Below are 144179 nucleotides of genomic sequence, written 5' to 3'. Positions count from 1 at the left end.
CTGTTAACATTTTTTGCAAAGTTTTTCACGTGAGCCTATGATCTACCTCTTCATTCTGAATAATAGCATGACATTCTTTTTAATGCATATGACGTATTTATTTAGCTGATCTCTTAAGAACGGACACTTGGATGGTTTCCAGTTGCTTTTGTTACAAATAAGACCTCAACGAACATCCTGTTTATATCTTTTTGTACATATCTGAATATAACTGTACGTTAAATTTTTAAAATAGAATTCTAGGTTAAAGGGAGTATGACTTTTAAATTTTGGAAGCTATTTCTGAAGCACACTTTGAGGAGCTCATTCAGCTCCATCAACAGTGTATGATACTCTCTTTTTCCCACACCTTTGACAATGCCGCGTATAGCAAACATGGTGGCCTTTTCCAATCTGATGAATAAAAATGGCATCTTATCTAAATTTGTGCATCTTTAAAAATGAACTAATTTGAGCATTTAAAAACGTGTGTATGCTATTTCTATTTTACAAGGTATTTTATAGTTAGTTTTATAAAATATTACAAGGGCAGAATATAAGGGGTATTCTCTGCTTTCAGAGTATAAAGTTCAATATATCTTCTTATTAATTAAGTCCTTTCTGTCCTCATCTATTTGTCTATTTGGTCTGTCATGGACTGACATTAAGAGTTAAAGTCTCCTACTATTACTGTGTTTCTGTCCTTTTCTGCTTGTATTTCTTATCATTTTGATTTATAAATTCTAATGGTATATTTATTTTGATAAGTAGCTTCTTGAACCACTTGTTAGGTTGTCTTCTTGTCTTATTTAATGTTATCTATCTGAATTTACCATCGTCTGATGTTAACATCAAAATTCCTGATTTTTTATAATATTTTCCTTGTATATTTTGTCCATTCCTTTAGTTGTAATATTTTAGTCACTTTATTGTTGCTGTGTATTTTGTAAATGAAACATAATTGTTTTTTTATCTAGTATATTATTTACATTATTTGTATACTGTTTATATTTACATTTTAATGTTTATACTAATTACATTTATATGTGACATATATGCTTCATTATTTTTCTGCCATTTTATTTTATACCTTCTATTTTCAATACTTTTTTAGATATTAATCTTTTGCTCTATAGAATGTGTTTTGTTTATTTTTGTGTTCATATTTTTCTTCTAATAATTTGTAAATTTGCTTTATTTTCTTCAGTGAATTGTAACTCTTAGAACAATGTAGTTTATTTAAAACTTTTTTTTTTTTTTTTTGAGAAGGGTCTCCCTATATTGCCCAGACTGGTTTTGAACTCCTAGCTTAAGAGAGCCTCCCACCTCAGACCACTGAGTAGCTGGGATTACAGGTGTGTCATCACTCCCGACTAAATTTTTATTCCTTTATTTATCAACTTTAGGCAGAATCTATAAAAATATAAATTTCTACTATAAAAATGAAGAATTAATACACTATCACTCATCTTCCACTGAGATGATGAATTCTCCCCATTGCCCATTGAATTTTTGCTGGTTGTATTATTATTTTTAATTATTCTCAGTTATATCTGTGCTAACATATCATAATATCCCTTTGTTGAGCTATCACCTTGAGACAGTATCTTTTTAACACCTCCCCCCATGAAAGATTTGTCAACCAATATACTCGTTTGTTACCCTTTCCATCTCGTTCCAGCAATCTGTTTTTGTTAGTCGTATTTCTATGTCTATGTTGTGGTTTATAACATTTATATTCTAGTCAAAAACTTTAATTGCAAACTTTTATTTAGCCTTTATTTTATCCTGAAGAGACTTTAATAATAAACTGTTTTTTTAATCTCCATTCATATTGAATGGCTATATTTTATTCTGAAGTGCATTTTTCAAAAGAGTTCTTAGGTATTGGACAATCTCTTCTTAGTATCTTTCTGAATCATTGCGTATTTGAACATGTCTTTGGTTTTTGTGTGATACGTTTACCTAGATTACCATCCTCAGAGCTGGACGCTCCCCTGCTTCTTACAAAGACAAGCCAAGTGCAGCCACCACCCCTGCCCTCCAACTGTGTCAATGGGATGCGGGATGCTCTCCCAGCTCCCACACATATTCAAATTAGTTGTACTTTTCCAAACAAGGGATTGTAGACTTCTTAGGAACTTCCATCTTTCTTTGGAGAACTCTTAAGTTTTGGAAAACTTATTGCCTGAGTTGATCAGAAGAAAAATGCATCCTTTTTTGGCTTTGTCCCTTGCCCATGGCCAATTTTCACTGCTCTTAGCAAGATTGCTCCATAGGCAGATGATCTGGCTTATGGCTATTGTCTAAGTTCATCAAAGATAATAGAGTACAAGGGCTCAGATGTAACTTACCATGCGATATTTTTAAACTAAATCTATTTATCTGTCTACTCTTGGTGCCTAGCACAATGACTGGTAGAAAGTTAATTCTCAGTCAACGTTTATTAAATTAAGAACCAAAGAGCTATTTGTAGAGATTTTGTAGCATATTCATATTCTGACGTATACTTTGCAAATAAGTAATTCCTATACTTGCTGTTGTTACAGTATATGTGAATTGCCTTGTACCTGTGAATCCCAATGTTTTTCCTGAAATTATATATCTTTAAGAGTAGAGTCAAAATTCATGACAAGTGAAATAAAAAATAAGATGGATTTGATAAAGGAAAGAGCTTCTCTGGTTAAAAAAGGAAGAAATAAATGTAAGAAAATAATTAAAAAATATAGATTATCTTTCACATTTGACCTTAGTCATCAACTAATATCATGGTTTATGACATCATATTAATAAATATTAAGAAGATTCACTTAGAAAATCGCAATAACACAGGTGCTATGGTTTGAAAGTGTCCTGCAAAAAGCGTATACTGGAAATTTAAGCTCCAGTGCGACAGTGCTGGGAGGTGGGGCCTAATAGGAGATGTTTAGATGAATGGATTAATGCTGATTGTAAAGGACGTGAGGTAGGAAGCACCAGGGAATAGGGAGAGATTTGTTAAAGGCTACAGAATTACAGATAGATAGGAGGGACAGGCTCTAGAGTTTTATAGCACTGTAGGATGACTACAGGTAACAATAGTATATATTTTCAAATAGCCAGAAGAGAGGATATTGAATGCTCCCAACACAAATGATAAATGTTTAAGATGATGGATATACTAATTGCCCTGTGCTGACTACTATACATTTTATATGTCAAAACATTACTATGTAGCCCATAAATATGTATAATTATTATGTATCAATTAAAAAAATTTTTTAAAGAATCTCCTTGGGGTGGGGGGTGGCTTATTAAGAATGCAGGTGCTGGCTCCATCCCTGCCGAGTCTGAGTCAGTGGCTGGAGGACAGTGGAAATGGGCCACAACAGTAGAAATGAGAGAGCAGAGATGATTCCGGTTCTCAGGCGAGGATTGTCACAAGCTAGTGCCTAGGCCGTAGAGGCATTTAAGAAGTAGGTAGGAAAGAGACAGGTGGCAGATTCTAGGCCATGTTAGGGCTGGGTGAATGGTGAAGAAGCAGTGTTTTGTTTCTGGAGGAGTTTGCAGAACCAGCAAGCCCTAAAATGACATGAATAATTTTTCTACCCATACCTTTGAGCTAATATTTAATAAAGTTAAATATTTCAATCTACAGGGCAGACTTAAGGTGACTTTGACCATGGCATTCAAAAAATAAGATGGTTACCACTTCAAATTTATGGTGGATTATAGTTGTTACTCTTAAGCTCCGGTTCTCCTCTGGCCGCAGCAGCCGGGTCGACGCTTTGTGAGCCCCGGGCTGGTTGCAGCGTCCGCGGCCTGTGCCCCAGCATGGCCTCGCTCCTTAGTGACGTGATGGCTGTGTTAATTTGTTCCACTGCAGTCACCATTTTACTATATATATGTGTATCTTATAACATCATGTTTTATACCTTAATTATGTGCAATAAAATTGATTTTTAAAAAAATGTTTAAAAAATAAATTAATTAATTAATTAAATAAAAGGGCTTGAAGCTGAGAGTTCGACCCCTTGTTCTCTCTCTTGCCCTCCCGTTGTCCTTCCGCCATGTTACGAGCAGCACGAAGGCCCTCACCGGACACCAGGGCCTGGATCTCGGGCTTCCCAGCCTCAGGAACTCTGAGTCTCCTTCTCAGTCCCCTTCGCAAATGTTAATCTTTCTGCCCGATCAAACGTCTACATCTCAATGCCCACAAATATGCAACCACTCTAATTTTTCTGACCTAGACCTCTTACCAAATGCTTTTTTCTTATTATCGTTCTACTTTCTGCTAATTAGCATCCCCACCCCAAAATTGATTTCTTAGGCTTTTAGGCACTAGCAAGAGGCTTTGTAGAAGATTTTGCCTTAGGTGTTTCTCTCCCCAATAAGGGAACCTCTCCTCATTCTGAGAGGGAAGGAGAGAGAGAAACAGGTTCCTTTTGTCAAATGCATTGCCTACATGTTAATGTTTATTACCAGACGTTAAATCTGCTCTACTCAATCCTATATCAATCTCAGAAATTTTCAAAGAAGAAAACTAGACATATGTTCATTATATGGAATGGGAATCTACTAGCAACGTGCTCTTGTTTTTTAAGGTTAAAACATTCATAGATAGATTGGTACTAAACCTTCCAGAGTAATTTGGCAATAAAGCATCAGATGCTTTAGATTTGTGTGTGTGTGTCCTTTAAGCCAAAAATTCCACTTTTAAACATTTTTCCTAAGGAAATAATTAAGGCTAAAGAAATGTATGTTGTAGTACTGTCTTATTAATACTGAAAAATTAGAAACAACATAAGTATTCAAAGAAAAATAATTAAATAATGTGAATAAATAGAACAGACTAATAAAAAGTATTACAAATATATTTTAGAAGAATATTTAATAACATTTAATGATAAAGAAAAATGTTCAATGAGAAAAGATTTCAAAATAATACACACCCTGTGATCCTTTGTGTTGTGTGTTTAAGGAGAACAAAATGTTATTAATGGCTATCTCTGGAAGACAATTTTATTTTCCTATTTCTGAATTAAAATAATTCACAATGAGCATGTATTGAATTGGTAAATAAAAATGAAGTAATTATAAATAGCCATAGAAAAAATAACAAGATGAACAAGTTTGGGTTCATTTACCTGTACTTATAACACATTATAAGTACAGGAAAATGATTTTCTCTGATTTTTTTTATCAGTTTATCACTTCCAAAAAATGTTTACTAGTCTTACCTCAATTGATTTGAGAGTACAGATGGTCCCCGACTTAATGATGGTTTGACTTAGTGATTTTTCAATTTACAATGCTGCCAAAGCAATACACATTTAGTGGAAACTGTACTTCAAGTACCCATACAACCACTCTGTCGTTCTCTTTCAGTACAGTATTCAATGAATTACATGAGGCATTCATCACTTTATTATAAAACCAACTTCACGTTAAGTGATTTTGCCCAACTGTAGGCTAATGTAAGTGTTCTGAGCACATTTAAGGTAGGCTATGCTATGCTATGGTGTTTGGTAGGTTAAGAGTATTAAATACATTTTCCACTCGATACTTTCAACTCACAAAGAGTTTATTGGGATATAAGCCCATCACACACTGAGGAGCATATGCTCTAAATCATAACTCTCATGACACTTCCTCAGTCACGACGCTGCAGGAATAAAGAATCAGCTTTATATAAGCTATTGGGAGCTGTCACCTCTCTCTCTCAATGATCTTAGGTTCCATTTTCATTCTCCACCCTGTAATTGCCTTTTTGAGTGTTTAATTAAATTCTTTGTTGAGTCCATAAAATGAGTATCTTTGAAACCCATCTAGATAACCTCCATTGAGGCCCACTGGGTTATGTCCCTGATGATGAGATGTTTAGCAAGCTTAAAGATGAAACTTAGCTTTTATATTCCCAATGACATACAATAAGACAGCTGCCGTGCAACCAAACTCTGACCCTTGCTTATAAAAAGTGTTGGAACCATCCAAATTGATTATCTTTTACTAAAAATTTGCAAATATCACAAGGCCAAATATCTGAGAAACTCTTTAGATTCAAACATTTCTTTATAATGCATTCTGCTTCAGACATGCATGCTTATAACTAAGCCAAAAATTAAACTGTGCTCCTGATATGTTGGGCAAAGGCTCAAGTCAAACTGCTGTTTACCTCTCTGAGTCTTCGGTGACCTGGACACCCACATACATGGGTCTTTGCTAGGCCGGAGAGCACTCACCCAATGTTCAGGGGATTCCTTTGCAAATTGTGTTATTAATCTATGCTGAGTTTCTCCTCTGATTAGACATAAATCTAATGGTAGGAGCTTAGGTTCTTCGTTCCAACCTTGGAGAATGTCTACTTCTTGCTGAGTTTGTACTGAGGTAAAATTTCACTTTTTACATAACCGCTTTGGTTTCCAAGTGAAGTTTTGATCTACAAGAATTCCAAGCACTGCAATGGAAACTGCCAAGTTATGAGCTTGAACTTTTTGCATTTCATATTGGCAGCTTCACAAAAACTATGATGCTAAGGAAAAACAAATAGGAAAGCCACCGGATACATATCTGTGTGGATATGCTAATGCATTATATTCCAGTGTAAGCTTTTAGCTGTGGACTAGCTGTATAAACGTCTAGCCCCATTTCATTGATGTGCTAACAGATTGTGAAAGAACCTTTGGCTTTCAAAAGTGATAAATGACCATACTCCATTTTAATTTAAGCCACTGAAATACATTTTTTAAAAACTTAGGATAGATCACATATGATGCTGAATCTGTGCAAAACATTCTTTGATAGCAGAAGCAAAGATGACAGCAAGTATTGAAAAGTAATGAGACCATTGAAAAAGGTATCTGAAAATAATTGCAAAGAAATAAAAGGTTAACAAAGGTATTCGACCTTTGTTTCTCTTGAGTTTGTCTTACCAATTTAAGCAACTACCTGGATGCCTTGATTGGAGATAAATGAAATCACTTATCGCTTAAAATAGAAAGTGATTTATTGCCCAGCAGTGTCTTGACATGAAAGCCATTATTATTCCATACGTGTTTGGATGAGAAAAACAGGAGGGAAAAAAGTGTATAATTGGGCAATTTGTATGAGTAGGAGACTCTTTCAAGCAAGTAAGTAGCAGTCTTACCTAGGCAGTGAAAGACATCTGCTTACATTGATTTTAATGACAATTTTAATATATATTATGAACCTTGTTCTTGGGCTGCATAAATTGTCTTTTAATATTTTAGAACTTTTAATGAATTCTGATACTAACAGGTACTGAGTAAAGATGGAGAGCATTAATGTTTTTTTGTCCTAGCTTTGCCATCATACCCCAGGAAGAATGGTTGCTGCATAAAATAAAGAAAATTCCATTTAGACTATAAGCTCCCAAAGGGTAAAGATAATGTTTTTTGTTTTAATGTACACTATTCTGTATAGCCTCATATATATATGAAGACTATTACATGAAATGGTAAGAATAAAACTTTCCAAAGTGCACATTTCTTCTATTATTAAAAGGAAAAGGACAGCTGGAATGTTAATCATTGGAAAATCCCAATAATACAACGTGGGCTCTTTTAATTCTGGTATTGAGCTAAGGAGCAAGGACCTTTTGCATATTCAAGAAGAAAGAATGAATCTGGCACTTATTCTGCAAAGCAATTTCACACCTGTAATTTTAGGAAGTCATCATCTATCTGACATAAAAGTTGTATTTCAGACTCCAGTTTCTGGTCTGGAATGGAGCTTAGAAATCACTAATCTGTCCTAAAAATGTGAGAAACTAAGCAAGCTGAAAAACAACAACTCTTCTTAGATCTCTCAGAAAAGTGAGGTCACAGGGCAAACCACTGCTCCTCAAACTGGAGAGACAGACAGGGGACACAGAGTCACGACTTACTGAGGCAGAAACCTACAACTAGAAACCTTCACAGGAACCAGTGTCAAGCTGGGAAAGTCTGAACTGTGATTGACAAATTGCTGGAGGCTCAGTGTGGACACGTCTGAGAGCTGGAAACTCCAGGGGGTGCCAGTCAGAGTGGGGCCTCCATGCTTTTGAGAGTTTCACCTCTAGGAGCTTCCCCTGGCCCTCACAGTGAATATTAGAGGAAAAAAAAGTCCACTTTTGCTCTGGCAGGGGGAAGAGAAAAGTGGCCATTTTGAAATTTACCAGAATATTCTGTTCTGCTTAATAAGTCCTGCCCTCAAGAGAAACTATTTTATCAGAGCCTAACCTGCTGGGGTTTTATCAGAGCCTAACTAACTGGGGAGAGGAAAATGCCCAACTCCAGCCACCTCTAGCCATCCTGCCCCATCTAGGAGGGAGGGAGTACTGAGTAGCACTTGTGACAGTCACAGCTCCGGGACACAGGCTCACTAGAAGCCTGAGGCTAATAAATACTAGGACTAGAGGATGGTCCCCGGCCCCCACACCTTAAACTACTTTACTAAAGGCCTATTTACGGCGGTTCCTGTTACCCAGCACATCATGCCCACCTTTCCACACGAGATTACAAGGCATACTAAAAGGCTAGAGTACAATGTGAAGAGACTGAACAAGCATCAGAGACAGAATCAGATATGGGACTATCAGACCAGGAACTTTAAAAAACTATAAATAATATACTAAGGGTTTCAATGGAAAAAATAGACAACATGCAAGAACAGATGGATAATGTCAGCAGAAAGATGGAGAAGAAAGAATACAAAAGAAATGCTGCAAATCAGAAACACTGTAACAGCAATGAAGACTGCCTTGACAGGCTCATTAATGGACTGCACACTGCTGAGGGAAGACTCTCTGAGCTTGAGGATAGGACAATAGAAACTTCCAAAACTGAAAAGCAAAGAAAAAAAAAGAACACAATGTTCAAAAATTGTGGATCAGCTACAAAAGGAAGGTATAACATACACATACTGTGAATAGAAGGAGAGAAAGGAATAGAAGCAATATCTGAAGCAATAATGAAAGAATTTACCCAAATTAATGTCATACACTAAGCCTCAGATCCAGAAAGTTCAGGAAGAGAAAAAAGACCCAAAATAGCCAATACCTGACTTCAAGACTCACTATAAATCTTTAGTAATCAAGACAGTGTGGTATTGGCAAAAGAATAGATAAATAGATCAGTGGAACAGAATAGAAAGCACAGAAATGACCCATATAAATACACTCAGCTGATCTTTGGTAAAGGAGCAAAGGCAATACAATAGACCAAAGATAGTCTTTTCAACAAATGATGCTGGAACAACTAAATATCCACATGCAAAAAAATGAATCTAGACAAAGACCTTACTATTCTCCTCACAAAAATTAACTAGAAATGTATCATAGACTTAAATATAAAATGTAAAGCTATAAAAATCCTTGATAATATAGGAGAAAACCTAGATGAACTTGGGTATGGCAATGACTTTTTAGATACGAGATCAAGGGTATGATTCATAAAAGAATAATTGATAAGCTAGATTTCATTAAAATTAGGAACTTCTGCTCTGCCAACAACGTCAAGAGAATGAGAAGACAAGCCACCGATTGGGAGAAAATGTTTACAGAAGGTGCATATGATAAAGGAGTTATCCAAAATATACAAAGAGCTGGTAAACCTCATCAATAAGAAAATGAACAATCCAATTTAAAAATGGGTGTGAGAACTGAATAGATACCTTATCAAACAAGACACACAAATGACAAGAAAGCATATGAAAAGATGTTCAACACCATATGTCATTATAGAATTGTAAATTAAAACAATGCAATAACCACTATACGCCTGTTACAATGGCCAAATTCAAAACATTGACAACACCAAATGCCAGGAGGATGTGGAGCAAGGGGAACTCTTGTTTATTGCTGGTAAGAATTCAAAATGGTACAGTCACTTTGGAAGACAGTTTGACAGTTTTTTACAGAACTAAACATACTCTTACCACGTGATCCAACAAACCTGTTCCTTGGTATTTCCCAAATGAGCCGAAAACTTACATTTATATATAAAAAAAAAAAACCTATGCAAGGATATTTATAGCAGCTTTATTAATAATTGCCAAAATTTAGAAGCAACCAAGGTGTTCTTCAGCAGGTAAGTGGATAAATAAATTGTGGTACGTGTGGACAATGAGATACTATTAGCACTATAAAGAAATGAGCTATCAAGCCATGGAAGACACAGAGGAAACTTAAGTGCACATTACTAAGTGAAAAAGTCAACCTGAAAAAGGTACACACCGTATGATTACAACTATATGTCATTCTGGAAAAGGCAAAACTATGGAGCTAGAAAAAGGATCAGTGGTTGCCAGGTGTTTGGGGGCAGGAAGGGATGAATAGGTGGAGCACAGAGGGTTTATAGGGCAATAAACCTATTCTGTGGGGTACTACAATCCTGGACACATTTCATTTTCACATTTTTCCAAACATACAGAGTGCACAACACCCAGGGTGAGCCCTGATGTAAACGGTGAGCGCTGGGTGAGGACGGTGTGTTGACGAGTGCGCGGCTGTGGCGGTGGCGCTGCCGGGAAGGGCTGTGCGCGTGAAGGAGACGCGTGGGGACACTCTGCACCTGCCACTCAGCTTTGCTGCGATCCTGAAACTGCTCTAGAAAATCAAATTTACTTATTTATTTAAAATGGTATTTCATTTACATGAGATATCTCTATGAAAAATGACACTTGCTGTTTTAACAGCAGCACGCTTCCAAAAAAGTTGGAACCGTTCCAGAAATCATTTCATGGATATTTTGCTTTTCCGTCCTTATTCTTCTGATGTGGTCAGCTGCTAGGAATGCCAGATGTCCCCCACAAGGTGAGAGGTAAAGTTATTTACACAGAGGTACCCAGAAAGTTCATCTCAGAGCTAGACAGATTAAATAAGGATTTGGGGCTACCCATCTCAGCCTTTCCATGTTTACACCCATGACCCTATCCTATAAGAATTTACTGAGTTACAACCCAGCACAGCAATGTATTTTATGCCATTCTGCTAATTCTAGAAAATCATGTTCATGTCTCTTCTTTTTTTTTTTTTTTTTTAATTTGAAAAAGGGTCCCACTTTGTTGCCCAGGCTGGAGTGCAGTGGCGTGATCATAGCTCATTGCAACCTCAAACTCCTGGGCTCAGCCACTGAGTCCAGATAATTTTTTTTTTTTTTTTGGTAGAGATGTGTCTTGGTATGTTGCCCAGGTTGGTCTCGATCTCCTGGCCTCAAGTGATCTCCTCCCTCGTCCTCCCAAAGTGCTGGGATTACAGGTGTGAGCCACCATGCCCAGCCTCTCTTCTTCCTTGATCCTTCCATAATAATAATTTTTATGAATTCTAGTTTCAACAGATTATCTTAGTTACTCTTAAAGCTATTTTACGTTATTTTCAGGTAGCACATTCATTTGGAGTTTTAAAATATTATACACTTTAGTTTACAGGTTATGCCAATTCTATGAAAAAGAACCATGTTGATTTCTTTTCAGGTGAATAAACTAGTCAAGTAAGATGAATTACCCTGATCAAGATCACACAAAGTATCAAGACTGGAGATCTGTCAACAATCCTGCCAATTCCACCTTCCCTCTTGTTTCTATTATTCTCAAAATGATTTACTGATTTAGAGTGTACATCTCTCACTCCTAGAAAGAATTTGAAGTAGTCACAATAAAAGCTACTTCTACAGGCCTGCAAAAATTGGTGATAAAGATAGTAAGGTATACAGACAGAAGGTAAAATAAATAAACGTGGAGATTTAAATAATGACTGTGACTAACCGTTGTGCTGAGATGAGAATTCTTTCAGTATAATGGCAAAATCTTCTCTCCGTTATAAAGCAATGTTACTTGGAAACAGTAGCACGGTCTGTGTGTGGTGGAGTGAGAGGAAAGTGGGGGGAAGTTCAGGAAGGGGTGGAATGATCCTCTGTATTCCAACAGAGAGAATCAAGCTCTGTGAGTTCTACCAAGGAATGCTGTGGCCGCCTGTTCTAATCAGCAATTAAGTGGCTACGCACGAGCCTCATTCTCCACTTTCGCGTGCTTCCAGTGGCGAGATGCTGGGAACAGCTGTGACCGAAAATGTCAAGGGGAACCCGCCAGGGCCGGAACAGGGGGTGAGTTCCGCGGTCACCAGCCAGCTCTGGGCAGGACAGAGGGCCGCTGCGCTCACCGCCTCTCTGAGCGGGTCCCCATGTTTGCAGGAGCCTCTGAGGTTGCCCTTGGAGAGCGTGTTTCCCGTTAGCTTCTGAACTAACAATGTAAGAGCTCTGACTATAAGAGTGGTGAGTCTAGTTTTAACAATGAATAATTCAAGATGGAAACACCCGAGCAAAGTTTTACTGGAGGTCATCAGCATGGGTGGTGACATTGTCATTGAATCAGTCTGCCTTTAGAACCAGTAACAGTTGCAGCCCAGACCAGCGACCAGTCACAAAGGAAATTTGTCTGGCATTCTTCATACAAGCAAGCTTCGTTTTATTGAGCTTCACTCTACTGTGCGTCCCAGACACTGCATTTTTCTACCAATTGAAGGTGTGTGGCAACCCTAGGTCTGTCGGTGCCGTGTTTCCAACAGCACGCGCTCACTTGCTGTCTCTGTGTCACACGGTGGTAATTCTCACAGTATTGCAAACTCTTTCATTATTGTTATATCTGACATGGAGTTTTGTGATCAGCAATCTTCAGTGTTACTATTGTAATTGTTTCTGAGCACCACAGACCATGCCTGTAGAAGATGGCAAACTCAATTGATAAATACTGTGTGTATTCTAACTGTCCCAGTGACCGGTGGGGTCCCTGTCTCTCCCCCTTTCCTTGAGCATCCCCATCCCCCGAGGCACAAGAATATTTGAATTAGGCCAAATAGTAATCCTGCAGTGATCTCTAAGTGTTCAAATGAAAGGAAGAGTCGCATTTCTCTCACTTTAAATCAAAAGCTGGAAATGATTAAGCTTAGTGAGGAAGGCATGTTCAAAGCCGAGATAAAGCCTCTGAAAGCTAGGCCTCTTGCACCAGTTAGCCAAGCTGTAAATGCAAAGGAAAGTTCTTGAAGAAAATTAAAAGTGCTACTCCAGTGAACACGAAAATGATAAGAAATCAAAACTGCCTACTGCAGATACAGAGAAAGTTTGAACGGTCTGGATAGAAGATCAAACCAGCCACAAAGCCTAATCCAGAGCAAGGCCCTAATTCTTTTCAATTCTGTGAAGGCTGAGAGAAGTGAGGAAGCTGCGGAAGAAAAATCTGAAGCTAGCAGAGGTTGGTTCGCGAGGTTTAAGGAAAGAGGCCGTCTCCATGATATAAAGGTACAAGGTGCAGCAGCAGGTGCTGATGGAGAAGCTCCAGCGAGTTATGCAGAAGCTCTAGCTGAGATCATTGACGAAGGTGGCTACGCTGAACAACAGATTTTCAATGTAGATGAAACATCCTTCCATTGGAAGAAGATGCCATCTAGAACTTTTATAACTAGAGAGAAGTCAATGTCTGGCTTCAAAGCTTCAAAGGACAGGCTAACTTTCTTATTAGTGGCCAATGCAGCTGGTGACTTTAAGTTAAATCCCATCCTCAATTTACCATTTGAAAATCCTAGGGTTTTTAAGAATTATGCTGAATCAGCTCTACCTGGGCTCTATAAATGGAACTACAAAGGCTGGATGGCAGCACATCTGTTTACACATGGTTCGCTGAACATTTTAAGCCCACTGTTGAGACCTGCTCAGAAAAAAGATTCCTTTCAAAATATTACTGCCCACTGACAATGCACCTGGTCACCCAAGAGCTCTGATGGAGATGCATAAAGAGACTCATGTTGTTTCCATGCCTGCTAACACAACACCCATGCTGCAGTCCATGGATCAAAGGTTAATTTAAACTTCAAGGCTTATGATTTAAGAAATACATATCATAAGGCTGCTATAGATGGTGATTCCTCTGATGGATCTGAGCAAGGTAAACTGAAAACCTCTGGAAAGATTCCACCATTCCAGATGCCATTAAGACCATTCATAATTCATGGGAAGAGAGCAAAATGTGAACATTAACAGGGGCTCGTGACTTCAGTGAGGGAAGGAACTGCAGATGTGGTCAAGGTGGCGAGAGAACTAGAAGCAGAAGTGGAGCCTGAATTTCACAGTAAAACTTGAACGTATGAGGACTTGCTTCTTACAGATGAGCAAAGAGTGTTTTTTGTAATGGAATCTACTCCTGGTGAAGGTGTGAACGTTGAATATTACATAAACTTAGTTGATAAAGAAGCAGCAGGGTTTGAGAGGACTGACTTTAATTTTAAAAGAAATTCTATTGTTAAAATGCTGCCAAACAGCATCGCATGCTACAGAGAAATCCTTTGTGAAAGGAAGTGTCAATTAATGCAGCAAACCTCGTTGTCTTGTTTTAGAAATTGCCACAGTCACCCCAACCTTCAGCAAGCACCACCCTGATCGGTAAGCAGCCATCAGCGTCAAGGGAAGACCCTCCACCAGCAAAAAGATTAGGACTCACTAAAGGCTCAGATAATTGTTAGCATTTTTAGCACTAAAGTGTTTTTAAATTAAGGCATGTACATTGTTTTTAGAGATAAGGCTTTTGCACACTTAATAGACTATAGTACAGTGTAAACATATCTTTTATATGTGCTGAGAAATCAAAACATTCATGTGATTTGCTTCATTGCAGAGGGCTGGAACCTGCAATATCTCCAAGGTATGACTGTATATAGAGTTACGCGTGGCAATGGTTTACAGTGGTCCCCAACCTTTTTGGCACCAGGGACTGGTTTCATGGAAGACAATTTTTCCATGGACTGGGTTAGCGGGGCTTGGGAGGATGCTGAGCCATGGGGAGCAGCTGTAAATACAGATGAAGCTTTGCTCCCCCCACCCCTGCTCACCTCCAGCTGTGCGGCCTGGTTCCTAATAGGCCACGGACCATACTGGTCCCAGGCCCAGGGATTGGGGACCACAGGTTTAATAAATTATGCTTAGTCTTTAAGCTTGTGTTTAATGGCAATAGAGCATTTTAAATAGTCATGATATTTAATAATGACTTCTGCCTTAAAAGTTTCTAAAACATTTAATGAAATATGTAATGTTTTTATATTTCCTCATTCAATCAGAAGCATTTAATGGGAACCTATTTTATATGTACCAGGTATTGAGCTCATAGAAGAATCAGTTCCTCATTAAAAGAAAGGTAGTCTTTTAGTAACCAAAAGGCATTTTCTAGTAATTAATATAGTCCCATGGTTCCTTGTTTTAGGTTAAAGGGTTTTCATTGACAATCAACTTATACTTTTCTCCAAGAGGGAAAAGAGCAATGTTTTGGGCCTCTACATCTTTTTTTCCCTTGCTTTTTTTCCCTCCTTTTCTCCACTTCTTAAATCATGTATTGTTTCTGAAGGTCAACATTTCAGCTTTTCTGGTCAAGGTTCTCTCAATATCTCAGGAAAGTAAGAAAAATCCTATCTTTTATTCTGGTATTTTAAAATTACCCTTTTTTTTGAGTTACTTAACTCTGGTTTGTTCTCTGCCAGAAACAAAATCTATCTGCAATATGAATAAAATATGCAGGACTTTTTTTTACTTAATAAATTTGCAGTTACAATTAGGCATAAAGGACAGCCATTGCTGTTTATCAACGCCCAGCTAATTAGTGAGTAAAAAGATTACAGTGAACGATTTAAAAACTAGTATAATATGAAGAAAACAAGCAGTTAACGCAGCTCTTACAACACAGTCATCCAGCTGAACGGCCTCTATTAGTCGGGCATCCATCCTTGGAAAAGTCCCCAGTGGGCTGTTATAAAGTTCAGAAACAATGAAGTGATAGTCCGGGCGAGGTGGCTCATGCCTGTAATCCCAGCTCTCTGGGAAGCTGAGGCGGGTGGATCATTTGTTGCTCAGGAGTTCGAGACCAGCCTGAGCAAGAGCGAGGCCCCGTCTCTTCTAAAAATAGAAAGAAATTAGCTGGACAACTAAAAATATATATAGAAAAAATTAGCCAGGCATGGTGGCTCATGCCTGTGGTACCAGCTACTTGGGAGGCTGAGGCAGGAGGATCGCTGGAGCCCAGGCATTTGAGGTTGCTGTGAGCTAGGCTGATGCCATGGCCCTCTAGCCCGGGCAACAGAGTGAGACTCTGTCTAAAAAAAAAAAAAAAAAAAAAACCAGAAATGAAGTGATTAAATAGCTTTGTGCCTTTGTGCATAAGTGCATTTTTTTCTGGATGGCAGTTCATAAATAAATTCCTGTGCTAAGAGTTTATATAGTAAATGGAATCTATTAATAGGAACCTTGAGTAAAGTGAGCCTCCCATTTAGTATTTCATAGGAAAGCCACTAAAGAGGAGGACTCTTTCAGGGCCAAATAATTAGCTGGAGGATCCATTTAAAAAGAGGGAATCCAGTTTCTATCATCTTTTCCCGGTAAAATGAGTACATCAGAGATATACACATTTGAGGAGACTCAGCCCATGGTATTTTCTTTACCTGAAGGGATAAACTTTCTGGACGTCAATTTTTCCAGATGTAAAATGAAAAGGTAGGAGACAATGTGGTCTCAGCTCCCTTCCAGCTGCTACATTACATAAGTTAATATCAGAGCCTTGGGTAGAGATTGTGGCTTGGACAGTCAGAAATCAGGCTTGTGGCACCCTGGTGATGCGCTGAGGCAGCTCATAAAGACCTGTGAGAGCCATTTGGTAAATTCTGGGGAATTTTGAGCCTCTACATCATTTTTTCCCCCTTGCTTTTTTCCCTACTTTTCTCCACTTTTTAAATAATGTATTGTTGCTGAAGGTCAACATTTCAGCTTTGCTGGTCAAGATTCTCTCTCAAGCTGTTAAATATAGCCATTATTGAAATTAACGGAGATAAACTTATAAATCAATAAATAATATCTTAAAAGGTAATGAATACTCAAAATTCTTCCATTTCAATTATTTTGCTACCTTTTACTATTAGCTATGTTCTTGAGGTTAGTTACACCTATTGCGTCTGTGTTGCGGATCTATCGTTTAATACTATGTGATGTCGAGCTACTGGGCATCCCTCTCTTCCTTACCCGGCATTCAGTGACGTCAGGCTGGAAGCTTGAAATCACCCACAGTGGGAGGGTTTCCACCGTGGGAACAGTCAGGTGCTCCATATTTAGAGAGCTGGTTGTTAAACATTTCCCAGCATACCACCAGGGTCGCCAGGCTGAGACCCAGGAAAGGAGGGAACAGTGGGTCTAACTAAGGGAACCAGAGTCCTACTGCACAGCAGACTGCACGATGTCTCTATAGGGCAGGTTCCACAAGAAATATTTTCGCCTAGGTACACCGAGTCACATATTCTCTTTAGCCTGATACAAATCTGGTTCTGTGAATGAGAGAAGAAAGGAAGCAGGATTGGATAAGCAGAGGCTTAGACTGAAAAAGTAGTTCTAAGATATTCAGGTCAGGCCACTGCGGAATCTTTGAGCCACAGTCACCTGTCCAAGGAGTCCTGCATCTCCCAGAACAGGGCCTTCCTCAGTTTCCACCCTCACTCACTCATTGCCTGGGAACAGCCTGTTGAAAGGTGACTGATGCAGACGTGGTGGTGTAGGTAGCAGAGGGCAAAGGCAGAGCTGGCAGAAGTGCAGGGAAGAAGATGGAGGCGGGTGGAGGGGAACGAAGACCAGCAAATAGTCCAAGTGGGCTGTGAGAGAGGGCTCGTGGAGCAAAGAATGGGCAATGTTGAACGTAGTGTTTCTCATTAAAATGCACTGCTTAGCACCATCTATTGAAGCATACAGTGGAGATGCTCTTGACATTCAAAACTAATAGAGCCAGCTCTCTCAACTGTGTGCGTAAGTATCAAAGACGTGACTTGAGGCTTAAGGAAAGAAGAAATATTTTGTTAGACACACAGGTGCTTGTTATCCTGTATCCCTTTATGTTACCAGCTTCCTGAACTTGCAGCTGTCATCATGCATTATTGCAATTGTAGGATGAGAAGGAAGGAGCAACATTTCCCAGTCACCTAAGAAGAATGCTGAGGAACAACAAAGCCAAAGGTGGCACTGACAAAGTAAGAAGAAGCCATTGTTCATTCAATCAATCAGTATCTATTGAGCCCCTGCCGTGTGCTGGACACTATTAAGTATTGTGGTCATAGAGCAGTGAACCACACAGAAGAGACTGTGCCTCATGGAGCTTGCATTCTAGTTGGAAAGACAGACAATCAATGAATAGACAAAATAACTAAATAATACGCCTTCAGATCCTAAGCCTCGTGACATCAGGCAGGGGAGTAGGCTATGGGAGGATGGTCCTGTTCCTCCCAGTGGTCAAGAAGGGCTTTTCTTAAGAAGTGAGCAGCACTCAAGATTAGAGTTTTCCTTTTCTGTTGACTATAAATTGACTCCCACTATTCTAGATTCCTTTGCGGAGAAAAACTACGTACCAACTAATACAACCTCGGCCTTATACTGACCCCATTCTGTATTCGCCACGTACTCAAAAGCATGCCGTATTTTCACTACTGTTGTAGGCACTAGTTTCTTAGTTCCAAATGAATTTGTTAAAAAAAAATCCTTCCAATATTTTTGAGGATTACAGAAATTTTTTTTTTTTTTTGAGACAGAGTCTCACTTTGTTGCCCGGGCTAGAGTGAGTGCAGTGGCGTCAGCCTAGCTCACAGCAACCTCAAACTCCTGGGCTTAAGCGATCCTACTGCCTCAGCCTCCCGAGTAGCTGGGACTACAGGCATGCGCCACCATGCCCGGCTAATTTTTTGTATATATATATTTTAGTTGTCCATATAATCTCTTTCTATTTTTTAGTAGAGACGGGGTCTCACTCTTGTTCAGGCTAGTCTCGAACTCCTGACCTTGAGCGATCCACCCGCCTCGGCCTCCCAGAGTGCTAGGATTACAGGCGTGAGCCACCGCGCCCGGCCTACAGAAAATTTTTTAAATGATCATAGCTAGATTCCTACAAATGCATAAGCAAGACCACAGGGATTTCTTTTTTACAGTTTTACTATTTTCTTTAAAAACCACAGTTGTTTCTTTTATATTTTCTCCTCACAGTATAACTGAAAAATATAAAAGTTCTCATACTTTTAGATGTATATAATTTAAGCACTGTTATCTTGAATTATTAAATTCCATTCAGTTTTGGAAAATTAGTTAATCTACAAAACTCTGGGAACAGAAAGAACTAAAACCCCCTTCTTTTTTGTTACACAGAAGATTTAGCTATTTAATCTGAGGAAAAATATTTATTTTCACTTTCCTCTACCTTCACACATTGATACATTGATAAAATTGTGTTTTGTCTTATTGTCAAGCCAAGTTTACCAACCATCCATACAAACTAGGTAATAAAAAAGATGACCTCTTTCCCATTAACTATAAAATCAATTTTACAACATGACTCCAAACATTGGAATGTGATGATACATGCTAGCTCTGTCTTCTTCATAATCCTTTGCGGTGCACCAAGATTGATAGAACTCAAGCACGAAAGCCAGAGTGCAGCCTCCAAAGCTGTGTGTTACAGGCAGACTGCAGGCTAAGGCCAAAATGTGACAACCGTTTCCTTACACATTGGCTTTAGTCTACAGTCTCTCAGTTCGTCACCTGAATTTCCATTTGGCATCTATAGCTCTCTTCCAAACGCTTGGGAAGCCATGTCTCAAGTCTCTGATCATGGTTGGATCTCCAGAGAGGACAATGTTTCTGTTCATTCTCCTGATTGTCCTGAGGTCCAAGATGCAGCTAAAGCAAAACTGCCTGGACATCTAGGTAGAATCCTAGAAAATGGAGAGGCTCAAATGTTCGTTCAGCAATATATTCTCTGTTTTGTGGAGTATTCATTGAAGATTACAAGAAATTAATGGACTTCACGTTCTGGTCTTAGGTTTTTAAAGATTACTTGTTCCATAAACTCTCCATTATATTCTAATAATCAAATATACCATGGCAAACCGGTCACTTTGTGGCATATTTGGATTTTTCTATTGCTTTATCATCAGTAAAAAAAAGTCCAGGTCATCAACATAGAGGGAAGTACAACTTAAACCAAGAGCCATACAAGGCTTCCACCAATTTTGTCTGTGCTTGATTTTTTTTTTTCTGATTCCTTAATAGCAATTCAATAAGGCCTAATAAACAGAAGCCATTTGCATTTCTAGTTTCTTATCCTGTGCCAGTCCAGTACGTAGGTTCCTTCTCCCCTTCCTATTGCCACTCTGCCTGATCCATTCTAGATGGGGTCCGAGATTCGAAGCAGAATGGAATTGGGGCTACTGAGCAATCTCCTGTCGGGTATCCATGCGTTCTGGGAGAAGGGGCAGCTGGGGTGTCATAGAAGAGTAATAGCAGGCAGGTAGGGACACAGCCCACTTTGTCAGGCAGCCGTCTCCCTGACCCGTCATGGCTTCCTCCTCCTTCCTGCTCCCTACACTTTCTCTATTCGATCTAATTATCTTTCCTTTTTAAGCAATCTGTTAATTCTGCTTGAACAATTTTAAGGTTGTTTTTCTATCTTTAGAGTTCAGAAATTTGACCAGGATGTTATCTGCCTCCATAATTTTTCATTAATTCTGTTTCATTAATCCAGTAGATTCTTTCATATCTGAAAGAAAGAAAGATCTGAAAATCTGAGTTTCACCTTATGAAAAGGCATAGTTTATAAAAGTTTTCTTCTATTATTTAATTACTACTTCTCTATGGTTCCTTTTTTCTTCCCCTAGATCAGCAACTATTAAAATATTGGGTCTCCTAGACAGTTTTCTCTGTTTTCTCATCCGTGACTCCCATTTTTGAAATTGTACTCGATTTCATTTCATCTCCTAAAACATGAATACAGTCTTCACAGTTACCATATTATTTTTGTTTTCATGTTCCTCTATGGAATTTTTAAATTGGGAAATCATTATTTTTAGCTCCTGGAAACCCTCTGGTACTATAATTGTATCCTCTTAAGAGTTGTTTTTTTTTTTTTTTTCCAGACAGAGTTTTGCTCTATACGCCTTGGTAGAGTGCAGTGGCATCATCGTAGCTCACTGCAACCTTAAACTCCTGGGCTCAAGCGATCCTCTTATGTCAACCTCCCCAGTAGCTGGGACTACAGGTGTGCGCCACAACACCCGGCTAATTTTTCTATTTTTAGTAGAGATGGGGTCTTGCTCTTGCTCAGGCTGGTCTCAAACTCCTGAGCTCAAGTGATTCTCCTGCCTCAGCCTCCCACAGTGCTAGGATTGCTGGTGTGAGCCACTGCGCCCAGCCTCTCTTAAGAATTTTAATCATATTTTATCTAAGATTTCTTCCATTTTCTACATTAGCTCCACCTTCATAATAGAGGTTTATTGTAGTTTTCCAGTTTAGTCTCTTGTTTTGTCTGGGCTGCAATGTTCCTAAGTGACTTGTGATCTTTGTCTGCCTATCCATGTCGATAGTGTGCTGGTTTTCAACACCTTTGTGGGTCTCTCTGGTTCTTGTGTTCTGACAGTGGGGTGGGCATTTTTCCTTCAGGGAGCAGCCAGTGAGCAGCTTGGCCCCTTTGCTGATGTAAGTGGCAGAAGACCTCTCAGTTCACAAGTCCAGGTAGATAGAGATAGGCTGACCTCAACCCAGCGTGGAAACTACCCCTCCTAAGGTGCCACCATCCAAGGAACAAGTGGCCTCTTTCATTGCTGTGCAAAGCAAACGGCAGGAACATCTCTCCCTTACTTTCTCTCTGTGTATCCCCCCAAGTCAGCCGGCTTCCCTCCAGCCCCGTCAACTCCCAACAACTCCCATTTACATCTTTACCCTCCACCTGCATCTTCTTTCAAAGACTTGATGTCTCACTGTATGTGGAACCTCTTCAGGTGGCCAGGATCAGCCTTTGACTTCTTCTGGATGGCCACATTCTGCAGGGTGGGAATGTGAGGCCAGGTCACCAGCTTCCCAGAAACCCACATCCAAATGTTTTAAAAGCATTTCTAATTCTTAGGAAGAGAACATGTTCCTGGAAGATAAAATTGTATTGTTGCTTTCCTAAATTACTTCTCTAGAAATAAAATATATATGGAATGTTGAATAGTACAAAAATATATCTGGATATGGTCATTCAAATGTATAGCTGTATAACATTCTTTAAATGCTCCTGATTTGCTAGCCCTATCATTCATTTGGTTATTGCAAACTGGTTCATATTATTAGCTAGTCTTCCATAATAGTAATGTTAGTTAGCAAAAATTTACGAGGTGTCCATTATGTGCCAGGCACTTAAGTAAGTGTTTTGCATGTATAAGGTTATTAAATCCTCACAAAGCCCTTTGAAATAAGTACTACTAATATTCTTTCCAATGCATTACAATATAGAAACTAAAGCCTTGAGAGGTTAAGTAGCTTACTAAAGTCACACAGCTAGTAAGATGCTTTATTTACCAACGAAATAATGAGCGACTTGAAAATAGCTCATGTCACATGCTTGTCTGCATTCCCTGCTGTGCTTAGCATTCAAGGCCCCCAGTAAATAAACAGCTATTGAGAGAAGAGACAATGTTTTACCCATATTTGATCCCTAGAACACAGTGCTACAAGGCAAATGCTTCAAAAATGTTTTACTTGTAAATGAAAGCATTAACAGGCACTGAGATTTAGAAAGCAAATCCACATAGGATGACCTAAAGCTATTTACAGAAGACTTGACTTTCAGCCACTAACCTGAGTTCCAGGGATTCAAATATGGATAAAATGTTTTGTCTGTCCTTAAAGAACAAGTAGTCTGGGGAAGAAGCACATACACATACAAATATAATAAAATATTATTGTTTTTAGACTGTACATGTAAAGTGCTATGGCGCCACACATGAAAAGCATATTAATTTTTCCCATAGGATCATAAGTTTTTTCCTCTCATTAATTAATAGTAGAATCTGATCTAGAAAGAAACACTACTTGGATGCTTTTTTATTAGAAAGTTTATTGCATTGATCTATAATCTCAAGTGGTGATATAAATGACAATGTAGGCTAATACTGATGAAAGTTTATCATCTTTGGAAAATAGAGATATTTCAACACTAACAACATTTTTTTTGTTTGCTACAACCAAGTAAATCCTAATGTATTTTGATTTTTTCTTTTTAAAAATATATTTTGCAATTCATTCATATCAAAATGCAGCCTATACTAAATACTGAACCAGAATAAGCAGACCCAGTGGTAGGACAGCAGTGTCAACAGGTCTCTAGAAGGGCAGTTTGCTGCGCGTCTTCAGTTAACCATCAAGTGCCCGGCCACACCATGTGATCTGCGCTTGCATATCTACGCACACTTCATGACATAAAGCCTTAACACCAAGATATCTCTTAAATATTCAGTTTGAATAATGAAGAGATTTTACCCAGAGATAGAAAATCCATTATTGAAAAAAACATAACCTTAAATCTTAATTTTTTAATGACTTTGTCTTATTTTAAGCATAAAATGGACTTCTAATAATGACAAAAACTGTAAATGGTATTATGATACTCTTGTTCAACTTTTGTAACATTTATGGTTTAAAAGTCTCAAAAATTGACAACTACTATGGCTCTTTGGGGTCAAGACGAATACATTTTCATAAATTGTTTCATTTCTCGCAAGCACGGTCATTATGCTAATGGATTTCATTGGGGCAAACGTAACTGTCCTATTACAGAACTCTATGGTCGGTTTTCCTGAAATCGGTGAATAAAAATTCCCTAAAGGTAATGCCAAACACATTAAACTCTGTTAACATTGTTATTATGTCACAGAAGAAGAATTAATGTCAAGCACTATAAAATAATTATGAAATTTTGCTTATAATATAATTAACTACAAATAGCATATTCTTTTTATTAAAGCAAATATATGAGTTGTCATTTGGACAAGTTCTGGTGTATTTATATATAAATACCAATAATTTATACATTTTCTGATACATCAACTTCTAAGGAAATAACAATAGTTTGGCTGACATTTCTTTATGAATGGGTTTTGCCTGTGTGAATGGTTTCTGACATTCCTATATGAATGGCAAAGGAAGTGAATGATTTTCATACAGGAAATCATTTCATATAGAAATTTCATTCCTGTATGAAAATCATTCCCTTCCTTTGCCATTACAGGATATAAGGGAGAAATTAATTTTAAGGTCCAAAATTAATACGGGTTCAAAGGTCATGAGGACAGATTCAGTTTGTCTGAAGAATGACATTTCCATCAAATTACATCTGATGTATCTGAGAAAGTTCCTAAAGGTTGTAATAATTTCAAGGGTAAAAATCTGCCAGGGTTCTTTTGTCTTTTGTTTAATTCTCATTCTGACAAAAGTAATCCTCTCTATCCAAATCTGTATCAAAATACCTAGAAAACTTTGTCTTCTAAAGCAGACCTCTCCAAATGTAACATGGTGTTTCCTAATATCCAAACGTCCATGTGAGTTCCGATGTTTGAAAAGTCCCGAGTGAACTCCGACAGGATTCGCCTCGGGTACCGTGTTTCAGGACGTCAGCCAGCCCGGGCACTTTCCTTGTCAGAGAGAACGCACAGAAGGGACGGCCGTGGCCCTTTGGGGTTTACATCTGTTGCTCCCGTTTTCTACCTAAGCTGCTGTCGCCTTTGTACGTGCAGCTTTCGTTGTTTTAACAGTGGAGTGAGGAAAGAAACCAGTGCTTTCCTTAACCCGTCTCCAGGGAACAACGGGAAACTCGGTTTACTGCAGAGCTCTAAAGACATGACCCTTAGAAGAGAAGGGGGAAATGTCTTATTTTTTCTTACCAAAAAGGACTCCTGGGGCTACTGACCCACAGGTGTCTCAGTGAGATGCCTATCCCCTGGAGTCAAGGGTCAGCCAGTTAACTATTGGAATAAATCAATCGTTTCTAAGGTGTGTTCAGGTAATTCCTTATTTCCTTGAATTAACTTTGGAGTTCCTTAAAAGCAGCAGCCATCAAAGGAGTGTGTGTTATAAGGGTGGTTGTTGTATTCTGCACCTGACAAACCACCGTCACAGGTGCAGGTGTGTGACATGAAATAACTAGATATCCCAACTTGATAACTCGCAGGGACGATGCCTTCTGTATACCACCGGCAGGTGGATGCACTCTACGTATTTGCTAGTGGACTCACTGGAGCAGAATGCCATACAGGGTATCATGTCTTCAAAAGATTGAAGACCACTGTTTTCTCTTACAAAGCTCCTTCCTTATTCAGCCTTTCAGCCCCTCTGCTTGCTCAAGTAGATTAAAAAAAAAAGTGAAACTGGCTCTCTTGCATCGTGTCAGCACACTCATGAGACAACGCCCTTACGTTACTGTGTAAGCGTGCACAGGATGAGCATCCGTCCTGATTTGCCTGGAACAGTCCAGATTGAAGCCCATGGCAGGATAATTATTAATAATGCCCTTGTTTACTCTCAAAAGTGTCCCAGTTTGAATGATCAATTATATGATCATAATAACGAAGGTTTTTAGGAAGATGAGTCTGTAATACTCAGTGACAATGTTTCCTTCCTGCTCCCCTGGTTTAACCAAAACTCAGGGAACTAACAGATCAAAAGGAACTCCGTTTCGAAATATTAAAAAGCTTCTCTATTTCAATCATAAGCCAATCACCTGTGGTTACTGTACTATTTTAGTAATGATCAACTTTAATAGATTCCACTTATATATTTTCATCTCTTCCCTCCAAAAGAAAAAAGAACAATGCATTATTATCAAGCAAAAGATGAGTGGTAATAATACAAGAAACAAGGAACATATAACAGTTTTTTCATTAACAATCCAAACACTACAACACAGAGAATATACAACTTAAAAATGAAAATACAAATTAATGAAAAACAGGGTACATGTCTTATTAGCAATGCAAAAGACCAGCTTAAGCATAGTTTCTCTAAACCAACAATTAATAAAAGAAAAGTGCCCTTTTCTCAAATATGCACAAAAATATTTCAGTCACTTATAGGGAAAAATTAATCAAAACTTTCTGCTAATTCTATATTACAGCATGTATTACTAATGGTTTACAAAACTTAAGCATCTTCTTACACTTAAAATTTACAATCTTTACCAATCATTACACACTCATTCAATCCAGTCTGTCAAAAATAAAATTATTTCATTTCTATTTATTATGAAATAATTATTGATATGTTGTGAATCACAGTGGTGAATAACTATGATGGGGAAGTGATCAGAATAATGTGATGAATCTAAACTGGGCCAAGGATCAAACAGAAAAACCACCTCTGCCTGGCACATTTGTGTATTGACTTCTGCAATGCTTCTAATACTTCTAAAAGAATCCTAATTGTACATTTTCCCACTCTAAACAAAATCTAAGATTTTCATATTTATACTTCTGTCCACTTCCAGAGTTTATTCCAAGTCTACCCAGCCACGCCACCAGGCAGGACGCTTCCTCCTGCATTCCTGTCATCCCTACAAGTCTGAGTCCAGATGAAAACAATTAAGCAATAAGGACTCAATAATATGCCCCTTTTCTTCTGCATGTTTTGTGATTCCCACTTTTATGAAGTAAATTCCATGAGAAACTGTACAATCCTAGGTACAGCTCCAGGATGCAAATGAGAAATAAAACATTTAAATTTCAATTTTTCAAGCAACAATACCAATGTCCACTGCAACCCGTGTCTCCGAAGGAGTTCTGCAAGTTCATGCTTTTAGCCAGCGTCTTACAATAAGTCATGTTTCACGGGTGCAGTTCTAAAACTAACAGCCATGGGAACTCAAGACACTATCTCCTTCCAAGCCACCACCTGTACCACAAGCACCTACAGTCAGTGTCAGCCTCAGCTTTGAGCTTTCTGGTTCATGTCCAACAACTGCATACCAAGTTGATTAACATTCACATAAAGTGGCAAACGTGAGGATGGAGAAGCAAACTGCAGTTCTGGAAAGGTTTCCAGCGGCTACCAAGCGGCCCTTTGGTGTCATTCGCTGCTGCTGCTGCTGCTGTTGCCACCGTCCTCTCCCTTCGGGGAAGATGAACTATCTCGGACGGGCAGCAGGTCATAATGACAAGGGATGTGACTGTTCTTTGGGAGGTCGTATGGATCCTGGCTGAGATGCCCGTTATTGCTGAATATTCCTTGGACAACACTCACTGTAGGTTCTGTGATAACCAAGGACACGTTAATTTATCAGCAATGGAAATTTTTTTTAACAAAGAATATGGCATTTCTTGCAAATATCAAACACACAAAAGGAATTTTTCTAAAAATATAAGGAAATATTGGTTTTAAAAACATGAATCCTTTATAATCACACAGGGGTGGCAACTCTGTGATTGTTGGGCTGACTGACATGCACAAATGGTGTTTAGAACAAAAGGACGACCACATGGTTGGGTGGGACCACAACGAGGGGATGTACAGAAACCCTGGATCCGAATCACTGTCTGAAAAACACTTTGGGGATAATCTAGTCCAAACGCCCTATTCTACAGGTGAAAAGACTCAGGTCATTCAAGGTTAACTCAATTCACGGAAACATTCAACAGTTCTCGACTTTAGGACTCCAGGCTCAAATTTTCGGCTGAGTCCCCATTCTACTGTGGCAGGCTTTGGGGACAGTTTAAAGGGCAATTGTTATTGACTTTTCAAAAATAAATTTAGTTCACTCTGGCTTCCATTTTTAAAAGCTGTCTTAATACTTTAAAAATGAATTGTTTTACAAATATTTTTCGGTTACATGTCTAGCCTGAAATGAATCACCAGGGATAAATTAGCCACCTCATTTAAAGTTGTAGAGAATTTTTAAAAGTTAAAATCATAAATACTAACAGAGATATAAGAAAAGAGAGAGAGAGAGAGAGATAGAAATAATTAAAACATATAGCCCTACTACCTAGCCAATGGTGGTTCTGGTATGCTTTATCATTTCCCAAATAGTATTTGCAAAGGGCAATCAAAATAATTCTAATTTTAAATTGAATTCTTATTAATTTGTAGCAGATTCAGATCTGAGAATATTATTGATATATCAGACAAGTTTGAAAGTAAAATATTTCGATACTACTGTAACTGTTTTATTAGTATAATGAATAAAACCAGGAAATGGAACCACCTGTTTAATCCATTTGAACCATTTGTTTTGGCTAACTAAATATATTAGCTAATGTGATATATATGCTTTTTCTATGTGAGTGCTAAAATACTCACTATGGTTACAAAACAAAAGATGGATGACAGGTGGAAAATAAGGAATACCTACTTTAAATTTTCTAAATGGTACTTTCCTTGAACAATTCATTTGAAACCAATTAATATGATCACTGCAAACACAGGTTGCATCTTAAATATGGACCATTACTTTCCATAAGATTTATATGAACTGCAATTACTGTATTCCCAAATACTTTAAATTCTTTTAAAAAAAATCTTATGCACTAGGTTCTTCCCATGGTTAGAACTCACCAACTTCATAGACATTCCTGTTGGCTGAAGCTGAGTTATTGATCTCTGCGTACGGGGAGTCTCTTCGCGCCGGTGATTTCATCTCCACGTAGCCACATTCTGAGTTTTTTGGGATAAGTACAGGTGGGTCTTTGATAGTAGCATATGGGTTTTCAGAGCTGCTTAGGGAGCAGGTACTTGAATTATATTCAGAATTCTTCGCTAGGTCTGTGAAGAGAAATGGGAAGAAAAAGCAAACGTTGTTTCATGGCAACATCATTTCTTGATGATAATTTACTTGGGCAGTTTACTTCTTTTTCTTTATAGCTAGGTTCCTATAATTATATGCAAAGAAAATACTACTATACGTTTTCTACTTATTTTGGAGAGAATTTGCTGTAGAATTGCCCATCTATAAAGCAATTTTAGCACCTCTCTCAGGTGAGTATCTATGTAAATATCACGGATCTGATTTCATTTTGATGGTCACATTCCAATGTAACCAATTCCATTTTATTTTACTAATAGAAAATGTGCTAACAGAAGCCTTTGAGATCAGTCAAGAAGCCAGCTGCTGATGGCCCCGGGAGCACCAGGAGGGCCCTATGATCGTGGTGAGGCGGCGTCTGTGCTGGGAGGATTCCCTGTGAAACCTCAGTACCGGGCACCTCGTCCCTCAAACTCACCCTGAAGAGCCGACCTCAGCCTACATGTGAACGTGCTGACCTTTTCTTGTTTTCCCTGCTATTTCCATTTTTACATTTCTCTCTCCCCATAAGCCTATTTCTTTCAAAGGAAATATGAATGTTTCCTCAGCTGATTGAGTCTCTTATTCCCCAAGACTTAAGCTCTAACAAGATCCACCTACGGCCGCTCTCCTGCTGTCAGTCAAACGTGTTTCTGCGTTTGGTGTAGTCACCTAGCAAGCCGGCATTCTCTCCACACTGCCACTCTAGCTTGTTTAAAAAATATTTCAGTCTCCAAGATAAAATATCGTTTTAAAAAAAGTCTGATTCTGACATATGTATTTCTTCCTCAAATTTACACCATACCTTTTAAGGATTTTCCCATATAGCTTCTGTCAAGTCCAAAAGCACCTGGGATAGAGGAAGAAAAAACACCCAGTGAGAACTGAAAGGAAGAGAAAACCCCTCTAATATTCCAGGTCATGGAGGAGGATCTCCCCACTGCAGCGAATAATCGAGGCTGCTGCTTCTCAAGCCTGTACCCCACATCAGTTGTGCCAGCTGTCCACAGTGTTTAGAATTGCACAAACACACACACACACACACACACTCCAATCATTCACAGTGACTTCGGAAGAGGCTGATCAAAACAGGGTAGACACTGAGGCACAGAGGTGAATCAGTATGCTTGAGTCAAGGTTGTCCAGTGAAAAGCAAGGACACAGCTAACACTAGAACTGAAAATTCACACCTGTGTGCAGATCTCTCCAGGCTCTGATGGCTTTCAAATTACCACTATTCAGTTATAGTATTGCCTCCACTATAAGCATGTTTCCTAAAGACTGGAAGCTTCAAACACTGTTGACTGACACTTTACAGGCAATACTAGCTCTTGGTCATCTTTATTCAGTTTTTATGTTAACAATTTGACTTTTCCAGGTATGGGGGCAGACTTATGTATGAGCCTAGACAGCTCCCTTGTTTTAAAATGACTGGCCCTTATTTCTTGAGGATCAAGAAAGAAACAGGAGTGTTTCTGCTCACGCTGGGAAAACTTAAGTATGTAAGCAAGTGAGAACATGCAACCACTTACGGAAATCAATCAGGTCACAAGCATCTTGTGTAAAATATAAGCATTTAATCACAGATTGATAATATTACCAAAAAATAAGAGGACATTACCTAGCCCATTTTATACCACCTGGTGTATAAATACTAAATTGCATTGTTAATACCACATAGGAATCAAGGATTCTATTGGAGCGGTGTTTTGACAAAGAGGAAAAAAGCCAATAGATTAGGAAACAAAGGACTTAGATTTCATCACTTATTATTCATATGACTTTGGGCAAGACGTTCAACTTTCTGAGTGTCAATATTCTCATCTCTAAAACGGGGAAAACAAAACTTGCCTTCCAGCTTCATGGGGCTGTTACCGTCATTAAGTGAAACAGAGCGTATGAAAAGGCTTTGCAAACTCTGGAGCACCAGACAAATCAGTGGTGTTGCAACTACTGTGACACTTACTGTGTCACACTAGGCTCAGCCGCAGTCTATCTATCACCACTCCAAGGCACGTTCAATGATCTTTTTTAAAAAGTTCTTGGGTTAAAAGCAGAGAGTACAGTGCTGGTTGGTGACAAACACCCCAAATAAAGCACTTGCTATTCCCCTGCCACGGTGCCTGCATCTCTTAGCCCGATGTTAAGCTCCAGTCCCGATGGTGCTATCTCGTGGGCACCACAGAGTAAGGACACAGCGCTGTGGAGAAAGCGGAGGCTCCCCTAAAGGGACAGGGTGTGCAAAACCTCAGTCACTGTGGGACAGGAAATGGGAACATTTCCTCTCTCGGTCTGGGCTGTGAAGGGTTTCACCAAGCTCCCACTGGGGGAAAGGCACAGGGTTATGCAAGGGGTAGGATAAACGGGTGCGTGGTAAAGAATGCCCCTTACCAAAGAGAGGCTTGGCCTTTGCCCTCGGCTCCTGGGAGGTATCTCTACGTCCACAGAACGCGCTGCCCAGTGGGAGCGTTTTGTTTACTTGGGGGCCGAGGGCTACACTGGATAGTGGGACAAGGTAATTTATCACAGGGGGTTTGGGCCTTGTGGGCTTCTGGAGGGGCAGAGACTAAAGGTCAACACCACGAGCAGTGAAGCATGTCTACATGACCAAGCCCCCCCAAAACTCTGGATCTGAGGGCTGAGGTGAGTTTCCTGGCTGGCAGTATGCTGTGTGTGTGGTCACACATTATTGCCAGGACAAGTCAGCACTGTCCGTGACTCTACTGGGAAAGGACAAGTGGAAGCACCATACCTGAACCTTCCTGGACTCTGCCCCGTGTGTCTCTTCCCTTGGCGGATTTTAATCCGTATCCCTTTGTTGTGATAAACTATAACCGTGAGTACCACCATTCAGTGAGTTCTGAGAGTCCTTCTAGCAAATTACTGATCCGTAAGGTGGTCTTGGTGACCCCCGAACTTGCAGTTGACGTCAGAAGTGAGGGTGGTCTTGGGAACTCCTAGACTTTGTAAAGAGACTCCATGAAGATGGCGCAGGGCCTGTGGCCTCTGACAGCGACCTCATCACGGAGCTCTGCCTCTGTTCTTCTTTGACAAGTTCTCCGGCAGCAAAGTCTTGTGTCTAGCTGCGCAGTGGCGAGCCCTCCCCAGGGGGTTAGGGAGAGAAGTAGCAGGGAGTAGGTAGTAAGTTGCATTGACAGGAAGAAGAGCTGGGGCTGTGGGACCAGCGACCCCTGCCGGATTGTGTCCCTCTGCCTTGGAGGATCAGGGAGCTGTTCTAACAGGGGAGCAGGCAGGCTTCCTCATAAACTCCCATATGTACCAATTCCGGGCTCAGAGCTTTCAAATTCTTGGTTTAATCTAAGTCACACAACGAGCCAGTACACGGTCATCACCCCAACTTTACAAGTGAACAAATCAACTCTGACAGGGTAAGTGATTGGCCCAGTGCCATGTCTCAGGGCTTCGTGTGTCAAGCTCAGGGCTCTTTCAGATACCATCACAACTATCCCATCATTTAAAACGCCCACACACTTCATCATCCACAACATGTCTCACTGGGCTCTCTGTGAGGAAGAACTTCTGTGCAACAACTTTACAGGGACATTAAATGCAGAATTACTCTTGGGTGGGAATAAACCAAAGAGATCCAGAATTTCCAGTGAAGATTCTAAGTTCCCAACATGAGTCTCTTGGGTCTCACTGAGACAGAAAGCAGAGGTGTTTATATACAACCAGTGCGGTGATTCTGTGCGTTTAAGAGTAAGGACGAATTACAGTAGGTTAAGATAGAACAAGAAGACTTTTCCCTCATTAGTACTGGTTATCATTTTATTGATTATCAATTTATATACTTTTTGAACTAAATTATAACTAACTATAATTTAGACTTTTAAAATCTGCTTTAATGTTAAATGATGTTACCAATAAGCATATTGTGAATCTGATACATAAATAATTTTACTGTGTGTTTAGAATACACATCCTATTGATAACAATGGTATTAAATATAAAATACAAGTAAAAGTTAAGAATCCATACACATTTTTCTACTAAAACATTTTTATGTCTGTAGTAAGAAGCATTCCAGGGTCTACAGGGATCAGTTCCTATGACTGGGGGAGGGAATCCGGCGTCCATGGTGTTCACAGAAGCAGCAGAAAGGACGAGTCAGAAGACCAACTTTGAAATCTGGCTTTACCCCTTTCCTTCCGTGAAATTTTGGATAAGGAAGTCAACCCCTCTGTGCTTCCCAATTTATTTCTCTATAAAACAAGATTCATGGACCCTTTCTACCCAACCCTGGGTAGGGTTGTCAGGTTTAGCAAATAAAAGTACACAAAGTTCAATAAAATCTGAATTTTAAAGAAACAACAAATAATCTTTAGTGTATGTCCCATGTGAGATTTGTGATACATTTATGCAAAAATGTCTGTTGCTTATCTGAAATGCAAATTTAAGTGGGTTTCCTGGAAATCCTACCAACCAAATAAACATATGTGAAAGGGTTTGTCACCCATAACATGCTGCACACACGTAAGTTCCTATGCCATCAAGCTCCTCCCTGAAAATACGGGTACATGCCTGGAAACTGCACCACGTACTCAATGGTGTATCACAGAAGTTCTCTGAGAGGCCAAACATCCCCACCCCTTTTTCCGGAGGTCCAAGAGATCATCATAATACAATGATGTTACTTGCCTTTTGACTCTAATTCTCTTTCAAGTGTTCAGTGGTGTTTTCCAGAAACTACCTGAAGTGTGCAATTGCAACTGATTGAACGCAGGAGCAGACATGAGAATCTAGCCATCTTCTATTAAGCCAGACATATTAAGGTGATTTATAAAAATGTAAAATGGTGCTACTCTTCTCACTAATTTTGTTTTGATTTTGGAAAATGTAGTTATTTTTCATAGGAACCCATTTCATATTATTTTGAACTCAGATTATTATTATTGTAAATAAATTAATAAATAACTATTAACAGTTTTTTCTCAGTTTTAATTTCCAATATGATAAACGTCAACAGATATAGCTCTTATCAACAGAAGCTCTTTGGGGTCCTCGATAAATTGTACGAGTGGAAAGAGGCCCTGATTCTAAAAAGTTTGAGAGCCGTGGATCTGCCATATTCCTGCTGACAGCCGTTTCCTCACCTGAAAGGGGGAGGAGGACCTCAAGCGCTGGTGCCCTGTGTTAAAAGAGAACAAAGAGGAGCACACCTCCTGCTGCCAGCTGACAGGGTTCAAATACCAGCTCTAACATTTAACAGGCCATGAGGCCTTGTGCAAGTTTCTTAACCTCTTTATGACTCAGTTTCTCAACTGTAACGTGGAGATGATTACAGTAATAGTACCTACCTATTAGAGTTCTTGTGAGACTTAATTTGTGTAAAGCTAGAATGTAAGCAACAAGAGGACAAAGATCCTGCCTCTTTTTAAAAAGATTTTTTATTTTTGTTTCTATTTTTTTTTTTTTTGAGACAGGATCTCACTCTGTCGCCCAGGCTAGAGTGCAGTGATGTCATCATAGCTCACTGCAACCCGGAACTCCTGGGTTCCAACGATCCCCGTCTCAGCCTCCGGCACAGCTGGGACTACAGGCATGTGCGCCAACACTCCTGGCTAAGATCCTGGTCTCTTTTGATCAATCCCTGCACACAGTAGGAACTCAATAAATGTTGCATAAATAAAGCCCGTAGGACAGTGGCAAGCCCTCAGTAAGTGCTAGGCGTAATTCTGTTACCGTGATCTCTGGTGCGCGTTTTCGATGGATAGCTACTTTGGCACAGCAGATCCAGGACTGTCCGGTGCCTGCAGGATGAAGCCGTGGCTGGGGCCGCGCGCAGGGCGCACTCACCGAGCTCGTTGAGGTAGCCACCGTGTTTCCAGTCGGGCGGCAGCGTCCCCGTGCACTCGGCCACCAGGCCTCTCTTCCCAGGGTTCACGTTTTTAAGATTCACGAACAGCTGATTGTTTTTTGACTGTTAAAATTACAAACAATAAAAGGTGTGAGAAGAGAATACAACGCGGCACAGCACGGTGCTGCCGATCTGGGGAAGAGCAAGTCCGGGGCACATATCGAGGACCAGGCCTTGAAGGAGGCTGAGCCGAGGGCCGCAGGTGACCACTGGCGACCCGGGTGGCGCTCAGAGAGCGGCAGGAGTCCGTGTCCCGCAGCCCCACGACTCCCCTCACTGGCGCAAGTTCTCCGTTGCGCTCTGTCACTCCGCGCCACTCACACCTTCCTGGGCTTACAGACAGGGAGCTTTGACTCGAAAAAAACCAATTCTTGGTCTAGGCCCTCTCATCAAAAACTGTATGTTTGTTTGAGTCACAGGTGGCTCTCAGCAATTTTCCTGGGCACAAACATGAGGGTAGGATTATCTGCTTTGTCCTCCTACCTGGATTTGTATGAGAACAAATGGAAGGATGAACGTGAAAGTCTCTGGAGAATGTGAAGCGCTATTTAACCATGAGGCACTATAATTGAAATCTAGCTGCGTTAATTTAATTATGAATGGATTAATTTAATTAGCTTGATTTTTTTTTTTTCTAGTAAAGATCTGGAATTAGACGATGAGGATTGGAAATCTAATTGGTACAACTGGAAGGGAGAAATGTTTGGGATTTCAGAGCATTGTGGGGAAGGCCTGGGGGTGAGCTGGGTGCTGCTAGAGGAGCAGTTCTGGGTTCTAGACAAACCCGGGTCTCCAACTCCTCTGTCCCTCAGTTTTTGTGTCTCTAAACTGGGCATAACCATCACTCTTGATTTATATGATTAGTATAAAGATTAAAATGAGTTTATATTTGTAAAGTGACTAGAAATGCTTGGCATGGCATTAGGTTCTTGTTATTTGACCATTTTTGACCTACAAGAATACCAACTTCGTGTGGTTCAACCCAAATCAGTGCACACTAGTAGTGTTGTCACTAAAGTACAGGTGGCCAGGAAAGGGGACCAGCAGACAGATGTTCTGAAGAGACAAACTGGTTGATTTTGCCCAGAGTTGATTCTGCTGTAGGTCTTTATGTTTGTGTTAATGTCATTATGAGAAATTATTTTAAATTTTCATGTACAATTAGAAACATTTTTCCAAGGAAGTATACTAGAAACAGCACAGATTGTAGAGACAGGGTGCACATAGCAGCTGCCTCTCTCGGTAGCTGGGCAGCATGTTTGGAAGGGACTTAAACTCCCCATTACTCAAGTTTCGTCAGTGAACTTGAGATCCTAAGACACACTCAGAGGACTGTTTAGAGGAATAAATTAGATAATATATGTTAAGTTCCTAGAACAGCATCTGGCCAACAGCAGCCCTCAATAAACGTCTGTTGTTTTCCTCTCTCCCTGCCCACCTTCGGAGACTTGAGCATCTCCTCACCTTTGCGATGGTTGTCCTGTCCCTGTTGTTGACGTGCGGGGACGTGGCACACTGCGTGAGCGTGTGGTAGCTGGGATTGGTGAAGTAGTGGCTGTTAGCGTTTCCACCGCTGCTGTGGGGAAGGGTTTCTGCAAGCAGAGAAGAAAGTGGTGAGACAGCCTGTTCCTCTGACTCCACGTGGAAAAAAGGAAATCAGAGTAACAGAACGTCTAGACCGCCTCCATGTCACCAGCTGGGCAGAACCCCCTCCTGCCCAGCCTACTCAGCTAAGCTTCTAGAAGCGGCAGCCCCCTGCCTTCCTACCCACCTCCTTAGAAAAGCATGAAAGTATCCTCAGACAACTGCTCTTTGCTTTGGGGCTTGTAAAGCTGGAAAGGCATTGTTTGAAGCTACTTCTGCTGTAACTTTCCTCTTTTTTTAAACACTTGAGTTATTGACACAATAATTCTTCACTGAAAATGCACTACTATGTAAATCAGCTACTTTACGTATTTCCCAGAATCATGCGCTTTTAAGCACGTAACCAACCTGAAATCCTTCTGTAATTGCTCCAAAATTAATGAAGATTTTAAGCTCTCAAATTCCTCAGTGTAAGTGGTTAATTCTTCTGATGATTGTGTCACTTATAAATAATTTTTTTTTCCTTTTATGAGCACTTGTGACAGAAAGGAAGATTCAAAAGAGCTTTCTTAAAGTACTGCCTTGGTTCTTGCTAATACCAAAAACTGTTCCTAACATAACTTGGCTCTCTTCAGACTCATGGGGACCCAGGGAGAGTCTGGAAGGCGCCGTAGAAAGCACCCGAGGCTGGGGCAGGAGACCTGGGCCACCCCCGGATCTGCTCCACGACCTCGGTAAACTCGTGGCCCTCCCCTCTCCCCTCCACCATGACAAGAGCTTGGCATTGGCTGCTCCGCACAATCTCTTCTGGATTGAAAGCCCCCAAATCTAAAGCAACCACGCAATGAACCCAATTTAAAAATCCTCCATAGATAACAAAACTATACCGCAACTATTGCTGAGACACAAAACACGTCTCTAACAATTGATTCTTTTACCAAACATACAGTTCTCTCAAGGAGAACTGATGGAAACAATGATGGCACAGCCAAACACTCAGTCTCAAAGAACCGGGAGGAAACTTCACTTTTCAAGGAGAAGATGCCTGGCATGCCCCCAGCCGTACCTGAAACGGTGTAATCCGCATTGATGACCCGCACAGCAGGGGTGTAGGTCACTGCCGGCATGCTGGACTCCTTGCCCTTCTGCTTGTGTCTGTAGATAGCGAACAGCGCCAGGAGGAAGAGAACAACGAGGACAAGAATGATGATGCCCGCGATGGCCCCGATCTGGTAAGAATCAGCAGGCAGGGCAGTGCTGGTGCGGCTTAAGCTGTTCAGATTTCCGACTATTATGACACCAGCTAGAAAAGGGAGCAAAGAGACTTGAGGAAGGATGACAGTGGCTGGATAGATGTCTGATCTGTATTGACAAAAACTCGCAGTGCTAAGGCCTGCTTATTTTCAGTTCATAAAATGTTAATTTGGAAACAGAGCAGGAAAGAAAAACAGCCATTCCTCATTTTCAGAAACTGTTGCCTTATCCGTGCCCAGAGAATGGCTGCTTTAAGCCTTTACAATGAGACGAAAGCCAGGCTCCTGGTGACAGATGCCTACAGTCACAGCTACTTGAGAGGCTGAGGTGGCAGGATTGCTCGAGCCCAGGAATTCAAGGCCAGCCTGGGCAATATAGTGAGATCCTGTCTCTAAAAATAAAAATTGAATTAAAAAGAGGTAGGATTTCTTAAACACAAAGATTCAACAGTAGAGTTTGGGAGCATCTCATATATTTCAGATTAAATACTTACACTGATGATTAATTGGGGGTAATAATTTATCTAATTTTTATTTTTCTTTACTTATGATTCAGTACTGAGCTTATGGAGAGCTAAATCCTAAATGTCCCAATGGCCTGACTTAATCTTATGTCTATCCTTAGCATTTCTAAGAGTAATTTCCCTTCCAGGCAAGCATAACTCAATTATATAGTCCAAGAACAGAATCTGCCTTACTCTAATTTCAATGGGTCTTTTACCTCAGCAGATATTGTTCTGTGCAAAGTTATTTTCCATGACAGAAAGATTTGTCCTGATAACACCTGATTCCTCACCCTAAAACCTTACTCATTAAATTTATAATTCAGCTTTACATAGTACTTCCCAGTGGTCCATCAAGTGAGGATTCTAACGGCAGGGATTGAAAATCAAGAAATCTGGCACCTAAAAATCGAACCCAGGTACTCTGCACTTTCCCTTAAGTTTTCAGGCTGCAGTTTTATCTCCCATAAATGAGGAAACTGGCTTCCATGTAGCTGCTTCCAGCACAAGTCAATGTTCCTATGATTTTACAATTGTAAATGCGAGAGGACCTTCCTATAAAACAGCCTGTCCTGAAACGCAGACCGCCAAGGCCAACACAGAGACATTACAATGCATTTGTAATAATGATGTGATCATGAAATGTAACATCCTGTGATTGTGACAGTCAAATGTAAATCACAAACATGCAAGAATTATTTTATGAAAGAAATTAAGTGTAAATATTTCCACGATCCGCAGTTTAAGATGACTCCACCTACAACACTGTAGAGCTTTTCTGAAGCCTTTTCCAGCCCATTTGCTGACTGCCTACCAGAGAGCACCACAGGCAGCGCTGAGGCGGTCTGCAAGGCGTGCTTCAGGACCATCAGACGCACCTTCTCAAAAGTCCCCTCCACCCCAGAATCAAGATGGTCCCAATGGAACTATATATGTGAGATAAATATCCCAAGTGATTATGATATATACCCTAGGTAAAAACCATGGAAATAAGTTTCTTAAAAAGCTAAGCATATGCCTACCATATGACCCAATCATTCTACTCCTAGGTATTTACCCAAGAGAATGAAAGCATGTGCCTTTACAAAGACGTCATTCACCATTGTTCATAAGTAGCTCTATGTGTAATAGTCAAAAACTGGAAACAATTCAAATGTCCATCAACACATGCATGGATAAACAAGTTATGGTATATCCATAAAATAGAGTCCTGAATGAAAAGAACTGAACTATTGATATATACAACAACATGGTTCACTTTCAAAATAATTATGTTGAGTAAACAAAACAAAACCAAAAAAGAGTACAGTGTGATTCCATTTATATGAAATTCTAGATGATTGATCTATACATAGCAAACTAATCAATAGTGAGAGAAAGCAGATGAGTGATTGCCTGGGGCCTACGGGGTGGTGGCAGCAGGGAGGGGCATGAGAAACCTTACAGGGCGATGGACATTGTCTTTATCATGGTATATACACATTCCAGATTTTATCAATTGTATACTTTAAAATAGGTGTGCGCTTTATATGTCAATTATACCTCAATAAAGCTGAAAAAATCATAGGTCCAGTAGAAAGTTCACGAGCTTTGGAATAAGAGAACCTGGCATAAAAGCTGTGACATATTCTATTTATTAGCTCTGTGACCTTGGGGAAATCACACAACCTTTCTGAGCTTTAATTCCTTTATCTTTAAGACAGCAACAATAAAGCACCCATCTGGAAACTGAATAAGGAAACAGATATGCCGTGTCGAGCTGTGATAAGGATTATGTTAGATGACATCAGTGTAAATACTTAATGTTGCCCAGGTCACAGAACAAGAGGCAGTCGTTGTTACTTGCTGGTATCTTTACCTTGGTCACATCGCGCGCCCTTCCATCCTGGGCTGCAGTAACAGGTCCCGGTGATGTGGTCGCAGGTGGAATTGTTCAGACAGTCACAAATCTGGCGACAGCCATAGCCGTATGTTCCCGCAGGGCACTCTGGAGAAGGAAAGTCAGGTCTGTCTCCCCAGCTTTGGGAATCTGAAGCAAGACTGTCTCTTACTGCAGGACCCTGCACGTCTGGAGGGGAGCCCTTTAGGGGACTTCTGTTCAGGCAGACTTGCGCCAGACAGGACGGCCCAGAGCAGGACAGCATTCCCTGCATCCTCGTGGGGCTCACCGTCCAGGCTGCGCAGGGCTAGAGCGAAGCTGCTCAACATTACATTACATGGAATCATACTGCTCTCCTGGCACTTTCGGCTGCTGCTAATACATACCCTCCTCCCCCACGTGTATATGGGGAGTCTGTGGAGCCACCATGGAACAGAAGAAGACAATCACTAAGGGCATTTTGAGATGACTCCACCAGGCAAAACTGTGGGCCGGAAGGGGCCTAGACTGAAAAGTATAAACTAGAGATGCTTCCTGGAGAACATGTCTATTTTACTGTAGACTTAGTGATCTTTGCAAAGGAGCATTCTCACTTGGATTGGCTGAGAGTAGGAGAAGAGGGGGAGGGCAAGTTTTGTTCATTTTCTAGGTAAGAACTTCATTTGCCATGGAATAGTTTAACCTTCAGATTTGCAAGTTGAAGTCCCAGACTCTAACATAGTGGGATTCTTATCGTGCAGTCTTAATAAGAGTAGGGCGTGAATTTCAAAGAATAGTACAGGCATGTTAAATCTAAAAATCTTCATGACAAAATACTGATGTTCTTTGTAAAGTGAGCAGCAGGGGGCAATGTGCTATTATTATCAGAGTTCTCTGTCAAACACAGGGTTTCTGTTTACAAATGAGCATTGGGAGAAGTCTCCAAAAACAGGGACATTTTAATTTGATGTTCAGAGTAATTGTGGAAACACTTAAAAGGTTTTTATTTAATAAGAGTTTAACCAGTCATCTGCCATTCAAATCAAAGTCAGTTTAGAGCCTATACTGGTTTTTATGCATATGTTTAGAGGTTCATACCCATACACACAATATTTATATACACACGAGGGGTGTGACTCAGTATCGGTGTCCTGCTTAAATGACACGGCAATGCAAGACTAAGGTTGGGCCATCTCTGTCGGGAGCTGATTCTGGACGCCGCTTTCGCTGCATTTGCCAGAGGGAGGAAACACCAAGACATCCTGGGTTTAGCACATGAGCTGCAGGCAGCCTGGCTGCCCAGGGGCTCTGGAAGGTGCTGGCGGGGTGCAGCGGGCAGACGCTTCACCGCCAAAGTCCTGCGGTGCTGACACCCTTTCCAGGCCACCCCGGTCCCGCAGCCACAGTGGCTGATCCAAGCACAACCGCCGGTGAGTGGGAATCGTTCTGCACCTTTTCCTGCCTCAAAGGGTTTTACCAGAAGAGAGTGAGCCCCGTACAGCTCTAAGCCCTTATTTATTTACCTTGAATACTGAGGGAAAGTCACAGAGGAAAGGAATGATAACCTAACTTGAAATATTCAGTTTAACACTAATGTTCTGATAAGCCTGCGAGCAGATGCATAGCTCGAGGGTTGGAAATGGAAACACAAGCACGAGTCATTCCAACAGAGCATATTCTGAGCGAGAGTTTGAAAAAGAAAAAAAAAAAATTTTACAGGCAATATGCTGTCTTGAGGTTGTTAAAACTAAGATGAGAACTTGTTAGTGGAAACAGCACGAAAGTACTATCTGGACAAAGCTGCCAAAAGGGTGGCAAGGTTCACAGGGACTTGCTGGCTCACCAGCAACGGGGACGGCCCTGGGTCCCCAGCCCTCCTCGCACCCCCATAAGGCAGCGGCCTCCCCTGTGAGACCGGTCCCGCCTCTGCCACGGAGAAAGCCTGACTGGCTCTTCTACAGCTCTGAGCAGCCACGTTGCAAATGTGAGAAGGAGAGGGACAGCGCCAGAAAGAGCAGAACGGAAAACCTGAATTCTGTCTCCCGCATGCGGTCACCTGCCCCACCCAGAGCGCGGGGAGTCACTCAGGGGAACCGAGAGGGCGGCCAGCGAGGATGGAGGGAGGCCAGGTCGCCGGGAGGGGAAGGCAACCGTGCCAGCAGCTCAAACAGCTCGGAAGTCGCGCACTCTGCCGGACTACTCCGGCGTCTAGCAGAAGGATCGCGGAGGAGAAGGATCGCGGAGGAGCAGGATCGCGGAGGAGAAGCGCCGGGCCGCCAGATACTCACTCTGCTCGCAGCTTCTCCCCATGAAGCCCGTGCGGCACGTGCACTGCCCCGAGATGTGGTCGCAGTCGGCTCCGTTCTGACACTGGCATATCAGCGCACAGTCCTTGCCATAAAACCCCAGGGGACATCCTGCGCGACGGGGAGGACAGCGGGGTCAAGGGGCTGCTGGGGAGAAACAGCTCGTGCCCCCAACGCATGTGCCTTTAACCCTGCAGGACGCTGAACCATTAGGGAATAAAGACAACAGGGCATGTCTCAGCTTGTCACAGGCCTTCTTTGAAGTCCCCAGACAGGGCTCCTGCGAGGAGGTTGTACTTCATAAGCAGGAGGCAGAGGAGTCCTACACCTGTCCTCGTAACCATCACTGGGATCCCCAAAGGCCAGAGGAGCGTCTCCTAACAAAGCGCCCCTTCCAGCCCAGAAAGCGGGGCGTCTCCTTTCATTCTCCCACTCAACAGCTAGGATCCTGGACTCCAAGTCCGTGGGCCGCAATGAGTACTTTATGTTAAAATTAGCTGTATGCTGTTACTGGCAGTACAGAACGTCTCCAACCCTGCACTAGCCTTGTCACTGTATCTGTTGTTAACTTAGATAATATCACCTTCATCGAAGATGTGTGGTAGAATGCTTAACTTAAAAAAAAAACTGTGCTTTACAGGTGCTTTGCAAAAATCTATAAGCCTTCCTACTGCTGCACAATTTCCAAGGCTCGAGGCACCAGGACTCTTGGGCTGAAGATGTCCATCCACAAGCTCCATTGGCTCACATGGGCTGGCAGCTGCCCTGGAAGAATGTTTCAGGGCTCTCTGGCATAATGAAAGCTTCAATACAGGCTGATTCGATGGTTGTTTCCAAATATTACATGTGCTTTTTATTGTTCTATTTTCTTATGGTGAGGCTGAATAAAAGCCCAACTTTTAAGACACAGAGGCAGTATACAGATGCCAGCATGCAATGAGGACCCTCATTCTCACACATATTTATTTAGCACCTACTCTGTGCCAGATTCCTTTCATGTGTTCTCTTACTTAATCTTTACAGCAGCACAGAAATGCAGGGATGGGTATTCTCATCCTACAGATAGTAACCGAGCCCAGAGCGCCCTAAGTCACACAGCTACCAAATGGAAGGACGGCAGGGCTGTGATACAAACCCAGGGAGGCCTGGCTCCAGACCCCATGTATTCACCACTATGTCATGCTACTTCCACTTAAAAAGGGTCCTCTGCTTGAAGCAGGTCCTAATTTTAAAATTATAAATAATATCTTGTAAGTACTCTTCTCTAAGGAGTTAAAAATCCTTATAGATAAAATCTCTGCAGAATATTTTTAGGCTAAACTCTTTCCTTGCCAATTTTCCCTTTCAAATCTTGGTCCAAGGTCTACACTCCCTTCTATGAAGTTTCAAAAGACTTATTCAGCCTATTCTCTAATTATGTGCTCTAATTAGTATTGAAAAGAATTGCCTAATTTCTGACCCATCTTTCCTCCTCAGCTCATTGCTATAATTCTAATTATACATTATTCTTAATACTAATCATAATGTGTGCCCTCCTGTCTTGCCTGCTTTATTCAGGGGAAGGCAAGAGGGCAGAGAATAATCTTTCTTTCCCAATGATGCTCAGCTGTGGAGTACTTTTCAAATTATACCCTATGATGCTAAAAACTTCATGGAAGAAAAAATGGTTAGGACACTAAGGGATATGAAATGGAAAAAAGAACCAGAGCAGTGGTTCTCAAAGCACGGGCCTCAGCTGGCATTACCACCAGCTGATAGACACGGAAACTCTCAGGTGCCAACCCAGACCTACTATTTCAGACATTCTGAGGGTGGGGCCGGCAGTCTGCACCTCCAAGTGTTTCCGAGGCTCAGTGCATTTGAGAACCACTGATCTCCATCTTTTCCAAGAGCACATATTAAGTCAGGCAGTAAGGCTTGTTGTCTTCACTCTCTTTCTAACCTCTGTCCTTTATCCTAACCTTCTGCTGTGAGAATAAGTTACAGGGAATCTGACCCACATGAATAGGGTCTGGTTAAAAGAGGGAAGAGGAAGAAACTGCATATCATTGCACAGCATTGCTCTTCCTCAGTGTCCTGACACAACCTAGAACAGAATACTTGGAACATGGCAGCTCTCAACCACTTGGAGAAATGTAGTCTAGAGGTCACTGGGTAGATGAGGCACTCCAATGCCAGGGACCCTCGGTGAGCTCAAACTGTACATGCAAAGGGCGAGGCTGTGTCCTTCCTGGGGCGCGGGGAGGCTCCCCTTGCTGCCCTCAGAAGGCTTGTCACTTACTCTGAGTGCAGTAGAGCCCTGTCCAGCCAGGGGTGCATTTGCACTCTCCGTCGTAGGCGCTGCAGAAGGCCCCGTTGTGGCAGTTGCAGGTGTGGATGCAGTTGGGGCCCCAGTGGGCAGGCGGACATGCTGAAACCACAGATGTGGAGAGGTCAGGTAGAGAGAATCCCATCCGCCCCCCACAACTCCTGAGTGTAAGAGGTCAGCAGTGTAACTGAGGACTCAGCACACTGCTGCGAATTCTGCGCCAAAACCCACAGGGCAGTGCTGACTGCAACGGTGCCCGTCGTCACGGACATGCGTGTTCATTCGCAAGTGCACCGTGAGGCAGGTGGAGAAAAATCGGCTCAACTTTACAGATTCAGTCATCAAACACACATTCAACACCTACTATGTGCAAAACACTGTCCCAGGCACAGGGGAGACAGCAGAGGACAAGACAAAGTCCAAACCACCCTCTGGAAGTTATATTTTAGCTGGGAAGTCAAAGCAACCAACCAACCAACTGAAAAAACAATGGTGGCGAGTGCTATGAAAAAAATAAAATGAGAGGAGGAGCACAGGAATGACGGGAGCCACTCCTGTAAGGAAGGCCTCTCTGAGGAGAGGATGTTTGAGCAGAGATCAGATGGGGAAATGCTTTGACTCAAGAGAGATTCAAGGTCCCTTTGATCATGTCTTTGATTTCCAAATCCTACACTCACTCTACTCCAGAGTCATCACTTTAGGTTCCTTTTAAATGTTAAGGTTCCCAGCTGTAGGTAAAAATTGGTTTACTCATAAAAACTTACTTGGAAGAAGTAGAAAATAACAAAAACTAAATCATTAGGGGTCACTGTCAGTTGAAAAGCAAGCAGAAAGTCAGATAAAGTATCTGTGAAATAATAGTGTAAGGTCATGGGGTAAAATAATTTGATTTATCAAAAAAATGCTTTTCATTCATACTAATGCTTCAGGAATAAATTTTAACTGCACAAAAGGAGGATGACCTGTAATTTCTATGAGGATACCCAGTAGGGAATATGGACCAATACAAACAATAAATAATAAATCTGAAGTAATTTAAAAAATGAAAAAAAATTCTTCCATAATTTTGCACATGATTTTGCCCAAGAACAAGGGAAAAATGATGGTTAACACTCAGGGTCTGAAATGAACATCAGAATAAATTTTCTAAGTACAACACCCTCATTTTACAGATGAAAAAGCTGAAGTCCCAAAAAAGTTAACAGCGACTTATCCAAGGTCACATAGACTAATAATAATATTTGTTAGATAAATACAGCATCTCTCCTTAAGGACACAGCAAGACTCGGGGTGAAAACAACGGAGGTGTGCAGTCCATGGGATGCTGGATCAGCACTCTTAACCTGAAACAACGTATTCCTTAGATGATACTTAACAAACTTTCATAAACCCTTTTATGTCCATGATACATTTTTCTAAGGTAACCCACTTGCATTAAGCTAACTCCCTTTATTGGTTATGATCAGAGAATGGGACTAAAGATCACCCAACTTTTATGTTCCCAAAAGGTAAAATGTAGACACAGGGCTTTAAAAAATCATTTTGCCAAGGACACCTGCCCCTTTAAATTACCACTTTAGTTTTTCAAAGTCTCTGTTTTCACTATGAAGGGCTTTTTTCTTTTTAAACAAAACACAATCAGCTGAGAAGAAATATTAAGATGGTTCCACAGAGTCCATAAGGGAATCAGTGAAATCAATGATTCCCAAGAGAAGCAAAGGCTTTTGCCAAATAAATCAGCTTCCTCTGCAGTGGTCATGGGGCAGGCAACACTGTAGTCTCCATTCACACTGGTGTTCCCATTTTTGTTCCTTCTAGCACATTCCTCTTCCAAATTAGGAAGTGACCAACTTCCAAAATGAAGAGTACTTTAAAAAGGAGCAAAATAAATCAATCGTTTTATGACAATAATATTGGGCCTTTTTTCTCCCCAAACCCTGCCTTGAGTATCTATTCCTCAATCTGTGCACGTGCCAGCCCGAGCCGGAGGCCTTGCAACACATGCAGATGTAAACAGGCTGTGGTTACCCTGAGTGGTGCCCCCAGACTACAGTGAAACACACACCAAGAAATTATATCTAATAAGACTTCTTTCTCCAAAAGGTTATACTTTCATGATCTATTGGCTTTGATTCCTCATTCTTCACAGATGGAGTGCAGCCTGAAGTATTCAAGAGGAAAAAAATAACATTCAGAAAAAAATCTTCAAGCTAAAATATATTGCTCATCAATTAACATTTTCGGGTTGATTCTAACTGTAAAGTTTGAATTAAATGAGCAATAAACCACCATGTAAAATCAGCACACAGTCATTCTTTGATTTCTCTTCTGTGCATAATGGGTGGATTCAATATAAACTGCGTATGTGCCATGAAATGTACAATGAATGGAACCGGATCACCCCGTCCACGTGCTATTCCTTGGTCAAAAGGCCAATACTTGTGGAAGGTGCACTGACCCGTTTCAAAGCATTACCCAATGGCGTATGTTCAATGCTATCTTTTCATGGCATGAGCACCTAAAAGTCATCTATACAGTCCCTCACAGGGTCACACGGCTCCAATCTGCAATCCAGTGGTGTGGGGGCGCGTGGGGGAGGCTAAGGCAGAGGTGAGCCTGTGCGCCGCAGGGAGGTGGGTGGCCTTCTTAGGACCCCAGTAGGCCTCTAAGGCTTATACCATTTAAATTCTACTTTTTCATTTCTCCATAATTAACTCCCCAGAGAAACACAAAATGAAGAGACCGACTTCGAAATACAGCTATTTTTGTTTTAATTCAACGGATGGAGAGACACTGAAAAGTGAAGAAGCAACATGTTACATATATGGGCTCTTTCCAAGACATGATTTGGATTGAAATATAGGACCAATGTATAGAGCTTTTAATAAACAAAAAGGAATTTAAAAACTAGAATGCATCTTATAATTAGTCAGATAGTCTTTCTTGATTATATAAACACTCACACTTCAGTCCTAAATAATTTGAAAACAAATAAGAATAGTTGATAAATTGTTCCCAAACTTACGCTGAGAGCAGTCGCTGCCGATCCAACCTGGGTAACACTGACACGATCTGTCAATGGGGTTGCAGGTTCCATTGTTGGTGCAGGTACAAATGCCTGCACAGTTTTTCCCGAATCTGCCGCTGGGACACACTGTGAATAAGCCACAGGTCAGTAACTCGCCATCACAACCCGTCTCACAGAACCCAGATTCTCAGCACAGGAAACGACTGTAAAGGTCACCAGCCCGGCCACTCATGTAGCAGCTGTCCTGCTCAGCAGCACCCCTCATCTTGAATGGGTTCATTTTCACAAATACGTGAAGCCAGAGGTCCTCATTAAAGCATCCCAAACTGGGAGGCATCATAACACTTCTAGAAATCTGACTTCACCGCTTCTCGCTCAGGGAGTCAAAATCCTTCCTCCTATTGATTTTTCATGGGAGGAAGTTTCCATTAAAGCTGAAGAGTAGCACAGCTCGGAGAACAGAGAGGTTTGGCCGGCGTGGCAAGTCAGCTTTTCCAAGCTCGGAGCCCTATTTCAGAAGCTGCAGACACAGCACACCAGAAGGCACCGACGGCTGAGAGCTGAAAAACGTGTCCTTTGGGAAGCCGGGGAGGAGGCCCGAGGACAGACCTGGTGCGGCTGTTAATGCTCAGCGCGTCTCTCCGGCCTGCCCTGCTCTTACCTTCGTTGCAGAGGGCGCCCGTGAAGCCAGGCAAGCAGTCACACAGGCCCGTGACGTGGTGGCAGGGCCCGCTGCTGTGAACACACTGTGGGCACGTCTGGCTGCAGCGATGCCCATAAAAACCCGGGGAACAGACTGGAAATAGAAGGGAAACCGACCGTTACCTTTCTGAGGTGCATTTCTCTCCTACTCCACATCAGGATCTAGTTAAAATTTTGGAGGGGAAAAAAAAAAACTCAAAAATAAGATACTGAGAATTCTCCAAGTATAAAACAAGAAGGAAAAAGGGAACAAGGGCACTCTTTAATAAGAAAAAGAAGGCACTGAACTATAAATTCCTTGAGGGCAAGTAAATGTCTTAGTCCTTTTAATTTTCTCATTTAAGGCCCCAAGTAGCTCAAGCCTTGGCATAGAGCAGGAACTCAAAAAATTTTTGTTGAGTGAATAAAGAGAAGAAAAAAATAAAATTCTAAATACCATTAATAATAAGTCCTAAATAAGTACTCTCAAACCATTTGCTGATCCTTTATTCTTTAAGAGTCATTACTGGCAATAAATAGATCTACAGTCAAAATTAGATTTTTTTTTCCTCCTCAAAATGGTCCAGGTTAATGATTACAATCAAAAAGTGATTAAGCAAAATGTTACATACTTAAGTTCTTCCCATGATATTATTTGAATTTAAATCTAGGATAACTGCATAGTGTTCACAATGGGAAAAAGGCAATTTAAAAAATTAGAATAGCATGTCTTATAATTAGTCATATTTTTTCTTGGTTACATTTTCTGAAAGATTTAGTAAAATCTTATGGACCATTTCCTAACTTAAAAATTTTATTACCAATGTCAACAGTCCCCATTTTTAACTTCGCAATTCTCTCTTCCCCATGGCCCTGACTTTAAGACTGCTAGCAGGATGTACAATTTGCCTCAAGGGTTGGCTGATGTTGACTTCTGCTAATTGAGGTAAGACAAATGCCAAATTGCTGAATAAAATATTTACAGGTCAATGAATTTCTGGAACACCATTTGCAAGCTTTCAGGAAAGATCAAGAAACATATCCTGATGGTGGTGCCAACAAGACAATGAAATCATTACTGAGAAGAAATGGTTAAAGCCCCATCTGTTAAGTTAGTTCTGAAGGCTGGGGGGAAGTTCTTGGGGAAGTGCTATTGAGGACAGCCCTGCAAGGGACAGGTGAACCATTATACTCCCTTCTGGTCTCCACTGCAACAGAGCACCACTACCAGCGGAGGGCGGGACAGACGTCATTATTCCGTGCCTGACACCTGGGCGGGGAAGATGTAGATGACAGCCTAAGGAGACACTTACTTCTCTGACAAGTGGTGCCCCGGAACCCTGGTGCGCACTCGCAGATGCCGTCATCGGGGGAGCACGAAGCCCCGTTTTTACAGTAGCAGGGCAGGGAGCAGTTGGGACCCCAGCGTCCCTCAGCGCACACGCTGTCACAGTGGACACCTGCAGCAGTGAAATGGGGCGAGCGGAGTGAGAGGCAGCGTGGGGCTTCGGCAGACGCTGTGAGGTGAGGACCAGGCTCACAGCACCACCCCGAGCACCACGGGCAGCAATGAGCAGAGCAGTTACCACCTGATACGCACCAACACACGGCATCATCATAGCATCAAAATAATACCCAGAACTGTTTTCTAGGGACTCATGAAGAAGGAATAACACACACAAAAAGGAAGGAAAAACACACAAAAAATCAAAATATTGATTTTTCTGCTTTAGGTGAAGGAGCAGAGGAGAAGCCCAAGGGTTCTGTCTATTGAAGGCAAAATTCTTCAAAAATACTATATGTTTTAGCCCCCAGTGACTTCCTTCTCCCCTCATTCTTTGTTTTCACAGAGAAATAAACAAAGTATACAATGATAAGGCAAAATACAAAGTGGCTAAATTGCTTTACATAATAAAACTCTCCCCTATTATTTGTTTTATTGTAATAAAACAAATAAACGTAATCTTAAAATATTATGAGTATACATTGCACAGAACAAGACTAACATGCACCACCAAACTGCTCCTTAAAAATTTAATCTGACACTGGGCAGATACAGGCAGAGTCTCACAAGTGACGTTATTTATAGCTGTTTTTTAAGCTATTGATTATTATGAAACTAGGTGTTTACCTCTCATTCTGAACCCTGAGAAACTTTAGAATCAGTCATGAATGAATAAACAAATGCCTAAAGAAAACATACAGAAAAATTAAGGTTGCAAAAATAAAAATAAAACCAGGTTTTATTTGAGATGAATGGAAGAATCTTCTGTAAATTTGTATTTGCAATACAATAGGGGCCTCTTTCTAGCAAGTCGGAATTCTTCCCAACTCGGAGATGCTCTTTGCATTGAAAGGCAGTGAGTTATATAATTAGTAGTGAACTGGCGACTGCTGGCCTCAGACCAAATGAAAACACGTTGAGAAAGAGCACACACTCCCTCTGGGATTCCAGAACACGAACCACCACCCAGCACCAGGCACGCTGAGAAGGCTGTGTTTTGTACCGTAGGTTTTGCTTCTAAAGTGATCAGGAGAAAATCACCACAGCCCGAACCTTAAAATGGAAGCAGCAAAGCAGCCCCAGACCATGACAGGGACGCTGCTCATTGGGATGCAGCCATTTCTGCTCAGAGTAATTCTCCACTTTTTGCTGCTCCTGGTTTTTTCCCTCTGAAAGTCTCCCACATGGCAAAGGCTGTTAAGTAGGCATGAAAGCATGCAGACCTCATTGTGTCTCGCTTGAACCAACAATAGACTTTTATTTCAGCGTGGCCCACTGGCAGAAGAAAGGAGACCAGGTCTGTTTATAAAGCCGATTGGGGTTTCAACGTTCCCTATAGAATAAAATATGCAATTTAGGCCTACTGCTATTTTTATTCTTGCATTCACAAATATATGACCTTTTTTTTTTTTCAAATCTCTTTTGAAAAACTGAGATAAAATTGCAAACTTTCCCCTCCCCAAATGTGATAAACCAACCACAGAACCTTATTGGGTATTTTTACTCACACCTATACTGGACAAAAGAATCAAACCTTAAGCAGTAAACCACTTTAAAAGGAGGCTACAAACCTAAACGTTGTTTTGTGAATTTAAAGAAGTACTAACAAGGACTACCTGCTGTGGGCGTCAGCCCCAATTCAAATCCGGGTCCTCAGCTCCAACTGTGGGCCAGGACTGCTGCTGAACGGTGGCTATGACGGGGACATCTGATTCAGGAAGAGTCAGGAAACCAGGGCATTTTGGTCTGGAGCCATCAAGGCAAATCCCAGTGAGGATTTTGAAGAAGTGGAAGCTGAATAATTATCTGGTTAATCTGATTGATAGTCATCCTGAAAATCAGTTCTGATTTTTGTGGGACTTGGGGAGGGTAAAATTTAGCCATTTATGGTGATTCAGTTTATCAGCTACTTGCCAAATCACTACTTCACATTACATTTAATGAATTCAGTTAGGATGAAATTGAGTACATTCTAGGTCAAAAGTATATGCTGGTTTTTTGTTTTTTTTTTTTTTTACATTCTAGGTTATCACAATTTATGTATAGCTCAGCACATCTTCAATCAGAGCATGTTAAGAAAAATGACTATAGGCCAGATGGGCAGATCTGAATAAAAAGATCCTTTATTTCATATTTGATTTGTCTTCCCTTAAGAGGTTTGTCCAGCTGGTTAGCCTAACCATCAGTCATAATCAACTTTATCAAGGTACTATTCATATGAGTAATAAGACCCATGATACAGCAAGGAGATCCGTTGCAGAGATGAGCTTGTTGCACATGATTTACTCATCATTTCACTTCCAGAGAATCGTAGGGAATTCTACAGATCATCTATCAAACCTACTGTCTCAATCATATAAGCATATTTCAACAGAATCAAGTTTGCTTGCAAATAACTTTTATTTTAGGATTGCAAAGAAATCTTTCCTTTGAATTTAAATTATAAAACTTATATTAACAACCCTATCTTAAAAATTCAAGCCCTTGTCTTTTATTCTATCGTCGGCAAAAATGAGTCATCATTTTGCAGATTATTAATGCATAATCTACTTGAAGCCAAATATTAGTGTGTCTCAGTCAGGGGCAACTCCAGGGGAAAAGTATGAAGCTGTCTGTCTTCTCCTATTGCTAATCCTCCCCTTCAGACCCTCTGTGCTCTCCTGTTATCTTCCCCTTCATCTTACAGTCAGGAAAGGACAAGATAAATTTATTACTCGGAGGTGTACTTTCTCTGGAGAATGTTAATATTTTAAGAGAGCACATATTTTAAGAGCCTAAGAAATAAGTACCTAATAGATTTTCAGGCACAGAGGATCACGGAGGGAGAACTGTGTAAGTGTCCTTCTAAGTCATGCCAGGCATATGGCTGCGCTGCGGCCTCCATGTAAGGACAGCCCTGCGATGAAACGTTATCTGGGATAAAGAACTGTAAGTTTGCTTTAACCATTTTTTTGACCGTGTGTGTGTGTGTGTGTGTGTGTGTGTGTGTTATTCCTTAATTATTTCTGCTGATCTCATCTCATTCTTTGCTAACTTTGCCAGAGTCCTACAAGATATCTTTTTGTTTCCTTGTTTGTCAAGGACAGAGAAGAGACTTTCACTCAACAAGCATCTGGGGCTCTGGCCAGCCGCTGGCTTGCTGATGAGAAGTTCTCTAAGACAGGGAACTTCAGAGTGATAGTGACCACAGACCAGGCACACCCACCTCTGGGGACCTTGGTAAGTCAAGGAGGTAGAGGGTGGGAGGGGGTGGGTTCCAGGCTGGAGACGAGGCTCAGGGGCCCAAGGAAGCCTGCGTTTATCCTTCAGGCAGGCGAGTGCAGGGTACAGCTGAAACCCAGGGCTGGGAAGAGCAGGGCAGGCGTCTGCGCGGCCCAGCAGCGGCCTCGCTGAGCAAGGCCAAGGAGACCGTGCTGTGGAGTGGGAACCTCCTCCTGGTGTCAACAGGGACCAAATGAACAATTTTTAAGAAGAAGGGAACATAATTAAATTTGGGTTTTATAGGAAAGCAGAAGGTGGTTTGAAGATGGTGAGTGTGGAAGAAAGAAGACCTGTCAGGTGGCTGTTTTAGGTTCCCCAGGTGAAAAATGATAAAAATGAGAAGGCATTGAACTAAATCAATGACAGCTGGGATGTAGGGGCAGATGACTCTTGGAGAGATATGCAAGAAAATGCGGACGAAGGATCCCCTCCCCGTGCCCCACCCGAGGAAATTAATTAACCTGGTAGCTCCATGAGGGGAGAAACAGTGCCTGTTTTTGCTCACCACAGTGCCTAGTACATGGAAGGTGTTAAATATTTGCTGAGTGAATCAGTAAGCACCGTTCCTCTTTTCTGCATGATATTCAGGACCACTGTCCAACTGGATGGAGCAACCATATCATTCTTTGCTTCCCTGGAGAAGCTTCCACTCAAGCCAGGAAGCCCCACATGTGTACAGTCTGTGTGCTTAAAATGGTGACCCTTCCCTGCTAAGCGAGTGAGGATGTCTGCCTTGCTCATTTGTGAGAAGATACACCTTCAGGAGCTCAGGTCTGGGTTTTCTAATGTTGGCCCAGATTGCAGAGCAATAGAAGAATTAAGAGACATCTTGAGAAAACTTCTTTGGAATATTTACCAAAAAACAAATGAAAGGTTTAATACTAGTTGCTCCAGGAAATAACTTCCTAAAATACTTGGAAGAAGGGGCAAAATGGGAAGGGGGTATCTTTAAATTTGCAGCAGTCTTTGGTTCAATGGAAGCATTTTTTCTGATAAATGTTCTGATGCTGATAAGGAGATCTGTGAGGACTGTTTTTGCCAGGACTGCGGACAAAGAGCTCTTTGATAGCCTTCACCAGTTGCTAGGCAATGGCTGAATGATCGTGATAAACTTCAGCTAAGCAGCTCTAAAGAAATGTTCGTGAATTTAATGCCTGATGCATTATGCCAGCGGCCTCAATGTGAAATCAGCATTCACAGGGCATTTGTGATTGCATGAATGCAGTAAATAAATCATCTGGGGTGTCATTATTTCCCTTCTCAGAGATATAACCCAAAATCCTTGTCTTGTTTAATTGCTTGTATTCCTTATGCCAGTATTGCAATATTTGGGGCGTTAGTGAATGAAGGAAATGATTTCGATTCAATGTCTTGTTCCTGGGCAACAAGCTATTAAACATACATTAGAGCTGTTAACAATAATTGGGCTTGGTGATCAAAAGAGGGAGGAATTATAGTATTTAGTCATAACACTTTTTCTGCATTTCTAATCCTTTGACCAACAAAGCGCAGCACAGAGTGGCGCAGTGCGGGGAAGTTATCCGCTGGTGTGTCCATCTGCGGCTGGAGTGACCGTCCTGGTGGAACGTGAGCTTCTGCAGGACGGGAGCTGGCACCACTTTGTGTCTGTGTTCCCTGCACCCAGGCACTACGGCTGCATAGAATTTGGAGACACTGGACAAATGGTTGTTAAATCAAATCTTTCCATATGGATACTATAGATTTTACAGATCCATTAAAAGAGAATCTGCTTTGTATAGGTAACCAAGTTGAAAAGGTCTTGATAACTCATATAAATCAGAGATGTTTACATTTGCAGTTGTAAGACGAAAGTACTGGAGAGTATGCATGGTCTGCCTCAGTCCAGACCTGGGTGAAAGCAAACAGAAAGGACTGCTGGGCAGACGGGGAGACGGGGCCGCTTTGGCTTTTCCTGCAGCTTTTCTTTTGGGAAAATCAGTGCTCTCTACCCTCACTTCAGGAGCCCAGGCCTCTGCTTTTATATGACCCCTTCCTGTGAGACTACACAGACAGACAGACAGACAGACTCTGCAGACACACTCTCCCCTCCTCGGTACCCCAAAGGGTCAGATAGGGAGTCATCTCACGTGTGGCTGATTGCGTACATACATGTTCACTAAACGCATTTGACTGAAGTTATTACCTTCAATTTGGATTTGCACGTATACGGCACTGGACAAAGGAAGTAGGACTCTCCTTATTGTAACATTCAGGTGTCACTTAGCTGCATGAGAGATCACCTTGGGACAGATGAGTTCCTGAAGCAGCAGTTCCCTTACTCAGCCAGTCCAACTGGGTGTTCGGGGAAATGTGAAAAGGAGGGTGACCTCGTGGAGAGGGGCTGAGGCCGCTGCAGGCCGTTCTGCTTGCCGGGCAGCGTGGAGAAGCCGGACGGTTCTTACCGGTTTGCCCGCGGGCTCCTCTGTTCCATCCTGCCCTCCCTGGCTGGGCACGGATGAGCTCCCCCACTGCCCCTCGTCTCCTTTCCTTCCTCACAGTCACACCACGTCTTGCTAGTTTCTCTCTCCTCCAAGAACTCTAGAGGGTGATTTGCCGTCCTAATGTCCTTTTTATCTGTTTAGCCTCTAGCTTGTTTATTCTGGTATAAATTCATCCTTAGGCCTCTTCTCTTTTGTCACTGGTTACGAGGCTTCTGTTAAAGAAACGCCCCCTGGACCGAAACCTCCTCAGTAACTAGAGCAATGAGCATAGCAGATGACACTCTACAGCCTGGTAACTGCCACTGCCTGGCCACAGGGCAGCTTCTTAAATGACACACAGCGCTGCACTACTCAAGAGCCCCTGGCCGAGGGGCCAAGCCAGGTCAGAAATTCAGCACACACCCCCTGTGCCAGGGAGCATGCCCTGAGGGATTTCCAAACCTTGTCCAGGTTTGTACAAAAGGGGCTCCATCCTCTTCTTCCTCCTCACCCACCTTCCAAATTCTCATTTAGTGGGTGTGAGGTGGGGACTGGGAACATGCAAGTTAAAAGAGTTCCCAGGTGACAGTGATCTTAGCCAGGACTGGGAACCGGGCTGGAGACGCACGTGTTCCCAGACAGCTGGAATGAAGTCGTGATTAGCTGTAATGCTCAGCAAATAGGTGTTTTGGCTGACTGAAGTCAGAGCAGAAACGAAGATATAAACATCAGCCTGTTTCTGTCGTTTTTGGAAAATACTTTATGAAGCGTATCACTCTACTACTCTGGAAACATGTGCGTGTCTGCGCACGCACACACAGAGCTAATTATCCTGCACTGACATTGGAAATTTCCGAATAATCATTCTGAAAAGCCAGTCTCATCTTACAGCAGTGTGTGTGTGTGTGTGTGTGTGTGTGTGTGTGTGTAGCAGAGTTGCAGGAGAAGCAGCCCAGGACACTGCTTATATCCTGGATGGCATTTCATTTTTCCCCATTTTCTACTGTAATCTGCCTCTTTTTGATAAAATAGGCTATTGGCTAACAATGACAATAAATTATGGTTTTAAATAACCACACACTATAATAAAAATGCATGTCTTTCTTTTGAAAAATAGTACATTTCTTTTGGAAATAGGATCCGCGATGTCAAATGCAGCTTTTGTTTCAGTTAATTTTCCTTCATAGTAGTTATTTGAAGACCTATTTTATGAGTAGGTAAAATGGGACTATCAAATATAGTAGAAATAAAAAAGCCTCAGTTCCTTTAAGAGAAAAAGACAGCCAAGCATTAGGCAACAGGGTGAAGTTACGAGGACGAGGACGGGTGGACGCCCCGTGGTAAGAAGGCAAGCGAACTTCCTTAAGGCAAGATTTCCTCAATTTGGGTGTGTCAATTTCTTTGTAAAGAGGGATAAGGCTCTTAGGGCCCTCATCTCTGGCTTCAGACCTACCTGGTCAGCCTCTCCCCACAGTGTCCTCAGCGGCCGGGCAGTAACACTGCCTTGCTGAGTTGGCTGGGGAAGAGCCCGGCTTCCGTGCTGGATTTCACTGACCTCTTCACCAAAGCCTCAACTGCTACACTACACACTGCTACCTTCCCAGCGATGCTTAACCACTCACCTAGAGCAACCTCAGCAACGGGGAGGAGAGGAAATAGAATTAACTTGCTTCCCTGGGCTTATGTTTAATGTTTGGCCCCAAATCTGGAGTCTAACTGAAGAGCAAAGGCTTCTTTACATTCAAAAAGGTCCCTACCAGCTTCTTACTCAAAACAAGTTTATTGATGAAGAATTATGAGTCTATCCAGTATTGACAATGAAATGATGCCCTGTGTAAATAATGCACAGAATCTGCCCTTTCCTCTAAAAAAAAAAAAAAAGCCAACTCTTGATCAAACTAATCATAGGGTGTTTTTTGGAACTTTCTTTTCCTCTACGTGTGTTCCGTGAGTGTAGCGATGACGTCGCAGCAGGCTGGGACACTGCCCGGTGCTCGCAGACTGACCGCCCCACAGCAGAGACAGAGAAACGAGACACCGGGCCCCTCAGCTGGCCCAGGGGCAGGACCGACTCCCAGGCCGCGATGCAGAGACAGCGCCGGGCGACAAGCAAGAGAGCAGCACGAGGCAGCGGAGCCTCTTCCCTCCCGGAGGAGCAGGCCAGTCACAGATGGACAGAGGGTTACCGGATGACGTCGTGTGACAAAGCCACTGCATTCCCGCAGGAGCTTGATAGGTCTGAGGCCAGATGGGATAATTTGTCCTACCCCCTGCCCCAGACTGTGGAATGCAACTAACACATTTCCCGGCTGGCTTCGGGCCAAATCATCTCTCTTGCTCTTTTCATGTACACTATAGTGCGCTTTTCATAGGCTGGTTCTAATCATCAAAGCAGGTGGATGCCTGAGCAGGAACTGGTGTGTCCAGGGACACCCCACATTCTTTCTGTGTTCATAAGACAAAAGCAGATTTGGTAGAGTGTGGTCCAAAACAAATGACCTGGTCCCTATGTTAGGAAAGTTCAGAATTTGCCAGAAGGTTAAAAATGCTATTTTGCCTCACTGTGGTCACTGAGAAATCAGTGCTGGTCACTTCATTTAAGAACTTCAAGAACCCCAGTAAAGTCACAAAATTTGGTTTAATCCCTGGTGCGATGCGTCTGAGTAATGGAGTGCTAGATGGAAACAGGGGAAAGCGAAATTTCATACTGTGAAGCCAGAGTCATCGCAGCTTCTACACGTCAGGAAGGAACTGCAGGACTAGGGCAGCCTTGTGTCTGCGGGCAGCTCCCTTCAAAGGAAAGCAAAGTCCTTTGCTCCCGCCTGGGCCTGTCTCCCAAGGTAGCTCTCAGACACTAGAAATCAAGCACACAACGGTTCATCTCCTGTCAGAAACCAAAGAAGCCCTCAACAAATTCTAAAACACTATTGAAGAGGTTGCTGATAACATCCCATATTTACGGATCTGAAGACAATGTTGCTAAGTTGGTAATACTCCCCAAATTGATCTATAGATTCAATCCTCATTCAATTTCCACCTTGCATCTTTGTAGATATTGACATGTTGAGCCTAAAATTCATATGGAAATTCAAGGGATCTGGAATAGCCAAAACAATCTGGAAAAAGAAGAACCAAGTTGGAGGACTCAGATTTCTCAATTTTAAAATTTCCTACAAAGATACAGTAGTCAAAACAGTATGGTACTGGCATAAGGATGAACACATAGACCAATGAAATGGAATAGAGAGTACACAAACTCTCTCACATTTATGGAAAACTAATTTTTGACAAGGGTGTTAAGACAATTCAATGAGGGAAAGAATAGTCTTTTTTCAACAAATGATGCTGGGACAACTGGATATCCACATGCAAAAGAATGATGTTGGACCCCTACCTCATACTGTATATGAAAATTAACTCAAAATGGATCAAGAACCTAAATGTAAAAGATAAAACTATAAAATTTTTAGAAGAAAAGACAGACATAAATCTTGTGACCTTGGATTAGGCAATGGTTTTTTAGACTTTTATTTATTTATTTATTTTTTTTGAGACAAAGTCTGGCTCTGTCACCTGGACTAGAGTGCCAAGGCATCAGCCTAGCTCACAGCAACCTCAAACTGCTGGGCTCAAGCGATCCTCTTGCCTCAGCCTCCTGAGTAGCTGGGACTATAGGCATGCACCACTGCACCCGGCTAATTTTTCTATTTTTAGTAGAGACAAGGTTTTGCTCTTGCTCAGAGCTCAAGCTGGTCTCGAACTCTTGACCTCAAGCCATCCTCCCACCTCAGCCTCCCAGAGTGCTAGGATTACAGGTGTCAACCACTGGTTCCAGCCAACGGCTTTTTAGATTTAAGATCAAAACACGAGCAATGTAATTTTTAAAACGATAAACTAAACTTCATCCAGATAAAAACTTTTCTACTTCAAAGGACACCATTAAGAAAGTGAAAAATAAAGAATGGGAGAAAATATTTGCAAATCACGTAGCTGATAAGTGACATATCTAAAATATATTAAGAACTATTAAACTCAATAATGAAAAAATGATCCAATTAAAAATGAGAAAAGAATCTGAATAGACAAAGAAGCTATATAAGATGGCCAATAAATGCATAGAAAGGTCCTCAACATCACTAACCGTCATGCAAATGCAAAGCAAAACCCCAATGAGATACCATTTCACACCAACCAGGACACTACAATCAAAAAGTCAGATAATAACTAGTTTTGGTGAGACCATGGAAAAATTGGAACGCTCATACATTGTGGGTGGGAATGGAAAGTGGTTCTGGAAGAAGAACAATGCTTTTGCTTGGCAGGTTTCCCCTCCCAAGTACTGCCCCCTGGCTCTCACCTGACCATCCGGGGAGGCAGCGGCAATGGCCCGTGGTGGGGTGGCAGCCATCCGCGTGGCTGCAGTCACATCGCTCAGCACAGTTCAGCCCATACGTGCCATCCTGCGCGGAAGACAGCATCAAAGACAGCAATGAAGGCCCGGGAGATCCCACCATGGGAGACAAAAGGGCCATGGTCCTACTGTATCCTCCTGCGGATACAGTACCCTGCTCTTCCAAACACCTCTGGGGAACACGCACACATCATAATCACCTCTTCCCATGTCTTCTTAGTCCCCAGAATTAGGCTCCAGGAGGTCAGTGTTTTACAATTGCTAGAACCCTAGTTTAAGCCTGACGTAATTGTTGAGACATGTGAATGGTAAAGCCAATTATGCCAATATGCTGTTATGCCTGTATGCAAATATATAGAGATGCCAATTACTTAAAATACACTTATCTTATTATAAGCCATAACTCATAAAAATATTTTCTTTTGTTCCTAAAGATTTTTATAAAATAGTTCAATGTTTCCTACAATGCATTGTATTGTTTAGTAGAAAGAAAGGACCCTGACCCATATAAAGAAGCTCTAAAATTAAAAAAAAAAAATGATAGTTCTAATTGAATTAAGTTTGCTCCCATAAACTGCCAATGGGATACATTTTCATTACTATAAAGAAAAATGAAAACCTTTTATTCCTAATAAAGCAATCCCTAGTTATTATATTCCTTTCCATGAAGAAGTCTAAGCCACATAAAGTGTTCTGGTTCAAGACCCTAAGTAGGAGTTGACACCCCTCCTCACTCTTCCCCTCCCGGATCTTTGCGTTTTCATGTGCACAGCGGTTTGGGTGGTCCAGTGGGGTTTACAGGTGGGACATGATCATTTTGTTTGTGAGAGGAGAGTGGAAAGCCCTGCATTTATGAGCCCTGCTCCTTCAGTCTGGATCCTGAGAATTGAGGGAGGGAGCTACAAACCTCCCCACACCGCCCAGGCACTAAGGAAAACAAGGGTGCATGGGAGGAAAGAACATGGGAACCAGCACAAACAGGGCGTGGGTGCTAGATGGAATAACCATTTGTCTAGAACTTGTTAAAATTAAAAAAGAAAATTAACTCTGTTTTAGGCCCCGCTGATATTTGCTAGAACTACCTAGGATTTAGCTTTGCCATGATAGGAACCACTAAACCATCAGCCTTTCCTGGTTTACTAACTCCTTTAAGGTACAAAAAAAGGACAGGACTGTGCCGGGCTTTGCTTTGTCTGCAGTCAGATGGGGAGTGAAGGTGATCTTCCAGCCCGTCTCCCAGGACTGACAACATGCTCACTGCCCGGTGAGAAGCAGCAAAGCTAACTTAACTCTGCCCTCGGGCATCGGAGGGAGGGGGTAGTACAGGGCAGGCTCCTCTCTACTTTGGGAAATGGGTCGTACTTAATGAGGGGGAGGCCCAGAGACAGAGGAGCCTCCCTGGAAAGCCCTGTCGAGGGGCTCAGCTGAGGGGGTCATGTTGTTATCTGGCCATCAAATGATGTCCTGGAGGCAGGGAACACACACCGCTGAGCATTGCCTAGTGGCTCGGGAGAAAAGAACCGCACTAGGAAGAAAGAGTGATGGGAAAGACATCGGCAGGTTACAGGGAATGCACTTCCTGTTCGCACCTCTGCCAGCCTGCAGTGGGTAAGTATGAGATTTCTAACGATGGATCTCTCCAAAGTAGGTCAAGGGAAGGGAGCGAACCACAGGGAAATCTTCAGAGATTCTTGTGGCTCCAGAGATATTTACATTAAAAGATGCTATTTCTGAACCACCCACTTGGATGAGCATTTCCGTGAGATCAGTCACCACCCCCCTTTCAAGCCCCTGCCATGATCCACTCCGAAGGTGGAGGGGAGGGGATTTCCATTATAATAGAAACAAAGTATCTGGAGAGTTGGCAGGCGGACACTGGGTGTTGCATGCTGCTGCTGACTGGCTGCACCAACAGACGGGAGTGTAAGACACAGACAGTAAAGTGCGGGGGAGGAGGACACGGGTGAGATGAAGGAGGGGAAGGGAGAAATCCTCACAAAGCCCACCTAACTGATTTCCACGTCTAGCCCTTCTCTAATCCTATGTCCAGTTTGAATGCAAACCCCTTGATTCTGCTAATAGTTCCTGAAGTTTGGTTCACAGTGAGCCACTTTAAACCAAGAAAACTGCAGGAAGCAGCCCACCCTCCAGCAGCAACCCCCCCCCCCTCCCCGCGTACCTGGCAGGGCAGTTCACATTTCTCCCCGCGCCACCCGGGTGCGCACGTGCAGCTCCCGTCCAGGGTGTCGCAGGCTCCCCCGTTGAGGCACTGGCACGTTAGGTTGCAGCCAAAGCCCCACGTGCCGCTGGGGCACCTGATGGAGCAGTCCACCCCGTGCCAGCCTGCACGACAAGAATGCCGGGCGCGTGAGGGAACTAGGGCAGCAGGGAGCTCTGCCGAGCCTCGCCCAGCCACGCTCCTCCTCAGAAACACCTTGGAGATGCCCGGAGATGCCCAGCGATGCCCCGGTGCCGGCCCCCGTGCCAGTCCCGGCAGCCGAGAGCACTGGCTCTGCCAAGTTAGGCTCCCTCAGAAATGAACAAGAGGCACCCCTAGGACCCCAACAGCCGCGCGTGCTGTGTGATCGGTCAAGGATGCCAACGCTGAGCGACATGGCTGGGCTACTGGGGCGGAGCTATGGAGTGGGGGCGCCTTTAACGTGCAGCCTGCACACGGCAGAATGCTGAGTTCTGTGCAGACCGGGAAAGTGGGGTATTTACACGGGAGGGAGAGGAAGGTTTGTGCTTGAAAACACAACCCCGTCCTTAAAGCAGGACCCCATCAACCATGAACAGTGCGTATCCAGGATTCTGGCTGCACCTATGGAGGGACATGTTCTGGTTTCATATAAAATCGCTGCTTGGCTGCATTTCTTGTTATTACTGCAGGCTGGCCAATTTAGGGGCGTGGACACAGGTCTGCTTGTGTATTCTTCCTGAAAGCGCAGAGGCCCCCAGACTTTTGGAGCTGGCAGCGACTTCAGAGATCGTCTGATGTGAGCCTCTTCCCATTAGAGCCCACACTGGATGAGGGGCTTGCTGAGGTCAGGCACCGAATTTTGGTGCAGCTGGAGCTAGAACGCTGGTCAAGATTTCTTTCCTGTGGCTTTAGGAGAAAACGTGAGCAGGATCAAATAAAAGACGTATTTACCCACTCTTACCTGCCTTGCAAGTACAAGACCCCTCCACAGCAGAGCAGACCGCATCGTTTTTACAGCCACAGCGAGAGGAGCAGTTTAGCCCATAGGTCCCCAGAGGGCAGGGGGTGGAGCAGTCAATTCCCTAGACAGGCACAAGCAGCAAAAGGCATGCAATTCTGCCAGTCGAAATGAGGCCAACACAAATAAACAAAAATACATCTTGGCAATGCTAATTATACTTCCTCTCTAATTTTAACACACTGTATTTTTTTAAAAGTTGCTATAATGTCACCACTACACAAATTTTAGAGATTTAAGGGCAATACTAGCTGGCCTAAGTTTAGGATATAGTATTAAATGGGACCCAATAAAGCCTGCTGCCTTCATCAGTTTTGCCTACACAGCTGCAAAAAAAAAAAAAAGAAAAAGAAAAAAAGAAAAACTCAAAAAACCTTTTGCTCTTGTTCAGACAAGGAGACATATAAAAATAAATTGTAGCCATAAAATTACTGTCAGCAAATAAATAAACATAAATATGAACGATATACTAGAGCCCAACACTTCCTAGACTTCCTTGTATAAAATGTGATATTATTAGTGGGTGAAGCAAAGCAACAGAACACATTCGGCCTGTAGCATGATTGAATTTATCCAACAGGGACCATTAAACATAGAACTGGGCTACCAAAGGTGATTGGAGGTCGCCTCCTTTCAAAACAGAAGGAACTCTTAAGACAAGGCTAATGCAAGGCCTCAACCAAACGACTGGGACCTAGGCTAGAAAAGTCTAAAGATCCTCTCAGCGCAGAGACTTTACAACCCACCAGTTCTACATCATGTGCTCTGTAATAACCATCAACATTCTTCACACTTCAATGTCTCCTCTTTAAAATGGGAGAGAATAATTGAAGAACAACAATTTTCCTTTAAAACAAAAATCCCTGATCTATAGCTAAGAAATCCTAGAAACTGTAGGCAAAATCCTGCTCCATAGGAATACAGGCGTATGTGTAGAGTCTAGATTTTCAAAAGAACCTCAAAACTAATATGCAATTAACTATAGAATGTAAATACATAAGTACTAATTTGACATATGACATGTCTTTAAATTTCATAAAATCAAAAAACAAAAACTGTCGACAATAATACATAACCTACTTGAAAAAGTAACTTCTTTGCTGCCTATAAAACACAGTAAAATAATTACTTAAGGAATAATTATGATATATCTTACTTCCTGACATATATTTATATGAAAAACTAATGTCACATTTATGGTTTTGTCAGCTTCCCCAGCCATCATTCCAAGGTAATTCCTTATATCTCTGCTAGTACTTTTCGTTCTCTTTCTTGTTAATGATGTGAATGATCCTAGCACACTCATCACACTGCACCAAAAGTCACATAAACCGTGGCACTGATGTGCTCCACCCTTGCACCCCTCTGCTCCCTCTGCAAAGCCCCAGTCACTCACTTTGAATCCTGGGGCACAGGTGCACTTTCCGGTCACGCTGTCACAGTCGGCCCCGTTGTGGCAGCTGCAGATCTGCTGGCAGGCTTCCCCGTAGAATCCCGGAGAGCACGTCTCATTGCAGTAGAGTCCCGACCAGCCCTGCTTGCAGGCACACTCTCCAGACATGGGGTGACAGCTGGGAGACGTGGACGGAAAGAACAAGTCACCCTGGGATAGACGTGACACCCGAGGCTGTGCAATGTTGCTTTAGCCATGACACTAAACGTGTGGGTAACTCCAAGCACAGTAACATAAACTTCATCACCAGGCTTAGTGTGAGTTCAGTAATTGGCTGAAACCTGACTGGGACTACAGGTACGTTGTATGAAATCAGCATCATCTCTAGCAGGATGAGTACTACAACCACCACCTTTTGTCTGAAATTCTTTTTAATCGTCTCAAATCAAAAGCACTAATTCAGTAAAAGGTCAGCTCTAGGAGGAGAGCTAAAAAACTCCATCCAGTGAGCAATACCAAGTCAGTTAACCAGCGTGATGTCCCAGGAGCTCCAAAAGCAGTGACCTCGTCAGCCTGTTTCTCCTCTCAGCTCCTCATACCTAGTAGCGGGCAGCTGTCTCTACCTGGGACAGCAGCCACACGGACGGGCCACGCAGCCAGCTGCTGCTCCGTGGCAAATGGACACACCAGCTGCGCCGCGATGCCTGCGCGAGAGAGTTGACACAATAGGGCGCTCTGTGGCACACGGGCTCCAAACACACGTGCTTCTCACCATAGGAAAATCTTCACAAACAAACTAGCCGTGCTGACAACTGGAAGCCTGTTTAAAGATGGTCCTCCTCTCCTGATGGAGCTAAGACTCTCCCCTTATCTAGGGCCAACAAAATCCGCTGTGGCATCCAGACATTTGCTAAATAATCTCTCATCAAAGGAGTGTTCGTAGATTTTCTACTCTTGGAAATAAGAATGAGCTGGGAAGTATGAAGACTGAGGATGTAATTCTAGTTCTCCCACTACCTGAATAACCTCAGTGAAAGCCTGAGGTCCCAGTCTGGCACGTGAGAGTCTCAGCCACGCCCCATAATCTCGTATCATGTCTTCCTCTTCCTTCTCCTCCTTCAGAAAAGGCCTGAAGGTTAGATAGCTTGGTCCTCATTTTCAGAAATTTATTCAAATACACTTTTAGACCCCTGCTGCAACTAAGTGCCCACAAACAACAGCCTAGAAATCCACAAGATATTGAGCAAACACGGCATGAAGAAACATCCAAGTACAGTTCTGCACTGGACGTGGTCTCTACACAGAAGGTGTAGATCCAGAAGATAAGGGTTTGGGTCTCAGATCTACCTGGGTCCACTCCCGTCGGTTTGCAGGCCATCCTCTTGAGCAAATCGCTTATCCCCGAGCAAACGCCTGGCATCTCCATGGCATCTCCAACCTAACATGTCAAAAACTGAGCCCTTGTTCTTCCCTCAGTGTGTCTACCACCCAGTGGTCCACATTTCTGTAGACAGCACCACCAGCCCCTCAGTTTACCGAGGAGTTGTCCTTGATAACTCCTTCTGCCTCATCTCCCATATCCAATTCACCACTGGAACATAACCATTGTAACTCCAAATATATTTTGAACCTGCCCACATCTCTTCATCTTCACCATCACCATCCTCCTGCAGCCCACACCCTCTCATTTCAACTCCTGAACAGGCTCCCAGCCCTGCTCCCCACATCCCCTCTGGCCACAGCACACGGAGGGTGAATCACACCACAGCCTCCTCCTCCTTAACACTCTCCAAAGGCTCCCACTACACGTGGATTAAATCCATGCTGTTTAATATAGATAAAGTGACTATACAATGTATGGTCTAAACCAGGACACTTTTAAGAGTGAAGAGAGCCACTTATAATTATACTAGGAAAACAGGCCTACAACAGACTGTCCTTGTGAAACCAGATATATGATCACCCCAAACACAAACCATGGGGCCTTGTCATCTGGCCACTGCCTACCTCTCAACCTCTTCTGTCATTATTCTCTCTTTATTACTATGCTTGACCACATCGGATTTCTTTGAGTTTGTAATAGCATTGAGTTTTTTCAACCATATTCCTAGAATGCCATTCCCCTACTCTTTGCCTGTCTGTCTCCAGCTTGTCCTTCCAGTTCTCAGCGTGTCTCTTCCTCAGCGAGGCCTGCCCTGACCACCCCGATTTAAACTAGATCTCTCCCATGCTCTTCCCTAGCACCCTTTTCTTTCTCCTCATCTCACTCATCACAGTCTATAATCCCGTGTTTATGTTCACAGTCTTTTAACATCTTCCTTCCCCTCTAGACTGTGAGTTCCAGTAGGGCAAGAATTATGTCTGTGTTGTTATCTGTCCCTGGCACACAATAGCCCGCAGTAAATGCTGATTGAGTGAATAAGTGAAAATGTCACAGCTGATGCACCGTGGATCTCACTCTAGGGATCTAGCTGTCCCACACGAATCTACCTCTCCCTGACATCTCCGAGGCACTGAGACATGTTACATTATAGTCAGTATATCTGTATGCAAAGGCAGGATTTCCCCTCAAACTAGTTTCAAAAATGTTAAAATCTTGGCTTAAGGGGAATAGCCATTAGTTACAGGGAACACTGAGATGTTTGTGATGATGCTGTAAGTGAATGCACAGACTAGAAGTAATTTACTGAGCAGTGACTAGGTCCCAGCACCGTGCTAAACACTCCACATGCACTACTCAATTCCATGGGTAGGTATGATCCCACTTTATCAAGAAGGAAACAGGCCTACAAAGAGTAAGTGACTTTATTCAAAGTCTCATGCAGGTCGTGGCAGAATCAAACTTGAACCCAGGGTGGTTTGTTTGTTTTTGTACCGAAGAAAAAGGAAGTTTGCTAGCAGCCTGCTGAGGGTGGGGGACTAGACATGAAAGGGAATTGCCAAAATTTAGGGTTTAGCACAGACAAAGGGGTCAACAGGATCAGTAAAAACCTGCAATGTACAAAAAGGAGACAAATTTAAATGTAGTTCAGTAAGGTTCTATATTTGAGAAAAGGAAAAATGATTTTCCAAGTGATGGATGGGTTAAAGTAGTTCACCTTATCTTAACATACTGGAGAAGAAAGAACACTTTTGGTAGAAAATACTACTTTCCATTAAAAAGTAGAAAATGATATTCATGGTGTAGACATAAAATGTTAAATGAAACAGACAATTTGAAACAGTGAATTGAACTATATGAGAGGCAGACGGAGAAATTGATATTCAATGCCCCCCAGTGAGTGTTAGTGCAGTGCACTGGTTCTCAGACTGATTGACACCAAAATTACTACTCTGCAATTTGTAATTAGATGTAGGAAGCCAGAGCACTCTGGAAGCATTTGATGGGTTCTCATGCAGGCAGCTTAATTGGCAATGAGATTTACGTGTCGATGCAGGAGCAGCAGATTGGCGGTTGAAGGGTAGATATACTCATTACCTGTTTTCTGTCTAAAGAACAGATTGCTTTGTGTATACGAAAATGGGATTATACACATCTGGGAATATTTGTCATTTTATACACAAATATAACTAGATATACATATTCTAGTAAATTTTTCAATTTAATAGTTAAGTGATAGCAAGAGACCAATACTATATAATATTGGCTAAAGCAGACTGAGTCATTGAACTTTCTTTTATTCATTTCCTCAGATGTTATTAATGCTCAAATTTAATGACAATTAGGTGAAATTTTCAAATAGACACATCCTGATTGTCCACAGCTATTAAATGTCCTTATTAACAAGAGCTGATATACAGAACCCATGTGGAATCTTATTAAATCTCAAATTTTATCTTCTTGTTCAAAATCATTTCCACCATAAAAGTTAGTTTTCAGTTGAAAGGTCCAGGTCACAGTGAATGTCTTTAGGCTCAATAATAGTACTGAAATTTAAAATACGAATTTTACTTATAAATATATTTAAATACATTTCAACCCTATGACAGATTGCAAAATAAAAATGGCTACAAATTCTTTGTGACACTTTCATCAAGAGGTGGAGTATATTGAATCTGGACTTGGTTTGATAACTTGCTTTGTCTAAAGGGACATCAGCAAACATGACACAACCAAAGGCTTGAGAAACGTTTGCATGTTGGGGGTTGCCCTGTCTCTTGCTGCTTTTAGAATCCAGTCAACATGTGAAGAAGCCCAGGCTAGCTTGCTAGATGCTAGAGACATGTGGCACAGTCACCACCATCATCCAGCCAAATGCCAGGCATGTGAGTAAAGATATCCAGGACCACTTAGCGTCTAGTTGATCTGTCAGCTGAACACAGGGAGATTAGCAGAAGAACCACCAAGCTGAGCCCAGCCCCCACAGCCAAGCTAAAAATCATCAGCTAATAAAAAAGTATCGTTTTATGCCACTAAGTTTGGGGAGTTTTTCTTTTTTTAATGCAGCAAAAGCTACCTGATACAAATCCCTACTCAAATATATGACTGCAATATATGTCAACATGTATATTCACAGAACTCAAAATCTACCAAAAGACAATGTACACTATTAATCTATATTGCATTAGATATGCTGTTAATTATAATGCAAGGCTTTAAGATAAACATACATCATGAATTGTGTAATAGCAAAGCTCTACTTGCTTGATTAAATGATAAAGTGAACAAGATAGACTTTCAATTAATACAAAGATTCTATGCCTTTCTGTTTGACGGGAACTTGTGTTTCTAGGAATTTTACGTGGTAGTTGAAGATATAAGAATTAGATAGTTGGCTTCAACTGTGAATTCAACAAGATAGAGTCATATAATCTACATTCAGTTGGTTTTAATAGACATTCATAAAAGCTAATCTTTAAAAATAGCTTTCATGATTTAGGGAAGTAATAGGCTAATTGTTTTTTAATTTTCTGATTATTTGATATACATCATTGGACAGATTTTAGTGTTATTTTGATTTATGCAATTGTCAAATAATCTCATGTACTTCTTTGTTAAAGCATACATGCTTAGGTACATATGACCTATGTAAAATTATGACAGTATTGGCCTCAATAACTCTCCACCCACACCTTGCCACTACTAATGGAGTACCCAATTCCAACAAAACCAACATTCTCTTTGCTTCTCCAATTCTTCTCCTAGCAGCGCTTTCCCTTTGTATAGGTTTATTATTCCATTTGATTTCACCTGTGTCTACATAGGACAAAATAGCACACTGGTATAATGCTCTTAGCCATCACTACATGAGGTTTACTTTTTGTTGCAACAAGTCTTACACTGTAGGAAAGGGAGCCAAACTCATGACTGGTCCCTAATCCTGCCAGCTCCCTAAATATTGGAGAGTTGAAAAACAAACACAACCCTACAGAAATTATTCATTTTTGCTCTCCAAATGTTTACCTAAACTTGTCATGTAAAGAATGGCAATATTTTCCAATGGAAAAAACAAAAGTTGACTAAAGTGGCTCACAAAGTTACTTGAATAACATTGAGAATACACTTTCTTGATATGCCCACTAAAATGTATTCCAGCACACACACACACACACACACACACACACTGCAAAGTCCTTTTTTCTGTTCCTAACAATGGTTTAAAGAAGAGACCAACCACCTTCTGTTTACTTTTAACTTTTGTGCATTTGGGATTTGATGTGGCCATGAGTTATCTTTCAGGAGTATAAATGAAGTAACAGCTGTACTGAATGCAAATAAAAGTTATTTTAGTAACAGCTGAACTGCTATATAACGTACTACATTTTTGTCAAACTCAGCTTTTCCAGCCGTCTGCAAACAAGGCCCAGAATTCTAAGTTGTGTGTATCTGGTCCTTGGGGGAGGGAAAAGAAGAGAGGGGTCCAGAAGATATTTTCAGGGACAGACAAGGGACAGTGGAATGGGTGGGATCGTGGTTTCCTGTTCTCAAATTCTTCGAGAGATTTTTGAGCTAAAAGACCCCTGTGAGTTCTATGTCGGAGTAATCAATTCTGAAAAGATATTTCACATGTGACAGCCACATGCAAAGCACTTGCACAAACTTCCACTGGCGCACTTCCTCTCTCTAGTCTTTTTTTCCTCCACAGATGTGCCGTCAAGTAAAAGATATTGCAGTGACAATAATTTTATGATATTTTTACATACTTAACTTGGCTTAACCCCTTGTTTCTCATTGCATCTTTGCTTCTAGAGGAATATCACAGAATCCCTCACTTAAGGAAAAGTTCTACTAACCTCAGCAAATTTAATTTTTATCAGTGGCTATTAACAGAGAATAAAATTTAATATCCACCAATGACCATCTAACAATTTTAGCACTTCTGATGTGGGCATCACTCACCAAGTAAAAAGTCTTCCTTCTACATGGGGACTCCTGCCCAGGAGAGCCCAGGAGCAGGAAGGGACTTGGGGTGAGAAACTCTGTCAATCCCTCCTTCCCGGACACTGAGGTTAAAATCGTCACAGGACACATCCTTCCAGGGGCAGGGACACTCACCTGTGAGTGTTGTCCAGGTGGCAGGGGCACCGCTTGTCACATTTGATGCCGTAGAGCCCCTCTGGACACAGGCGCGCCTCGCAGCGCTCGCCCGCAAAGCCAGCTTCACAGAGGCACGCGCCACTCACGTGGTAACACGTCCCCCCGTTGACACACCGGCAGGTCTCGGCACAGCGAACGCCGTAGGTCCCCACTGGACACTCATCCTGGCACCTACCCAGCAACGGGCAAAAGCAGAAGACAGACTGAACGGTCGATGCATCATGGCTTTGTTATGCATACACTGAAACCGCGTTTTGTTCCTGATGCTATTTAGTGATTGTCATGTTACAGAGATAAAAAGCATTCAGATAAATTACTACGGCAACATACAGCAATAACATTAGTGTGACTTGTATAAAGAAGAAATAACACAAACAAAATAGAATTATGAGCTTGGGACATGAAGCCTGTTTATGCCTAGTGTTTGCCAAAGGTGTATCTAGCACTTTAGCAGGTACCAAGAATAAAAGAAAAGAAATTACCCAAACGTTAGTCTCAGTCCATAATTAGGAAATTTAAAAATAGGCTTTCCCCGTTCCAAAGAAAAAACTTTGTGGCCAACCTGAAACTAAACTTTAATTCTCTTGGTTTTCACGTAGACATTAATTTTTAATCTCAGCCATGTTTCTGCTCTTTTCAAAGCTGAATGGTAATCACTGCTCCTCATTTAGAAAGTTACGTAACTAATAAGCAAAGTCCTCTTTAGATTGGAGGAATTCTGATCTACTGAAATCAGGCGTCCTTGATTCCAGCCTGGAAAGTGCCTGCCAGTAGTAGATTGTAGGCAGGCTTGGCGTTTTCTAACACAAAATTGTTGGCAAGTGGGGTATTGTCCTCTGTTGGGAAGTAGGGCTGCCAAACAGCAAGGAGAAGATATCAGCCCTCAAAAATTCACTTTACGGTCTTTTAAAAAATGGCATTGGAGCTCTGTCGCAGAGGAAGGATGTGCCCTAGCTAAGGTGAACGAGACGGGAACTGAGTTGCTGGAGGGAATCGTGACAGAAAAAAGAATATGATCTCTTATTGCGCCATGCAAAGCACGAAGAGCTTTGGGCTGGCCAAGTTTCTTTTTGGCTAGGCCAGGTGATGGGGCTCTCTGCAGCAGAAGGAGAACTTTCTGCCAAGGGAGAGGGAGACAGGGCTTTGTCTAGCAGAGTGCTCACCACAAGGAGGGTACACTTTGTCTCAGCAGCCACTTCCCATGTGGCTCTCAAGTCATGCCAGACCCAGAGACAAAAATGTAGGTCGGTCTTGCGTTTTTCAGATCTGTATAATGTGAGCAGCAAGACATAATAGCAAATTTAAGCACACTTAAAAGAAACAGCAGAGAAACATACTTAAAAGTCATAACTTTTCTGCAAGGTTTTGCGTATTTTTAGTGATAGGGTGCAATGACTAACAATCCCGGGGTGAGCAGGCTTCTATTTCAACGTAGAGGACAAGTCTTGAGAATCCTCTGATACTCTTCTGATTAACTCTAGCTCTAGCATATATTTAATATGATGGAGACGAGGAAAAGGGCCTCATATAAGGTTGATTTCACAGATTCTAGCCATCTTCAGGTGTATTTGACAAATAGGCAAAGTCTTCAACTGAGCAACAAATTATTAGAAAAGTTCTCAAGTAACTGAATTAATATTTACCATCCAATCAAATATGTGCTTTAAAGTTACACGAGTATACCTATTTTTAGACCAGAAAGTATTTTTAAAAGGTACTCTTTATTTTTAACCTATAAGAAGCTTTAATAACCCAAGTCATTTAGTTTATTCCTTAAAGATGTACATTTTAAAGGGGAAAATGCTGAGATGCAATAATTTGGGCCTTATGGTTGCTGCTGAAGGCTGGCAAGACAACTCTGCAACTTCTGTTTGGATTTTCTTGCAAGTCAGCACCAAAAGGACAAAGATAAAGGTAAAATAATACCACTTTCTCTCTCCTACAGGGATTGGAAAACAAACCCAAACATTAAGCCTTGGACTATTTTCACAACCTTAATTTAGTAAAAAGCACAGCTCTAAAAGCGGGTGAAAGTGGTATAGATTGGAAGCCTGGGAAAGTATCTTGTACCAAATTACAGGGAACCAGTGTGTATGCATCATAACTTGGCAGAGACTTCCTTTTCTCAGGGAAAACAAAATCCATAATAGCTGGTCCTGACTCATATTTACCTTTCTAACCTGTAATTAAACATACTACTAGTTTTTATTAGAAATACAAAACAAAAAGTCATTTGAATTTTATTAACTAAAGCAGCCATTATGTAAGGTGGGTTCATATTCCTGGTTTCTTTTTTGTCAATGTTGCACTTGTAAGAGAATCCTGTTAATAATAGCTATGTCTATGTCCACCCACCAAACCAAAATGGTAGGATATCTTTCTAGAAGTATACATTTGCCATCTTGAAAATAAACACAACCTCAAGTAGCTTGTGCCTTTCTGATTGGATGCATTGAATGTCTTTGTCAAGCAGTGTTATCTCCCTTTTGGGTTCCTTTATCTTCAAGAAGCACCGTATCCCAACAAATGTTATGCCCTTCACGTTGCTCTTGTGGTCCCCACTGGAACCAAAACAGCTATCTCGGGAATCAGTGAAAGAGGAAAAACGTTCTTAGGAAAGATGGCAAAGGAGTAATAAAGATATAGCAATAAATGTTGGCCATAATAGATATATGGAAATTTTGAAGGCTTCTAATTTTTGTTTATTTTGAATAATGCCCTGAAATTGGGAAGAACGGACAGGCATTAAATAGAGATAAACTAATAAAATGCAACACCAATTCCCAAACCATTGAGGGTCACAGACTTGCTTTAACACCATTTAGATTATTACGTTGCATCACACGTGAACTTGTGGAAAGGGAGGTGAGTTAGCGTGTAGGGGGTGGCAGCTCCCTCCTTCACCCTTGTCCCTTTGAGCATGTCCCTCCCTAGAGTAACTGGAATAGCTGGGCCAAACCATGATTTAGTGTGAAAGAATCGCATTCCTCATTAAACCCTGGGTCTATGAATCAGCTGCCTACCTTCCTAACAGCTGGAACTGCTGCTCTGGGGGAAGCATAAAAAGTGCTGGGAAACAGCCAACTTTTCCACGGCTGTAGATACAGGAAAGAGTTCTTCCACTGAAGAACTGCAATTCCCCCAATTCCTGTCTGTAATTCTTAACTTTACCTCCTTTCAACCACATGAATCTTTACTTTCAGGGCAAAATGGAACACAGGCTTGGCAGGACTATCTTTTGGGCTTCACCTTAATAGAGTCCAATACTGAGTCACGATCCCTTCATGCAACTAACTCTTACGGAGCACCAGTTAAGTGCACGGACCCGAGCTAGAACATCAAAGGCCCCAGAGCCATTCTAAGACAATGCCATTGGTGCTAGAAACTCCCTTTTTTAAACTCCTTCAGAAGAATTTTTGTGAGGCTCTAGAAACCATCCTCTCTTCACTCTTACTTCACTGTGCCACATTACATTTCCTCCCCACAATATCCTCTAGACCTTTCCACAAACCACAAAGGCTTTTATTTGAGCATCCCATGAACTGCTCTGCCAGCCTGCTAGATGCCTGTTTGGTTTTCTCTTATTCCCCTCTGGCTGGGAGGGCCGTCTTCCCCACATCCTGGGGATGCTGTGCTGGCAGAGGCCTGCGGTGGTACCTGCTTCTAGAAACGGCAGCCTCTGGCCTGACCTCACTGATCAAGTTGCGCTGACTTCTCAAAACGAGGGAAACGGCAAGTAAGACCCCAGCCCCGCAAGGCCCCTCTCCCCACACCTCCGGCCACAGTTGCCCCGTGGCCGATCATTATTTTCCTTTCATGCCACAGTGCTTGGGGCCAGTGTGTGTGTGTGTGTTAACTCTAGGACCCAGACGGGGAAAACAACAGTTACAGGAGCAACAAGTCAGAAGGCCAATTCCCTCTTTACTTTCCTTCTTTTTCTCTGGCTCTTTGTCTTCCTTGTCTCAAATCTAAAATTTACCTGAAAATTAGCTGTTATTCCCTTTCCCTGTGTTCCAGATAGGACGGGTATAAGCTTACTTGCCTTATATGTTTGTTTTCGTGTTGCCTCTAATTTGAAACTTGAATTTGAGTGATTTCTATCAACTGTATAAGTACTAGTGATTATTAATCTGAGTGAGCTAAGAATTCCTTCACTAAAACATAATAATAGCTAATATTTGTAAGTTCCAGGACTGTTCTAAATGCTTTAGCTTTAACGTACTTATTTAATCCTTACAACAACCTCAGAGAAAAATACAATTATTATTAGAACATTAGAGATGACGATGTTTCCAAGGACACGTTAGCCTAAACCTAGGTTCCAAAAGATTGTTTTAAATCATTACACCCTTCTGCCTCCCCAGCCCCTTTTCTCTAATTCTACACACACATCCAACGAGCTTGGTTATCTAGTCTTCCTTGACATAGCAGATTAAAGAGCAAATTAAAAGTAGGGTGAGCAAAGCCCTCCCAAGTAACAATTTCCCACCTAGTACAGAAAATGACAAATGGTGGCCGTGAGGACCACATGGGCCATTGGCTCTGATTTCATGTGGGACCAGAGAGCTCCGCTGAGTCCCAGGGGATCTTGCTCTATTACCACCGCACAGTATAAGACTAATGTTCTAAATAGAATATGGAATCATAGGAAGGTAATTTTATAGTTTTTAAAGGTACCTAAGTACACATTCAATTTCATAATAAATGTATCCCAAAATACTTAAAATGTAAGTGGCAGCCCTAAACACGCAACTTTTTAGAATGACACATTTATCATGGGTTCCAAATACTTGATATTTTATGGGTTTTTTTCTTGTAATGCTTTCTCTGTTTTCTTCAATTCCCCATCGCTGTTTATGATTCAGTTTCTATATACTGAATTAGGATAGAATCTGTCAAGCACACTGATGCTATATAGATGTATAGTCATGGACACACGGTATTGACGATGCTCCCTGGACCTGCAGAATTTTCCTTTCATGCCATTATGAACGGTCAGAGAACTACAAGGGTGTCCCTTACCGTTCCCCTGTGTATCCTGGACTGCAATGACATTGGCCTGTGGCAGCATCACACGTCCCTCCATTATGGCACTGACATTCTTGGGAACAGTTCTTTCCAAAGCGACCCTCGGGGCAAGGCTGACCGCACACTGTGCCCTGCATTCAAAGAGACTTGGAAAATTAGATGGGCCTCCAGCCAGGGAGGGATTGGAGGAGGGAGAATAAATCAGAGGAAATAGAAAGGGAAGGAGGGATATGGGAACGGGGCTGCAAGAAAATTAGATTAAGGGAATTTTAGAATTGTTCATCATCTTAAAAAATGTTAGAAATTTTAAGTTGACTTATTTACTTGGTAAGCCCAAATCTCAAGGTACATTCAAAGATGGCAGACTAATAATCTTAAGGAAAATCCATATTAAAAACTGAAGTTTAAGATAAAGCTACATCAAATTATTATGGCAACCTAAGGAATTTATAAATCCTCCTAAGTGTTCTTCCTTGTGTCTTACAGGCACAATAAGTCAGCAATACTTATTGAGCATCCGTTACATAAATGGCAACATCTGGCACACATGGAATATCCAAATGCTTTGCCATATGTTCTAGAGAAAATGCACATTATGGTTGGCTTTATTTCTTAAAATGTAGCATAGGATAAAACTGAAATTTTGTGTACCTGAATTAACAGTTACATTGCCCAAGAAACACTTCTACTGGAATTAACCTAGACATTTATTTCAGAAGAAAAACACTTTATTTTCAGCAGATTCAACAAGCATTGCTGAGCCAAGATCAATAGGAAAGCTTATTTCCTGGGGAGAAAAATCAAGAGAGCAACTTGGACATTTCTCCTCACCCTGGAGGCTGCCGTCTTGTCAAGCACAGTCATTGCATTTACTCTGCGCCTGTGTGGAAGAATAGGACACGGTGGCGACAGGGCCGTGAAACGCTCTGCTGCTCTCTGCTTCCCTCGGCTGTGTGACCGGCTCACAGCCTCTCACCTGCTCACTGGAGTTATAATCAGACAAACAACATATCCCACACACAGGTAGTTTGCTAATGTTTCTAACTGTTGGAAGCTGTTGCTTTGTCCTCCTTCTCTCTAAAAAAAGGCAGACTGTGGGCACTCTGAAATTGGAGGCTAGCGAACACCAGATGGTTTTGTAAATGTTTATTCTGGACAGCGTAAGAAAATACATTTCCTCTAACTCCTGGCTACCCACAAGGGCAGTTGGTGTGCTAATTAAGTCTCCTCCGGTGGTTTCTAGCTATCTACCAACAGGGAAATTTCTTCCACAGACTGTTGGAGCCCAAAAGGCCTTTGAGAGATGATTCAAATCAGCACTTAGCCGAGAGTCCTCTGCGTGCCAGGCGTCGAGCTAAGCACCGAGAACCACAGATAAGGTCACAGACTTTAATAAGTACACACCGTGGCGGGGACAGATGTAAGCATAGCTCTAATCTGTCCATTCTAGCACAACACATGGTGTGATGGGAAAGATGACTGAAGGAAGAACGTTTAACGCGCGGGGGGGTTGGTCTGTAGTAGGCAAGGGTGCTGGTGGAAATTTTCACTCTCTCAGGGCCTGACTCTGACTACCCATAATGGTCCCATTTAAGCTTCAGAAATGCTGTTGAAATGTTTTCATGCGTAAGGATTAACATGAGCAAACAGCTTTAAAGAGGACATTATTTCTCTTAGTTTAAATTCATAGGTGTGTGTGTATGTGTAAAAGGAATATGTATTCATCTTTGAAAAGCACCTAGGACGCTAGCACACATAAATGTCATAAAGGAGAAGTGTCAGTCCGAAGGTCGGCTACACAGAGAGAAAAGAGTGGCCTGAAGCATCGTCAGGGTGAGGGGCCCGGAGCAGAGAGAAGTGGTGGGAGGGGAAGCTCCACTGGCCTCTAGAAAGGACCTGTCTGTCCACCTGCTGGGACTCGGGGTCCCACCCTGCGGCTGCCACTACGCCACAGCATGACCGCCTCAACTGAGAAAGCTTCAACCTCAGGGCTGAAGGAGGCAACTCCACAGACAGTATCTACACAAAGTTCTCAGAGTAGAATGCCTGTAGTTCCTCACCCACAGAGTACAGGGCTCTCTGGACACTCTGCCATTCCAGAAAAATCTTTCCCTTGCCAAGGACCAACGTTGACAAAAGGTCAAGTGTAGGAAATGAAGGAAGAGAAGCAGTCAAAGACAAGCCAGCATTTTTACCGTGGGCAACTAAGAGAGAAGTGTTAGTTTTAACCACGATAAAAAGGGCAGAAGAGGAGTAGCCTTGAGCCAAGCCTGGGCGTACCAGTTTGGCTGTATGAACGCTGGCCTTGCGAGGCTTGCTTAAGTTTGCTCCGCACTCCTTCCATAGCGTCTCTGTTCCCCTCACCCGCGGGCACCCAGTCACACGCCCCTCTCCAGCTCCACTGCCTCACGGAGTTTCTCCATGCTTTGCCTCGAGAGTTTTTGACCCTCGCGAATTTCTGCGTCCCCATTTTTGACCCTGGCCTTGGTTCTGATACTTGCTGTACTCCTGCCCCAGTGGTCTTGATGTCTTCAACTCTCCCTCACGGCCTAGACTGCAGTTCTCCTCTGCGCTATATCCACAATAAAGGGCAATACCAGACCAATTCTGCCCCCAGGTCTGGCTGCACGGACTATAGCTTGGACATAGCCCAAACAGATGGTGGCTTCATGTGTGATAAACACACACCTGGGCTCAGGGCAGGTAAGATGAAGATTTGGGAATATCATCAGGTGATTCTTAAGGCTATGGGTCTCCGTGAGATTTCCAGAGAGGCTTTATAGTGAGAAAAGAGGAGAAGGACAAGGTCCAAACCTAGGAAATACTGTAACGATGGTGTGTAAGAAGAGTGGGATTTGGAAGAGAGATCTTTAGCATATGTGGTCAGAGAGAGGGAGATTAGAGAAGTAGAGGGCAGAGATTAAGGAAGGGAGGCTGGTGATCAGCACAGTCAAAAACTCTGGAGAAGAGAAGCAGAAGGAGAACAAGGAGTCTTGGCGATTAAGAAGTCACTGTAACATCTGAAAGAACAGTTCCAGTATTGCTCATGGAGATAGACAGTGACAACAAAGCAAACTGCTCTGATAAGTAGTTTGCTGAGAAACAGCCATTGGTCCTTTGCTCTTCTGTCCTCAAGCAGACATATGCACAAACCAACTCAGAAAGATAACAACAACATTATTTCCGGATTTCAGATAAGTCTAATCAGTAAACTAACTGGCATTGTGAATTCCACTTAACACTAAGCCTGTGAAATTGCTACTGAAGAAAGGGTATCCTGGTCAAAGTTTGGGAAGCATGGTGAGTTACAGCTTCCTCCCAGATTCCCACACTAAAGCTCTGAAAAGTTCTGAAATACTTGGTAAACTTGGTTTACCTCAATGTATCTCCAGATTTATGAGACTGGATGACTTTTCTCACATAACACTTATATTGTTGAGAATAACGTTGCCAGAGAACAATAGCAATTCATGGAAGATAATTATGAAAATGATGGTTGAATAATTCTAGTGTTTATCAGCTAGGTATTTGCCTCTTTTTTATCCTGAGGGGAAATGCAGGACAGACAGCCACTGTCTTTTCCATGAGGACCCTTAACACACTTCAAGTCCAGGATGAAATCACCTTCTGCCTTCTCTAGACTAAAGGATTTCAGCTTTAAAATGGCTGGGTATTTCCAATTTTGGAATCATTGCCCATCGTTGTAACTTTCTCTTGTGCTCAAGTCCTCCACATGTGTATTCACCTGAGCATCCGGGACGAGTGGCTTTGGGGTGCGGGGGCGGGGAAGGACACTTACCATCCAGCCACTGGGGCAGGAGCACTCTCCGGTGACATGGTGACACACTCCTCCATTCTGGCAAGGGCATCGCTGCTCGCACTGTGGACCGTGTTTACCAGGGGGACACAGATCCTCGCAGCTGAGGGGTTAACGTGTGACAAAGGACAGCGTTATTTCCCAGCTACATAACTCAGGGTCACAGGCACCCAGGGCCCTACAATACACAAGCTTTCTCTGTTCAATAACTGTTCATTTAATTTTTTAACCTCAAGAGCAATAATCGTATTGCCTGGAAGTATCTTTGAGGGGGTCACCCAGTCCTTCCCTTTGTTTTGGGGTACTTTCTAAATAAAACCATTTCAGTTTCAGGAGAATCTTGTATATGGTAACACCAAGGAAGAAAAATGGCCATTCATTGGTGACAGAACTTTCCATGTAACTCTAGTAAAGCTCTGTGCTACAGTTTAAGTCTACTGTGGTTTGTGTCTTTATTCTAATCTCAAAGAAAATCGCAACGCTGGCACTCCACCCCCTTTGCACACATTCTCTTCATAATCAACTGTCCGTGTTGTCTCGTCCCCCCCCTTTCCCCCGGCCCCATGTCCGCGCGGACCTTCTTCTCCCAGCCTTTGTCTCTTCTGCTCTCCTGTGAAATCGCTCCAAGTTTCCCACAGCCCTTTTCGATTGTGGCCTCGATGAAAACCCATAAAAGCAATATTAACAATTAAACAGTTTGCGATGATTATGCATTCCTCCGAAAATCAGGGCTTTCTAGGCCAATGCAATTTTTTTCTTTAGCTCTACTTTATAGACGTTAACACTGTCGGCAGGAAGTATTTATCTAATCAGCAGCTTTTTCCCCCCAGATTTTAATTCTGTGATTTATAAGTGTAATTTTCTTAGTAAGGGAACAAGATTTTTCTTTCTCTTACTTTTTTGGGCAAAATCTGCCTCTTATTCTGTTTGCTAATAGAAACAGATTGAAGAATGCCCTTCCCACAAAATGAAGAAAATAGCAGAGGTTAAGCGGTAGCTTCTGTGTTCTTCAGAGAGAATTAAACCACCCGTGTGCATATATTCTACACAGATGTGATACACACTCCGGCATATTCACAAAGCAGCATATGTACCCATGGGCATTAAACAGCCCAGTTAATCCTTTACTGTGGACTATTTGTAACCTCTTCCTCCTTTTCCCCTTTCTAAGGCACTGAACCCACCTAGCTTTCTCCAGCCACAAAGAGCAGAATGACATGGACCATTAATAGCCAGCAGTATAAAATGAATGTAATCACGGAAGATTTGAAGCAGAGCCTCGTATCTGCCCCAGTGACCCCCACACACTGCCGTTCAGCAACACCCCGACTCCCTCTCCGTTTGCCCTGCAAGGCCAGCGCGGAAGCGGGGCTCTGGCGCCCCCGCGCCGAACAGCAGCAGAACCCGACGCCGTCCTGCTGACCTCCCTATCCGTGCTCGCAGTTCAGACCCGTCAGCAACTCTCTGGGCAGCTTTGGAGACGGGGGCACAGGAAATACGACAGTGGCAGCAGCATGAATGGGGGGGTGGGCTCTGCGGCACTGCTGGGCAGCAGTCACTTACAAGGCTCCGGTGTATCCCGGTGGGCAGCGGCACTCCCCCGTGACGTGGTCGCAGGTGGCTCCGTTCTGGCACTGGCATTTCTGGTGGCAGTCGTTTCCATAGGTGCCCTGCTCACAGCGTTCCTCGCAGCGCCAGCCCCGGAAGCCCGCGGCACAGTGGCAGGCCCCCGTGATGGGGTTGCACAGAGCCCTGTTTTTGCACTGGCACCGGCTGCTGCAGTGGGGCCCCCAGTGATCGCCGTCGCAGGCTGGGATTGGGGACACAAACAGTGCAGGGCATCAGAGTCGGGGGTGGGTAATGGCAAGCTCTTCACAGTGGGCTTTCCTGTCCCCTTGGACAGAATGACTTGACATCCCCTCATCTCCATTCATTAGCTGGGCACCAGGACTCCGGCACCCACCCGTGGCAGTGCTTCACCCACGGGTGCTCAGAACCAACTGGGCCACTTCCTGTCACTCCACTGCTTAAGCGTCACTTCATTTCCCAGCTCCAGGCCTTCGCTCGGCCTGTTCCCTGCACCTGGAGTGCGGGGTTGGATGTGGCTGGAATAATGGGCCAGGGGAGGGGGCGAATGGTGCTGGGGGCAGAGGAGGCTGGCGGGGCAGATGGAATGATCAGCTTATGCAGGGGCTCCTGCGCACGTGAAGGGGTCGGGATTGCATCTTGTGGACAAGGGGTTAGTAGAGAAGGATTTTAAGCAAGGAAGGACAGTGCAGATTTGTGTCCTACTAAGTGTGAGGAAAAGGCAAGAAGGAGCTGACAACGAGAGGTGGAGCAGGAACACAGCAATAGTTCAGACCACAGAGCCGGCCTGAGCCCAGGCAGTGGCGGTGGGACGGAGGAGGGGCCCAAGCGGAGGCAGAGCTGCTAGCCGGTGGGCTGACCCTGCTGCAGGTCTGGGCCAGAGCACTCCAAGAGGGAAACTTCTGATCTGCTTTCAAGCTCAAATCAGTCAAAATATTTGTGACTGGGAGGTAATCTCAATCACCTACCAAAACAAGGCAGACAAAAAATGGACCAATATGTTTAAATATACTGACCTAGTTAAAAAACAGACAAACCTGAAACTGAAAATGGAGATTAAATAAAAGGTAATAGGCACACTAAAACAGGTAAGAGAAAGGAAGAAAATAGCATTTGAAAAATATAAAGTGCAGTTCCAAAGAAAAGAAACAGTGGCCGCAATACAAAGTCAGCGAGCAGGAAGGGAATCGGGGAAAGGGTAAAAAACCTTAATCCCAAACATTTAAAAAAATTATAGAAGGTGAAGATAAATAAAACCTACTCTCAATATGTATTGCCCAGCCGGCAGTGTATTTATTTATTAATTAGATGCTATAAAAATCACCAGGGAAGATGTACCACCCTAGAGCTCTTGGGATAAATTGCTTCTATGACTTAAAACAAAAGTTTCATTTCATAAAAATTGTGTAACTTCAACAGATCTGGAATACATTATTGTAAAAAAAACAAAACTCTAGATGCACAGCAAACAACTCATTAGAAGTGCAGGATCCATCGTCCAGTATTAGAATCTACATTTGATTTCATAATATCAAAAGGTTTAAATGAATAATTCTGTTTTTAATCAGTATGGCTTTGGTCTCATTAGTACTTTAATAAACACTTTAACACAATTAAAAACAATGAGAGAGAATTATTGAACCAAAAGCAGATCAAGAAAGCAATTACCTAAGAACTCACAATCTTCCTTCACAAAATAAGATTAGGTGGTAGTTACAAAATGAGATTTAAGCCTAATTCTTATTCAGATGAGTTTTTATTTTATTGCTTATAGATGTGGACAATGAATCTTTTTTCAATTATAACTCTGTTAATCTAGGATCTTAAAAGGAAAAAATTCTTTAAAAAGATTACACGGAATATTCCTTTTGATCCTTTCAGCTACTCCAGGTAGAGAAGAATCTATCCTGCTTTTAACGTCCTCCAAAGTAAATTACACAGTCCTTCCTAACTTGTTCCTTGACTCATCAATCCTCAAGAGTAAGAAAAATCTTCATTCCACACGAGCCAAATCTGTTATGCCACCTGCAAGCCTTTTTTCTCCTGCCCTTTCTACAACACCGTTAGCCCAATTCATCCCTAACCTCTATGTCACAAATGACCTTATTCCTGAAATGTGAACGTGGCCTTGATCCTGCTTTCTTTTTTTTTTTTTGAGACAGAGTCTCGCTCTGTTGCCCAGGCTAGAGTGAGTGCCGTGGCGTCAGCCTAGCTCACAGCAACCTCAAACTCCTGGGTTGAAGCGATCCTACTGCCTCAGCCTCCCGAGTAGCTGGGACTATAGGCATGCGCCACCATGCCCAGCTAATTTTTTCTATATATATTTTTAGTTGGCCAGATAATTTCTTTCTATTTTTAGTAGAGACGGGGTCTGACTCTTGCTCAGGCTGGTCTCGAACTCCTGAGCTCCAGCGATCTGCCCGCCTCGGCCTCCCAGAGTGCTAGGATTACAGGCGTGAGCCACTGCGCCCAGCCGATCCTGCTCCTTTCTAAATGCTAAAACTCCAATACTTTTACTTGTATTTTCAATTTCATTCATCTTTTTGCAGAACCCTCTCCAAAGTTTCCATGTCCCTCTCAACTTCTGGGAGCCTCAGATATTGAATTAAATACTTGTCAACTCCTTATGAACATAATGGAAAGGAATTTTAGCTAATAAAATTACCTTGATAAAAACATCAAGATCATGTCAAAAGCACTTTTAAAAACCGCAGTGGGTCACCGTAGAGTTTTCCCACCATGACACTGTGGTAGGAGTGGCCCAAGCACACGAGCTGTACAAAGCGTGTTTCCTAACAGAGCAGTGGGAGGAACAGAGGCACTGAGGGGACAGGGCTGGCCTCTCCTCTTCTTCACAGCCTTGTTTTACGTCCCAGTCAACAATGTCTCTCCCAGCAGAGCAGTCAGGCAGAGACCAGCTCTGTTTCCTCGGGATTAGACAAAATAAATAAATAAACATATATAGATATATAAATATATATATCATCATGATAGAAATGAGTTTATGCCGAAATTGGTAACTGTCAGCATAGGAAAAAGGGGTTTGAGGCTTTTAAAGAAATATTCTCATGCCGACATGGTTAATTTCTAAGTCCTATGGCACGCTTTGTAGTGAGCTTCCCCACTTTGGGATGTATTCTCCTAAAAAGCCACTAATACAGGATGTCACAGTGTGAATACTATGCAGCAACACGAGCTATTCTGGAAAAAAAAAAAAAAAGTCCACATACAGAAGTTTACAAACAAATAGGAAGTAGAGCAAGTGGGACACAGAAGCCGGGGTTGAATTCGGGCGTCACTGTGACTTCCGTTCCTTTCTTCATTTGCCATATGTACTTCAACGCACCCATTTTAAAATGTGTCTCAGTGAGCCACACAGTCTATACCACCTAAGCCAGCTTTTGCCCGATTACTACAAGTATGAGGGTATGGTGACTTTGTCTAAACAAGAGGCAGAATTCGTTCCTTGTGTTTAGTGCAGAACTTGACCAATTATCCTGACTACCAGTACCATGTTGGGAGAGACAATTTGGAGAGTCTGAACTCAAACCATTTGACATCTTTTACTTAATGCCTCACTCTAATTTCACGGACAAGAGTTTCACTCCACAGGAGAAAGTGACTGATTGGTTACTTCCGTTAGTAACTTAGAAAAAATGTAGTTAACATGAAAATAGCTTTGAGTGTCTTAATAGGAAGAAAAAGAGATAAAGGAACAAAATTTTATTTCAGATAAAATTGAAAGTAACTTAACCACTAGTGAGCAAGTGATGACTCATTTTCAGCTTCTGGTTTCATCTCTTACCGTGCTAACAGCTGGCAACGGGCTCTCAGATGCAATGTGCCCGGATCCACACAAATGTTTCAAGAGACGGCTTAATGAGAGTCTCAGACATGCACAGACAGCTTGCTCTGATAAGCTCTCATAATGAGTCGAAAATAAGAGAAATCTTAAACTACTGTGTACTATCAGATGTATATAATCCATGCGTCATCCCTCAGTGAAAACTAGTAGAGCATTGGATCCTCCCAAGGCAATGGACTGACGCTGGAACCCTATGGCTATAACTTCCAGTGATCCCAGTAACCACAGGTTACATTCATGGGCTGAGAACTGTAATTCGTTCAATTGATATCTTTGGACTACCTGCTATGTGCCAGACATGGCGCTAGACCTGGAGTTCAAAGTAAAACAATAGAGTACATGCTTCTAGCAGCTTCCAGTTTAGTGCCAGAGACAGCAAGCCAGTAACATACAACACTGTGTAATAAGTGCTAAGCTCAAGGTATGGACTAGGTACAATGCAACACATGGGGATAAGGACCCAGTGTTGGTGTATCAGGAAAGGCTTCCCAGCTAAAATGAGGCCCAAGCTGAGACCTAAAGGCAGGGTGTGCCACATTTAGATAAAAGGTAGAGGATTTTAAAATAGGAAGTCGGGGTGTGACAGGGGTGGGGTCTACAGAAGGTGGGACATTCACAGTGAATGAAACATGCAACAGCCAAAAGGCCCAGGAATACAATCTTGGGCCTCTACGCTATGATTGCACTAGGGACATAGTCATCTTTCATAGCTCTGTGCATAACAAAAAGGAATAAGCAGAAGTAAACATAGAATTAGGTAGAGATGAGGAGATATTAGACCTGTCCTCTCCCTTCCTCAGTCTCACTCCCCCACCACTCTGTCTTCAAATGCAGCCCAGGAACCTCTATCATTAGGAATACTTTTGAGACCCAGTTTGAGATGCTCTCTGAAAATTGCATTATCTATAGTCCATGTCACTCACTTTGCACCTAGATCATAATTTTTATATATGTTTGCCTTGCTTTGTATCTCCCCCCAAAACCTGAATTTCATAGATATTAAGACACAATGATACTCTTGACTTCAGCAGTTGTCAACAGAAGGTTTTTTACAACCATGTACAGCATGACCATCATATGGTTGACGATGATGGTTAGCTGCACTCTGATTTTAGAGGTGAAAAACTAGGCACTCTGAGTCATGAGCAGGATAAAAATGATGCTGAGACTTATACTTACCGTGATAATGGTAACCTCTCCCTTTGTGTGGAAACCAGCAATCTCATTCAGTACTGCAGGAGAGTAGACTACTACACACTTTTTAGAGATTAGTCTGGCAAAGTGTATGAAAAGCCCTTTACCATAAATTTCTCTTCTGGAAGTTTTTTCAAAAGAAATAAACATATATGTATATAAAGACAATAACAATTTATAATAGCTAAATAGCTAGCTCACCAACAATACTTTGTGTGCCCACAAACACTGTTCCAAGCACTTGAGATAGTTTAACTCTCATAGTGACCCTATGAAGTAGGTACTGTTTTGTAGATGAAGAAATTGAGATCCAAGTGACTCGCTCAGAGCTACACAGGTAGCAAGGAATGAAATGCAGACCTTCTGTCTCTGGAGTCTGTGTTCTAGATCACTGTATTTCACTCCCTCCAAAGCTATAAGGATGTTTATCTTGGCATTGATTATAATAACAAATAATTGAAAACAACCTAATTTTGCAGTAAGGGGACTGGTGAAAAAAATTGGGTATAATCATACAATGGAATACCTGCATCAGTTAAAATGATATTATAGAATAATATTTAATGAGTTGGAAAGATGTTTACAATATCATAATTGTTGAAAGTAGATTAAAAAACAGTATGCACCATACGATCCAATTTTAGCAATATATTAGAAGGAACCAGATGAAACTGTCATGAGTTTAGGTTAAAAAAATGGCCAGATATGAGCAATTGCATATGGTTGAACCTAATATCTGGAGGGAAGAAGAAAAAGAGAGAGAAAGAGAAAGACAGAGACAGAGGAAAACCAAAAGGCTCTACGAGAAATGGTACCACTGAGTAGCTCTAGGTCTCGGGATTACATAGGATTTTTCTTTTATTCATTTGGTTTAACTAGATCTTCTAAATTTTCTACAATAAACACATATCCTTTTGGCAGTAAGAGAAAAGCAAGCAATAAGTTTTGTGGGTTATTTTAACGGTTCTACCTTCAGAGCATTTATATTGTGCCAGGTTCTGCACTTCACATTTTACACACCTCTTTCTAGTTCTCATGACTATCATGACAAGGTGGGTATCATTACCACATTTAGCATACATAAGATATTTAAGATTAGAACATTCAGGTAAAATGCCCAAAACCCCAAACCTAGTCAGTGGTAGCATCAGTTTTCAAACCCAAGACTTTCTGCATACCGAAGTCCAAGCACTTTACAGGAGGCCATTCTGTTCCTGAAGTACTGAAATTCTATATTTCGGTTAAATATAATATCCCACAATTATATTTTTCATCAAATATTAAACCAGTACTCTTTCTAAGGCAGAGCAACACATGGTAACAATTCACTTGAGCAAGGCTTTGGGGTCAGCCAATGACTCAATATTTAGGGGCACTGAAGATAAGAAATTACCTCAGTAGTGAGAACATAAGACATTTCTCAAAGAAAAAATAAAATTAAGGAGATGGTCAGATTTGAAGAGGTTCTATAAGTTGATAATGATTCTATGCCAATACTTTATCTATGAACCAGTATTGGTGTCTCTAGCTTTAGGAACACACCAACCAGAAAACTAGGCCCATGTGGTGCTTAGCCCATGGCTGGCACTCAAGAAGTATCTGGCAAATGAATGAAAGGGATTGTGATACAACTTTCACAAGCAGAGAGACCCATGAATCATCATAAAAATTCAACCTACACTCTTCTCTCCTAACCTACCTCAAATCCTCATCCTAGTTTTCCATGAAAAGGTGATGAGGTGGGGGGAGAAAGTGTTCTAGGATATTTTAAGTTTCTAACATGTGCCAGGCATTATTACATTATGAGCGACATCATGCAGCTATTTCATTTAAACCTCACAATAAATCAATCAGTTAAGTATTGATTGAGTTTTAGTAGAGACAGGGTCTCACTCCTGCTCAGGCTGGTCTTGAACTCCTGACTTCAAGTGATCCTCCTGCCTCAGCCTCCCAGGGTGCTAGGATTACAGGTGTGAGCCACCGTGGCCGGCCGAGTTAGGTATAATTGTTCCAATATTTCCAAGTGCAAAATGGACTCAGGTGGTAATTTGTTCAAAGTCACGTTCAAGTGGCAAGAGCAAAGGTTCAACCCAAATCCATCAAGGCAATGCCTCCCAGAGAAGTGATGGTCAGCCATTGCAAAGCATGAATCAGTACAGATTAACTGCTTCTGCCTGGTTTTCAAAGGGGAACATTCTAGAACAAAAGTCTCATAACTGTTTATCTTAGAAATAATACTTGTTTGCCTAAAATGACAGTTCTTTGGCCTTCAAAATGTTAGCAGCAGTTTCCTCGGAATAGTTTTGATAAGGATATTCCAACATGTCCACAATCATACATGTATTGACAAAAAAATGAGGCATTAGGAAAAGTCTTTGAACAAATGGAGACAGTCTAGCATATCTCTTGTCTTCATGTAGACAAAAGACAAAGAAAGGGGCTCAACTGAAGATAAACAGAAATGTTATATTGAAAGGCGCTCTGGAGGAAGGAGTGAGGACACATGAATACTTTGTCTCATCCAAAGGACTCCTTCTGTCATCAATCAATCAATCAATCAAAATAGATGAGATCCTTCTGCCCTTAGAGAAAGAAGTGATGTTTACCATCAAGTTCACTTGTTACAAAATTCCTCATTCACTCGCTGGCTCAAGGAGAAGGTATAACCATTTAACATTACACTGACCTGGGCCCTAGCTGGGCCATGGCCATTCCATAGCTATGGAACCTTGGCCAAGTCCCTGACCTTTGCTATACTTAATGTTCTTTTTGTAAAATGAGGATAGTGGAACATACTAATTATACAAAAAGTACTTGTTAAATATGACACAGCACATACCTAGTAGCAGCAGAAATTTTATTCCATCGTTTGCACATTGGAACATCCAACCTAGTGGGAAAAAAATGCCCTAGAAAAACATCTTCCAGCTGTATAGGAAGCTGGAAAAATATGTCTGACATTGGTTTGTATTGTTTGTTTGTCTTGCATGAATCATTCATGCCCAAAAGAACAACCTGGTTCTCACAATGTGAATTTCAAAAATAAAACTGCCCAGTAACTCTATAAAGAAAAAAAGAAACAAGGTCTGGACTTTTCATTCATTTTTACAAAGGCAACTAGAGAAAGTTCAGGCCTACAATGAAACCCAATGCTGCCTTTCATCCTATTCTTCATTGCTAATTAAAAACTGGATTTAGAAATTTCCCACTTGCTGATGACTGTATGTCCAGAAGTAGGCTTGTATGTGGGGTTGAGAAATGTAAAATGAGAAAGAAACAAATACGTGAATGTCTTAGTAATCTGCACCTTAGCATAAAGAAGTAGATTGTGACACAATCTAGAGAATCTTGCCAAATTAATACGCACCGAATAATTCCATTGACTTGATTTTTCCTCAGTTTATCTATGTCCGTGGTTCACCAACTAAGACCACAGAAGCAGCCTTGAAACACGTTTTGAACTAGAAGATGCTTCTTTAAAGCAACTGGTTCTAAATTACAGAGAACACAGAAGTGACGGTTCTGTGTACTTGTGTTAGGGCTAAACCCTCAATGAACAGAGCAGGTCAGATTTTTTTTATCTTGGTTTAATATCTCTGGGATCTAAATATAATTGTGGAATAATATGAGGGTCAGGAACCCTGGAGCTCCATCTCTACCGGATACCTACAGCAGGAGAACATAATGAATCTTAGAACCCAAGGTTATTATGAGGAAAGAAATGTCAGCTTATCATATATAACTAACCTCACCAGAGTTGCTGTTTGAAGTAACTAACACTGTAAGTGTCTTCAACATATAAATGTCATGCAGTATTTATCAGGATAAATCAAAGTCAGTAAACTGACTTGACAATATATGTTTACATGAAGTTAGACTGTGTTGTTTTCCACTGACTTTAAGCAGGAAAATGCATGACTATGAGAGAAATTAACAGGGAAGAAAATTCAATCCTTCAGATTGAAACATATAGGAAGAGCACAAATAAGTCGCTTTCACAAAAATATCTCTACAAAGTGAGTCTTTTAGAAGAGACCAAAATAATTTTCTGCTGTCTCAAAAGATAGAAAAATATGGTTCCTCCTGAAACATACACCCTTTCTTCTTAAGCCTGGGTTCACTCAGGGTCTTTTATCTCCCTGTGATTTCATTCCTTGTGCTTCAGGCTAACAAGGCTGTGGTGTGTCATTCCCTTTGTTAATGGCAGAAGAAAAGATCCTCATTCAAAACATCAAGCGCTTTAAAAATAAAACAACTTTGTAAAGCTTCTCCATCCATGGAGAAGAACAATAAAAATGTATTTTCCAGCTCCTCTGAAAGCACTAAAACCCCATGTCCTTCACATGTCAAAAAAACCCTCTGGAGAGCTGACGGAGTGCCAACAATCACCGTGGACAGCCGCCCAGTGCTGTTGATATTAATTTTATTCAGTGGCTAAGAGAGAACCTTCATTCTTCCTAAAAAATGTTTGTTAAATGAATTTTCAAAGCATGAGCTGTCATTTTATAACTTCAGTGTATGCTTATCACAAATTATGAACCAGAATAAAAGGGTGTGAAATGTTTATTCTTTCATGTGCCTAAATATAAATGTTGCTGTCTCTCTATGGGAGCATATTGATGGCCCTATTCACAGTGCAGGAAAATCTCAAGGATATAAATCGTAGGCTAGGATTAAGTAAGGGATTTGGGGGGATTACATTCATTCACTGACGTCAAAAGAATACTAACAACCTCGGGAGCCATTATAAGATGTCTCGCTTTATTAAGTCTTGTCATATTTTCATTCTTTTGATCATTTACTCTTCCGTTAAAAATTTGTTAAGCATCTACTAAGGCTACTGAGCTATTTATTGAGGACTTACTACCTGCTCCTTACTAAGACATGTAGTATAACTAAAATTTCTTCATGTATTGGAAGAAATTGGCCCACCGTGAGATTTGTCACAAACGACTGTGCTAAGTGTGACAGTGTGCGGGATGCTGAGGAACAGAGAGGACCTACGTCCACTGCACCTTTGGACAGAGGAAAGGAAGGAGGGCGGGAGAAGTCTTCCCAGAGGAGGAAGGGGTTGAGGTGAGTATTAAAGGATAAGTATTCCGCACCACCATGTGCAAAGACTTATCTTCATTTTGGACGTGAGAGGCTAAAGGGCAAGGGCCTTAAATGATTTGCATAAAACCCCATAGTAAGAAAACTAAGCCCAGAACCCTCAGTGCTAACTGGATGGTCTGAAAGATTTAATACAATTTTCTTGAGGAAAAAAAAAATTTAAACTATGGCAAATGACAAATAATAATAATACAAAGGCTCATGTACTCACAAAGGAGAGTTAACGGTTAAGAACATTATATCGCATTTGCTTCAACATTGAATGCCAAAAATAAAACATTGCAGGTAAAGTCAAAGTCCCTTTTGTCTCCTTTGTGCCTGGTTCCCGGTTCTTACTCTATTCCTTCCCCAGAGGTAAACACAGTCATGGTTTTAATAGGTATCCTTCTGCTCTGTGTGTGTGTGTCTCTGTGTGTGCTCAGAAATGATACACAGAATTGTTTTATGTATTTATTAGTTTTATATTAAATATGTATGTCACTGTGCATCTTTCTTTTTTCCAGCCAATATTATGAGATTGAGATCTACTAATATTGATACATCTGCTAATATAATGGAATGCTGTATATTTAATGTATGAGTAATGAACTCCGTTACTATAAACTGCCATATAGCATTCCACTAGATTAACAGCCTGCAATAAATTTAGCTTTTCCTATTTACATGGCCCTTTTTAGTTGTTTCCAAATTTTCACTATTAAAAAGATGCACAGAATATATCCCCTAATAAGGCATTCAAGGATTTCTCCAAGGTATACAGACAAATTATAAAGAAGTAGAACTAAAATTGCTGGGTCATACGGCCCATATATATTAAAATTTCACTCTAGAGATAGCCAAATTCATCTCTAAAGTTACTCTGCCAATTTACTCTCGTGGGAGTAATATAAGGAAGGTTCTTTTCATGACAACACTTGGTATTGTCAGACTTCTTAACCATTGCCAATCTGATGGTGAGAAATGACATCTTGTTCCTGTATAACGTACTTTTTCGTTATTACAAAGATAAGCATATTCTCATGTTTACTGGCCAATCAGGTTACCTCATCTCTGAATTACCTTATCATATCCTTGGCCTATTCTAAAGTTCAGGAATTTTTTTCCTTATTGATTTGTAAGAGTTTTTTACAGATTTTATATAATAATTTGTCTGTTTTATATGTTGCAAAAATCTTTTCCGAATCTCTTGCTTCTCTTTTAACTTTGCCTATGATGTCCTCTGTCTTAAAGAAGTTTTAAATTTTGATGTGGTCTGAATATTCTAAGAACTAATTTACAGCATCGATAAATTTGCTTATATAATACTAACTTTACCACTTGAATTTCTATTTTTTTTTTAAAGTGGCTGCTGTTCTTTAATGTATGAACAAAAATTCCCAGTTATATACTAACATCAAATTCAAATCAATTTCATTAACATTTAAACTTTCTTTAAAAGTTACCTCCACTTGTTTTGTGCAACAGTAGTGAATGGTAAAACCACTTGATTTTCACAGAATTGTAAGATGACACCCTTCATTTGTGGGCTAAGAGCGATGTTCGGAACCTCTACTATTTACTCTACTAGAATAGTCTTTATGGCTAGGATAAATATTATCATTGTATTACTTTCTACCCTTTTTAGTTTTAGACATCTCAAGCACATTTCCTTTGCTCCAGGCTATGGAGCAAATGTTCAAACTCTTTAAAATTAACTAGGTTGTGTATGAATTTAAAAAATACTTTCATCAAGAAGGAAAAAGAGTGATTAGATTTTTTTTTTATCTTTCCCTGAGGAAATATTCAAGTATTGAAAAAAATTCTTTAACATAGTCGCAATAAGATATCAGATGCAGCCATGAAATAAACTGGATTATAAAATAAACCAAAACACTTAATTTCAGCCAGTTGACAACATCACCCCTGAGACAAGAAATATGTGGCTCTGCTAAAATTGAGTAGAGCCTGAACACAGGGAGGGTAGCAGGTGAGTCTGCAGGACCACCTCTCACCCTTTCCCTCGGAACACAGCAGCCGCGAGCACATTACCACAGTCAGAAAATGGCTCTTATATGTTTATAGGAAAGAAATTATAAAGATTTATGGGCTAATATTTCTGTTCCCCGTAAGAACATTTTTAAAAAACTGGCTTAAGTTATTTCCTGCTATTTATTTGATAAAGGAGGAGTCTAAAAAGGTTAATGAAATTCTCCTCATTGCTATGTGATTTGAAATAATTTGTAGTCTGAATTTCTTTGCTTAATTTCTTACTGTTCATACTCTATTTGGGTACAAAATAACAGCTAAGTTCTATATCATTGTACAAAATTTCCACCTGGAGAAGTAATAATGCAAAAGTTTAGATGGCAAAATCATTAAGCATTCTCCATTCAAATAAAGGCTTTTAAACACCTTGCTTAGACATGAGGCTGCCATTTCAGAAGTTACTCCCCCATCTTAGTAATAACCTTGATGCTTACACTACTATCTAGGCTATCTTGAGGATGAGGAGCTCCCAGATCCATATTTTCCTCGAAGTTCATGGAAACCACATCTAATACATCTGGTCTGGTTTCTACAATTTCATTGCAGCTGCCAGTTTATGGGCAAGGAATCTTCTGCCAAGTTATCGAGAATGAATGTGTTTACATTGCACATAACCAAAGTGAATCCTGAAGCCTCAGAAGCCTACACAACCTTAAGACCACTGCAGGAATGACTTCAAGTCACGCCGTTTCTCTAGAAGACCTTTGGCTCCTTCCTCCTTGGCTTTTCCCGATGCTTCGCCTATTTGTTTACATACTTCAGCTCCTGTATTAAACTGAAAGCCCCTGGAAAGAAGAGGTAGAGTCTTACTCATCTCTCATACCTTATTTTTGTATCGATCACTGCTCCTGGCACATGTATGCCTTTATTGCTTCCTTCCACAAATAATAATTGAGCATTACTGCCTGCCCAGCACCGTGCTAGACATTAAGTGGTAGCTAGACAGCAGTGAATAAAACAGACAAAATTTGTGTTTTTATGCGGCTTATATCCTGAAGGAGAAGACAGACAAAAAAATAAAAAGTAAACAAATCAAACATTTGCAGAAAGTGCCATTAAAAAAAAATACTTAAAAAGGAGATGCGATACAGAGTAACAGGCAGACTCTTTGCATGTGGAGGTCAGGGAACGTGTCTCTCTGGTGGTGACCCTTAGGGTGAAATCTAATTGACCTACAGACCACATCCATGGAAAGATCCAGGGAGAAGAGTATTATTCCAGGCAGAGGAAATATCAAGTGAAAAGGCAGAAATGCAACTAATGAGTTCCAAAACTGAAAGGCAGAGGCCAAGCAGTGTGGTGAAAAGTAGTGGGCCGAGAACGGATCAGGGAAGTAGATCACGCAGGACTTGGATCACGGTCGAGGCTTTGGAGTTTATTTCAACTACAGTGGGAAACACTAGGCAGTTTTGGGAAGGGGAACAGCATGTTCTGAAGTACATTTTTACAAGATCACTCTGGTCTAAATACAGAGAATTGACTCTAGGGAGCCCGAGGAAGAATAAGAGACCAGCAAGGCGACTACTGGAATCACCAAATTAGAGAGGATGTGGTTTAGGTTGAAGTGGCAGCAGTTGAGATAGTGAAAAGAGGTTAGATTGGGTTATATTTTGGAGTTCAATCAACAAGACTTGCTGAGAGATGAATATTGCACAAAGTTAAAGAAAAGGGGGGAAAAAATCAATGAATGATATGGAGTGGAGTTAAATAGCATGACAGCCAGACGTATCTTTACAGCTCACTAGATGAGTAATGTAAATGTCTATAGCAGTCTCACAATGCCAGAAGCAAAATAACCAGACATGAATTCATCTGGTGAGGACATCCGTGATCAGAGGTTGGAAATAATGCACACACAACAGCAACCTCTTCAGGGCTTCTGGCTGGGAACCTCTCAGCAAGCAACTGTGGACAAAGAGAGGCTCTATTTAAAGACAGATGTGGCCTGCGGGACCAGATGCGATGTCCCCAAAGAGCTGCCCCATCCACTGTCCAGTCCAGACCGGGGGTGTGCGGAGTGTGGCGGAAGCTGTGTTTGTCACACGAGGAGCTGCAGCAGCGTTTCCTTGCCCTGCCGATGCTGCCAGGCTGGGCACTCAGCAGGCCCTGCGTCTTCAGTCCTCACAGGCACACGGAGGCGGTGCTCTTACTGTTCTCAAAGAACAAGGAAAGCGAGGCACAGAAAAATTAGGCTAGGACAACGGCAACTTCATTCCACCACGGGGGATGGGGGGTGGTGGTGGCGGTTCTCTGCCCCTCCAGAAAGTGGCCAAGAACAGCTCAGATTTTGGACTCCTTCAAAAAGGCAAAATCAGCAGCTTCTGTCTGTGACCTCTGTCAAACTGTTTGGATGGTCTGTCAGTGAAACTACCTTCGCGACAGTTCTGATGAACCACTCCGAGCTCAGTCCTTCCCCCATCCTCAGCGTCCTGTCCCCCAAGCCAGCGAACCCGAACGATCCACTCTTGCTGCTCCATCAACCTGATTTCTAGAGTGGTCCTGACAGTGTGCCGGGCGCGCTAATGCCTTGCAGTGAGGACCAGGCTCCCAGTGTCTTCTCTCCTCAGACAGCATCGATCCCACCCTTGTGGCCGGTCAATAGGCCCTTACGGCAGACCTTGCTGAGAAATACGCCAGCTTTTTGTGCCTGGCCATTTCCGGCTTGTAGTAGCCTTCACGTGGATTCCCCATGTGAATTACCCTGGGCAAAGTCTCACTACTCACTGCGTGCCGTGCGGCGTGCCCGCGTCACACAAAAGGTGACCAGTGTTCCTCGCATTGTACTGAAAATGCTCGGGCTAGTCTTGCCTCCTGGGCATATTTTTACTACTTGCAAGTACATTTAGCCAGAAATGCTCTTACTGACTAAATAAAACGCCGGTTTGGATTTTCTAGACCAAAATTAATTTCCATTTTGCCTCTTTCTGGTACTAATGTCAAAAGCAAAAAGCCTGAGGGACAAGCATTTGAAAACTATTTGCTGGCTGCTGACTGAGTTAGGATTCTCCCATTTGCGCCCTGTAACCACAAGCACAATAAGCTTCTCTACAGACATTTAGAAAATTACAAATAGGATTTATATAGGTTAAGAAAACAAACGTGTTGTTGCTATTCATTCAAAAGGTTTAAAGAGTTTCTAACGCAAAGAAAATCTCAGGAATTGCATGTACATATATATTAACGTAAATCATATGTAGAATCTCAGGCTTGAAAGGAATCATAAATAAAATCTGGCCCAACATGCTTAACATCACAAATGAGGAAGGTCCAGATGGGTGCCATCGTCAATGCGCCATCTCTAATGTCCAGTGTGCCCTCGGCATCTCTCAGGGGACTGACTGATGGGAATCTCTGTCCAGTGCCGCCGCCCCTCCCCGTTGCTGACTCTGGTCACTTCCACCGAACCTCTTTCCAGCTGCGGGAGGCACCGGGCTCGCCACTGTGGCTAAGGTCACTGGCTCTGAACGAGACGCGAGCCTGGCTCCGCCATTCTCGCGCTGCACAAACTCAGGCAGGCCCCGAGCTTTCCGCACCTCCATTTCCTCGTCTGTAAGTAGGAACAGTCACTGCAACCATCTCACAGTACGTCTCGACCAGGACATGCGTTGATTCCTGTAAAGTCTTCCGGTGACGCTTGGTACCCGCCGCGCACTCAGTAAAGGTGAACCATTGCGAGCATCCTCCCATCAGCAATGCGGCCCCACTTCTGCTCCCTTCAGCAGCAGTGGTTTATCCCCCCTGCCAGTTTGCCAAGACAAGACAGTCATCGAATATAAACTGCTCAGACTCCCCCCACCGCGCACCAGCACTGCTGACGCCCAGAAACCCACCCCCATCCGCGCTGGCCGCTCCCGCCCTCCTCGTTCTGTCGGGAATGGGAAGTGCTTCTTCTTGCTAACGCCCCCTCAGCGCTCAGGGTCCCCTCTCATCTCCCAGCCGTCTTCTCGGGAGCCTCGTCCCCCCAATTAAATGACTCCCTGTCTCGACTCAGTCTCCAGCCTCTGTGTCGTTTCTTTCACCATTCTCTCAGCCTCGGCGTTTTTTCCATCTTAAAACATGAGCAAAAAAATATGATTTTTCAAAAACCTTTTTCTTGATCCTACATGTACTTCTTACTTATTCCCTATTTCTTTGCTCCCTCTCCTTGGCTTCTCAGAGAAGTGTCTGAAAGAGCAGTCTACACTTTGTCATCATTTTTCACTGCTCCTCACCCCGGAGCAATCTGATTTCTGTCCCCAACAGTAAACTCAGACCTTCTTTCCCTCTCCGCTCAGAAAACCTTTCACTGTCTTATCCAACTCCATTCAATTTTCTTCAGTCTACTTCCTCTATGAGGCCATTCTCTTCCTTACACTTATCTATACCTTTCTCCCAAGCTATGAGCTCTGTGGGACCAGAAACCATTCCCCATTTGTTCCCTTACCCCCAGAATCCAATACAATGCCACAGTAATCACTCAATCAAAGTACAGGAAATGAACACATGAATGGCCTTCTCAGAATCATACAGAACCAAACAGTTCATTCAATCTAATTAAATGGAACTTTTACTGTGCTCCAACCACATTCCAGGCAAGTGAAGGCTAAAGAGATTAATAACACACGGCCCCTGTGCTCCAGGAGTTGTCACCCAGTGAGGGGAGAAAAGGCATAGAGGCTTGATGCATGGATGGACAGATTGATGGGAGAAGAACAGAGAGAGAGAGAAAGAGAGAGTAGGGAAGAGGGGAGGGAAGAGGGAGATGGGGTAAGAGATTAATGGCATTCACTCATACAGGCTAGAGTACACATTAGGATGCCAATAAAGGTAAAATATGTGTGTGCTTTTTAAAAAAATCATTTTAATCAAATTTAAAAAGAAGCAATATGTCTAAGTCTAGTCAAATATATCATGATTTCATTCCAGGAGAACAAACTTTGTGCAGTTCTCTGACATACCTGGTTTTTTATACAGAGAATACATTGAGACCCAGAATACTAACTGCCTCATAGGTAGGAACCCTTCTCTCCACGGCCAAGGTAAACAGTCATACAAATCTCAAAGAGAAGCCTTTGTAAAACTGTACATTTGAAGGTATTTGTAAGTAAAAATGATGGCTGTGTATGATAGCTATCAATTTATTACCATCTGGCCATTTTAGACTCACAAGAGTGGCTGGACTGATCGATCCTGATTAGCACAGGGAAAACTGTGTTGCTGCCACACCTGGGGAAAGGAGAACCAGGTCTGGGCACAGGGATTCTGTGGAGCACCTACTTCTTCATACTTCCACACCCAGTAGTAAAGGTTAACAGCGAATGTCAGCAACCAAAAAAAAGCAGGACATGTGGGAACTCAAACTCTTCAGGAATGAAGGTTTGAGTCACTCCATCAGGTAAAGAGCCTTAAGCAACTGAGGTTCAGGCTGAGGACGGCAGAATATGAAATAGGGAATGAAAGAAGGAAGCCGTAGATATCAATGATAGCCCTGTGGCCAATTACAGAAAAGAAGTCTGTAGTAGCTTTTAATATTTTCTATTTGCTTGTTATGTGTATATGCTTATTTTTATTTGCTATTTTCTGTTCTCCTCTTTTTTCCCATTTTTATTTTATTTTATACACAAGTTGTTGGAAATTAATTTTAGTATCAAGGAAACAGAATAGTTAGTAGAACAGTGAGTTTGAAAAAAATTAATATAGCCATCAACAGATGCGATGCCTACTGGGAATTGCATCTCCTCGTGGGATTGTCTTTACTTGTACAATGAACTGCTGTATCATGTTAGATGGAAATGCAGGGTTGTTTTGTTGATGGATAGGAATGTAAATGTGTGTAGAAGGGTGCATACAAGAGCTGAATAATCAAATGGGTGGACTGCAACAGTTATCAATTTATTGCCTTTCAGCTCTTAATTTATCCTTCATTGCCTGCTCTACAAAAATGGATATGGGCCCTTTAAAATTTTTTCCTTCACTAACTGGCTGAAGGTTAAGTATGTTTAGTAGAGGGCCCTAGAGAGACACTGCAGAAAGAGGGAATTTTCCATCCTAGCTCCAGTGTGCTAGCTCAGCGGATCCCGTCAGTGCACTCAGCAGGGCAGCACCCAGCCTGCAGTGTGAGCACAGTGCCCATGGCTTCTCTAGTGCCAGGCTCCTAATGCACGCACAGCCTGCCCAGCACCCTGTTTCTACCACGCAAGTGGCTTCTCCAGCACCCAGCCTGCAGTGTGAGCACAGTGCCCATGGCTTCTCTAGTGCCAGGCTCCTAATGCACACACAGCCTTCCCAGTATCCTGTTTCTACCGCACAAGTGGCTTCTCCAGCACCCAGCCTGCAGTGTGAGCACAGTGCCCATGGCTTCTCTAGTGCCAGGCTCCTACAGCACAGACAGCCTGCCCAGCACCCTGTTTCTACCGCACAAGTGCCTTCTCCAGCACCCAGCTCCTGTCATGAACAGCGTCTCTAGCATTCAGCTCCTGTAGTTCACATACTGTGGCCAGCAGCACCTATCAGCCAACAACTTCCCCTTTTTTGTAGCAGAATGCTTCCGGTGAGACACTTTTCCATAAAGAGCTTTCTCAAGCATCCTATAGGGCAGATTTCTAGCACGTTCCAGAGGGCAGATTTCCAGCAAGTTCTGCTACAGCAGCACCACGCGGCTTCTCTGCCATTCAGGGAGCTGTGGCTGTGCCCCCTCCAACAGGTCTGGATCGCACGCCTAGTGGGACTTCCTCCTTGGGCTTCTGTCTCAGCTCTAGGGGTAGTGGCTGCCTCTTATATCTGCTTCTCCTGTATTCTTTAGAGTTCTGTCTGCTTCCTAGCCAATCCCTCATTGCTCCAATCTCCTGTCATAGTTAGGTAATAATTCTTTATATTAAACTTTCTCCTTTCAAGTGACCGTATGTCCCAGTAACAATGAGCATCTCCAGCACCCAGATCTTAGTGACCTAAATATCACTCCCCAGTAAAAGGATCCAAGGCTTCTTTGAGAAATGGCTCTAGGGCTGGGGCAGTAAAAATACAAGATGAGCCAGGGTATCTTGTAGTATCAGAGAGTAAGGAAGTGCTCAAAATCAAAAAGATGAAGCATGTCAAAAGGATACAATGGCCAAAGCTGGAACAATCTGAACAATAAAATAAATTAGGTAATATTGACTTTTAGTCCAAAATACAAAATAAATATACATGAGTCCACATTGATGTAAATAAATGATGGAATAAATGGAGAAGAAACAAATCTTCCTTACAGAAGAATTACAAATAATGTAAGTAGATATTCCTCCTTCAAAGATACGGAGCTAGCTAACTTCCTGCCCTTCAGCCCTGCGGGTGAGCTAGACGTAGTGCCTTGGTTCCAAAGAATAGAGGTGGGGAAAGGGGAAAATAGTAACTTCACATGGAGAAACCTGGCAAACACCACCTCAGCCACGTGATGAAGGCTAAAGTGATGACATCATCAGCGATGTCTTGTGAATATCAGATATGGTGTGACGAGAAGCACTTCAGCTCTGTGGTGTTTTCAAAGCTCATAACCCGAGTCTAAGCATAAGAAAAACACCAGATAAATACAAATTGGAGGACATTCTGCAAGGTACCTGGCCAGTCCTTTCCTACACTGTCAAGATCATGAAAAGCAAGGAAAGTCTAAGAAACTGTCACAGACCAAAGGAGGCTGGGGAGACTTGACAGTGAAATGCAGTGTGGTGGCCTGGATTGAAATCTGGAACAGAAAGAGGACATTAATGGAAAAAGTGATGAAATCCAGATAACATCTGGAGTTTAATAGTAGCATACGAATGGCAGTTTCTCACCTTTGACTAACAAATGGTAATTTAAGAGGTTAACAATGGGGGAAACTGGGCGCGGCCATATGGGAAAACTCTGTACTATCTTTGCAACTTTTCTGTAAATCTAAAATTGTTCCCAAATAACAGCATTATTCAAAAAAGTATTACTGTGGTTTCTGTACCCTGATTGGACCCTGACTGATATAAGGGGCCAGTCTAATTATCAAAGCAATCATTTTATGGTTCTAACACACATCATCAAATTTATATATAACAATAACCAGAGAGGAGGTTAAATAGAAATAGAGTCCTTGGAAATTAGGCCATTTTAACTCTGATACATAGTAGATTACTAGAGAGTACTTTTTGTTTCCAGAATTATCTGGCCAAGAGTAAACAAAATTATACATTTCCTGATATTAGGGTAACTGCCACAGACAAAACCCAGGTAGCAAGACACAGTGAGTAGTTCAGCTTAGAATATCATTTTTTATGTACCTAAAATAAGGTATCAAAGATGTTTTTCTCTGAACATCTTTAAAGACTTCAGACATCTGTTCATGTTTATTTATGTTTTTGTTCATTATAAATCTAAAACAAGAGTTTGTAGAGAACAAACTAAAAGTTGCCTCAATATTATCTTCCAGTATTAAAAGAACATGTGTTCTCAGAATTCTAGTCTTCATTCAAAAGCCAGTAAACTCCAAAATAAAGCAACAGTTTATTCTCTAGAAGGCCCAAATCAGTTCTAGAGAGTCTGAAACCCATGTAGGCTTTTGTTTTGCTTACACAAACACTCTAGTCTGATCCCTTAGCTTGAGGTAGGCTGCAGTTCTTAGGAGACAAAGTATGAATACAACTGAAATTATTCCATAGCTTCTTGCCCTGGAATTAGTAACAAATCTCATTTTTCAAATGAAGAATACACCCACTCACCCCTTTCCCACTAGTTTATAATAATGTTATTTTTCTTCAAAACATCTAGGCACAACTGATTTTTAAGCTGGAAAAGTTAATGAAAGCAACATTGCATTTGAGGTCAGTCGGCCAGAAAAATGGACATGAGCCAAATCCCACATCCCAGACATTTTGCCTCAATGGCGTGTGAACAAAATGCCCACTCTCCTCCTGATCTCCAACAGAAGCAAAACAAAACCCTGTAAGACAGTCATCCACTGGAATTGAGAAGCCTGTCAGGGGCAGAAAGACTCTCTCTCTCTCTCTCTCTCTCTCCCCCTGTCTAAGGTACAATAAAAAGGCTCTTTCACACCAAGTGTTCTGTGCACAGACCGCACAAGGCCTTCCCCTGGAGATGCTGCTTCAGGGAAAGCCAAGAGATCACAAGTCCGAGACAAGCGGTCCTAACAAGATAAAGAGTCATCTCCCCAACTCCACAGTAAGCAAGTGAAAATTCATAAAACTAGCTTATCTAGACAGCTTAAAGTCCTTTCAGACCAGTGTCAAAAAATTATTTGGTAGCAATGAAGACAAATTTGTGCTGTCATGAGAACTTACTAATTTTTAAAAACTATTATTTCCTTTTTCAAAATGTAACATTTCATGCTTTACAATTTAGTTGCACTTCAATTCTTTTTCATGTTTCTCAAGGCAAAAAAAGAAGCATAAAGGAACAGGAAGTGGATGCAATTATGTGTGCAGCAACAAGTTAACCAGAAGATTTAAGTTTTAACTGTGAAATTTAGAAAAGCAACTGTATTACATGACATTCCATCATTTCATCTTCAAAATAATGAACACAGCAATTTTGGTGCAGCCTGCTTACAGTTCAAAATATCATCATTTTAGAATTTATAATTCTAACATAATGGGGACAAATTACATACTATGTTATAATTTGTACCAAATCATAGCACCAAAATGCTCAGGAACTTTCATTTATTACAAATATTTCTCCCAAAAGTTATCTGAGCAAGTGTTCAATAGTTATATCTCAGAATGCAGAGACAAATATTAATAGTTATGTTAGCATCAAAAATACCAATTTTATTTCTGAGTTAAGACCAATGGGTGGTAAAATTTAATCACCAAGAAAGCGTTTCAGATAAATCACCAGGTAAACACAGAAGTTAAAATACAATGGCTGTGTTACCACAGCTGCCTTGCTGAAGTGCGGAATCTACATTGTGGACACCACTCTGGAAAATGCATTCACATTCACAGAAGCATGAGCCTCGGATTGTTGAAATTTCAATCCAAGTACTTCTCTTTATACGCAATTAACAACAGTTCTGTACATCATACACGTACAGATTTAAAAGGAACAGTACAAATGATTGAATTTGGAATCCACACCCTGCTCTGCACAGGGCTGAAGAGGAAAAGCTTGGTTCAGGGTCAGCTGCAGACAAGGGGCCCATACAGCAAAACATCCCAGGACAGACAACAACAGGTGGAAACTTACCACTGGAGCAGTTGGTCCCTCCCCAGCCAGGCTCACACTGACAGGTGTTTGGAGCAACACAGCGACCATGGACACATTTATCAGCACAGTGGGCTGTCAGAGAGAAAATCAATCAAATAAAGAAAGTTGGCACAAGAAAAAAAAAGCCAACAACACAGCTGTTGCACATCCCAGTCTCAAGTATCACTTAAAAACAACATGCATGCTTGATAATTTTCTTCAATCCATTCCTCAGCCCTCTAACATTCTGCTGCATTACCAAACAATTCCCCTTCTTATTGCGGTATCTCTAAATAAATTCCATCATTTCTACTATTTTATTCTACTTCATGCTGAATTAGGAAGGAAGTTTAAAGGAAAATTGCCTAATTCACTTTTTTAAAAAAAGTATCAATGAGTACCAAACATACCCTCTTTGTTTTAGAAGAAGCACATGTGGAGAAACAAACCACAAAGCACGATCAGGACTCCAGAATGATAGAATGCACCGAGACGTAATTCCCTTTGCATAATAAATTCCCCAGAACCAACAGTCACGTTCCTTTGTGGACATGTTATTCACAGCTATGACACAGCAGAACTGCATGCTCTTTTTCTGTTGAGGAGGATATTTAAAAATGTCACCTAGATCTCTGGGAAATATTAAATCTCAATTCCTCTTTTCTTAATGAAAATCTTAGGTGTATCCAATGCCTGGAGGCAAGGGGCATCATTGCAGACATGAGTGAATAGACAGTCTGATGATTTCCAAAAGCACGGCTCAGTCGGCTAATAGAAACAGACCTCAAAAATATGCTGTGTGGAACCTTTGCATTATCGTCAACCTTAGAGCCACCTACATGGGTTAAACATTCTTTCAAATACCTGGACATATGAGTAATTGTGAAAACAACTTGGAAGAATTTTGGGTTCAGATATTCTAAAATTTTATTTAAGGGTGGTATAAGGTACTCTGTAGTTTAGAGATGCGGTTTACTAATGTATGACTGATTACAAAAAGTAAAACAGGTTTACTGTCCAAACAGAAAATATCAATAAGTAAAATAAACCTCATCTCCTAGTTCCACAAACGATAATAGTAACATTTTTGTGGTTGTAGAACATTCAGGAAATTTTTTCCTACACATTTTTCTACTCAGAAAAGAAACAGAACCGTATTTTTCAATTTGTTTTTCCACTTAACATAATGGGAATAATATTTCCATGTCATTAAATATTCATTTATATGATTTATACACTATTGCATGTTTTTATAGACATACACGGTGCATGTGTATGTGTATATAAATATATATTGCTGGACCAAAAATGATGATCACTTCTAAGGTCTTGATCGTGAAGATCTAGGCATGAAGAGATACAAGGGAAAAGCATTTTTGATGAAGAAGAAGCAAAATCAAGTGGAAAGAAGAAAAACAAAGGGAAATGAGAAGTTCTGTGGGGGTGCAGCGTTTTGGGCAATAGCTTTGGAAAAGCAGAGGAAGATCATGAAAATCAAATTAACGTGTTGGAGTTTTATTCTCAGAATTAGCTAAGAATAATCTAAAGAAAAGTATAAATTTGTCACAAATCACCAGGTAAAGGACACCACAATGACATAAAGTGACCATGCATTTCAGGAAATATAAGCTCACCAGAATAATTCGTTGGCACCCAGGCGATTTGATGAGGGATACTAGGCCTGGGGAGAATGGGACCCTCGCCCAGGGTAGAGTTTTCTGACACTAGAGTTCCAGGGACGTGCTTAGCAACCTCATAATATATGATTCAGACAATTATGTATTTAATTGTAATTAAAATCAGAACCTGCCTATAACATACAAGCACATGTATAGCCCTACACTATGTTGACTTTTGCTGCTGAGTTAATTCAACATGTGCTCACCCCAGGGTTCAGTGTCTCCTTCCATCTCTATGCATGTGTTTGAATCTGTAGATGTCATTCACCTGTAAGGCCACAGTTCTGTTCTTTCTTTAAAACTTACGTATGCACATACCTAAAGCCGGCAAGCTACCATACTCAAGTGTGCAAAGTTCAGTTAAATGCCACGGAAGTCTTGGGTCTCAGCATGGAGCACTTACCCCACTGTTACATGGCAGCATGCGGGCATGGGACTCCCTCGCCTTAGACAGAGTGCTGGCACCCACTGTGCGCATGTCAGGGTGAGGGGCCTTTGTCTCACTTTGTACCAATGACACCCATTGTGTGCAGCTGTAATTAGCCATCAGCCTTCGGACCCAAGTTTACCAATTCCTCCTCCTTCAAGATGTTAAAGCTATTTAAAATTCTGTTTGCACACCCCTAGAAGTTTCACAAATTAAATACTATTTGCCTTTAATGTGAAACAAGACTTCCTTAATCCTGTGCATTTAAAACAAAACACAGAAACTGGATGGGGTGAAAAGAAGTAATGAAAAGAAGTATCACCCATATCCTCGAATTTCACATTTTTGTATTTAATAATGTAGTTCTCACCAATTAATTTTATACTAAAGAAATGTTATAAATGTTAATTTATATGGTAAATTTACATTAATAAAAGACTATTTTATTTGTTTTTATATCTTGGCCATCCATATAAGATCTCATTTAACGAAACAATTCCACCATTTGAGAATCTGAAAACTTCTGGGTTCCCAGGAAGCTGGATTCCATCAGAGCAACCAGGGGCTTCGCACCCATCTGGGAAGGAGCTGGCGATGAGAGGAGGATGCTTGGGGTCGTTTATGGACAGGTGTCAATTTGCTGTTTTCTCTTTCTTTTCTATTCTTTCATTTTTTCACTCCTCCTCTTCCTTTTGACTTTTACCACTCATCTTCTTTCTGTCCCCACAAACTACTCCCTTCACATGCATGGTTACCATAGAGAGTGCAGATTAAAATCTGGTTTTAGCTGTGGTTATGTTGGCTCTTAACCCCACCATGACCCAAAATTATTTCCACTGTAGCAACTGAATCAAAAGCTAAGCGTGAGCAAGCAGGCCTAGCACCTTTCCTCCAATATCAAGATAACACTTATGATAATGGGTAAATGAATGCAAGATAAATTAAGCATATGTTCCAGAGGGTTAAGAATATGAACTGCATATGCTCAAATCTCAATCCACTGGTTTTTTGTTATTCTTATTTTGTTAACTCAAAAAAAAAAAAAAAGATAATAAGTAAATTTCTATCTGCAGAATCAAAGGAGACCTGCTTCCAAATGCTTTGAGACTGCTGGAGATTTCATTCCTGATAGTGCAAACTTTGTTTTTTATGAAATGAATTCTACTAAGTCCAATCAATTATACCAGATGGAAAAAAATCTCGTGATGGTAATTTTAAAATGTGGATTATTTTTACAAAACCTTGAGCTAACATTTGGCCAAAGTCTGCAACAAAATGTGGCTAGGTCATTAGCAGAAAACAAATTTGCCTGAAGGGGGAATCTGCTTTCCTAATGACTTCTTTATTCTTAATTAAAGCGAAAGCCAATGGAATCACCTCTGAGCACTGAAGCCTGAAGTTGAAGAATGATCTAAATGATGAGAAAGATTGTTGGGATGGAGTCTAAAAGGAAAGAACACAAAATTCTACTTCCATGGTGCAGCATCTTCACACAGCAGTAGACTCTGTCACACGAGTGCCATCTCTGGTCCACGCTCTTTCCCACTGTCTCTGGACTCCCCACATCCGGCAACAGCCCTCACCAGGTACCCTCAGGAAGGACAGGAGCAAAGAGAAGCGGCAGAGGAGGAAGAGTAAGCCATAGAACACTCTATGCTCTCTGACGTCCCAACTCGCCAAGTTGAGGAAATACCAGCTCTGGCACACCAGTGACGCACCCGTCCCCAGGAGATCCACTGAGCTCCACCTCACCTCAGCCTCACCTTCCTCCTGCAGCTCCAGACGCCCCCACTCCAGGTCCTGGGTTTCCATGACTAACATACTCCACGTGAGAAACCAAGGTAGGTTAAAGACATGAATTTTTCATGCATTATAGAAAACCCCAAAGTGAACTAGAAAAGAAGAGGAAGAGAGGTCCACCTTAGCAAATGTTCAATATCTTAGATATCAAGGATAGATACAAAGGACCCATTATATCATAAGTGTGGCTCTCTCATCAGTGGGAATAGTCATTTTATTCCCTATCCATGTCCTTTCTTCATATTTTTAAAAGAGCAATTAAAACTAGGATAAGCCTGGCAAAAACGATCTATCCAATATAATTTCTTCTTCCCACCTATCTTTTAAAAAATCATTAAATATCATATTCTGAGTTTTCAGTAGCCTTTTTTAGAGGCCAGATATAAGCTGAATCTTAACCCATGTTTCAGACATGTCAAGCTGCAAGGGGCAGCCAAGGCATCTTTTTCCCTCAAGAATTGGGAGGGAAGAGACACTGATGAGAAGAACAGGCCATGCCTTTGAAGTAAAAGCTGTGGACAGTCTGTCTGCCTGATCGACAGGTGAGGACTGACATGACGACCCTGGAATCTTCTCTAATTAGGCTCCTATTTCAGCCTGAGTTCCTAAATCCATTTAAATCCCATTACCAATGACACAGACCTCACTCCTTTCACTTGTAAATACTTGGCTTTAATACTGAGAGCCATTAACTATACTCAGTAGTTTTCTCTTCTGCCACACACGTTTCCCTTTGCATTTTCACTGAGAGATGGCAAAAAGGTAAAAGGAAGAGTAGGCAGACTAAAGACTCCTTTATAAACCAATTATATCTCCAAGGGCAGAGCATAGCCATTGTCCTAAAGGACATAATATCATAAATTCATTTAAATCCATTTGGAAAATGTTTCCAGGATCAAAGTATCTCTTGAAAATAACTGTCCAGGAGAAACACAAACCTTCTGGCTAATCCATCTTTCCTCGGAAGTTCCTTTTATTCTGGTGTTATGAATAAAGAGCTAAGTCACAGATCTTGTTTTCTCTCATTTATTCTGTGAGTTGCTACAGAAAAACATAGACTTTTAGAGTTAAAAAGGTGAATTTACTGAACATCATTCACAGGGAAACAGACTAGGAAAATGGAGTAATTTCCCCAGTATTTGTAGATGGTGTTAAAGGCAGAAGTAGGATTAAACCCTGGTACCTGATTCCCAGTGGACTAAAACTCATGATGAGTTATAATGGGAGTGGGGTGATGGAAGGAGTGAGAAGGATGGTAGAGGATGTGCTAGGTCAGATACTAGGGCATAGGTACCAGATGGCCAGGAGTCTGGCGTCAGAAGATTCAAAGGAGAAAGAGGGAAAAAGTAAACAGAGTTGACCTCCAAGATAAACTTTATGCTTCCCACACTTTTGCCTGAGGTAATTATATGAAAACTATCTACAAAATCTAATTGCTATGATAAGGTTCAGTGCAGACAGCAATAATCTTGTTTCATATTTCCAAACATTACATTGCAGCCTACCCTATTATGCTTGTTTATAAGAAAGAAAAGGAATTCCTTTTTCTTTCAATTTAGTATTTACTGAAGTACCGCGCGCATTGCTAGGCACTACTATGGATAAAAAGATGGTAGACTGGGAACTCTCAGTCTGCAGAGGAAATCAGATGGAGGTCCATCAAACTCAGTAAACACAAAGCAGAATGCAGGGGGAATAACAGAGGTTTGAGCAAAATACTGAGAGTATATTGAATGATTTCATTTATACAAAATGTCCAAAGAAGCAACTCCATATAGACAGACAGGACATTAGTTGGTTGTCTAGGGCTGGGAGGGACCACAGGTAAATGTGTGATGGATAATGCGCACAGAGGTTTTTTTGGGGAATAATGAAAATATTCAAAAATTGTGTGACAACTCTGTAAATATACTAAAAAACATTTAATTTTACACTTTAAATGGTTGAATTGTGTGGTGTGTGAATTATATCTCAATAAAGCTATCATAAAACTACAGCGAAAGCTGAGGAAAGGGAACAATTAATTCCAAACAAGGTGAGATCAAGGAGGATCTCGTCAAAGAGAGGACATCTGAGCTGAGAAAGTAGACACCTTTGTAATAAAGTTGCAGGGAGGAGTGGCCAACAAAAGGGCCTCACGCTCCTTCCTCCTTGCATCCAATCACCCAAGTTACATAACTTACTGCTTGGATAGTACTTGCTCTTAAGAGACACGAAAGCCCTATCAGGAATGGCGGGAAAGCAATTTGAAACATCGAGTATTTTTCATTATATTTACTTAATGCAAACTTCTAGATTCCTAGTGCTCTCTCACCCTCTCCATGCGTCAGTCATCTAGTATGCCATGGATGAGAACCTCTGGGGTTATACAATTTTGGGGACAGGATGCAAGCAGGACGCAGTGTGAGGCAGCTTTTGTTGGCCTCTCTTCCCTGTAATTCTCATCCTCCTTCCTGCTTGATGGTGTGTAGACAAATGGCTAAATCTGTAAAAAGCACCTGGTAACTCTGAGGGAAGGGCCAGGAGAATCATGAAACCCTTCACTCTGAATTCTTTGCATGGATAAATGAATTCCACAAACCACCCACTTCCAGATTTATCTTTACATGAGGACCCCTATGATACATATATTTCAGATCTCTATTTCTTGCAGCAAAACATGATTCCTAACTAATACACTGCTCTTTTGGGAGCTCTTACAGGTGAGTCAATTACTAAATTAAATAAACATCCACACTAGCAGAATAAATTGAAGGCCCATATATATAAGGAGGAGATACAAGAACTCAGAACTTCTACCATATGTTTGAAGTAAAAGTGTCACAACCTAAGTCCAAGTGAGGTGGCCAAAAAATATGAAGGGAATTAAAATTCCTGCCATTAAATACATATCTCATTCTCTCCCTCAATTACCATTTTGACTCAAATTACAATATGAGAAGAGTTAAGTATGGAAGCTATTAACTCTAAAACAACCACAAAACAACAAAACTAGGAGTTATCACTAATAAGCAAAGATGATGAAATAGAATCATAAAACATATTCAACCTAAAAGAAGGTAGAAAAGAGAAAAATGAGAACAAAGAAGAGATGGGATAAGCAGAAAGTAAGCCTAACTATATCAGTACATTAAATGTAAATAGTCTAAATATGTCAATTAAAAGACAGATTTTCAGATTCAATTTAAAAAAAAAGCAAGAACCAACTTACATGCTGTTACAAGAAATACACTCTAAATGTAAAAACACAACTACGTTAAAAGTATGTAATAAGACATATCATGTTAACACTAATCAAAAGACAGCTGAAGTAGCTATATTAATATCAAACAAAGAAGATTTCACAGCAAAGGCTATTATTAGAAATAAGAAAGGTCACTTCATAATGATAAAGTGTTCAATTCACCAAAATGAGATAATACTACTAAACATTTATACATCTAACAACAGAGTTTCAAAAACTGCAAAAAGAAATAGTTACAATTAAAGTGGGAGTTCTGAATAACCAGTCTCAATAATTGATAGAACAGTTGGACAGAAAATCAGAACAGATATAGTAGATTTGAACCTAATTGACATTTATGTACGCGCCACCCAATAACAGTACAATAAATTTCCTTTTCAAGTATGCACAGAACATTCACCAAGTTAGATCATATTCTAAGAAATAAAACAAGTCTCAGTAAATTTTAAAAGATTCAAGGCATACAAAGTATGTTTTCTGAGCACAGTGAAATTTAATTAGAAATCAAGAACGGCAAGATATGTGGAAAGTGCTCCCAAATATGTGGAAACTAACAAACTTTTAAATAACTCATAAATCAATGAATAAATCAAAAGTGAAATTAATTAGAAAGTATTTTGAAATAAATTAAAATGAAATCACAACATGTCAACATTTGTGAAATGCTATTAAAGCAGCACTTAGGGGAAATTTTATAGCACTAAATGCCTACATTATGAAAGAAAAAATGTCTCCAACAAATTATCTCATTTTCCACCTTAAGAAACTGACAAATGAAGAGTAAATTAAACCCCAAGGAAGGAGAAAATGGGAAAATAATAAAAATCACAGCAGAAATCCACGAAATAAAAAACAGAAAACCGAAAGAGAAAATCAATGAAAACAAAACCTGGTTTCTTGAGAAGATCAGTAAAATGGGTTAACTTCCGGCTGAACTTACCAGGAAAAAAACAGAGAAGACACTAATTACCAGTATCAGAAATGAGAGAGGTGATATTATTAAAGAATCTGCAGATATTTTTTAAAAAATAAGGAAATGTTGTTAACAACTTTATACCAATAAATTTGATAACCTAGATAAAATGGAGAAACTACCAAAGCTTACTCAAGTAGAAATAAATAACCTGAACAGACATATATATCTTAAAGCAATTAAATTATAGTTAAAATCTTTATCATAAGGAAAATTCCAGTTCCAGATGGTTTCAATGGTAAGTTCTATCAAACATTAAAAGAAAAAATAACACCAATTCTACAAAACTTCCTCCAGGAAATTGAAGGAGAAACTACTTCCGAATTTATTCTATAAGGCCAAAATTACTCTAATACTAAAACCAGACAAAGACATTTGCAGAAAAAAAAAAAAACTTTCAAATATCTGTCATTAATATACATGTAAAGATTCTAAATAAAACTTTCATGAATTAAATCCAACAATATATAAAAAGGATGAAACTTCATAATCAGGTGGGGTATGTTCCTGGAATGCAAGAACGCAAGGTTGGTTTAACATTTGAAAATCAATCAACATAATTTGTTGTATTAAAAAACTTTTATGTGTGTATGTGTGTGATTATTTCAAAAGATACCTCAAAAAAGCATTTAGAAAAATCCAATATCCAATCCTGATAAAAATTCTCTGTAAACTAGGAACAAAAAGGAGTTTCTTCAACCTGATAAAGGGCAAATATGAAAACCTACTACTAACATTATACTCAATGGTAAAAGAATGAATCCTTTCCTCCCTAAGATTAGAAAAAAGACAAGGATGCCTGCTTTTACAATTTCTGTTCCATATTATAGTGAGAGTTATGGTGGGTATAATAAGAGAAGAAAAAGAAATAAAGGTTATCCAGATGGGAAGGAGGAAATAAAACTGCCTTGATTTATAGACTATTTTGTATTTATGTAGAAAATCTGATGGACTCTACAAAAAAGCTACTAAAAAAAATAATAAGAGTGTTTAATAAGGTTACAGATAAAAATCAGTATACAAAAATTTAATTATATTTCTTTGTACTAGCAACAAATAATCAGAAATTGAATAGCCATTCATAATAGCATCAAAAAATAAGGATACATCTGACCAAAGGTGTGAAAGGCCAGTAGACTAAAAACTAACAATATTGCTGAGAGAAATTAAAGAAGAATTGAACAAAACTATCAACCAACTTGACCTATTTGACATTTATAGAACACTCTACTCAACAAAAGCAGAATATTATCTTAAATAGTAAGATATACCTTCTTATGCATCAAATGACTTAATATTAATAAGACACCAGTTCTCCCCCAAATAGATCTATAGATTCAATGTGATACCAATCAAAATCCCAGAAGCATTTTTGTAGAACTTGACAAGGTGAATTTATGGAAATTCTTATGGAAATGCAAAGTGACTAAAATAGCAGGAACAACTTGAAAAAGAGAAACAAAATTGGAAGACTAATATTACCTGATTTAAAGATTTATTATAAAGCTACAATTATATCAAAACAGTGTGGTGTTGGTATAAATACAGACAAATAGATCAATGGAATAGAATAGAGAATCCAGAAATAAGTCTGCACAAAAATAGATAACTGCCTTTTGACAAAGGCAATTCAGTGAAGAAAAAAAGTCTTTTCAGCACTGCTAGAAAAATTGGATATCCATATGCAAATAAGTAAACTAGGATACATAATCTCACAACATAAACAAAAATTAACTCAAAATGAATCACAGATCTAAACGCAAAATCCAAAACTATAAAACCTCTAGGAAAAAAACATGGCAGAAAACCTTTGTGAACTTGAGTTGGGCAAAGAATTCTTAGATACAGCACTAAAAACACAATCTGCAAAAGAACAGGTTAATAAATTTGCTTTTCAAAATTAAAAACTGCTCTTCAAAAAACACTACTAAGAAAATGAAAAGATATTAATAAGTCACAGATTGAAAGAAATATTTTTTAAAACTATATCTGATAAAGAACATGCATCCAGAATACTTTATAAATAACACTCAATAAGAAAGAAACAGTTCTACAACAAATAAATAAATAAGTGGGGGCAAAGGATTTGGACACTTCACCAAAGAATATATACTAATAGCAAATAATCCCATGGAAAGATGCTCAACATCATTAGTCACTAGAACAACACAAATTAAAAGCACAATAAGATACTACTGCACATCTATTTGAATGACTGAAATTAAAAATACTGACTATATCAAGTGTTGGCAAGGATATGGAAAACTGAAACTCTTACACATTGCGAATGAGAATGTAAAATGAACAACCAATTGTCAAGTTTGGCAGTTTCTTAAAAAGTTTATAGACATTTGGCTTGTTTCCAGTTTTTGGCTGTTACAAGTAAAGCAGCTCTGAAGACTTGTGTACAACTACCAAATGATTCAGTCACCCCATGGCAGGTACTACCAAAGAGAAATGAAAGACTACGTCCATAGACAGACTTGTATGTAAGTTTTCAGAGCAGCTTTATTTGTAGTTGTCAAAACCTGAAAGTAACCCAAATGTGCTAAGTACATGAAAGGATAAACTGTGGTGTATCCACACATTAGAAGACAACTCAGCAATAAAAAGGAGTGAACTAAGGGTGCATAGGATGATAGGAATGAATCTCAAATGATTATGTTGAGTGAAAGAAGCCAAACATCCGTGGTTCTTAAAACAGCCTGGTATTGGCACAAGTGCAGGGACACAGACCAGTGGAACACAACAGAAAATCCAAACATAGAACCATCCTCATATAGTCACCTAATTTTTGACAAAGCGGGAAAGAATATACCCTGGGGACAAGAATCCCTATTCAACAAATGGTGCTGGGAGAATTGGTTAGCCACTTGTAGAAGACTGAAACAGGACCCACAGCTTTCACCTCTCACAAAAATCAAATCACGGTGGATAACAGACTTAAACCTTAGGCGTGATACAATCAGAATTCTAGAAGAAAATGTAGGAAAGACTCTTACAGACATTGGCCTAGGCAAAGAATTTATGAAGAAGACCCCCAAGGCAATCACAGCAGCAACAAAAATAAATGAATGGGACATGATTAAATTAAAAAGCTTCTGCACAGCCAAAGAAACAGTCCAGAGAATAAACAGACCACCTACAGAATGGGAAAAAATTTTTGCATACTACACATCAGATAAAGGACTGATAACAAGAATCTATTTAGAACTCAGGAAAATCAGCAAGAAAAAATCAAGCAACCCTATCAAAAAGTGGGCAAAGGACATGAATAGAAATTTTTCAAAAGAAGATATAAAAATGGCTAACAAACATATGAAAAAGTGTTCAACATTTCTAATCATCAGGGAAATGCAAATCAAAACCACAATGAGATATCACTTAACCCCAGTGAGAATGGCCTTTATCAAAAAAACCCAAAACAACACATGTTGGCGTGGGTGTGGAGAGACAGGAACACTAATACACTGCTGGTGGGACTGCAAACTAGTGCAACCCCTGTGGAAAGCATTATGGAGGTATCTTAAACAGATTCAAGTAGACCTGCCATTTGACCCAGCAATCCTATTACTGGGCATATACCCAAAGGAAAAAAGGTCATTCTGTAACAAAGGCACATGTACCCAAATGTTTATAGCAGCACAATTCACAATAGCAAAGATGTGGAAACAACCCAAATGCCCATCAATACATGATTGGATTAGTAAACTGTGGTATATGTATACCATGGAATATTACTCAGCTATAAGGAATGATGAAGATACGACATCTCTATGGTTCTCCTGGAGAGAGTTGGAACCCATTATATTAAGTGAAGTATCCCAAGAATGGAAAAACATGCATCACATGTACTCACCAGAAAATTGGTTTCCCTGATCATCACCTAAATACAAATCTGGGAACGACACCAATTGGACATCAGACTGAGGTGGGGGGTGGGGGAGGGGATGGGGGTATGCCTACACAATGAGTGCATTGCGCACCGTTTGGGGAGTGGTAACACTTGAAGGTGCTGACTCGGGAAAGGGGGGGTGGGGAAAAAATATGAAACTATTGTTTTTAACTTGCACTGTTCACTTAATAATTTATCATGAATAAAAAAAAAAATAAAAAAAAAAAAAAAAAAAGAAAGAAGCCAAACATGAAAGAGGACGTACTGTGTGATTATACCAATATAAAGCTCTAGAAAGTGCAAAGCGATCTGAGTGACAGAGAGCAGCTCCATGGTGCCTGGGAAAGAGAGGGACAGAGAGAAGCAGATGGGTGAAGTTACAAAGGGGTATGAGGAAACACTCGTGTGTGTTCCGTACGTTCACTGTCATGACTGAAGTGAGGGTTTCAGGGTTGTACACACATGTCAATATTCACCAAATTACACATTTAAAAATGTGCATTTATTGAATATTGATTTTACTTCAATAAAGCTGTTTAAAAAAAAAAAAAAAACTAGAGTGTGAGGAGAACATCCAGAGAGAGGCATAAAACCCTCTTCCTATACAAGAGGATAGAGAAAAAAAATCTGAGCTAACCCTAAAATACTGTACATACTGTGCAATTTCAAAGAGAGTCTGTGATCATTGGTGGCTGAGCATTCCAAGTGTCCAGGAAGGTACTGTCTTCAGCCTCTCCCAAGAAATATTTATTTGGAAAAATGTTAATATGAAAAAATCACAATGCAACGTTCCACTAAGCTTTTTCTATACAAAGTAAATGACTTACACAGAAAAAAACATACAGTTTGTGTTGAAATAGGCTATTGTAATGGATCCCACAGAAGGGATTGAAATACCATCTGTGGAGCACATAATCCTATTCATTTATTTGAAAATGGAAAGAGTTTTTAGCTTAATTCCACACTTACATGGGCATTATCTATTTTCTCCATGTCTCACATTGTGTCTCTTTAGGTTGAATCAGATTTAGGTAACATAAGTAACATGATCCTAATGGACGAAAGTTTCAAAATGGTGATAAGCACTTGGAATAAACTCTAGTTTTCCTAAGCACAAATTCCTAACAACTTAGCCTACAACAGGTCTGATGATACAACTGCAAATTGACTCAATTTGAGAAGGGTTTCAAAATTGTCAGCACACAGCTTAGAGAAGAAACCAAAAGGAACGTAACTTCATTTGGTACAAATTTTAATTCCCTGCTCGTCCTGTCATGTCTATGTCTACGAGGAAAGCAAGATGACTCTATGCACAGGAAGTGCCAAACCAGGCTCTTCTGTTTTTAGAATGGCATTTCTCTCGGTCCAACCACTCTCTACGGAGCCATGGAATTCTTTCGCAAGTATGTTCCCCACAGCATGCTTTCCACCACATGGCATTTCCCCGGTCTGCCTCATTTCATCGTACTGTACTGACGCTGGTCTCCAGATGCTTTGCTTCTGGTCATCCAGCACATCTGAATCACATGTTAATAATAATACAGGCCAGCCCTAGGGAGAGGTGAGAGGGTGGTGAAGGTCATGGTCACGGTCACCACTCTTCCCACTCAGTGTTCCTGCCCCTCCTCCCTCCTTGGTGGTGGTCCTTAGACATTTCCTTTTGGATTCAGGGGCCCTCACGCTCTTCCCGCTCTCTTTCCCTGTCTACACCTGGTTCAGAGTAAATGGCGTCCTCATACCCGAGAGCCAATGGCGAATAAGAACAGCTAAGATTTTTCTTGTCAGGAACCTTTGCATTTCAGGATGGAAGCCTGAAGCCAAATGTCTACATTAAGCAGTAGAACTTCTTCAAAAGGAGGAGGATTAAGGGTCTGAGAGAAAGCTGCAGCAGGGCTTTTGCTACTAGAATTCACCACAAAAACCAAGGAATACAAACTTAACTGCCTTCAGGGGCCACAGGATAAATTAGAGAAGTATTACAAGTCAGGTGAGACCTGGGAAGACTTTATATGAACACTTGCTCGTGTGAAGCAGGTGACTTCCCTTCAGTCCCCTGTCATCGAGCCAGTGTTACCAATAGCCTGATTTTTCCATGGAAGATGAAAGCCCCAAGTTTTATGTTAAAACTTTTTAAAATATGAAACACCATGTGAACCAAACAAACATGCTTACACATCAGATCATGCAGCCTGCCAGCTTGCTACCTCGAACACAGACTATCGGTGCACTGTGTGAACCCACAGCGATGGTGTAAAAGAACACAGCATAAAGGGCTTCTGAGTTCTTTGACAGGTCACGTGTTAAACTTCATTGTCCTTCTTCCTTAATTTTAGCTTTTGACCCTGTATCAACTGCCAAATCTATCATACATATAGCTATTTTGAACTTCACATCAAGAGCAACTGCATACGCATACTTATTGACAACTTTACTTTTGGTGAACAACTGTTTTCCATGAAATGTCTCTGTTGATAACAGTTCAAAATCTGGAGAGGTCCAGCCGATGCCGTCTCCAGCAATGAGGCCAGCAAAACTGGGACGTACTCTAAGCCACAGCAAAGGTAAAGACGCATCTGTTATACCCTCCCATGACTCAGTTAAAACTTTCCCTTTCTTGAATTGTTACAACGGATATTATAATTGTTCTTAGAAGAAATTAAAGATCCAGAGAGTCTCAAATAAAGTATAAATATTTATAATTACACAGTCTAAGTTTATAGAAAAGAAAAACGAATCCCTTAAAGCAGTGTTTTCCAAATAAGTAGATTCTGAGAACCATTAGTTCCATCATGTCCTTAGGGGGAAAAGTGAGGGAGAGAGGAGCAAGGATACCACAGTCAAATAAGTTTGAGACATGCCTTTACCGCAGGCTAATGCAACTCTTCAAGAAGGGGATTCAGCATACAGCATTAACTAAACTAATGGGATAATGCAACGGTGAATTCTGCAGACCATAGCTCACACTAGGGACGTGAAACTACAGCTAATGCCCAAGATCCAAGTTTCTGGAAACCTATTCTCCTCCCCAGATCAATTAAGTGGCACGTTTCCTCTTATGTCCCTCAATTCCATGCTAAGTATAATAAATTAACTTAGCTACTATTTTCAAGCTTAAACCTCCATTAGTGTGGCTGCCATATCCTTAAACTTGCCACAAGCACCTCTGCCCCTCCAGTGTGCCCAGCTGGCCAGGGAGGCCCACCTTGAGATGATGCCCCACTCTGAGACCTAATAGAGAAGTCTGCTTTTCTGTGTCGTAATGGTCTTGAAGCTCTGGGTGATTTCCTTCAAACCTTTTTTAGAATTAGTTGTCAAGGAAAAAGATTTAGGTCTGGAACATGGGATATACTACAACTGAAGGAAACAGGAGTGTCAGTGCTGCGCTGATTCTATCAGTACATCAGCCTCTCCTCTCCCTCCCTCCCTCCCTTTAGCATCTCCGTGTGTGGCCCAGATGGATGCGCTAGGTTCACCACTGGATTATCTGCAAAAGCGTTGGCAGTCACTAGCCTAGACAGAAAACATGCAAGTTCTGTCAGCACCTGGTCATGTCAATGTTTTGTGGTTGGTCACTTAGATCAAAATGTCTTTTTTCCATTATCTTAAAATTACTTTGCCCTAAAACTATTTGGACCATAGTACAATAAAAATTGCTGCTCAGTTCTGGGCTTTTATTTATCCCTGCAAGGGGACTGAATAAATTAGCAGGCCTGTAAAAATTCTACCTGTCCTGCAAAGACTGCAGTTTCAGGAACTCATTTTCTAGAGATAAGGCAAGGATTTTTTCAATGTTTCCTTTTGGCCTTGTCCCCATGGGACTCCAAAGTCAGGCTTTGTTAAGCAAAAAAACAGGCAGTAGATATGATTTCCATCTGTTTAGATTTAGGCTATCTTGAATTCATAGTGGGTTTTTTAAAATTAAATTCATAGTTTCAATTTATAAAATCCTAAATAGTGAGCAAGCATTGGCAACAAAGTAAAGCAACAAAGGTTTCCTGCATTATTTGTTAGATTTCCTATCTTCACTGTCAGCAGAAACCAATAACCAAAACTGGAACAGAAGTCTGGGTTCCAATGGATGTGTGGGAAAATTGGAGTTTCTGCGGGTGCAGCATGGAGACAAAGGGCCTTTCCCTGTATTTACTGGTAGGTTCCTCTGAACCAAGTTGGACTCCATAGCAACAGCGTACAGGTCCCTATGGAAACATGAAAAAATCCACTGCCAGTGGCCGGAAGGGCATCCTGGGTAGGTATATTTGGGAACATATCATCTGATTGTTGCCAGTCAGGGTCTTTTGGCTAGCCTAACAGGATTGTCTCACTTTTATCTCTGCTCAAAAGGGTCTACTTAAAAGAGTCTATAGACTAAAGCTTTGGGGAAATATTTGACAAGATCACAACTTTATCATTAAACAAGCCTGTGAGAATCAAACAAATCCCAACAGTAGGCTCTGGCTGCCTAAAAGAGGAGCTCCTCTCCTCTCCTTAAGCTCCCCCTCTGCCCTCCTAAATCCGCCAGTGCAGCCCAGCTTTCCCGTAAACAGCACTCGGCCAACAGGTGACCCTTCACAGCCCACGGCAAGGTGTCTTGCCCTCACTCCAGCTTCTTTAGGCCTGAAACATCTGGGCCCTATACTTCTCAGCCGGAAAAGACCAAAATGACATAAAGCCCAGATAAAGAATCATTAATAAATGTGTCCTGACATAATCACCAGGTGGGAGGAGAAAGCACCTTCAATGGCAGATTTTCCCCAAATCCTTGCCTAGTTGGCCAACGTGCCCAAGCCTGCCAACCCCTCTCCTAATCGGATCCCCCAGTGGCTGACACTGAGGCAAAACGTGGCTGTTGAGAATCCATCCTTTCCATGCCCTATACCAAACTGCTCACAATACAATCCTGAGCTAAGCTTCACAAATATTCCGGCTCACAAAGAGGAAGCTAATTTTTCCTGGGGACAACAGCAGGAACAGTAAATATGACTTCCCAGTTAAATGGCACAGAGGGATGGAATAAGAGCCCACGGCCTGGTGTATGATTCAGGAGCCTCAGTTGATACCTCCATGATTCAAGAAGTCCAAAATGTCATCGGATGCCACGCAGTCCAATCCAGGCATGGCAAACGAGGGGCACTCACACCACCCAGTGCCACTCCAATCCCATAGCAAAAGTCACTAGTGGGTCACTCTGCTCCAGACATGGCCTCAGAATCCTTCTAAACACAATGTTCAAAGCAGCCACTTTCAAGAGATGGCACTCTCTTTCCCAAAAAGGAAGCTTTTTGTTAATTCTGGTCTTATATAACATAATATTCCAGTACCAAAAAAAATAAGAAATAGGGAAAAATGTGTGGATTATATAGCAAATAGCCCAATGTGGCCCCCCAAGGTGCCACCTGTGTGGCATAGCTGTCTCCTGGAAGGAAGAGTCCTGGCTTAGTGAGCTGCATATGTTTTTAAGCCCTTGCTCCAAAATTTAGGTTTTAAACCCACTGCTTTCTGCAGCATGCTATTCAAACAAGAGTAAAGTTCAGCTATGGAACGCTTTTTCATATGAACACCAACCACAGCTCCAGTTCCTTATTTGCCTACAGCCAGTTCAGTTTTACATAAAGTTGGCCAAGTTAAAAATCAGCTGTGAATATTCATTCACTGCTCTGGTAATCAATTGTCACACTTCTCTCTGTTATGAACAGGAAATCATATACAGTTCAGTGTGTGGGAGTTAAGGCTTCTTATTTACGGTTCCAAAGTCCTCTTAACGAGTGCCAAAGGCAGGCAGGGCACATCCATGGGAACTACTCTTTTGCCATCAGAGCGAGCCTGCCAGGCAATAGAGTGGGCACCCCAATACCCAAACCCCTTCCTTCTGTCTTCCTTGCAAGCCACACCACCTGAATGTCCCCGTTAGAACTGAAACTTGGATTTAGCATTTGATATCCTCCATCTAATAAAAACAGGGCAATAGATTTAAGTCTATCCCCCCCAAAACAATCATCAGAATGGTCCCTTCATTTGCAGCAGCAGCTAGCAGGAGAAGACAAGCCATCTGGGGCAAAGAGAGTGGGAGCTGGACTAGAGCAGGGCCCCCTGGCTGTGCCCTCTGTCCCCTCAGGATTCTGCTGCAAGCGGCCCTGCTGGCAATGATACGCTTCCTCTGCCATCAGCCAAGGTGAAGCCAAGAACATCCCAGTTAGAACGTATGGCCAGCTTTGCCTCTGGATTCACCAGTCCTTCCCACAGGAGGGTGGTTGCCAATTTCCCACTCTGCTGTTCTCTTCTGCTGCTTTTCCTGCGAGCTTTCCCAAGTCCCATGTAACCCAATCTATAAGCAATCCCCAGCGTGCTAAAAGGTCAGTTTCCAAAGATGTGTTTCCAAATCAGAGGTGTGTACCTCCAACCACATTCTCCTGGAGTTGTAATGTTGTAAATAATGGTTAGGTCCCCAGGACAGCCTCAATAGTTCATTTTCTCCAAAATGTTCCTGAATGAACTACAGTACTGTGGGAATCATGAGTCTTACCTCCTTACCATGGGCCAACGCATTTATATTTCAGTTCAGGCTGCTAAGAGCTCCCTCACCACCATGGGATCAGAAATATTCCTCTCTCTACTGTGCTCATGGTGGGGAGTAGTGGGGGTAGACAAGAGGCTGCCCTGGCTCCGGATCATCCCTAGAGCTGCAACACCCCTTATGGAATTTTGGGGTGAGGAGAGAATGGGCAACTGGATGGTGATGAAGGTAGTAAGGGCTTGGAAGGGCCTGAGCCTCCTGCTGGTTTGACCGTGGGGCATTTGTTAGTCAAGTCTCCTACCAAACTACCTTCTGTACCAGCCCCCACCTCAGCCTGTTTCTCTTTCCTTTTCCACTATCACCTGTTGTTTTTAATCAATGTTTCTGTGGCTCTGTGAAAAACAAGCCAATCTTACTTTATCTCCCACCCTGTTCCTGGCCTTAAAGCCAAAATACAAATGGCCAATAAACATAAATTTTTTAAGAGAACAGCATCCCTAGTAATTAAGGAAATGCAAAATAAAGCCAGGTACCATTTTTTCACCTAACAATTTGAAAGCAATAGTAACACTGAGTGTTGGTGAGGATGGGTACCTTCACGCATTATTACTGGATATGCAAGTTGCTACCACTTGTCTGGACAGCAGTTTGACAGTTTGCATCAAAATGCAGCTTGGTGAGACCACATGACTAAGTTTTGGCCAATGAAATATAAAAGGAAATGGAATGTGATCACTTCTGGAAACCTTTCTTAGGAAATAGCTGGCATTGCCATTTGCCTTTTTCTCCCACCTATTCTGTATGTTGACTGATGTGTGGACGTCAATTAATGATATACAAAAATGAAGACTATACCCTAGAGATAGCGGAGCAGAAAGGTAGAAATTGCCTGGGTTCTCACTGACTTGCCCACTTCTAGGAACCTCATAGCCAAATCTAATCCTAAATGATACAATACACATATCTTTTGTCCCAGAAATGCTACTTAAAATAATTTATTTTATGAATCGCTCCCATGTGCAAAAAGATAGACAAAATGAGGCTCACTACAGTCACTAAACTAGCACTAGGATACAACTAGTCTAAGATTAGGACATATTAATACAGTAAAATTTAGCTATAAAAATGATTATTATGTGGATGTATTTATCTATAAGGAAATACATCCACAATATAATATTAATGAACAAGGCAGTTTACAGAAAAAGTATTTATGAAATAAACCTATAAATTTATTTTGGATTTTATAGAAAAAGTATTTATGGCATAAACCTATAAATTTATTTTGGATTTAAATAAATGGAAAAATACTTGGAAAGATATACAACAAAATGGTGGGAGTATGAGTAATTTTTTCTCTCTTTTTGCTCATCTGTTTTCCAAGTTTTTAAACAGATAAGAAAAATGGCTTCATTATGAAAAATAATTTTAAGCAATTTTTTAAAATACAAAACAAATTCACATTTCTTTTGAAGAGTCCCAGATGTTTTACTTCTAACAAATGAAGTAGCACAGATGAGAGGGGAGGGGGCAGAGGGTCTTTCCCTTCCTTCCATAGTCTATATTTCACTTCTATTTTGTAGCATAGACTGAGCCCTGAAGAACATCAACAAGCAGTTTACTCATTCTTCTGCCTCTGATGGGTCTGGTGCTTAGAAAGGAAGGAGAGAAGGAAGAGAAAGAAATAGAAAGAAGAAGGAGGAGATGTAGGGAGGAAGATGAAAGCAGAGAATAAAGAAGAAGGAAGGAAAAAAGGAGGAAGAGGAAGCAAGTCAGGCAAAACAGTAGAAAATAGACACTAACAGACAAGTTTGGAACACCTACAGTTAGTCCAATACACGTTATGCATCCCTTCATCTTAGGAATAAGATCAAAATTCTGAATTAGAGAACTATTTGGAATCTTGGGCAGGCTAGGAGGTAGGGACAATGAAAAAGATGGGAAGTATATAAAGATTCCCAATATTGTTGAAGAAATTAAAACCCTGGAGAAAGCCACACAGCTGCTACTCTTGTAACTTCAGGCTATATGTGGGACAAGCCCAAAGGCAAAGCGAAAAAAGATGAACAAGATGACACTAGAGGTTGTGATACCACCTCCAAACATAGCCATGAGATTTGCAAAATGCAAAATGCAAATGATTGGATATAATTTTAACATTTACAAGAGATGTCTGGTCATAAAAGATAAGAAATATATGAAAAGAATATATAATTGTGTTAATCATCATGCTAGTTAGGCCAAAAAAAACACATCTACATATCTTAATGATCAAACATATGCAAAATTCAAATGAAGGGAATAGCCAACTGGGTTGAGGGTTCTAATCTAACTTGAAACTAGTACCAGGAAATAATATGTCCTAAGTCAGAGGAATACAGGATACACCATCTAGAATAGATGATGGACTCGGTATAATCCATCAATGTAGTAATCAAGAATGATATTTTCTGGTGTTTAAAAACTTCAGAAAGAAATATTATGCAGCCTTTAAAAATGAAACTCATATGATCCTCTCAATAGACACAGAAAAAGCATTCAACAAAATTCAGCACTCTTTTATGATAAGAACACTTAACAAAATAAGCATAGATGGAACTTACCTCAGAATAATAAAAGCCATATATGACAAACCTACAGCCAACATCATACTGAATAGGGAAAAACTGAAAGCATTCCTGCTTAGAACTGGAACCAGACAAGGTTGCCCCCATCACCACTTCTATTCAACAAAGTTCTGGAAATCCTAGCCAGAGCGATCAGACAAGAGAAGGAAATCAAGGGCATCCAACTGGGGGCAGAAGAGGTCAAACTATTGCTCCTTGCTGACTATATGATCTTATATCTAGAAACCCCCAAAGATTCTGCCATGAGACTACTGGAATTGATAAACACATTCAGCAAAGTCTCAGGTTACAAAATCAATGTACAGAAATCAGTAGCATTCCTATATGCCAACAATAGTCAAACTGAAAACCAAATCAAAGACTAAATACCCTTCACAACAGCAACAAAGAAAATAAAATACCTAGGAATATATTTAACTAAGGAAGTGAAAGACCTCTATAGGGAGAACTATGAAACACTGAGGAAGGAAATAGCAGAGGACATAAACAGGTGGAAAACCATACCATGCTCGTGGGTTGGCAGAATCAACATTGTCAAAATGTCTATACTACCCAATAGATTCAATGCAATCCCTATTAAATTAGCACAATCATTTTTTGCAGATCTAGAAAAAATAATTCTATGCTTCATATGGAACCAGAGAAGACCCTGTATAGCAAAAGCAATCTTAAGCAAAAAGAATAAATTAGGAGGCATCAATTTATCAGACTTCAAGCTATACTACAAGGCTATAGTAACCAAAATAGCATGATACCAGCACAAAAACAGAGACATATACCTATGGACCAAAACAAAAAACCCAGATAAAAAACCATTCTCATATTGCCATCTGATCTTTGACAAAGCAGACAAAAACATACACTGAGGAAAAGAATCCATATTCAATAAATAGTGCTGGGAAAATTGGATAGCCACATGTAGAAGACTGAAACAGGATCTGCACCTCTCACCACTCACAAAAATTAATTCATGATAGGTAACAGACCTAAACCTAAGACATGAAACTATAAGAATTCTAGAAGAAAATGTTGGAAAAACTCTTATAGACATAGGCCTAGGCAAAGAATTTATGAAGAAGACCCCAAAGGCAATCACAGCAACAACAAAAATAAATAAATGGGACCTGATCAAATTAAAAAGCTTCTGCACAGCCAAGGAAACTATCACGAAAGCAAACAAACTACAGAATGGGAGAAAATATTCGCATGGTACACATCCAATAAAGAGCTGATAACTAGAATCTACGTAGAACTCAGGAAAATCAGCAAGAAAAAAATCAACCCCATTAAAAAGTGGACAAAGGACATGAACAGAAACTTTTCAAAGGAAGACAGACTAATGGCCAACAAACATATGAAAAAATGCTCAACAACTCTAATCATCAGGGAAATGCAAATCAAAACCACAATGAGATATCACGTAGCTTCAGCAAGAATGGCTTTTATCAAAAAGTCCCAAAACAATAAATGTTGGTGTGGATGTGGAGAGATAGGAACGCTCATACATTGCTGGTGGGACTGCAAACTAGTGCAACCTCTGTGGAAAGTAATACGGAGATACCTCAAAGAGCTACAAGTAGAACTACCATTTGATCCAGGAATCCCATTACTGAGCATCTACCCAAAGGAAAAAAAGGCATTCTATTAAAAAGACATCTGCACTCGAGTGTTTATAGCAGCACAATTCACAATTGCAAAGATGTGGGAATGACCCAAATGCCCATCAATACATGAGTAGATTCACAAAATGTGGTATATGTATACCATGGAGTTCTACTCAGCCACAAAAAACAATGGCGATCTAGCACCTCTTGTATTATCCTGGATAGATAGAGCGGGAACCCATTCTACAAAGTAAAATATCACAAGAATGGAAAAACAAGCACCACATGTACTCACCATCAAATTGGTATTAACTGATCAACACTTATGTGCACATATAGTAGTAACATTCGTCAGTTGTTGAGCAGGTGGGAGTGGGGAGGAGGGGATAGACATGTACACACCTAATGGGTGCGGTGCACACCTTCTAGGTATGGACATGCTTGAAGCTCGGACTCAGGTGGGGCAAAGACAATATACGTAACCTAAACATTTGTACCCCTGTAATATGATGAAATAAAAAATATAAAAATAAATAAACCTTAAACCCCCCCCCAAAAAAATAAAAACTTCAGAAAGAAATATTATGCAGCCTTAACAAGGAAATTCTGTCACATGCTACAAAATTGATAAACATCAAGGACATTATGCTAAGTAAAATAAGCTAGTCACAAAGGGACAAATACTGTATGATTCCACTCATATGAAATATTTAAAGTAGTCAAAATCATAGAAACAGAAAGTAGAAAGGTGGTTGCCAAAAACTGACGGAGAAGGGCAATTAGTGTTCGATGGGTATAGAGTTTCAGTTTTGCAAGATGAAAAAGCTCTAGAGATCTATTGCACAACAGTGTGACTAATAACAATACAGAACTGTACACTTAAAGTGGTTAATACGGTATATTTAATGTTACGTGTTTTTACCACAATAAAAATAAGTATCGAGGAAAAAAGTTAATGAATTGAAAAGAGATCACCAAAATTATATTAAAAAGTAAACTAAAGATGAGATGAAATAATTATTTGCTTAGAGGGTAACTATCATTCAACCTTGTGAAGATTTTGAACTAATTACAGAAATGTGTAGGAGAATCAAAATCTATAATGTTCATTTTTTAGTTTTAAGAAGATATAATATTTAAGAGAATATGCTCTATAAAATAAGTCAGCTTTCTACTATCACTTTTAAGTGTGTAGTAGGATAATTGATTTAAAATGTTATTTTAAAGTTGAATCTTAAAAAAACAATATTTTAACATTTCAGAGAACTTGAGATTTCACCTTATTTAAAATTGAACTTACTAGATTTACAAAAATTATTCAAGTGGACAGGAAAGTGTGTCATCCTGCTAGCTAAATTACTTAAAATGGAAAACAAATCTATTAAATGTACAAATTTCATTTGAAAAACTTGAAAGTATTTAAGTTTATAAAACATTAGTCAAAGCCTTTTAATGTGTTTACTAAAATTTGTTAAACTAATGAATGAAACATCTATAAGTTGAATTTTGTTTAAGAAACAACTATTTTTGGAGTTAAAACTATAGTAAATCAAATATTAATTATTAAAATGACAGTAAACCTCTGAATAGACTTTTCTGTGTTGCACACACGTGTGTGCACATACACACCTATTCACACACACACAAGAGGCACCACAAACTTCACATTTAGCAAATACTAAATAGCAATTAGCATATCTAGGTGCTCTGGCTTGTTGTAGCAAAAATTCATTGCCTTCGTAGTTTAAGATAAAAATCCAAAAATGTATTTTTTATATAAAAAATAATTCTACATTTAAACTTGACTGCATCTCAAATTTAAAATATCTCCATGTATTACAAATCTAGAATCAAAAAAGTGGGCTTTTTTACTTCTATTCAGATAAAAGCAAAAGGTAATATATTTTATATGACTAGAAAGCAGGACTTGATAATATTAATTATCTCTAATCACAGTAATCACAAGCACATGGATATAAATGAATCATGATGTACAGTTTAAATTTTGGCAAGTCAGTATGATAGTCATGATAAAGAATTGCTCATGAAAATCTTACAGCTTAATATTCATTCAACCTGAGAGCTACAGTAGAAGAATTCTTGAGTATCTTTTAACTGAAATCTAAACACCACAAATAATAGTGAAAATCAAAGAGACAATCTTCACTTGCAGTTAGTAATGCTGTACATGCAAGTCTTTCACATTTTTCAAAGCACTTTCATATATCTTACTTGATCCTAATAGCAATCATATGTGATTAATAGATATCAAAACCTACCTTGCAGATTAGAAAGTAAGGTTCAGAGAAATTAAATCAGTTTCTCAAGGGTATTGTACGTACATTGAGATTTGAACCTAGGTTTAATTCATCTGCTTTCTCCATTCTATGTTAAGAATATGACCTGAAATTTTTTTCCTGAAAGCCAGAAGGGAGAGAAGATAAATATAATAGTTTTCCTTGGAAAACTATTTGTTTTGGCCGTGTGCACTGCAATTACAATGCTTATGTTTGCATTTATGGTCAGATGATGGGGATGTGGAAAGGGGAGAATAGTATCCAGGATTTCTCAACCACAAGCTTTTAAACTACTCACACTTCTTATTTTCCTGTCTCTCTAATATAACTACTGTTCCTATATATGCATTAGGATCAATGCATGTAACAGAAAGTATTAGCTAACTCCAAGCCATCTCATGAAGAACCACAGAAATCTGCACAAAACAAAATGTAAACATTTACTATAAAAACTAATGTGTTAAAGAAAATGTATTGGAATGTATTTGAATCAACATTTATTTAGGTCCAAGGACCTGAGATTTTAATCAATAGCATTTCTCTAAGAGATCAGTTATGTGACTTTAAAAAATATATATTTATGGATACACACACATACACATGCACACATACATTAAAATCACTGCATTCCTCTGGGCATTTCTCCATTTCACTTCTTGGAGCATTTCTTCATTAATACAGGTTGAGCATCCCTAATTTAAAAATCTGAAATCTGTAATGCTCCAAAATCTGAAACTTTTTGAGCACCAATATGACTCCACAAGTGGAACATTCTATGCCTCATGTGACAGGTCACAGTCAAAACACAGTCAAAACTTTGTTCCATGCATAAAATGATTTAAAATATTACATCAAATTACCTTCAGACTACGTGTATAGGGTATATATAAAACATAAATGAATTTTGTGTTTAGACTTGGGTCCCACTCCCAAGACATCTCATTATGTACATACAAATATTCCAAAATGCGAAAAAATCCAAAATCTAAAGCAATTCTGGTCCCAAGCATTTAGGATAAGCGATAGTCAAACTGTACTTGAAACTCTCCAAATCAAAAATAATAAAACACATGTAAATTCTTTCTTAACATGGACCAGGTAAGAACATTAATCCCGAAGGATGAACAAACTTAGAGTTTAATTAAATTTATGAACAGAGCAAAACCTCATCAAGGAATCACAGATGTCTTCGGGTCCTAGTAATATTTTCTTTATGAAAAGTTTTCCAATCCATTCTTTTTTTCCCCCGGATTCTTAAAAGAGGCCTCTAGCCATGCTACGCCCCACACCGTCCCTCTGGCTCTTCCTCCCTGCCGGCGGCGCCCGCCTTCCGGACGGAGCCCAGTCGCTCCAAGTGCGCTCTGCGGACCAGCAGCTTCCGCACAGCCTGAGAATCCAACACACGTGCTCAAATCTGGACCCCGCAGACCCAGGGAATCAGAATCTGCATTTCAACAGCGCCTCCCCCCCCCCCCCCCCGCATGTTGCATGCTCATTCCAGTCCAAAGCAGAGGCCCCCTCTTCCTTGTGCTCCATGTACAAGAAAACTAAGGTTTTTCTCCAAGAATCCCCACAGCTGACAGAATGAAGAGCCATTTCAGTGATCACCTGCGGCCTCTGTTGTACATAAACATGAAATGAGAGCCCGGGCCTGGGACGGTTTCCATGTGAATCTACATGGGAACTAACTCCAGGACGCTCTGGCCACGAATGTAATAAAACTTAGAATCTTTGGTATCTTTCGGAGCTACGTCCTTCTCCCTGGAACCCTGAAAGCACCGCGAAGGAAGGAGCACCTGACTAGGCTCCCTTACTGGATTTGCAAAAGGCAAAGCCAAGTGCAGTGGTAGCGACTGCTCTGAAGGTCCGCCCCGTGTGCCTACGAGATCCGCGGTCAGCCTTCTGGTTGATACAATCGCCACATGTTTGTGATCTAGTCACTTAACTTCTCTAAAGCTCTTTGTCTTCAGGAACCTTTAAAAAATCCAATTTCAAAAGAAAAAAAAGTTTATTGATTTTAGTCACTTTTAAAAAGAGAAACAGAATTGAACATAGAAAACATAGAATTAAATTTGCTAATAAAATCAAATTTCCTGACTTTGTTTTTCAAAGACAAATTTACCTAATATATATTCTTTTTAATCTCTGAAGCCACGTAACCAAAATGTAGCTGAGAAATTCTTGACAAAATATGGCACGGATGGCATTTGGATAATCTCTGGTTCCTAAACTACTTTGTCACTTTCGTTTCTTTTATTCAGGTGAAATATCTCATTCTCCATTCAGAGTATATACCAGCACCATCCTCCACCACCCACCACCAACTGATCAGACCAGAAAAGTTAATTAATTTCTCAAAGCCTCAGTTTCCTCATCTGTAAGGTGGGTATAATTATATTTGCCTCATAATGATCAGATAATGCATGTGCTTGGTAAATAGTAAGTGCTCAGTAAAGATAACTGTTACTTTGTTGTTGTCTTAGATACATAAACAGACACTTAGACTCCAAAACTCTCTGAGCATAAGAAGTCTGTCTCGCTCATATACATCTGTAATCCCTAGGGCCCAGCTCCCTGGTTTGGACATGGAGGTGCCCTACAAATCCATGTTTAATTTGATTGCACTGAATCCACTGTGTTGAATCTGATTTTTCCTATCAAGAAGTGGAGGCAATGACTTGCAGAAACAATGATTTCTGTCACATAGACAAGTAGAACAGAAACCTGCTTTCCTCCCAAGTGCAACTTAAACTAAGCTGTGTGGTCCCACCACCCTCCTGGTGGCACCTAAGAGCTGTCCTCATCATGCTGAGGATGGCATTATTCCACAGACCCCGTCACCAAGGTGAGCCTAGCTAGGTGTTCCCTGAGGCCACCGGGCTCCCCTTCCCCAACCACAGCAGACGCTCGGAGGGAAGCCAGCTCTCCAGAAACATCTCAGGTTGCCTAGAGAAGACGATCCTTTCACGTACACATCCCTGGCAATTTTCTGATGAAGAGCTACTTTCAGAATTTATGAATCTCTGCAGGTGAGGAGGGGCTGAGGGGAGGATGAGAACTACAGGTACATGTCGCTAACAGGTGAGAGCTGGGACAGACAGCCAGGACCCCACAGAACGATTCAGAAAACTGTGGAAGGAGGGTGCGGCGCTGGCAGCCCTGGGTGGAGTCTGCAGAACGGCTGTGTGCAGTGTGCCGGCCGCGGAGGGGTGGGAAGGGCAGGACGAGAGGGCCGGGGAGGGGCGGGTGGATGGGACTTGCTCTCCTAAAGCAGCTACTTCAGCTACCTAAAAGAAACTTGTTTCAACGACACGTTTGCACGAAATCATCCCTTTTTGTCTTCCGGTTTAACTAACTACCAAGAAGTAAACTAAAATGAGGACCAATTCCTGTGTTTCAGTTTCTTTCGGTAACTGGAAACAGATAAGGGTGGCTGTGTTACCTGCCTGTCAGCAAAGCTCGGCTGAAACAGAGATTATGACAGCATGACCAAGAAGAGAATCCTGTGTTCTTTCTTCCTTCTCTGTCCGCAAGGGTGCTGGCCAGGGCCCGCTGCGACAGCACAGAAGTCACTAGGAGGCATCCGCAAGGACGAGGGAGTAAGAGAAGAGCAACTGTCTTGAGGGTTAAGCAATGAAATAAAGACCTCAGAGGGAAAAGATGCAAAAGAGCTTAAAAAGGCCGGATAGCTCCCAGGCCAGAGAGCCTAGAGAGTAAGCTGATTACATATATTAAAATACCTAAAAGAAAAATGTTTCAGTTTCCAGGGGCAATTGGTCAGCCAAGAGATCTAGAAAAAGGAGAATTTTAGAAGCAAATGCTAGGGGTGTCCATCTGGGGGACACCTTGCAAGCTGTCCAGTGGGAGAGAAGCATTGTTTTCACCAGTGTCATCTCAGGCATGACAGTGCTAGTGGAACTGCCTAACTTTCTAAGAAGGGCTGCGCTACTGAACTGAAAAACAGAGGAGCTGGACTATGGAAGACGGGTGCCAGGAAACGCTGAAACCCGCTAACTGCTCTTGCTTGGATCCACATTCCCCTTACCAGCTTGCCGGTAAAATCTAGCTTCCCACATGCCAGGCCTTCAAGGAGAGAAGGTATGGCCAGAAGACAAAGGCTCCATCACCTCACCAAGCTCTGTATAACTCCATGAAATGCCATCCTGGCTTTATATGTAAGTCCTTTGACCTGGGTTGATAGAAACGTATCCTGGGAGACAGAAGGACTCTCTCAGTGTGTTAGCAGTTGTGCTTGTGAGGTTGAACCCAGGTAAGGGCACCAAGGAGATGTCACCCACCCAAGGGCTCGGGGACGTGGTTGGCCTAAACCAGACAGGCCTCCTTCCTCCCACCCTGTGTGTGCTCAGTGCTGCTTTCGTTTGAAAATTTCCCACTGGCCTGGGCCACTGAGATTCCTTCATGATTATTCTCTAAGATGTTTGATTATAAACTTGTAATTCTTCTTAGTCAGCAACATTATTCATCAAAGACATGCAAATTAAGAAAAAATTAGCAAAGGAAAAATTGGCACAGGGTATAAGCAAAAAGTCATTCTCATTTACTGCTGGTGGGTATATAAATTGGAAATACACCAAACGTCTTAGAAATATGTACACCTCTGACCCAGCAATTCTAGGAACTTAGGTTTGCTTAATGAAAGGCAGGAACAATTATTTAACCACAATGATGTCTTTTAGAGTAGTTCACAAGAGGCATAACTTGGAAATTGTGTAAATATTCAACCATTGAGATTGGTTAAATAAGTATGTATAATGCAGTCATATACTGACTTTTGCAGCATGTTACATTTACGGACCAGGAAAGACACTTACAATGTATTTTTATTTTCTTCTTTTTGCTTAGTTACACATTCTAATTTTTTTCTATGAATATTCATTATCATAGAATACCTCTTATCATAGGTAGTCCTGGTTCTGAATCGAAATTGGGCAGCTGTCTCTGTCTGTGTAAAGAGTACAATCTGGGGGTCGGCAAGAGAGGAGGCAAGAGCTAATCCAAGCACTCTCTCCCGAGACAGCAAAGGAGCCTCATAGAGGCATAAGTGGCTTATCTAAGGACAGCTGAGTGAACCAGTGATGTCACTCGACTCTGCCCAGACTTGTCCCGTCATTCCTGGTGCCTCCAAATTACAGCAGAACCTTGTCTCGATGCTACTCAACATCAGGGTCTCAACTCAGAAAGCAGAGGTGCCCCTCTAGCTGTGTGCTGCGACAGAATACTTGACTGAAAGTGTTTTTAATGGTCTCTCTTCTAAGAGACCTACACACAATAGCAAGAAACCTCCATCGCCAGCTGCATCTCACATGACAGACTGGGACTTTCTGAAGCACATCGTAGGTACCAGACTTGCTCTCAGGACGTCTCAGAGTGAACTGGTGAGATGAGAAGCGGAGAGAAGCAGGAAAGTGACAATAAAAAGAAGTTCTACTTTGTGACTCAGACGTATTGTCATTTTTTAACGTGAAAAGATCTCTACTTTCAATAAGCCTCATCATTCTATGCAGCAGAAAAGAATTCTCTGGCCTCTCGCAAGTCGACTCGGGTCAGCTGCGGGAGAGTTGGGTCTCTGTTCTGCTCCGTGACCTAAGTGCAGTGACTCCTGACCAATTTCCAATGAGACATTTATTGAAGAATTGCAATTAACATTGCCACATCCGGCCTTGGATCGTCTTTCTGTCACAGCCGTTTTCTCCTCAAGCAACGTCCATCTGGAGACGGGTTGGGACGGGGGACGGAGCTAACGCTTCCCTCCTCACACAGCCACGGAAGTGGCAGCCAAGAGCAAAAGGGAATGTTCCGAGACATCCCCGCTCCCCAGGCCTCCATCTCAGCCACAGTTAACAGACGCAAACTGGGAAAACAAGGGTTCCAAGGGTGGACTCCTTACTTACGGACACACATTTCCCCGCTTTCGTAGAAGCCAGGACAACACTGAGACTTCCGCCTATACATGGTTTTTTCCCCATGTCGATACGCTGTCCGGTAACTGATTCTACAGAGAGGGAAAAATCACATTATTAGTTCTTCTGATTGACAATTTAGTTAGAAATAATTTCTATTTTAATAAAAAGAGCTATTAAATATAATAGAGGTATGAAAACCAAAGTACATCAAAATAATTAAGAAGATACATAGAATATATGTCTTAACCAATATTATGCTAACTCTCATCAATTCGCTAAGAATATATTAAGATTCACTATTTAAGCCAACCTATACTTTACTTCAGAGGATCAGTAGTTTCATGATTTCCCTACTTTACTTATCTTAAAATATGTTAAAATGTATTGATTAATTCATATATGATACTCATCTAAGCATCATTCACTTACATTATGTTTTAAGGAAGAATTCAGAGAATTCTTTTAAAAATTATCTCGGTGCAGCCTCATCCCACTATAATATAGAAAGTTAACAGACAAAAGACCTTTCCATTTAACTAAAGCATTATTCATTCACTGATTCACTTATATAACATGTGCTTATTGAGCACTTACTATATTCCAGGCACTGTTCTAGGCACCGGAGAAAGAGCAGTGAGCAAACAATATAAAGCCCTTGCTCCCAGGGAGCTTACATCTTACTAGGCAAGACAGATCTGGTAGAATTTGTTTAAGGACACACATTTAACAAATAATTAGATCATATAATGCCAGGTAATGATTAAATGTGTGAAGCCAAATAAAGCCAGAGTTGGGGAATAGAATGTGACGGGAAGGGAATCCAGTTTAGAGAGAGTGGTCAAGGACAGCTGAGGAAGGAATGGCATTGGGCGTGACATCATTCAGGGCAGCACAAATCAGCAGGTGCCACACTCCTACCACTAAAAATATTTTACCAATAGAATTAGGGTATCGGATTCCCTTCTATATTAACATTAATATTTAATTATAATTTGGGTTTGTTTCTGTGTTCACACTTATGGTAAAAAAATATCTGGCTTGTTTTACTGAAGGGTCAAATTTAAGTTAACCTAAATTGAGTCAAATGTTCAATTAGAAACATATGCTGGCTGAGATACAGGTTTCTTGATATCTGCTGACGTCCACATTTAACAGTGTCTTCCCCAGTTATGCACAATGCAGAAGCGGGATGAATTTTTGCTAACCAGATGATGGTAAGCAGCTGGCATTTTCTTTGTAGTTAGAGTGCGAGCTCCTTCGGGGCATGGACTGCCTTTCTGCTTTTCTACATCCCTGGTGATCGGAGCGAGGCTGGAACAAGTGGCAAGCCCTCAGTACCTGTTCACTGAATGAATGGATGCACTTTCTCGGGTGCTGAAATTAATATCTCTGATCGTATCAGACTCTATTCCCAGTTAGCTAAATTCATAAATGTATTTGAGCTTCTATTACCTGTGTCGTGTGCATTTAAACCAGTTTAGAATGTCGGTGCAGCTCGTGTAGTAAATCTGGTCAAAGGGGTGTGGGTATGACTCTTGCACAGTCACTGAGTAGCTGAAAAGAAATAGGAAAATAAGGAATCAATATTTCTCCTTTTTACATTAATGATATACTGTGTACTAAAAGAAATTGTAGGCTAGATTATCTCCAAGTGCAACTCCATAGTGACTTTCAACAGAGAATTTCCATGTTTTACAGGTTTATTTAAACTAGAATCCCAAAAGGACCAATATTAACAATATATTAAAAAGACAAGGGTTCACACTATAAATTTCAAAGGAAATTCTCTCTTAATATTCACTATAATCTCTAATATTTACAAATTTAAAAACATATCACTCTTATATTTTTCTGTATTTAATTCCCTCCTCTCAGCCCAGGGCTCCAGGAATAACAAAGATCTTTCACAAAATGATTTCATTGTAAGTCTGCATGCAGGTAATCAGGTTAATCAGCAAAGAGACAACGCAAGTAACCATAACAGAATACATTTTGCTATTGATTCTGAAAAATCAGAAAGAACATATTTCTCTGGTTGGAACTAGGAAAAATTTCTTTCAGACAGTGGAAGAATAAACAGTATACAATGTCTAAATAAAAACTACAAAGAAGTCTAAACCCAGTTCTAAACGTATGGCTGAGATGATTAGTCCGAAATAATCATACCAACAGCTTGTTACTACCTAAAGTCTGTTTTCCAATACATTTTCATTAACAGCTTCTTGTTAGAGTAAAACATGCATTCCTGTGGGCCCAAGAATGTGGGTTGAAAACATCCATGGAATGTAAATAACATTCAATATTCAATTTCATACTTTTAAATTTTAAATAGTCTATTACATATTCAAGAGCTTAGTGTCTGCCTACAAGAAAATCTGGAGGATCTTCTCTTCCAAACAATTTATTCTGTTTGTTGTAAGTCTCAAAGATTTCCACTAAAGTCTTCAATTCACATTCACAAACAAAATGGGCCATAATCATTGAGTCTCTTGCTGCAAATCAATAGCCCAAAGTCATTAATAGGAACCACCAAGTAGAGAAGGTACGAAAGAGATCGAGGTTGAAATTTCAGCAAGAAGAATTCAGGTTAGACAGAACCTTTTGATTTGAAAAGCTACGTGGTACTGGCCTCACGAACAATAAACTTTTTTTCTGCAGCTGGTCTCTGGCAGTCATCATGTAGTTAGGCTTCAATAGGACATCCATGAAATAATCATACTACTCACATGTTTGTGTATTTTATTCGTGGATGTATTGATTGCAATTTGATTTCTAGGTGAATTTCAAGATCCTCCACAAATGTTAGGCAGATGAAAAGATTGCTGGATTAGAAGACAGAGTTATAATGCTAATCTGACACTGAGAAACTGGGTCATCTTCAGCAGATAATTTCACTTCCCTGGGTGTTGACTATCACATTTTAAAATAAGGGGGTCAGAGATGGTGTTGAAGATCCATTCCCATTTAGTATCCTGAATTTCTAACATACATTTTAGATGATTATTTCTTTCTACCTCAATAGATGATACCTGGTGCTCCCTGCAAAAACAGGTAGAGATGAGGATAGAGTGTGCAATTGCCTATATGCTGTGATATAACTCCTTTAGGGTAAAGCAAGAGGAAATTGCTAAAATATTACTGTTTTTGGAATGACATATCACATTAAGCTATTACTATTTTCTTCAGACCACTAGCAGTGTCTTGAGGTTCAGGTTGGTGCAAATTCTAAAGCTTCCTTACCAATATTTTTTCCTTCCTACCCAGCTACCTGTAAATAACGGAATCTTGAGACCTGCAACATAATATCTCTCTGTTCCATTTCTACTGGAGAGCAAAGCAAATCAACGTCCTCTGTGTATAGAACTGTGGTACAGGTACAGTCTCACATCACCTATGAATAAAATAGAGCAACTTCCCCCAAGTGCTATAGAAATGAAAACGAAACCACTCTAAATTAAAGCCAGTTGGGAGAAAAAAAAACTTATTCAACCAGCTGAACTAAACTAGTTTATTGGAACTATTCCTCATACAGAGTTCCCAGAAAATTTCAAAGTCCATGTTATCCCCTTGGAGAGCAAAAGTTATCATCCACAAATGGATCCTGGCCAATTCTATTTGATGTGGGTGGGGGAACTGAATCCACAAACAAACATGAGAAATGTTTTTACTAATTTCTAGCAACCTGGAAGATTTCTTAGGTCAGGGGGAATGTGAAAGTACATGGATTTCCTCTTCTTGCCCCTTGCTAGTCACCAACAGCACACATTTGCAGGATGCCTCTCTGGTTTTAGGATATGAAAAGCCTCCTGCCTATAAAAGGATAATCAAAGCATTTGGAATTCCAATTCAGCAAACATTCATTCAGCAATTTCCATGCAATTCCTGCCCTCAAGGAGCTCTCAGTCTAATGAGAGAGGTCAACACGTAAATGCTAAATACAACATGACAAGGTTTTATGGAGAAATATACACAGTCTGTAGAAAATAGAGGTATAAAATTCCCCGTGATTTGATTATTTCCCCTCAATCTGGACTCTTCCCATTAAGATTATTTTGATTGTCAAACCCAATTCAGAACTGACTGAGGATAAACTACTTTTCACATTGGTCAGAAACTGAGGCTTCCACTTAAGTTTATAGGAGAAGAGCACTAAGCCTTTTCTACCCAAATTTCTTTTCTTTTCTGCTTTTTATACATTCTTTTTCTTTTCTATACAGTCTTTCTCTTTTTTTTTTCTTTTTTAAAGATATTATAATCATACTACAAAATTTGGAAAACAAATTTTTAAAAGGAGAGAGAGAGAATTCTATAACTCTCACATAATCACCAATAGCATTTTGTTGTGCTTCCTTACTGTGGCTGCCGGGGGGCGGAGGTTAGTTTTGAGTCTTGGGATATTTTTTAAATTTTTATGTCATTATAATCATGCTTCACACATGCTTCTGAAACCTATTTTTTAATTTAAGAGTTTATCATAAGCATTTTTCCATGTTAGTACATAAATGTCTTCAACTTATAACTGCCAAATACTCCGTAAGTGACTACGCCTAATTTGCTGAATATCAATCTATCATTAGATGATTAAGTTGTCGCCACTCTCCGAGGGGCCCACTTTCTGGAAGCTGTGTGTTTGCATCACCAAGAGAAATGTCTTCCAGAATGGGACTGCCCCTGTGGTCTTGATCACTGCCGCTTTGGCCGGCGCCTGGGCTGCTGTTGGAGTTCGGAGTCATTGGCGCATCTGCTACCAGCCCCTCCCCCACATTCTCCAGCAGCTGCTCCTGAAGTCACAAGGTAGGAAGGCACCTTCTCCCTTGTCCCGTCCAATCCCGCTTTCGTGGCCAATGACCATCATTGAGCTTCCAGACGGAGTCAGCACTAACACCAAGACCCTCAGACACTGTCCTGCCCCTGTCCCCTCTCCATCGTCACTACAGAACATTTAAAGCTTCTAAAGCAGACAGGGAGTGGCGACCTGTGGTACCAGGGGAATCTGATCCCACTTCTGCACTATTTTCAGCACTGAGATGCAAAACTCCTTATTTCCTACTTGTTTGTTTAATTTTCTCAAACACACTAAAAACATATCATCGCCGTGATTTTAATCTATTAAGTATTATCCGGGGAGAAACCCCAGCAAGATTTAATTTAAGGTCAAAGAACAGGGGGTGGGCAGGGGAGAAGATGGAAGCAGGGTGTAGGGAGCCATCATCACTTGGCACATTCCAGAGTGGTTAATTACATTTTACCTGCCTAAATTACCTTGTTATTTTAATCAGATATGGTAATAATCATCATTTCTTATTTCTGCTCACTTCAGGACTGCTGATTCAATTACTACCACTTCTGTGTGAGTAATTGAGGGTTTCTGTTCACTTGTGCCTTCTTTAGAAGAAACCCCACTAGACGGAAAAGCTGCAATTCACAGAACAGAGAAAGGGGACAGGGAGAAGGAACAGATGATTCACAGAATTATTCATTTTCTGAAAGGATGCTGTGCAGAATTCCTTTATAATCAGAAACACCCCTTGTGTATTTTAAACAATTTGATTTTCTTTCATTTCATTTTATGTACAATTTCTTAGAATCACAATTGCTGCATTGAAACGAGTCACATCTTTATTTGAAAATAAATATTCAGATATCAAAGGGGATGCAACTAGCAGGCACTGATGGAAGTATTTTTGTTCAGTGCTTCTCAAACTTGAATGTGCAGACAGATCCGCCCGGGACCTTGTTTAAATGCAGACGGTGATTCAGTCGGTCTGGGGTGGTGCCTCGAGTCTACGTTTCCCAAAAGCTCATCCCTGAGCTCCACAAACCCCACTCTGAGAAGCGAAGCTGCAGGTGACCCCGTGGCTCTCGGCCACTGGGTGTGGGTGGTTTGCAGTACAAGGAGAACCTACGGTGAACCCTGTCCTGGGAGCGGATTTCCCCTTCCCCATATCCATTCAAGCCCATTTCCATTTTTGAAAATACAGGAGAATCTGTCACCTGCACCTTTATTTGACCATTTTACTTTATCTTGCTACACCTTCCTCCATTCTTATCAAAAACAATTCCACTGTCTTTTACCTTTCCTCTAGGAAAGCTTATCTAGCCTCATAACGGGAAATTTACCAATGAGAACATTTTAGCTGTCATTCCTTCTTCCTAGCAGTACATAGAAAAAATACCATCAAAAAAAGTATTTCCATCATTTCCCTATTTGTCCACGCTCAATTTCCCTCTCCCTTAGTATTTTAGAGGTTAATCTAATCACTTGTGCAGCTGTGGGATTATGTTAGGTGTAGAGACTAATGTGCCCCTTGTGTGTGTGTCTCTCTCCATGCCCGACCCCCGAACTGATGTCCACACTCGGTCCTTCCTGTCAGAAGGTGGGCTCACTCATTCCACAGCTGTGCACAGAGCACGGGCCACAGACGCAAGACGGTGCCCCAGACAGTGGGAATCGGTGGTGGTGAACAGAGCGACACAATTATGCGTCGGCAGCTCTGGTCACCTGCTGAGCAAGGAGGCAGAACAAAATTTGTCCTTACGAGTCGGTGCTGGATTGTTTGAAATCTTGGATTTTTTTCTGTTATAGTCTTTCCCTCAGAAACGTCATCTGTTCACACCTCATCATGCTGGATACTCCCTAATCTATATTCCCACATACTTCCAGGCCCATATTTCAACCTGATTTTATGAGCACCACATGGCAAAACCACACTAGCCCTCCTCCCTCTGAAATCAACTCTCTCTTATTTTTCCATATGTGCAATGACACCTCTATTCTTCCACATGGTAGCTTCTAAATCCAGGCTTTTTCTGCCTCCTTCACCTCCTCAGTCAACACGTTATCAAGCTCTGTTGATCCTTATTTCACAGCATCTCACAAGTTTGACTTTTCCTCCCATCTCCAAGCTATCAGTGTCCAAGAAGTTCAACCACATGTGCACCCATTCATGCAGTCACTGATTCATTTTTATTCTTTTAATAAATATTTCCTACGTACTTTCCTGGTGAAATGGTTTGTGGGAGGCACTGTAAATACTATAAAGATAATCAATAGGTGGTCCCTCCCCTTAAATTCTGTATGGTGTGGTTAATACCACAAATATATAGAACTTTATTACATACATATATTTTCACAGCTTAAAGTTTCATGTTGCTATATAACTCCATTGACTGACCAGGTAATTATGTTTTTATTACCCTGATTGTAATATTGCCAATAAAGATGGGGATAAACTCTCACCAAAAGATAATGTGGTGAGCGAGAAACCACCATGCCCCTGGAATAATACCACTGCTGTGCTTGAGAGGCTCTGGGGTTTGTGTGTCCTAACAGTGGGTGACAAAGGTGATTAGAATGTGTACTCTGTGCTTTGCTAACGATGGCGCTGAGAGTGGTAGGAAAAAAGACCAAGAGCTTGAGGTAATTGTACTTATAGCTATTAAAAATACATATTACTCTCTAGTACTCAACTTCTATTTGTTTGAAACACTTGTATTTACACTGCTATTTTTGGAAAAAGATAATTTCTTAGAAATAAAGTAGCACATTAGAGCAGAGCAAACTGCACTTGCTTGTACTGCATTATCACTAGATGGGTTTGTGCTATTTTTGTTTCCAAAAGGGATTATAAGATCCCCAAGGATGACCTATTGTTTTATACTTCCTCTGTATTTCCTACTTCAAATTGCCCAGATCCAGACACTACATCATCTGTCCACATAGTCTATCCAATCTTACCCTTTCGATACAACACTGACTCTGTTCTTGTGCGCAGCCCTCGGGGGTCTGCATGGCCCTGATTTCAAGCTACTTCCCATCCCTAGGACCCCTCCCAGCCACTGCTATCCACTCATCTTATGCAGCTCTTCAACAGCAGCGCAGGGACACCACCTCCATGCAGTCTTGCCAGTGCCTCCAAAAATCCAGGCTCCTTTTTCAAGCCACCTATGGCACAATTTTTTTTATCCCATATATTTCAACATTTTAGTTTAGTACCTCATTCCATGCTGCCTTCCACTTCTCACTCGTGGATCCCCATGCGTAAATCCACCTCCCCAAAGTTATTGGAAACAGATTCAGAGCAGGAATAAAACCGTAAGGAGATCATTTTAATTGGGCTATTAATGTTTTCCCGGGATCTTACAGTTGGAAACATATATATCAAGGTTTTTTTTCATATAATATACAAGACTAAGGTGAGTAATACTATCTAATTTATTAGCTATCACTAATGATTTTCTCATAAAAGTAATTTCACAATCTCTTCTCAAATTCTAATTTTCTACATGAGACTATAGTGATAGGCTAAAAGGAACTTATCAGCAATTATTTCTCAGGCTGCTTTCAGAACTATTACCTTTCCCAGTGGCTACACACGTTGGGGTCTTCGAGATTCAGAGGTGATGCTGTCCCAATCCAATGGCATAACAACAAACAGACAAAGTTCAGGGGTGATTTCAAAGAAATGACCATTTTTTCTGAAGGACAGCCTATAAGAAAAAAAAAATACAAATCAGAGATGAATTGAAATGACCCAAACAGAATTCTTTTCAGTACAACAACCCCTGAGTGTCAGTTGTCACCAGGGCTGAAACATGTAAACAAGCCATGTATTTATATAGTCGGGTCACCAAATTTCATGGTCCAGGAGAGAGGGGTGTTTCTTATATCATGCAGGGTGCCTACCATTTTGTAAATTACTAAAATGTGCACAGTATCATTAATTGCCACTACAACAAAAGCCCTTCTCATCCCTGCCACCCAACATTAAAGGAATCTACCAGAACAACTCAGAGCAACACAGGCTTCCAGATTGTCTCACCAGGCACATTTCCCATCTGGAAGAAGAGGGCCCATGGAGGAATCCAGCCTCATTTGTCCTAGAGAATAAATGATGAAACAGAAGCTCCATTGACTCGAGAGAGGCACCTCAGGCTCAAACTGAGATCCATTCAATAATTCACTCAAGGTGTACTGAATGGCTGCACGAGCCTAGGCACCGTGCAAAACTGGATATAAAACACAGAACTAGTTCCCATCTCTGCCCAGTAAGATGCTTATAATTTATTAATCATGGTATAAATTTCTTAAATGTGGTGCTTCAGTTTCTCCATGTGCTGAATAGAAACAAAACCAACTATCTTACAGTAGTTTCTAAAAAATAGATTTAAATATATATATATAAAGTATAAAGCTCTTTGGAAGTCAATGTTAGAGAAAATGAACCTAAAAACCATGTAGCAGCGTATCTGGAAGCTTGAAAAACAGGTAGGCTGGCAAAGGAGACTGAATAAGAAGAGAGTGAATGTTCTAAGCAGAGGAATACAGAGGTGAGGGAGGGCCAGGTGCATTCAGGGAGCTCCAGGTAATTTATGGTAAAAGAAAGGGGACAGCTGGAGAAAGACACAGTGGGTATCTGTACATACTTATACAGGCTGTATAAGCCACTGTACAGTAGGGGAACTTCATCCAAGAATAACAGGGCGCTATTAAAGGGTACAGAGTGACATTAGGAAGATGCCTCTGGCTGCAGGGAGAGACTCCTAGAGAAAGGCCAGGAAAGGCAGCAGCATTGTGGTTGCAGGAAGTTGAGTGACTCCAGGAGATTTTTAGGAGGTAGAACG

General features: G+C 41.0%; 1 protein-coding gene across 1 annotated transcript; it reads right to left on the bottom strand.

Annotated features, from left to right (window-relative positions):
• Positions 1–26882: 26882 nt before the first annotated feature.
• Positions 26883–143028, bottom strand: MEGF10 (multiple EGF like domains 10). Its single transcript, XM_069492240.1, has 24 exons — positions 142913–143028; positions 136008–136109; positions 134544–134644; positions 103575–103667; positions 81167–81413; positions 79586–79706; positions 75781–75917; positions 70717–70929; positions 64224–64398; positions 62771–62891; positions 61789–61952; positions 59556–59658; positions 49306–49452; positions 47973–48107; positions 47309–47437; positions 44257–44385; positions 41958–42086; positions 39670–39798; positions 37122–37358; positions 35936–36063; positions 34411–34534; positions 29399–29443; positions 28368–28574; positions 26883–27064 (listed from the first exon to the last, which is right to left on the bottom strand). Exons 1-24 carry the CDS (start codon positions 143026–143028, stop codon positions 26883–26885), a joined length of 3414 nt encoding a protein of 1137 aa, XP_069348341.1.
• Between the last annotated feature and the right edge of the window lie 1151 nt (positions 143029–144179).

The sequence above is a fragment of the Eulemur rufifrons genome, chromosome 17 (genome assembly GCF_041146395.1).
Source record: "Eulemur rufifrons isolate Redbay chromosome 17, OSU_ERuf_1, whole genome shotgun sequence".
Taxonomy (NCBI): Eukaryota; Metazoa; Chordata; class Mammalia; order Primates; family Lemuridae; genus Eulemur; species Eulemur rufifrons.
Note: the sequence above shows the minus strand (reverse complement) of the source record. Positions and strands in the feature narration are given on the sequence as shown.

What these genes read in the sequence shown, in the direction of transcription:
- MEGF10 (XM_069492240.1), bottom strand. Translation starts at nt 143,028, where the DNA reads ATGGTCATTTCTTTGAAATCACCCCTGAACTTTGTCTGTTTGTTGTTA. An exon ending in GTGTGTAGCCACTGGGAAAG is followed by an intron (nt 136,110 to 142,912) that starts GTAATAGTTCTG and finishes ATTTCTTTTCAG; the next exon opens with CTACTCAGTGACTGTGCAAG. An exon ending in GGGCGCCCTCTGCAACGAAG is followed by an intron (nt 47,438 to 47,972) that starts GTAAGAGCAGGG and finishes GCTTATTCACAG; the next exon opens with TGTGTCCCAGCGGCAGATTC.